General features: G+C 40.2%; 1 pseudogene; it reads right to left on the reverse strand.

The window, feature by feature from the left end:
• Positions 1-19,761: 19,761 nt before the first annotated feature.
• Positions 19,762-71,743, reverse strand: LOC123621931 (annotated as a pseudogene).
• Between the last annotated feature and the right edge of the window lie 72,436 nt (positions 71,744-144,179).

The following is a 144,179-nucleotide window of genomic DNA, read 5'->3' on the forward strand; positions in this document are numbered from 1 at the left end:
CTATGACTGGGCCTACTGACCTCCACACCCCACGTGGAATGTGAAGGTATGCCACGGAGACCACCTCTCAGTCACAGTGGACCTGGAGCTTGTGCCTGCTTGCTCTAAACCCACTAATTAAAATTCCCCCCACGCGGTGGCTCACGCCTGTAACCCTAGCACTCTGGGAGGCCGAGGCGGGTGGATTGCTCGAGGTCAGGAGTTCGAGACCAGCCTCAGCAAGAGCGAGACCCCGTCTCTACTAAAAATAGAAAGAAATTATCTGGCCAACTAAAGAATATATACAGAAAAAATTAGCCGGGCATGGTGGCGAATGCCTGTAGTCCCAGCTACTCGGGAGGCTGAGGCAGTAGGATTGCTTAAGCCCAGGAGTCTGAGGTTGCTGTGACCTAGGCTGATGCCACGGCACTCACTCTAGCAGAAGCAATAATCAATGACATGACAGGGCGAGGGTGGTGGGGAGCGACTTCCCTGAGCTTTATGTGCAGATTAAAAGGTTTTATCACAGATGCCGAAATGAAAGGCTGAAACATACTCTGGCAAAATCTTTAACTATGAGAATAAAGCTAGCATTTATAATCAGTTAGGATGGGGTTGGGGAGGGGAAGGAGGAAGAAAGATTGATTTCCAACAAAGAAACAGAAAGTCAGGTTGTGCTGGGCGTCTCAGATATGGTGGTCAAAGCTGCCCCGGAGCATTGCCATCAGAACCTTCTAGGCCAGGTGGTGTGACTCAAGGGTTTTGTCCTTTATCACGCCCTCCTCTTTTCAATGTGTCAAGGCAGAATAAAAATATGCTCACACATCTACCTGAAGGTTCTCCATCTCTTTGAAAGATAAATTTACATTAATCCCCAGATGGGGGAAGAGGGGCACAAAGAGAAGGACGGCCAATGTGAGGCAAGTTCAACAACAGAAATAAGTAAAAACACTGCACATCTGATTCAGAAAACTAATTTAAATGTTAAACATTTTTTTAAAGACAATCTAGATTTTAAAATAATCATATAACAAAAATATTTAAAATTTCTTCTTAATTATACTAATAAAGTCTAGTGGTGGGGGAAGGCAAGAGTAGATGGAAAAATGAAAGTGTGATTAAAATATTCTACTCAATAGAAGAGAATTCAGAATATACTGTTTTTGTCCTAACTATGACAATGTAAGAAGTATAGGTTAAAAAATATAGATTAAGTATAGTTTTGAAAAGCTTAAAAGAAACTGATTGCTTAAAAAAAGATATGGTATATCTATCTAGCCATGATCTATTAAACCACTGGTTATGATAAACCTAAAAATCATGTAGTTTATTTGGCAAGAGAACAAAAACAAAAGAAACAGAAAGAAAATTCAAAAACATGAAAGCAGAGGGGAAGATAAAAAGATATCTACATATTTTAATTATATTTGCTATTGGTCAAACTACCATATTAAAAGACAAAACCTTTCACTTTGGATATAAGACAAAATATTCTGTGTATATAAACATATCTAAAGCAAAGTTGCCTTAAAAAGGATAAAAGCACAAATGTGGACACTTATAAATCATGAAAATGGAAACAATAAACCAAACATCGGAATGTTAAATATTAAAAGATAAACAATACAATGCAAAAACAAGTAGAAGAAAAAGGATTATTTTATACTGATAAGGTACAATTCTTGTTTTAAAACATAGTACAAATGGTTTCACACTGCATATATTCTTCTGCATTTGCTTATAGTTGCTAAATATGGTCTGGGGATTTATGTAACTTAAAAGGTCTTTTTCAAGGTCATTTATTTTTGCTGATGCATAAAATTCCACTACGTAAGTATACTATAATACTACGTTATTTTTGGATTCATAGCTAACAAAGGTATAAAAATGTAGGAGAAATAGAAACCTAAAAATTAGTATAAGGGCTTTAATTGGGAGGATCTAAGGACAGGCCAGGGGAAATGGGCTACCTGTGCTGTCGGTGTTTTGGTTTTCAAGTTGATTTGATGGTACACAGGCATTTGTTGCATTATATTTACAACTGTGCATTTCTTAAATATTGTGTAATAGATACAAATTAAAAATAAAATACTAAGAATTCATTTTGTTAATATAACTTCCATGACACTATCTGTGCTAAAACAGCTTGAATTAAATTATATAAACCAAAGATCTTAGTATTTCAAATAGCTACCTCAGCATTTAGGTAGTAAAGAAAATAGAGGATTTTAAAATTTACTAAATTACTGAATTTTTGGTAAAATAACTGAAAATTGACTAAACTGTATAAGCTGTTCTAATAAAAGCAGATAAACTTTTTATCCTATACGCAAAAAAATGACTCTCATTGTTTATTGAATGTATTTTAAAAATTAATGATATATTAGACCACAAAAAAAGCAATATTTTTCCCAAATCAAAAATTATGCAGGCCACATTTTTTCAACACTGCTGTTATTAATCTCTAATTAGTGTATTATTTAATTTATAAAATGTCATATTTGGCTCAATAGTTATTAAGTGCTTGTTATTTGTTTCGTAATTCCACATAGTGGATTTTCTTTGACCACTGTTTGGCTAAGAGAGCTTTGATTGGGTTAAATCTTTTTCCTTCAAGCTTTTTATTCATTCAGTATTGATATTAACTAATATTTATAGCTTCATTCATTGCAGATTCAGTCACCCTCTACTGTCACAGGGAAAAAGAACACTCACTGATGTGCTTGGTTTCGTGTATTGATGGTGCAATTATTGGCAGTTCCTTATACAATGTAGTATTTTCAAGGATCAGGACTTCTTTTTCCTGCTCTTTGCATATGGGTCACTTTTCTTATTCATTGCTGCTTTTTAGAGTAGTTTTCCATTCAGGGCACATGGTAGATTCAACTGGGCAGCAATGAGATTTCTCTAACAGGAACGAAGAAGTAGATGGAGAATGGGAGGAAAGGATTGTCTAGACCCTGGAGGCCTGATGGGAAGCAGGGCTGGGCAGCAGGTGAGCGCTGAGGAAGATCTGCAGAGATAGTTTGTGTCCAGGACTTGTGCCGTCCTCTGCTCAGGAGGCCCTCTTGGGAAAACTATTTGAGTGGTTGATTCAGACTGAGAGATGGAAACTCATGTTCTTGAATGCTGAGGTCACTGGAAGTTCTAAGAAGAGAATGGTTGACCAAGTTTCTGGAAGGGAGAGTTGATGATGAAGAACAGAGAGAGAATTTTGGTTATTCTGCATTCAGACTCTTGAATATTCACTTACTTTATTTTAGCCAGGGTTATGTGAAAAAGTGGGAGTGTAAACAAGTCAGCAATTTACTTAAGAGAGATAAGGATGAAGTAAAAATAGGTAGAGATACGCACATTGCATTCCTACGTAATTACCTACTGAGCAATAGTACATGCCCAGGAAATTGATACAGCTTACGCAATACCATTAGAAACATTTCACTGGGTTTTTCCAAGTAATAGTTGATATCTGTTTTAAGGACAGTGATTTAAGAATCATGAATTCCAGAGTGTACACTATTGTACATTTTTGCAGTTTATCATCATCAGTACGGGCAGAACCAGCTGCTAGATTATTTACAGGGGGCAAAACCAAATGGCTTGATCACAGCCCCCAGGGTCTCCCTGCTCAATAACAGCCGTTTTGAACACATTCCAGGAGATGGTTTAACTTTATAAACGAGGCAATCTTTCTACAATATCTCTCCCTCTAGGTTTTGGTCTGTTGAATAATTAGACGTTATTCTGCCCCTCAGTGTCATTATACTAAGTCCTGGCAAGTTTTTGGTGATTGATAGGTAAAATTGAGCAGTGGAACCAAAATGTTCCCAGCATGGCTGGGCTCTGCAGTTTGCATGGCAACATCGCCTGGTGAAATAACCTGTGGGAGGAGATAACGCTGTTGGAAAGAGTCCTTCAGGTCCAGTTATATATATATTTTCTTTGGCTTCCTTGAGTGATTGCCACTCTAAGATGGGCACCAGCAATTCCGCCTGCAGGTGTGCATGCCCTGATCACTAATGGTATTGAGCAACTTTTTATGTTTTTGTTGTCTATTTGTACATCCTCTTTTGTAAGGTGTCTGTTCAAAATGTTTGCCCATTTTTTATCAGGTGGTTTTCTTCCTTATTAAAAATTATAAGACTTTTCTCTACATTTGAACCCAAGCCATTCATCTGATATGTATTTTGCAAATATTTTCTCTCTCTGCATACATTGCCTTTTTGTTTTCCTAACTGTATCTATTGAACAGCATTAAGTTTCTAGTTTTAATTAAGTCAATTTTACCATATTTTTCTAATACGGTTTGTGGGTTTTCTGTTCTCGTTAAAAAATCCTTACCTAACTTCATGTCAGATGGATTTTATTTTGTTTTCATCTAAAAATTTTAGAGTTTTAGCTATTACGTCTAGAACTATGATCCATTTTATATTAATTTTTATGTATATTGTGAGGGAATTGTTGAGGTACTTTTTTCCACAAACTGACATCCAGTTGTTTCAGCAACCATTCTTTGAAATGACTATTCATTCCCACTGAACTATCTTGGAATCTTTGCCAACTGACTTATATGCATTTGCATCTGTTTTTGGATACTCTGTTCTATTCCATTGATGGATATATTTATTCTTGTGCCAATACCATACTCTTTTGATTATTTAGGTTCTGGTAATTATAGAATCAATAGTTCCCAATATTTGTCCTTCTCTCTGTTTGGTTCAGAAGCCTAGGCAAGGTATCCTGCTAAAAGACTGCATTTCCCAGCACCCTTATTTTTAGACAGACCTCGTCATGTGACACATTTCTGGCCACTCAGATGCAAACATAAGTGTTGAAGAGGACTTCCAAGAAGACTTGTTCAAGAGTGGGGGCAAGCACCTTTTTGGCTTTCCTTCACTTCTTTTTTTATCTTCCTTGTTTGAAATGTGGAAGTAATGACTGCCTGGAGCTGGAACAGATACTGTTAAGGATGAGATGACTTTGGAGACGGAAGTCAGCATCGAAGAGGAGAACGACAGGAGCTGGAAGCCTTTCATTATTTTTGTGTTTCCTTTTTTTTTTTTTTATCCATAGGGTCATTATACCAGATCTTGCCTTGATTCTTTTACGTGAGAGAAAAATAAATTCCTATCTTGCTTAATCTGCTGGTATTTTGTGTTGTTCTATTACATGAGCCAAATCCTTTCTTAACTGGCACAGGTTCTATGGTTTATTTTTTTCTGCTTGCCTACTTTGGAAAGGAGGTAGTTTTATTAATATCTTAGCCTGCGTCCAATGTAGTGTGGATTGATTATTCTCTTGGGTTCATTTCCTGATTGATGGGAAATAGCTTGAATTTCTTTATTAAAATAAGTCCTAGACAACTATAGCTTATCCTATCTTCAATGTGCTTTTTGTTTACCTACCCAGCACCCTTCCCTCCTCCACCTCTTTTGAATAGTACCTGTACATTCATCCATGTATCCATTCCTCCCTGGTCAGGTCTTCTACTTAGGAGAAAGCTGATTCCCTAGCTGCAGGGTGTTTCCTTTTGGCTTATGTCAGTTAACATATTCCACTGCTCTTTTCAAAGATTACTGTGCACCAGTGGTTCTGTGACCTAAGCATGGTTGTTCTTGCAGCCTATCTGTGAGTGCTGACGCCACAAAGACAGTGAAGAGATGGCATCACAAAGTCACTGGGTTAAGAAATCCTGTACCCTACCATTGGACTTTTAGGTACATGAGCCAACATATTCCTATAATTACTTCATCCTATCTAAGTTGAGATTTCTGCAATCTGAGGATGCCTACTTTGATGAACGGTGTGTTCTCTCATTAAGCTCATTAAGGAAGCAGAGAGAGAGCTGCAGGCTGTAGTTGTGCTGGGGCGCCTGGTGGCCATGCCGCTTGCCTCTCAGCGTTCTCTCTTGGCATTTGTTATAACCCATGATCTAACGGCCAGGTCCTCTAAGTTGGGAATCCATCCCCAGGCATTAGAGCCACTGCTTCTCAGACTTCATTTGTCCTTTCCCCTTTGGGAGTGGATTAATTGCTTTCTTGCGAAGTTACTTTAAATAGATGGTCTCAGATCAGGAGATTTAGTTTGTGGTGTTTGCTGCCTGTTTTTCTGCCTTAATTTGCTCAAGTTGAAATTCACCTGCAAAAAAATGACTTCAAGGAGGTTTGTAAAGTGTATCTCCCACATTTTACTGATAGCTCTTGTCTCTTGCACTTGCCATCCAGATTAGGAGAGTGTTATGCATATGTCAAAAATATGCATAATCTTATCAGAAAGCCAAGTTAGAAGGGAAAAAGCAAATTGAGGAACAGTTGCTTGTAGTTCTATCTTTTTACTACAGAATCAAAAAATGTTCATCTGATTTTTTTCCTGGTTCTTATCCTTCCAAATTTAAGGATATTCATAGTTTTTAAGATTTTCTCAATGTGCTTCAGACTACATCACACTGTTCTCTCAAAAGTGGAAGTTGTGTGGAAGACTATGCTGAAAAAATTTTCTTAGTAAGTCTGCATGTGTACATAGGAGAGCATAAAACTTACTCTAGACTAGTTGGGATATTTTATATACACACAATAATTCTTATATATAACCATTAATTTATCACTAAACATTCTGCTTGGATTATCTCACTGAAAACTCCTATCTATACGCACAAGGAGAGTGGTATTTTTAAACCCATTTTTTTAGATGAGGAAACATACTCTAAGAGGTTAAGTGATTTTTTTAAGGTTAATCAGTTGTTAAGAGATAAAGCTGGGATTTGAACCCACTTATGTCTGACTGCCAAATCTATTCCTTTTTGATATGCTGTGCTGCCTTTAATTCACAGTGATATTTCTTCAAAACCAATCTTGTTGTGATACATATGGGCTGAGAATTTGCCTGAAAGGAATGGATTAGCGGTGTCATGCTCTTTTAGCTTGGTATTTATTACCTGTTACTATCACCAGGTACTGCCTAGGGGGATCCAGTAGCACTAGAAGACCCTTCTCAGAGGGGTGAAATCTATTTTTTGTGACCTCCCCTTGCCAGAAGTACTGAGTGGTGGTCACATATTTATGACATTGTAAACAGGCAATCAATCACTTTCATTCTTGCTGTGTCAGATGCATAAAATCCAATAGAAGCACATAGACCTAAACGCAGACCCAGGGTTTTCAAACACAGGCACTTTTATTGAAGTGATTTATGGCCCTTTTGGATAGGAAATGTTAAAGGAAGGGCAACCCAAATCACTTTAATTATTTATATTTTTATTGTATCAGTGGAAGTCTCCAGTTCTCTTCAGCTTAGAGATGCTTCAACTAATGCTGAAGGAAAGTACTCGTGATAATGGAAGACTCATTCTCGTGTTGTTAACTGAAAGCATTACTCATGCTCATCAGAGTGGTTCACGGAAGTCGTTTAATGTGGTTGTCTTTTCAGCTGAAAGTATGCTGATTCCATCAACGGTTCCTGCTAATGCATAGTAAACACACAGTGACAGGGTGGGTTAGACGCTCATGTCTTCATTTCTGAATCTTCATCTTTATCTTAACATCGATGGTGTCCTTAAATTTTTATTTTCCCATTTAATAGATAAATATTTAGCAACAAACCCCAATACAATTCCTGACGATAACAAGGTTTACTCCGTAGGACCCTAACAGACCTCAAAGATCAGGGCTGCAGCCGCACTGGCTCGAGGTCCAATTAAACAGATAATGTTAGTAAATCAGAAAGGAATTGCTGTGTTCTAGACAGGATGCTCACACCTGGGGTAATAATAAGAATAAGATGCCTCTACACTCCACGCTGTCCTCATCATTGCCCTGGGATAATTATCCTGGAGCTACCGGCTTTAAAAGCAATTTGTGGGAAGCAAATGAGTTAATGCACTTGTGATTTCTTGAGAAGCAAAAGCATCTGAAAGAACATCATTAATTTTGCTGCCTAGATCCCACTGTTCTTGCTGTCATCAGTGCCCTGGGGGGTGTGGTCCTCAGCGCAGGCCTGCCTAGGAGTGCATGTTGTCGCATGTGAGAGGGTGAGAAGAAAAGGAAGTGATGGGGAGAGGGACACAGATCTAGGACCTGCGGTATTGTACTTGAACAGATAATAGTCACGAGCCGCAGAGGATTTGTTTTACGTGCTTCCATTTATGTTGGTTCCCATCATGAAGTTGGACATATGTTTTTCAATGTTTGGGAGGAACAGGAAGTGGCCTTAGAAATGTGAAAATCCTCGCCGGCCTGGGAACACTCGAGCCAGCTCTGTGTAGTAGCCATAGCATCCTTTCTTCGTTCTTTCTACCAGTTCATTATTTTCCTTTCCTTTCCAGCTCTGCAGCTTTCTGGTCGATATAATTGATACTTACCACTATTACTACCATTGCCAGAAGAGACCCCGTATGCTTTATAGTTGTGGCTGCTGTCTTTATTAATGCAGTAAAGTCTTGACTAATGACAATTAACAAAACTTTGGTCTTAATCGAAGGGCATTCTAAGGCTTCCAAGCCAGACACAGGGTGTAGTGGAAAGAACTCCAGACCTGGAACAGGTCACCTGGTTCTGTTCCAGTCCTGCCGGTAGCTGGCTGTGTATTGTTGGGCACTCATTTAAATTCTGTGGGCCTCCGCCTTCCCATCCTTTCATCTTAAGATGAAATTGATTCTTCCAGTGCTGAAAACTCAGTGAGGCTGCTGAAATTCCATGATTGTGTGCAGAATACATCAAAACAGTTATGTTAGGGCCTCTCAGATTCCTAGACCAGCGTGGGAAGTAGCCAAGATGTGCTAACAATTCCTTTCTGTCCCCCACGTGGGTGCTCTTTGTGCCCCTGTGCTGTCCCAGGTACCATCATCTGCTCGCTGCCTTCAGCCCTCTGGGAGTCTCTGCTCGGCCCCCTACCGCGAACTGCACTGGGCTGTGATCCTCTCTCTTCTCTGCATTGTCATCAAAGCTGCCAGCTCTGTGTTTCACACTTTCAGGGCCTCTTTGTTAAGGCAATCAATCCTCTCTGAAATTCAAACCAAAGCGTAATTTGCTTCAGTTGCTTAAAAAAAAAAAGGACTTTGCATTTTAGGTCTTTGGATTATCAGCCCCAAAGGTGAATAACATGAATAATAAAATTCCAGAGATGAGGGAGAGTTGGGGGCAGTAGAGGTGGTACGGATGACGCGGGACACCTATTAAGTGGTACCACACAGGTTATTGATTGGCTATAGGGTCCAGATATGTCATACCATCGCACTCTAGTTGAGAACATTTAGGGAAAAAATTGGTTAGTGTAAAATTGAAATTATGTCAGAAATGGGCAGAAAAAATACACTAAGAACAGAAATGGACATTTCTTCCCATAATTTTTAAAAAATGTTTTATGCTTTCCTATTTTTAGGAAGTTTTGGGGGGAGAATTGCATCTTTTGGGATCACTATCAGCAATTTAATAAAATGGGAAAGCTCAGAAGTGATATTCTTACAATCATCACGGGCAGGTTCCTCCTGATCTGGTTACGGCGTGGCCCTGCTCAGAGTGGGTGGTCGGTTTTGTGGATGGGAAAATGCCAGGCAACTTATGTTAGCTGATTCTTTTGTAAAAGAACTCACAGCTTTGTGGATATGTACTTGACGTGCAATTATTCATACTTATTTAAAGTGTACAATTTGATGAGCTTCAGTTGTGTGCACCGAGGAAAGTTACAATCAAATCATGAATGCGATATCCATGAGCTCCCACCACTTTCTCATGTCCCTTTGTAATCCATCCCTTCCTTGCCCCAGTCCCATCCCCAGACAACTGCAGAGCTGCTCTTTGACACTGTAGATAAGCTCGTATTTTCTACAACTTTATACATGTCTGATGTACATGCTATGTTACATATATTAGTAGATAATTTGTTCTGGCTTCCGTCACTCAGCGTAAGCATATTGAGATTCACCCGTATGGCAGCACGTAGGAATTGTCTGTTCCTTTTATGGCCACGCAGTGTTCCACTGTGTGGATATACAAAACCTGCTTACCCAGTCGCCTGTTGATGGACAGTATCGGTTTGCTAGGGCCACCATAACAAAATACCACAGAATGCTTAAAACAGACATTTACTTTCTTGCAATTCTGGAGGCTGGAAGTCTGAGATGGGCAGGTGTCAGCTGGTTTGGTTTCTCCTGAAGCTGTGTCCCTGGCTTGCCGGTGGCTGTCTTCTCCCTGTGTCCCCACACGGTGTTTTCTCTGTGCGTGTCTGTGTTTTTGAATTTCCTCTTCTGCCAAGGATACCAGTCAGATTGGATGAGGACTAAGCCTAACAGCCTCATTTTAACCTAATCATTTCTTCAAGGCCCTGTTCCCAAATACAGTCACATTCTGAGGTCCTGGAGTCCAGGGCTTCCATGTATGAATTCTGGCAGACTCAAGTCAGCCCATAACAGACATTTAGGTTGTTGCCAGTGTTTGGTTACTACACATAAGCTTGTGCACGGGTGCACAAGTGTTTGTGTGGTATACGCTTTTGTTCCTCTTTGGTAAACACCTAGAAGTCAAATTGCTGCATCCTGTGGTAGTTTGTGTTTTTTATGAAACTGAAAAATTGTTTGCAAAATAGTCATTCCATTTTACATTTACATCAACACTGTATCATCATTTCAGTTGCTTCTTATCTTGCCAAAATTTGGCATTATCAGCCTTTAAAAATTTTAGACATTTTAATACTTGTGTCTTAGTATCTCATTATGGTTTCACTTCTCATTATGGTATCACTTCTATGATGACTAATGAGGTTGGGTATCTTTTTATGTATTGTGGGCCATCTTTATATATTATTTGATGAAGTAACTGCTCAAATATTTTACTATTTTTTAAAAATTGGGTTGCTTCTTATCATTCAGTTGTATGTTCTTTATATATTCTAGATAGAAGTCCTTGGTCAAATACATGCTTCCCATATATTTTGCCCCAGTTTGTGACATACCTTTTCATTTTCTTAACAGTATCTTTTGAAGGGAAAGTTTTTTAGTTTTGGTGAAATATAACTTACCAATTGTCTCTTATAATTCATGCCTTAGTGTAGTTTTCTTCATGGTTACTTTGCTTTGAGTTCATTGAGCTTCTTGGTTCTGGGAGTTTATTGTTTTTGTTAAATTTGGAAAATTTTCAGCCATTGTGTTTCAGGTGTTTTCTATGGTCCTTTCTGGGACTCCAGTTACAGATATATCATTCCTTTTTAAGTTGTCCCTCTTTTCCTCTCTGTTAGTTTTGTTTTTTTATAGTTTGTACTGCTGCGTTTTCTCATTTATTGCTCTTTTACAGTGTCTAATCTGCTGATTATCCCATCGAGTGCATTTTTCATTTCAGACAAGTTTATTTTTCAACTGCAGAGGGTTTCTGAAGTATCTTTATGTATCTCCTTAACATGCTCATGCTTTCCTATACTTCCTTGGACACAGACTATTGTCACTGTGAAATAAAGCTGTAAAATAAGACCCCAAATTCTCCAGATGAGACTGACTCCCTGTAGCTAACAGAGATGCTCTAAATTTAATAGGCAGAACCAGGTGACCACAGCAAAGTGACAGGGAGCAGTCACATGGCCTATGCTTTCGGAAAAGCTGCTCTTGACAAACATCCTCCTTTACAACCCTGAGCCAGAACAGTTCCCCTAATCAGAGCCAACATAAGCTTCCAAGAACTCCCACCCTCACCTGCCATTTGAAAGAAACATCCAACAGAGGCATCTGGTTTGGGGTGTGGAAACCACCCAATCAGGGCTTGACTATTTTGACCAATCAGAACTGAGTGAGTTTGAACCCTTCATTTGCATAAACAGACCTGATTGAGAACCTGTGCAAGAACTTTCCCTATTAAAGCCAAACCCTCCCTTTATCCTTTGATGAGCACACTTTTACTTTTGTACTGAAGGCTGTGCTAAGCTCTCCTTTTCCCTCTGGTCTGCAGATCTCATGGTCTTTTAACATCACAGTAACTGTTCAAATTTCCTTGTCTACTAATTTTATTATCTTCATCATTTCTGGGTCTTTTTCTATTGCTTGATGTTTTCTTCATTATGAGTTGTTTTTTCCTGCTTCTTTGCAGAGCTAGTAATTTTGGATTGAATGCCCAACACTAGGACTTTATATTGTTGATTCTGGGAATTTGGGATATTCTTATAAATATTTATGAGTTACTTTCTGGAGCACATTTATGTTCCTTGGGAACAGTTTGACTATTTTAAAGCTTGCTAACAGCTTTTTTAGGCAATGTCGGTGCAGCCATTAGTGGAAGACTGATTTGGTCATGCCACTGAGGTGATACCCTTCAACGTACTCATCCTTTTGCCCTGTGCCCTGCAAGGTCTGTACCTGTCTGGCTAGAGGGAGCAAACAGTACTCCTGGCCATCTGTGAGCTCCGGGAATTATTTCATTTACCCTTTGCAATGCGTCTTCCCCAAGCCATGGGTAGTTTCCACACACACATGTTGTTTAAGGTTGGAGGTTAATTCTGGACCCCTTACTTTGTTGTAAGAAATGGAATTGTGCTCTAATCATCAGGGAAATGCAAATCAAAACCACAATGAGATATCACTTAACTCCAGTGAGAATGGCCTTTATCAAAAAGTCCCATAACAATAAATGTTGGCGTGGATGCGGAGAGACAGGAACACTCATACACTGCTGGTGGGAATGCAAACTAGTGCAACCTCTGTGGAAAGCAATATGGAGATACCTTAAACAGATTCAAGTAGACCTGCCATTCGATGCAGCAATCCCATTATTGGGCATCTACCCCCAAAAGCAAAAGTCATTCTGTATAAAAGACATCCGCACCCAAATGCTTATAGCAGCACAATTCACAATCACAAAGATGTGGAAACAACCCAAGTGCCCATCAATACATGAGTGGATTAATAAAATGTGGTATATGTATGCCATGGAGTACTACTCAGCTATAAGAAATAATGGTGATATATAATCTCTTATGTTCTCCTGGATAGAGCTGGAATCCATTCTACTAAGTGAAGTATTCCAAGAATGGAAAACTAAGCACCACATGTACTCACCATCAAATTGGTTTCCCTGATCATCACCTAAGAGCACATTTGGGAATAAGACTAATCGGGTGTCAGCAGATGTGGGGGGTGGGAGGAGGGGATGGGTGTATACCTACATGATGAGTGCAATGCACACTGTCTGGGAAATGGGCACACTTGAAGCTCTGACTTGGGGGTTGGAGGGGCAAGGAAAATATATGTAACCTAAACTTTTGTACCACCATAATATGCTGAAATTAAAAAATATTGGAATCCTCCTCCACACTGTGTATGCCAGCTGATTCTTACCACAGGTGTGGAAACTTCCCTGCTTGCAGTACATATGGCACACCTGGATGGGAAAAGCATTGGTGTTATCAGGAAAAATCATTGGTAAAGTAGATTACAGTTGGGAAATAAGAGAGAAAGTGACTTCATTTCAGGATGGGTATAAAGCCAATCAGGAATGACTTAAAAACTTTCAGAATCTCCCAGGTTTGGGCACAAACAAACCAAAAAACTTTCATAACGACCTTATGTCCCAATAAAAAGTAAAAGATTCATAGTACTGGTCAACTCTATCCCAATGCCCCTATTCTAGCATTTACTTTTCTTACAGTGATTCCAGTGCAGAATATACTGTTAAGTGAGTTTATTATGAACTCTATAATGAACTCCCATGATCAATGAAGTCCCAAGAACAACAATAGTCCTAAAGACCCAGAAAATGCAATTATAGGAATGATCCCCATGTTTCCGTTATGCTTCCAATAGCGACGAGATGACTGGTGCAACTGGATTAATTGTGGAGAGGTATTGAAGAGATTACTTAAAAGAAGTGGGCATGACATAGTGAAACTGTAGGAACAGTATAGTATCCCAAGACTAGTAATAGAACCTAGGGTTAGGGGTTTATTGCTGAAACTCCTAGAGAGAGAGAGAGAGAGAGAGTTTGTAAATAACCACCTGATAGGAGCTGTGACCCTTGGTCAAGGGATAGAGGTATTCTTGATGACACTACTGAGAAAAAGGAAAATAAACACCCAACTTTATTCTGACTTCTGTCAGAATTTCCCACACATGTTCCCCATTGGCCAAATCAAACTGGGATCCAACTGGCCAAATTGATCAGTTGCACCCACTGATGCAGTCCACACATGTCAGCTGTCCACAGAATATCATTTACAGAACACAGCAGGATGTTAAAGAGTGAATCTTGGGAGGCTAACAGGGTATCTATCATACTCATTTCTAAAAACTCATATACGCAACTTACAGAAATTTTAGAAAATTGCAGATAGCTCAAAGATAAAAGACCAAAATTTTCATAAATAACCGCTTTGGTGTGTGTCATTCAGTCTTTCCTCTCTTCCTCTCTCCATCTGTGTGTATGCATGAACTTTTGTACCCCCATAATAAGCTGAAATTAAAAAAAAAAGAAAATTGCATATGTGTATGTATGTCATCCACATGTGCACATATTGCACATATAAGCATATCACCTACATGTTGATACTAATTTCTATATAATTTAACATACTTGCTGTAATTTTTTATGTTTTATTTTATCAAAATGGGATCATACTGTATATCCTGCTTTGTATATGTATTGTTCATTCACTTGGCAATAATTCAGGGTTTTCCTATAGAAAGAAATGTTTTTACCTTTTGCTTTAACCCTAAACTATATACCACCAGAAACCATGGGATTGGGCTTTTAATTTTGCTTAAGGTGAGATAATAAGTCCTATTTTAAATACCATATCAAAGATCCAGACAGAATGGCAAATTAAGCAATAGCATTTCCTAACTACTACATTTCCCCTACTTTCCTCCTCCATCAAAATAAAATTAGTTCAGAACTGTTCTTCTGATGTGGAAGTTTGCAAAATACCTATTAGTTTTAGATAAAACATCAGCAAATATTTGAAACAGCTCCATGTGGCTATAACAAACAATGAAAAGCAATTAAATATTGTGTTGGTGATTTGCATATTGTGTATATTCAGTTACTGCTTATTGCATCTTTCCTGCCTTCCCCACAGGGAGAGCAACATCAACGCAGAACAATAAATATGCTCATTATTTGCCCAGAAAGAAAGAAATCTATACATGGGTAGAGGAAAGATCTGTCTATCCATAATCAAGAGTAATATTGCTTCATTTTCTTTTTCAAGATATTTCCTTGAATCCAAATATTTGTTTTATCCTGTTAAAAAGATAAAATGCTCTCATCTTTTCTATGCTCACTCCTTTGCATTCCCTAAGACACAAAAAAGAAACTGAGATATTTAGTTCAATTTTATTAGTGGACTCGTCCCTCTTCCCAAAATAAGCTAACATGAAACCCTAGAATCTTTGGGATTCTCTCACCTTTGATGTTTGTTTTATTATTGGCTTGGCTTTTGTTTTCCTTTGGTAACATGGTAAGTCATCTTTTCCCGGCAGCTACGTGGTCCATACCACTTCTTCTCTGCTTCCACACCAGGGGAAGCAGTGAGTGCAGAAACCCCAAGCTCCCTTCAGAGTAGTGGCCACAGCGGCTCTTACATCTCTGTTTTATTTCTTAGCACATAGAGCTGGGAAGGGGCTGGTCCTCATTCTCAGGAGGGCTGCCTGTCGAGTTCCCCTGAGTTTGAAGATTTCCTTCATTTTTGGCTTTCAACTCCAAGTTCCCTGGAGATACACAAAATCATAATTCTTGAAAAGTAGTTTTTCCGTAAAAAATGGGGCCTTTCCAATCATTTTATACCAAAGTGGACGGAACTGCTATTTCTGAGAGAACAAGTACAAAAAGTTCAAGAGGCTGGGCGTGGTGGCTCACGCCTGTAATCCTAGCACTCTGGGAGGCCGAGGCGGGTGGATTGCTCGAGGTCAGGAGTTCGAGACCAGCCTGAGCAAGAGCGAGACCCCATCTCTACTAAAAATAGAAAGAAATTATCTGGCCAACTAAAATATATATAGAAAAAATTAGCTGGGCATGGTGGCACATGCCTGTAGTCCCAGCTACTCGGGAGGCTGAGACAGTAGGATTGCTTAAGCCCAGGAGTTTGAGGTTGCTGTGAGCTAGGCTGATGCCACGGCACTCACTCTAGCCAGGGCAACAAAGCGACACTCTGTCTCAAAAAAAAAAAAAAAAAAAAAAAAAAAAAAAAAAAAAAAAAGTTCAAGAGTTTGCCTTTTGTGAGGAGCGATTTACTAATTTCTCTTCTCCTGCTCTGGATGACTCAAGTGTTATCCGTTTTTATGCCACTCAGGTTTTCAAAACCACCATCAGGATCCATCCCTGTTTGCTGCTAATGTGCCCGGTCCTGGAACAAAGATGCCACATCTTATGGAGTCAGTAACTCGGTTACAAATCTTGTCGGTATGTGAAACAAGAAGGATGGAAGATTAAAAACTGTTATTAAACTGATTGGTTGAAAGAATGAATGCCCTAGAAATTCAGCAGTTGTTAATGCTAAATTTTAAATGCAATTTTGGAAAAAAAAGTTAAATTAATGGGAATAAATGTGGCCTCCAATAAAAAGGCTTGTAAAATAATGATTCCCTTTGGAAATGTTTTTCTCCAAACAAGTACTCACTTTGAGGAGACACTTGGCACAAGTAGCATTTTAAATATTCAGGTAGGGAAAATAGTGATGCCATATTTATCTCCCTTCCCAAGAAATGGGAGAGGAAAAGATGTAAAAATGTCCTTTTTTATTATTTTTCCTTTGTGGCCTGATCAAATGCAGTAAATTTACCATGACATAAATAAATACATTTACCTCCTATAGCTAGGGGTTATAATTCATCATTTTTCACAGGGTCCCACCCAGTTCCATATGCATCCTCAGTTTTTGGTTGTTTGATGTATATTAAATACAGTTCAGGAGGCACTGGAAGAAAATGTCTTTGTTGGCCAGGCAAGTTCGTACTAAACATGGCTGCCATGAGCCAGTCAGTCAACAAATACTTCTCGGTCCTGGGACCCTACTAAAAGCAAGATATACAGAGTCTCTATTCTTAAAGAATTAACATTCCAGTTGTGCATAAAAATAAGTATTTTTGGTTTTACACCTTTCATCAAGTGAGCTCCATGACACGTGTCATTGTCTTGCTTGTCCCTCTATCCCTTCGTCTGGGATGGTACCCAGCACAGGGGCGGTGCCCTACAAATATTCTGCTTAATCATGGAATAAAACCTCATTTTTGAGGAGACACATTATCTCTTCCCATAGTTTCAATAGCTGTGATAAATGGGGTTAAATAAAGTCTGGTATAAATATGCTCTCAAACAACTCTTTATTGGCACATTCAAAATGACTTCAAATCTTAGCATCAATCAAGCTCCCATCTCTCCTGGTCACGGAGACCCTGGAAACCTGCCTGCGACCCAGCCCATCACTCAGGGGCAGAAGTGTCTTTCCAAGCCCATCCGAGGGCTTGTGACTGTGCCAGCAAGGCTCACCTCCTGGACATGACGCCTGCTTGGATGTCGGATATCACCTGCCCCTGGGTGTCGTGGACTCCCCATTGGCATTTGTAGATCTGTTTGGGGGGAACCGTGTTCCAGGGATTGGATCTACCTTGCTAACTACCTCCTGTGTGTGGACATACCTGCTGGGTTCCAGGCTGCTTGCAGTTTAGACTCCCCCAGTCCCTCTGTCTCTGCAACTGGACATGCAGACTGCAGCCCCCACCCCGCAACCGACATCTTCCCAATTCAGTAGATGGGGCCGGCCAGGACGATGAGCAGCAGCCGTGGGATGAGTGCTGGGTCACTTCATCTGCCCCTGCAGAGCCCCTGTCTCCCTCTGTGCTGCCCTGTGCCCTGGGAGCCTGAGCTGTGGGATGATGCTGACGGCCTACCGTACCCAGGCTGCCGAGGATGCCAGGGCCGTGGGGTCTTGGTTTTCTGGCTCCCTACTCTGGCCCATTGCTTATTTCCTGCAATTATCTCACACTGGCCACCTCTGGCTCATAGGTTTCAGTTCCTTTTCTCTTTCTCTCTGTCTCTCCCCCCTACCCTGCACAGAACCACTCCGTCCGTCGCTCTTCTTGGGGTGGTGAGTGTGTGTGTCCAGGGCTTCCAGCCCCAGGCTTTGCTGCCTGGGTCCCTGTAGCTTAGGAAATTGTCCCTTCATTAAGCTGTCCCCACACCACCAAATTGGAATGTGCCTCGGCATCTTGCTAGGGCCCCGGCTGGCACAGTGAGGACACTGGCATGTCTCTGCAGAGCCCTCAAGTTAAACTGATCCAATCTTGGGGAGCCAGGACGGCAGGGCCCTTAGGGCAGCTGGGGCCTCTCGTTCCAGGAGGCGGCACTCCTCCTGCAGGTGTCCCTGGCAGTCACGCCTCCTGATGCACGGAAGGTGACAGACACCATTCTGCCTACTCTCTCACCCACCAGCTTCCATCACCAACAGCAAACAGGAGGCCAGTGCTTTCCTCCAGAGTCTTCAGGGAAAGGGCCCCACTCCCCCACACCCAGGGTTTCTGTCTATCTTTTGGGCTTTAGCAGTTTTGGCTCGTGTTATGTAAAGGAAAATGAATGAAGTATTTGAGATCATAGTATCCTAGTTTCTTATTAGTTCTGCAGTGACACTAATGAGCCACAATTAACTCTAATGAGAGCAATAATAAAATAAAATCTTAATTTCCTTGTTAGGGGAAGCATTTCCTCTTACTGCCTCACCACAGCATTTCTTTATTTCAATTAACTGTACAAAATGAACGAAACGAGTTAATGGCCTGGAAAGGAGCCTGCCCCAGAGTAGCGATAAATGTTAGAAAACTAATCGAGAATAGCAATTTTTCCACAAGCAGCTGTCTTGTGCTAAAAGAATTTTGTTTTTAATTTTTATTGTAATTCAAATGGCCTTGGAACAATGACACTTTAAAAGAATGTTTTGTTTGTTTCCCTGAATAATTGGAACCTTTGGCCATGGATTCAGAATGACCATTGTGAAACTGACTCATACAGGATGACACATTCATTACATTTTCAGTCAACTTCTCCCAGTAGCTCTGACCTACCTTATTCACTTATTCCTAGAGCCAGGACATCTGCAGGTCGGCAGCCCTGTCCTTGGCCTGTGGGCCTGTCCCTCTGTCTCTGTTCCCACCTGGGGGTTGTGGACACTGTAAGACCAGTGGCATAGCAGGTGCAGTGCCCTCCTGAGGTCCCCTCAGTGGAGGGACAGGAGGCTCCATTCCTCATAGTGACACATTTTTGCTTATTCCTCCGAAGACAGGATACCTTTAGAAACAGCTTCTAAGTCAATAAATAGCCCATTTACGAAGCTGAAGGCGTTTTCTGAATAGCAAGACAATATTTTTCTTTCATTCAAGAGCTTTCCCAGAGGCCTGACTGGTGGCGGGGCCTGGCTGTGGCTGTCCGGCCCCGCATCCGATGCCCGGGCACCTGCAAGGTAACCGCGGCCGTGACTCCGACAAGAGGGAGCCTCGCAGGATAACCAGCAGCTTTGGAACAAGCGACAGAGAAGTTTCTGAGTAATGTAGAATTTAGAACATTCCCGAGTTATTTTGCGATCTTTAGGGACAGTCTGCACGACAGAACAAGCTGCCGCTGCTCGGGCCAGCCCCTCCGTCTGCAGAGCCGCTTCCCCCATCCCGGGCTGGGAAAATGGGGCTTCAGTGCGCTTGTTTCCCGGCTTCTGTACCCAGCCTTGCCTGGCTATGCAGTGACTGCAGGGCGCTTTTCCTCAGAATTAGCTGGCAGTCTGTCGCCGTCCGCAGGTACAGCTATCACTTTGCACGTCATGTTAGCTAAGGCTCTAGTCGCTGGGCGGACTACAAGGCCGCGCGCCTTTTCCTTGCCGTGCCACTGGGACAAGAAACCATGTCGCCCATCCTGAAAGGGGCTGGGGATCGTGCACCTGTGCCAGGCGGGAGCTTGGGGACCGAGGAGACGCCTCCAGTCGCTCCCCGCCTCCTCCGCCCCCCGGGTGGGCCACACAGCCGCTGCTCGAGTCCCTTGGTGGGTCGCACCTTATGGTGGGTCGCACCTTGGCTCTGCCGCTGTGCACTTGGGTGAGAACGACCCTCTGGTGGCTCCTCTGGGCAGAGGACACCTTCGCCCGCGGACACTGAGTCCTCCCCTGCTGGCGACAGCGGAGGGCATCTGGAGCCAACTCGGACCCGATTTCGCACGTGTGGAGGCTTGGTGTGGGCGCCGGGGGTGCGGTGTCACAATGGGGACATTCGCTCCCCGCGCAGACGCTCCCGCTCGATGCCGACTGGGGATGCGCGGTCCCCCCTGGGCCCTTGGGACTGCCACCCCTTCGGGAGCCGGCCGGTGGGCAGCCCTGGAGGAGGAGGGAGGACGGAGGACGGCGAAGACTCAGCCCCGGCTGTGGGTCTGACCTCGGGGCCGTCCGCCCAGGCCCGGCTCCCTCGCTGCCCTCTGGCTCCCGGCCGGGCACCGCCTCCTCCCTCCCGCGCTCAGGCTGTCATCGGTCCTGCGGCCCATCCAGCCCCCGCTGTCCCTGCTCCCTTCCCACACATTTGTCCCCAACTCCTTCCCAGCCACTTTGCTGGACGTGCCCTTTGTTTCCCGCGGGTGCTCCTCGCGAAACGGCGTCCTCAGCTCCTCAGCCCTTACCGAGTATTGATACGAGAATTATGCATTTGAAAAAGTCTCAACAATCTTGGGAAGCTGTAACTAAATGTCTCAGGCATCACATTAGCCAATATTCTCTTTCCAAGGTACCAAGCTACCAAAATGGCCAAATCCTCTGTATACAGCACTGAGTGATGCATTTCTGGTTCAGCTAATTTGTAGGCAAAAGACATAGTCTGCAAACGTGTTTAGTGGCACATTTTCTTGTCAGAAAAATAAGACCATGCTAACTCGATGTGCTTTTAGGCTGACGTAAGGGCACAAGAGACACTTTACTTACCTCAGGCGCCAGGTAGCATCTCCTCCTCTGCTCTGCTCTCCTCCTAGTCCAGCCACTTTGTTCCTGTTTGCAACCTGCCTCAAATTCTTTTAAGAGGAGAGAAACTTCCCAAAGAAATGAATTGCTCCCATCCTGACTGCCTCTTTTTGCTAGACAGATTATTATTATTATTATTTTTTAACTGATGACAAGTTTTCCCCTTTCCTTCAGCCGTGTTAGAGCAAATGTGATGATTAAATGGGAAAGATTGATAACCTTTCCTGGTCAGAAAGATTAACGCCTATCCTTTTAGTTACCTGCACAGAATTTGGGGGCTTTGCAATGAGATGGATCAATGGACTGATGAAATTGGTAATGAGTATCAGCTAAAACAACACAACTTTGTTTTTTTCCTCCACTGCACAGAGATTAATGGCTTAACCCAAATTTGGTCATGAACCAAACACACTAGAATCCAGGACTCTCAAAGTTTTGTTTTATTTTTTAATGAGAAAGTGATGTTTGACTGTTACTGACTTCCTGCGTCTCTTCCCAACATACCCCCACTCCCTAAACCCCCACAAAATACCAAGGTTCTCTCTCATGTCAGACAGGATTTCCAGTTAACATGAGAGTTGTGATTTTTGGAATGCATTTCTTAGACTCATTCAGGAGGGTTCAAAAAACTCAGGTATGCATGCAGTTTAGGAAATTAAATCTTCCACTGAATTACTGAAAAACCAGTGCTTTATATAAACTTTTTAAATAAATGTTCAGCTTCACATCAAAAAGAAAATATTCCAGATAAATATGATTTGGATCACAGAATCAATTTAAAATACCAATTTTTTTTTTTTTTAATTTCTAAAACATGCTGTTTGATGGTTTCTACATTACTGGGGTATGAAGAGGACAGAAGTCAAACCTGTCTTTGTTATGTAACACGTGGGGCTTAATTCCTTACTGAATTATCCCATAGCCATCTCATGTCTACATCTAGGTATATCTTTGCAGATGCTGGAGTCGAAAGAAAACTAGTTGAGGCTTGAGGTCCAGGTTCTGCAACTTGATCTCAGCTATCCCTGTGAACAGTTAACCCACCTTTCTTCCTCTGGATGAAAACGTCATACAGCATCAGTAGTTTTCCACATGTCTTAGTGAAAAACTTTTCTTCGATGAAATGCTTTTATGATATTTATTTATCAATTTAAAAACTTAAGAATTTATTTTTATTTTTATTTTTTTTATTTCAGCTCATCATGGGGGTACATAAGTTTAGGTCATATACATTGTCCATGTCCCACCCATCCCCCCGAGTCAGAGTCCCAAGAGCGTCCGTTCTCATTCTCCAGACAGTGCGCCTGGCACTCATCATGTAGTCATACCTCCATCCCCTCCCCCCCCTCCCCGGGTCTGCACCTTCAAGCATGACCATTCCCCAGAGGGTGTGCAATGCACTCATCATGTAGGCATACACTCACCCCCTCCCCCCACCCCCCATCCCAGTCTGATATCCAATTGGTATCCTTCCCTGATGTGCATTTAGGTGATGATCAGGGAAACCAGTTTTCTGGTGAGTACATGTGATGCTTGTTTTTCCATTCTTTCGATACTTCACTTAGTATAATGGGTTCCAGCTCTCTCCAAAATGCTTATGGAAGCCAAATGCAACCGATACATTTGGATTTACTATGATTTAACAGAACTGTGAACCAGGAGTGCATCACACTCTCCCACCCCACAACCCCCTTGCTCCTACTATATCATCTGAGAATTCTGGGGGCACCTGGACCAGAGGCTGTGGCATTCTGTGACTCTTGGATCCCAAATTGCTAGATGTCCCTCACTTTCTATTGAAGTTAACTATCAAACATATATAACTACTTTAGTAGACAAAACCATATTTAATAATAGGCAGCACAGCTTTTCTGAGAATGAGGAATTGCTGAATGATGATGCTGGGTGAACAGTAACAAGTGCCTGTATCCGAGTAAAACTACAAAGCTGTGCTGTAAGAACGGTACCAACCCGGGACTAGCCACGCTATTGCCGCCGCTTCTTCAGGATGAGGGAACACGTTCACATCATCTCATTTTCATCTTCACAGAGATTCCCTGCTCCTGTGGCATGGCCTCCTTTTTACGTTTGTAAATCGAGGATAAGAGATTTCACAGCCTGTGCAAAGTTAAATATCCAGTTAAGAGACAGTAACCTTGCCTGATTTTCTCCTCTAAACTCTGGGCTCTTGGAGTGTTTCCTATAGAGGTCACAGACAGTGACCCTTTTGAGGGAAATTGAGTGAAACTTCCGGATGGATCAATGGGCTGTGCCTGGATTAACCGCCAAGCTGGATTTTGTGGTCTTTGTTCTGAAGGGTATTACTGACCAGTCACCTGCTGCTCCTCACTTTTAAATATGCAACTTGTATTTTTCTATTGAATAAACTTACCCAACTGGTAAGGGTCAAACAGTCATCCAAGTTATTCTTCCTACTACAGAGCTCTCTGTATTCAACAAAAATATTTTCACAAAAAAGGGTGGATTGGGAGAGGTGGCCTGGCAAAAGAAAAAATATATTTTTCAATTGTTTTGTTTTTTTCTCTCTCTGTCTTTCTAACACCTTAGATTACAATTGACATTATAAGTCTAAAGGGGGAAAACTATATTGAATGATTTTGATTTGGGAATATAAATAACTTTTTAAAAACCCTGTAAATGTAAGTAATAAATTACAACCTATATTTGTCAGGTTTCAGTCTGAAATGTTGGTTCTTGGCACGCTCATGCCCTAAGAATAACCAGATGCACCAAAGTTAGGCAAGCACGAAAATGAGGTTTATTGAGGAGAGAAAGATAGGATTATAGTACAAGAGCAGGATACAGGTTGACAGAGTGTGATACATACGCCACAGGTGACGACCAGACCCACTGTTGCAACAAAGTGAGAGCCAAAGGAAGGGTGCAAAAGGAGAGCTTGGGTAAGGTCTGGGTCTTGTTTTATGGTGTCCAGACAGGAGCCCCCGTGGTTCAAACATCACTACAGAACCACTTTGATGGAACAGTTGGGAGCTACATGACCTGAGTCTTACTGCACATGTAGGTTCTAGGTCACTTTTTTCAGACTTATGGCACCCATGTGGGTTGGCCCAAGGGCTAGAGAGTCCTCTGCATTCTTCTGCAGCTCGCACATCAAGTTCTGATTGGCAGATTCGTAGTAGGGTATTCCACCCTCCCCCAGGTATGGAGAATTAGCAAGACCAAGATGGGGGCAACAGCACCTACTTTCGTCCCTAGGAGACCCAGAATCCCTCACTATCTACCTAACATATTGATTTTTATTCTTAGATATTTAAGTCATTCTGAAGTAATGACTTTGTTAGGTCCAGAGCCAAGAGAGAGACATATGAAGCTTTATGTGTAGCAAATGCTGCTTTATTTTGAGCATCTGGGTGTAGATGGGAGGCCAAAGAGCATCCACCCCAAGGGAGGGGAGAGCCTTGGGTTTTATAGAAGGGGTTTTTTGGGGGAGTAATCCCTGCAGAGATAGGGGAGGGAGTAGCTTCGTCCTTATCAGGGGGATAGGAATGCTGGCGTCACTGCAGCTGTCTGCAGTTAGATTGAAACCTTAGACTTTTAGACTTCTGTGGTTTTTGTTTCATTGGCTTTATGATATTTTTCAGCTTCCCACCTGGAACAAACCTTAACAGACTTAAAGTTGGTTTGACTCAGAATGAAGTTTTTATTTTTCTTCAACATGTTTACTTAATGACATTAGAGAACACAGAATAAGCAGGTATTTGTACTAGGCTTTCACATCAGAGATCAAACTCTACTTTTTAGATGAGGCTCTTATCCACAAGTGAGAGTGACTGTCAGAGGGACCGTGTACATCCCAGTGGTAACCAGCACGGTTTTGTTGCTGCCCAACCAGGTTCATTTGCCCATTGCCCAAGAAGAAGCCAGTACTCTGAGTCAGCAGGTTTTATGGCAGAGAAAGAGTCTTTTTTCCACATAGCACTAGGCGGGGAGATGGGAGAAGTTTCTCAAATCCACCTCCCTGAGAATTTGAAAGACAGGGTTTTTAAGGATAGTGTAGCAGGCAAGTGATTGGTAATTAGGGTTGTTAATTGGGGCACAATTAGAGGGATGTGGAAATCATCTTCCTGTGTTGCTCCAGCCCCTGGGGTCACAATTCCAGGTGAGTCTGTTTCTTGGTCTGGGTTGCAGGTCTGGGTGGGCCAGTTGATCCACTGGAATGCGGGGCCTGGAAGATATCTTGAAAACTACCTTTAGGTTCAGAAAAGGTGATGTTATCTACGGAGGAAGTTAAGAATCTTTATGGACACCAGCTGCGTGGCTCCAGAGTGGCAGTTACAGGGGGACAGTTACTAATTATCATCATTATTTTTAGCTAGGCCCTTACCACAGTTCTCGCCTTGCACCCCGTTATTGAAGGGTGGTTTCAGTTTGCACCATTTTTCAAAGTGTGGACTGTAAACCATTTGCTTCTGATTTGAACGAGCTGCTTGATGAAAATGTAGATTTCTGGGCCCCATCACAGACCTGTAGAATCAGAATTTGGGAGAGCTGGAGGTCGAAATGTACATTCTCAGTGAGCACCCTAGGTGATTCTCGGGCACCCAAAGCCTAAGAAAATATTATGGTTTAGAAATTAGGCAGAACTTGTTTCAAATTCCCACAGCTAATAACTATGTGATTTTTGGAATGCTCTTGCTATGAACTTTGTGGAGTTGATGTGAACAGTTGTGAAAACCACTAACTAAATGCCTGTTATATCATTAGGATCTAGTAAAAGTTAGCAGTGAGTACTTGAGTTTAAGGTTTATGGCAGGACAGCAGTGCTTAGCACGTCGCAGCCTCAGTCAATGTTAGCAGATGCTCTCGCAGTGCGCAGAAAAGGCATTTTCTTTTTTTTTTTTTTGAATTTTATAATAAAGGTTATTAGCTGTTCTCCTCTTCTTCATAAATGTAATGGATAATGTTGATAATTCTTTACAAACCAGTACTCATTTTTTAAAGAAACTATAATGAGGAGGTTGTCAAAAACGAATATTTAATAAACAACTCCAAAGACCAATGGGAAGCCAAATGATATTATTAATATAAAGGACCAGAGAAATTGATTTCTGAAGTAGTTTCTACCTTTCACTAAAATTTCTTAAAATTGCTCAACGTAAATGCAGACAAAATGGACATTACAGTGGTGATGTAGTAATCATTATGGAAAAGGAGTTCAATTCATAGCCTAAAACTTTAAGTGTATTCTTAGGAGTCAGATTTTAATGAATATTTTACCCACAATAACTGCCTATTTTGTTATTATATATATAAAACTGTCTTTAACTAAATTCTGTAACTATGGGAATTATTTTCTTTACATAGAAAAGGCATTTTCTTCTAGAGTGTACATAAAAGGTAAGTTAAGACCTTTCTAAAAACAAGGCATGATGTAGGGACCACTAGGAACTAGAAATAGCTCTAAAGGAGGCTCGTGAGTATGAGGAGCAGTGTGGTCTGAGCACCTCAAGGGCAAACTCTGCACCAAAATACATTTCTAGCTCTGTCATGGGGACTGCTATGGTTTGAATATATTTCCCGAAAGTTCATGTGTTGTTTAGGAAATTAGAAATATTTTACCCCAAAATACAGTTCTTTGACATATTTTGAGATGGCTGCTGTGAGTCTCGCAGACAGAAGTAGCACTGCGAATCTGTCCTTTCTGGGGGGAAATTTGCGTCTTTAGAGAATCTCCATTAATGCAACCAGGTCTTTCCTGGAATGATTAACTAAGAGTGTGGCATCTTCAAAGGTCTGAAAAAAACCATTTACAGTCTATTCTCTCTGAGGGCTGCTACCTGTGAGGTTTCATTGACATAGCCAGATCCCCTTTGCTAGCCACCCAAGCCTCTTCTTCCTCCCTCAAATTGTTTTGCTGCTTCCAAGCCCCCATTCTTTAAAAACCTCTGTACCTCATTGAGGAGTTGGGTTTTCATTCTGAAAGCCCCACTGTGTACATGTTAACTAAATTTGCATATCTTTTCACCTGTTAATGAATCTGCCTCATGTCAGTGATTTTTCAACAAACCTTTAGGGGACCAGGAGCTTTGCTCCCTGCAGTTGGAAACTTGGTCTCCAATGCAGCAGTGTTAAGAGGTGGGGTCTTTGGGAAATGTGAACTAAAAGTAAAATCTTAAGCCCCCTGCTAACTGAATGAGCCCCTCTTGGCCAAGGGGACCCTAGAAATACCCTAAAGTTGAGTTGCTGGTATGGGGGTGAGGAGAAACTTCCCTTTTCCCCCCAAAATTCACTGAAAGATCAACTCACAATTAAGGCAGATTAATAACAGGAAGAGGTTTTTTTACCATGTGCATAGGGAGAATCACAGAGTGATTACTCAATATGCCAATGGGATCCGGGTATGTTTATATCCACCTTTTAGAGGAGAGGAGGAGATGAGGAGTATAGGTAACTCTGTTTAGGGGCAATAAATGGTTGCTTGGAAAGATGAATGGATGGGGGGAAACAAATCGACTTGTAAATCAACCTGAGAGACATGTACTATGTTTAAAATGATTTGAACCAGGTCAGGTTGCATTCTTGATTTTCTTTCCTGCAATGTAGAGAGAGAATAGGGAAAGGAAGGGAAATCCATTGCTCTTTTGATCGGTTGGTCTAGTTATGCAGATAGAGGGGAAAGCCCCTTCCAAGAGCGTGTTAATCTCTAAGGGCCTTTAATCCAAAATACTCTTTATACCAAGGAGTCATATTTTGGGGTGAAATTTTCTGAGCTCTTTCACTGGCCATGAGAAGGGAGATCAGAGATGCCTCATCATGCCCCCCTCCCTGCCTGGAGATATCCTTTGTAACTCATTAACAGGCCCAAGGCTATTCAAGACAGAGCTTAAACCACCACCTGCAGATCCTCAATTTGCTTAACAGATCACCTGAGTCTGGGTATACATCCAGGGGCTTATCTCTGATTAACAGACTATCTTACCTTAAAACATTCCAAATATTTAGACACACTTTCATTTCTGTAACCAATTACAAATCCAAGAATCTTTAAACCCACCTATTACCTGTAAGCCCCTACTTTGAGATGTCCTGCGTTTTTAGGGCAAACCAATGTATGCCTTCATGTATTGATTTATGACTTTATGTGTAATTTCTGTCTCCTTTAAATGTTTAAAACCAAAGTGTAACCCAACCATGGCCAGTCCACTTGTTCAAGGCTTCTTGTGTGTGATTTCAAGCCACAGTCCTCTTATTTGGCTCAGAATAAATCTCTTTCAATTATTTTACAGAGTTTTTGTTCTTTCCATTGACAGAAGTGATTGAGTCATGAGGACTTTGCTCTCATGAATGGATTAATCCACTCATGGATTAATGGTTTAATAGGTTCTTGAGGCAGTGGTTTAGTTATCACAAGAGTGGGTCTGTTCTAAAAGCCAGTTTGGCCATCTCTCATGAACCCCCTCACTATGTGATGCCCTGTGCCAACTTAGGACTCAGCAGAGAGTCCCCACCAGCAACAGGGCCCTCACCAAATGCAGCCCCTCAACCTTGGACTTCCTTGTGTTAACAGAAAAAAACTCAACCTCTGTAAAATAATTTAAGGAGTATTATTCTGAGTCAAGGTGAGTTACTGCAGCCCAGGGAACATAGTCTCAAGAAGTTCCGAGAAAATGCACCTAAGAAGGTAGGGTTATAGTTTAGTTTTCTACATTTTGGGGACACAGGAATTGCAGGTAAAATCATAAATCGATACATGGAAGGTATACATTGGTTTGGTCCCAAAGGCAGGACATCTCAAAGACAGGAGCTTACAGGTTATCAGTGGGTTCAGAGATTCTTTGATTTGTAATTGGTTAAAGAAATAAAGGTTTGCCTAAAAGCTTGGAATCAGCAGAAGGGAATGTTTTAAGTCAAGATAAGAAGTCTGCTAATCATAAACAAGCCACAATAAGCCTATTCAGTATGATCTATAAAGCAAATTGATGGCCTGCAGGCATGACTTAACCTTTGCCTTGCATGGCCTTAGGTCTTATTTGTAATTTAGTATCTCATTGCCACAGTTTGTTTTTCAGTCTTATCTCAAGTTAACATGAATGCTGGTCAGTTGTTGTATCTAAACTCCAACAGGGAGTGGATATAGGAGCTGTGTCTGACGTCCCTTTCCATCTTGGCCAGGAACTCAGCTTTAAGATATTTCTGGGGTCTCCTTGGTCAAGAGGGGGTCCATTCAGTCCGCCAGAGTGCTTAGAGTTTTATTCTTAGTTTACACCAGTCTCCACAACTGTAAGATATAAATTTCTTTATAAATTATCTAGTCTCAGGTATTCAGATAGAGCAATAGAAAATGGACTAAGATAGGAACTAATTTATTCATTGAAATGTGTTATTATAGGTTAAAAAAACTGTCAACTTCAAGTAATGAAACTGAGAAAATATGACAAGTAGAGTTTATTTGAGCTCAAAAAAAAAAAAAATCTACTCAGAAAGCACCAACTCCGAACAAATGGGGTCAGCATTTGAAAGTGAAGAAGTTAAGGTTTTACCTATATAGGCAGAGATAGAAATCTTACAAGAATTACAACATTTTCCATATGAGACCAGTGCATACATTATAGTAATTTGGTTGGCTACAGATTGCTGCATTCCAAGGAAGATTACTTTATTACCCCATGCGGAGGGGTAGTGATCTGAGGGGGTTCTTATCTCTGGTTCCGTTTGGTCTCTCCAATTATTTACAGGAAACAAAGGCAGAAATTGCAGCTGCACGCCACATGACTCAGGCCACACAGCCACATTCCTCTCAAGGCTCAGAACAAGTTAAAGTTCTGACAGCTTTAAGTTTAAATTATTTAATTTCACAAACCAAATATCTTCCAGGAAGGTAAGACTTCTCAAAGCTCATTAACACTTATCTATAACCTCTTTCCATCAGTGGAGGAGAAGCACCATAGAGTGGACAGAGAACAGAAACTGTGCTGGATGGGAGAAGATGAGCCAGCCTAGTCTTTGCCTACTCACAGCTTTGTCTGAACCTGGCTTCATTTCATCTATTAAATTTGATCTACTCACGCTGGACAGAGAACCAACAGGAAGACTTAAACAAAATAAAAGCAGGGGATGTAATATAAAGTTAAACTTCAGCCATAAAATGTTCTTTTTATATTGATATGGAGTGATATATATTAAAAAGAGAGAGAGATCAACACAGAACACAAGTAGGAGAGTCTAACAACCTTTTCTCAGTTCTTCATGATTAAATACATAAGTACATTTGTAGAATATTTGAATGAAATAATAAGGTTTATCAAATAGATGTATACCCTATAAACAGAGACTGAATTTTCCATTCAAATGTCCATGGAACATTTATAAAACCTAGTAGCATATTAGACTACAAACAAATAGAAAATATTAAATAAAATTTCATAACAGTAAAAAAATTATATATCTATGGTGATGCAATAATATTGTAAATAAGTACCAACTGTGGAAATGAAATAATAAAACTTAAACCATTTTTAAATTATAAAAATGGCTTAAAAACAACTTTAGAGTCAAAGAGGAAGTGAAGCCTAAAATTACAGAATATTTTGAAAATAATAATAATGAGAACATTCCAAATAAAAATCCATGACTTACTGCCAAACCTGTTCTCAGAGGAAAATAAAATTTAGAATAAAACTTAGGTTATAAAAAAGTAATAATAAAAAACAAACCCAAGAAAAGCAGAAGGAAGAAATTAATAAAGTTGATATATTATATGTCAGAAATAGACAAAAATAACAAAATTGATGCATATAGCAAGGGCTGTACTTCCAAGAGAAAAATAAACAATAATTCTGTTACAACTTGGTAGATAGCTAAATCAAGGGATAGATAAGGTGAAGAGAGTAAAAAGACCACGTTAGAAATGAAAAGTGTAAAATAATCAGAGTTATAGATAAAATTAAGATAATTATAAAATAATACTTTGCACAAATCTCTCCTAAACAAGATTAGAGGATACAATGAAAGTAAAATTACAAAACTGATGAGAAAGAGAGAGAGAGAGAGAGAGAGAGAAAGGGAGAGAGAGAGCCCAAAAGATTTACTCAATCTCAAAAACTTTTTAAGGAAATTTTTTCAAACTTAGAAGAAACAGATGAATTTTTCTGTTATTCCAATTGTTCTAGAGCTTTCAAATTACTCTTACAACACCTAAATAAAAGCTATACTGAAGCCAGATAAAGGTAGCATACAATATAAAGACTGTAGGTCAGTATCACTTATAAATATTAATGAAAAATAAAATACTACAAAATGGTATCTGGTAGCACAATGGAAGAATACATGATAAGAATAGTAATGGACTGTAACTTCTTGGAGGACAAAGGAATTCATGTGTCCATAGAGCAGAAAGAAGGAAGGAAGGGAAAAATAAAGGAAGGGAGGATGAGGGGGGAGGACTAGGAAGAAGCAAAAACTCTTTCCTATAGTAAAATTCCAACCAATAAATACAAAAAGAAATGATAGAATTTGAAATACCATGTTGCTACCAGCATAGTAATATTTGATTTAGGTGAAAATTATAAAGAGATTCTAAAACTTATGGGTAAAATTTGGATAAGGAAAATATATTCTATAGTGTCAGATACTGGTGCACTTCTACAGGTTACTTGTTAATTATGAAGGAGAAAATGTTAATTTAATCTGACAGAAATCATGGTATCTAAGTTCACATGACCAAGAAAGGGAAGACTGACCTCTGATATTTCTTAATGTGGTGCCTTAAGGACACAACATCAATTTTGTGGTATTCCTCCCAAAAATGCATAGGCTGAACCTAATCATTAGGGTACTGAGCAACTCAATTGCGGGGACAATGTATAAAGATATTGACCTGTATTGTTTAAGATTTCAATGTTATGAAAGAAAAATAAATCCTTGGAAGCATTTCCATATTGAAACAGACTAAAGAGATAAGCCGACTCAATTTAATATACCAGCTCAGATTGGATCCTGGATCAGCAAAATAACAGCCGTAAGGAATATTACAGAGACAGTGGAAAATTTTAATGTAGATTATAGGCTAGATAATAGCATTGTATCAATGTTAACAATTTCATAAATTTAATAATTATATCTATGATTGTATAGAGAGTGTTCTGAGTTTTGGTATATACATATTGAAGCATTTAGATGACTAGGTTAACCAGATATGCAACCAGATATCAACTTCCTCTTGTTGAGGAAGTTGCTCTATGAACTTGCTCTATGAACAAGTTTCAATGACCCTTATATGTTTTTTAATAATCCTCTCCCTTAACTAAACTACTTTACTTTTTGAGTTGTTTTCCAGAAATGTGGATTTTCTACAAGACAAAGGAGATGAGATTCTGAAGGCCCCACATTGGCCAGGCATGGTGGCTCATGCCTGTAACCCTAGCACTTTGGGAGGTTGAGGTGGGAGAATCACTTGAGGCCAGGAGTTTGAGACCAGCCTAGGCAATAGGGAGACTCTGTCTCTACAAAAAATAAATTAAACCACGTGTGGTGTCACATTCCTGTAGTTCCCAACTACTCAGAAGGCTCAGGCAGTAGGATTGCCTGAGCCCAGGAGTTTGAGGTTGCAGTAAGCCATGGTGGTGCCCCTCCATGCCAGCCCAGGCACAAGACCTTGCCTCAAAAAAAAAAAAAAAATACATGATCTCCATTAGTCAGAGAGACAGATTTGAGGCACCTTCTCTCATTCTCCTGACAATGTCTGTCATATCAAGAAATTCCTTTCTTCCTTGGCAATCCTCATTGTCTCAACAACTGAATCTTTGTTCTATGAGGAAATGGACCCAGATCAAAACCCCCCTGTGGTCTTGACAACACTCTCAAGTAGTTCAGTGAATATAAATATAAGCAGGGGAGAGAAGTAGGAATGCAGCAGGAAGTAATAGTTGATTAATCTAGGAAAGAAACATAGAAAAATACATTGTACTAGTCTTACAACTTTAATAAAATCTTGGTGTCTTTAAAAATAATTTGTTAAAACATACAAATAAAAATGATGCAATCATTCTGAGTAGAAGATGGGTTCAATATTAGGAATAACTGAAATTCAGTGTTGAGCATTCTAAAGAGGAGACACAATGTGCTCATCTTAATAGTTTGCAAAGTAACATTTCACAAAAATTCCACAACTATTTCTAATCTAAAAAATTATCACCTTTAATAAAATAGGTAGATAAAGTTTTAGGATAATTATGTGTATATGTAGATATTAATATATAGATATGTTTATATATATATTTTTTTGAGACAAGGGCTCACTGTGTCTCACAGGCTGAAGTGCAGTGGTGTCATCACAGCTCACTGTAACCTCAAATTCCTGGGCTCAAATGACCCTCCTGCCTCAGCCTCCCGAGCAGCTTGGACTACAGGCATGCGCCACCATGCCCAGCTAACAGTGTCTCCCTCTTGCTCAGGCTGGTCTGGAACTCCTGGTCTCAAGCAATCTTTCTGACTCAGCTTCCCAAGTAGCTGGGACTACAAGTGTGTCCCAATATACTTAGCTAATTTTTAAACTTTTTATAAAGACAGGGTTTCGCTGTGTTGCCCAGGCTGGTGTTGAACTCCTGGCCTTAAGCAATTCTGCCTCCACCTCCCAAAGTGCTAGAATTACAGACATGAGCCATTGCACTTGGCCTAGATACATATTTTTTGAACAAGAATCAGTTCATCCAATAACTGAAAATAACCCAGGTGTCTTTCGATGGATGAATAAATAAACAAAATATGGTGTATTCATATAGTGGAATATTATTCAACCTCAAAAGGAAGGAAGTTCTAACATGCTATGACGTGGAAGAACCTGAGGACGTTATTGCAGGTAAATATCTTTTCCTGCTACCCATCTGAGTTCTTGGCAGTGGGGAGGGGGGAAGGAGGGATTGTAAAAAATAGCAGATTAACATAAGAAAAGCACAGAAATATGTAATAAAAGTTTTATGTGATGCAGACTCTTTTACAAGGAAATGAAGACCCAAAGCAGAGGCTAAGCCTGAACGTCTCATGCTGGGCTTGATGGAGAGTGGACGTGGTGGAGGAAGTGACAGGACAGAAGGGAGAGCCTGGGGTGGGCGACTGGGGAGGCCTGTGTGTGCGAGTCGGCTCAGCGTCCCTGTGTCCGTGGAGGTAGGATGATCCGCTCCTGCAGGCATGGGGAGGCAGCTCCCACCCCAGAGTCTTCCCGTCTGCCTCATAGGAAGTCCAGAAAGACCTGCACGTGCTGTGTCTCAGATTCCCTCAGCTTACAGCATTCAGTATGCCAAGATGCCATATTTTGGGGTGTTACATCCTGAATCCCTTCATCATATTAAGTGAACTAAACTAGTCACAAAAAGAAAAATACTGCGTGGTTCCACTGATCCGTAGTAGCACCTAGAGTAGTCAGACTCATGGAGACAGAAGGCAGAACAGTGGCTGCCAGAGGCTGGAGAGGGGCGTGTGGCAGTCAGAGTTGAATAGGCGCAGGGTTTCAGCTTTGTAAGGTGAGCGAGTTCTGGAGATGGATGGTGGTGACACAACATTGTGAACGTATTTAATACCACTGAACTGCGCACTGTAGGAGAGGAAAAAATGTTTCCTTTTACCCTTCTAGGTTCTCAACCTGGGCCCCTACAACAAAACACAGATTAACAAGAGAAAAACAAATAGAAGTATATTAACATGTACATCTCATATACACATGGGAGAAACGCAGGGAGTGAGTAATCCAGAGCGGTGGTTTAGAGTTCAGGCTTAAATGCCAATTTCAGCTAAACAAAGAAAGAAGGGAGTAGGGGTGCAGGGAAGGCTGGTTACAAGGAAGTGGTCAGGAAAGTATGGTCAGCAAGAGCTAGGGCCGCTACGCAGATTTGAGTCCCTGCCCTCTCCATTGGGAGCAGATCTTGCCGTGGGTTTAGAGTCATTCTTCTCTTCCTGGCACAGAGAGGGGGACACCCTCACAAAAGGATATTTACATTACTAAATGTAAATTTCCCTAACAAAAGAGTGACTTCTACTCTGTTTTCAGAGCTTCCCCTGTGTCTGCTCTTTCTCAAGGTAATCAGCTCACAATAATCTTATGCCAAAGAGGTGGAGGTATATTTTGGGGTGATATATTCTGGTCTCGTACAACACTCGATAATGGTTAAGATGGTAAATTTTATGTTATGCACATTTTACCACAATGAAAACAAAGAACCAATTGATCCAAAAGACATTTTCCCCCTAAAATCTATTAACTTTAGCAGGAAGATTTATTAGTTTGTGCAGTGAATCTGAGAGGCTGGACTATGGGAATTCAGAAACCGTATTGACGGGGAAACCTCTTACAGAAGAATGAACATCCAGGTGTGAATTAAATACAATTTAAATGCTGTTGGAACCCCCTCAAACACTTCAAGCCTTGAGAGAGAAATAACTGTCATCCGAGTCAGTAGCATGTAGTTGCAACTTCCACTTCTTCGATTATAATTTAAACTCTTCCTCATTTTTCTTGCTCCCTGAATGACTAGGAGGGACCAGAGACCAGACCTCTCCTTTCCAGTCACTGATCTTTGTTATAGGTTATCTGCCTCAAACTGCTATACTTTGGAACACTGGCTTCCATTCTTTGGAAATCTGCTTCCTCAGTGACTGTCCTCAAGTTTGTGCTTAAATAAACTCTGCGTTTAATCATATTTTCTGAATTTCATTATTTAAGGTTGATACAGGAAACACATGGAGAGGCAGAAGTTCATGTTCATCTGATCAGACCGAGAACAGACAGAGTAGCCATAACCTATAAGAAGGTGTATTTTATGGGATTAAACAGCTTTCAGAAGCATAAAGAATCCCTTCAAAAGTGGTATATTGAAATGTCCTTGAACAAGAGAATAGGAGTGAGGTGTGTGAAGGAGCAGAAGTCACTTGTGAGTGGCACTGGAGAAACTGTGGGTATCTTTTTGTTGGGCAAAGTGGCAGATGCTGTTTCACAAGTATAACGGGGGGGAGTAGCATCTAACATTTTATTTGACTGAAATAAACAGCTTTTTTCCTTTGACGTGTGAAATAGACAACAGGTACTTGACAGAATAGGAATGGGCGATGTGGTAGAGTTCAGCTTTTTAGTTCATTCTTTCAAAGTGACAGTCAGGATGTGAGTGCACAGTATTTCACAGTGATTTCGACTCATTCTCTTTGCTACCAGCATCGAGGCCCAGTTGCTCAGCATCCGATTTTGTTTTTGTTGTAATTCAACCAAAATAAATATGAATAGCAGGACTTTCCATGCCTCCTGGGAATACTGCGTGGGTGAATCTTTGTGGATGCCGATTGCCTTAAAAATAGAATGTGCTATCGAAGGAGCGTGGTTTCCACCTCAGACCTCTGTGGCCGAGACACAAAACAAGGAGCTTGGCCCTTGGAAGAGTAATGACTGACAGAATGAGTCCTGAGGCTGAAGATAGCACAGAAGCGAAGGAGAGAAAGTAAAAGATCAGGTATTGTAAAGTGCCAAACACCCTGGGCACTTCAAAGAGGGTGACTCAGAGTCACAGGGAGGAGCAGTGTGCTGGGGATCTTTGAGGAATGCTCCCTGACCACAGAGAAGGCAAAGCACAGCCATCCGCACAGGCCTGTGTCTCATACAAATTTGCCTTTGCTTTTCATCCCACAGAATTCCCTCTTCACATGGGGTTTATAGCTATTTTCACATGGCCATGCACTGAAAGGAAAATAAATCTGATCACATCCCCTGTACTAGAAGTGCCTTTCTCTTGGGTCACTCAGCTTGATCCTGGTAATAACATCATATAAACTGAAGTACATTTTAAGGCAAAATGTATAAGAGTTAATTAGGATATTTATATATTGATAAAGTAAAGCTTGGTAAGATGCTGGGAAGATGAAAACATTATCAACCTTACAACATATTGTCAAAGCATATGGTGTAAAAACTACAAAATGGCAACAAAAGTTCTAGAATTATAATAAGAAAATTTGTGCCTCTTTCAATAATGGTTGGAAAAAACAGTAAAAAATTAATAAGGATATAGAAGGTTCAAGCAACACAATCACGTTGATTTAGTAGGCAGATAAGCCTGCAACTAACAATTAGAGGATGCAAAACCTTATTGATGCCACTGATGGCATCAATATGATGCCATCATCAATATGGCATCAATTAATGCTTAAAATAGTAAATTTTATAATATATGTATTTTATCATTGTAGGGGATAAAAAATACTTTTTGCTTGCTATTGCTAGGTACATGGCTGAGGCCCCTCTAACAACAGACAGATTAACAAGAGAAAAACATACAAATACACTTAATAAATGTTTCATGTGATATGGGAGGTGTCATAAGAAAATGAAGACCCAAACAGGTAAACTTGTGTTTTTTTATGCTTAGCTTTGGTGAAGAGGTGGATAGTTGTGAAAAAATACAGTTGGACAGAGGGGTCGATCTAAACGTTAATAAACTGGAGAGAATATAGCAAGGTCTGTTTGCTCAGATACTCCCCAGTGTCCCTGTGACTTCAGAGATAAAGATGTTCCTTTCCCCCAGGTATAGGGAGAGCACCTGGAATGAGAACCTTCTGACCTGCTTCAGCGGAGAAAGGAGGGAGAAGGGCAGAGAGTAACCTTCCTGGGATTTGTGACCTGTTTCAGGGGACAAGGGCTGGGGGCGTGTGAGCATGATTTTCCTGCTTCTTTTGGTTTTTTTCTAATGCCAAGGTGCTATATTTTGGGGCAGCATGTAATAACCGCCATTACCACAATACAAAAAAGTGCATGTGGAACAGAACACACACGCTAGACTAGTCTCAAGGAATACCAACCAAAGAACTGATAGTAGCTACTGGTTAGGTTATTTGACCACATAAAATACAATCTGAAGTGGACAATAAACTGAATACCCCAAGAAATCCATGTCTGTCTTCAAAATATTTGGAAACTAAGAAGCACAGTAAAAACAATTCAAAGTCTCAAAAAAAAGAAGAAAGAAAAAGAAAGAAAGAAAGAAGAATAAAGAAAGAAAGAAAAGGAAGGAAGGAAGGAAGGAAGGAAGGAAGGAAGGAAGGAAGGAAGGAAGGAAGGAAGGAAGGAAGAAAGGAAGGAAAGAAGGAAGGAAGGAAGGAAAGAAGGAAGGAAGGAAGGAAGGAAGGAAGGAAGGAAGGAAGGAAGGAAGGAAGGAAAGAAGGAAGGAAGGAAAGAAGGAAGGAAGGAAGGAAGGAAGGAAGGAAGGAAGGAAGGAAGGAAGGAAGGAAGGAAGGAAGGAAGGAAATGGAAAAGAAATTGTAAGAGACATTACAAAATATTTAGAAGAGAATGTAAATTCCAAGGCAACATTTGTGAACTACACTTAAATCAGCTAATAGAGGGAAATTTATAGCCTTAAAATGAATGCATGAGATAATAAATCTTCCCTGGATTTCTCTTATTCCTGCAAAGTTCTGACCTCCTGAGCCACTGAAAGTGACCTACTATGAAGCTGGAGAATGTTTCACTTTACTCCCCAAATGTTTTACTATTTACAGGCCTTGAGTGTTACAACTGCAGCTATTTGTCTCCTTAAAGCTGGAGCAACTCACTGTCACCCAAAAGATAACAAAAGTTCTTTGATCTCCCTGAGAGGGACAAAGGGTTGCCATCCTGGGTAGAGTGGGAACCTAGGAAACTAGAACGACACATCAATAATCTTGAGATCATCTGAGGGATTTTTTTTTTCCACTATATACGTTGATTCTTTATTTCACTGATTTTATGCTTTGCTTCACTTTTTTTAAATTTATTTCAGCTTATTCTGGGGGTACAAAAGTTCAGGTTATATACATTGCCCATGTCACACACACACACCGCCCCCCGCCCCGAGTCAGAGCTTCAAGCGTGTCCATTTCCCAGACAGCGCAGGTGTTTACATTTCAAAGGTGTGAAAATCTGATTTGGAAGCACATTTTTTTATCTTTCCCCTAGGGACATTTATTAATATTCCAAGTGCCTGTACTCCTAGCCACTCAGGAGGCTGAGATGGGAAGATTTCTTGAGGCCAGGAGTTCAAAACAAGACTGGGCACCATAGTGAGACCCCGGGCCTCTAATAAAATGAACAAAAAATTAGCTGGCTGAGGTGGGAGGATCACTTGAGCCTAGGAGTTGCGCAGTGAGCTATGATCCGGCCACTGCACTCTAGCCTGGGTGACAGAGTGAGACCCCATCTCTTAAAAAAAAAATCCAAAGGGTAAGGAATATCCTGTCCCCATACCATAGGAGGTGTGGATATTCTCTGCTTCTATATATGAGAAAAAAATTATATTTCTGGCATCCTGCTGGGCCTCTCACCTGCAGTGCAGTAGCACGTGGAGGGTGGGGTGGAGGCTGCTGCAGCCTCTCTCTCTCTCTCTGTGCAAGTAGGATAACATCTCATGTCTCATACTGCTCACAATTCCTGGCTTCACAGTATGTTTTTTAAAATAATAAAAAAATTAATGAGTTAAGAATCAAGCTCAGGAGTTTAGAAATAGCAAAAAGACCAATTCCAAAAAGAGAAGGAGGGTAGAAACAACAAAAGCAGAAATTAATGAAATGAAACAATGAACATAAACTTTTGAGAAGGCCAAGCAGATGTAAGAAATAGGATACATAAATTTTTACTTTAGGGAAAAAAGAAGACATGAAAATACGCAGTCGGAATTTTTTAAAAAAATAGAATGACTCATTTTCAGCAGCGTAGGGAATTAGTCTGGTTGAAATAACAAAATGCTAGATAGATAAATGGATAGAGAGACATAAATATATAGTTTACATAAAATGGAATGCACGTATCTTAGGTGCAGTTTAATGAATTTTGACAGTTGTACACACCATGTACCCACCACCCAACCAAGATACACAACCTTTCCATAACCAGGGACACGTCCCTCAGACCCTTTGCAGTCAAGTCCCTCCTCCTCCCACCCACACATCTCTGCATTTGATCTTTGTCTCCATAATGAATTTTCCTTGCTCTTAAACTTCAGGTAAACAGAAACATGCAGTGTGTGTCCTTTGGGTGTGGTTTCTTTCACTCAGTGTAATATTTCTGAGATTCAAATTCTTTGTTGCGTGCATGAGGGATTCACTTCTTCATATTGTTAAGTAGGTTTCACTTTGTAAATGTCCCACAGTTTGTTTATCCTTTGTCCATTGTTGACATATGAGTTGTTTCCAGATTTTGACTATTTTGAATAAAGATGCTATGAACATTTAGGTCTTTTGTGAACATGTGTTAATTTCTCTTGGATAAATGCCTCAAAGTGGAATTACTGAGTCAGAGTAGATATATATGAAAGGTTATAAGAAGTTGCCAAACAATTCTCCAAAAAGATTTGTACTTTTAATTCCCACCAGGAATGTATGAAAATTCCACTTTTTCTGAAACTTGCTGACATTTGATAATGTCAGTCTTTTTTAAAATTTTAAAAGTTCTCATGGGGGTGTTGTGTTTTTATTATGCTTTTAATTTTAATTTCCCTAAAGAGTAATGATATTGTGAGCTTTTCCTATGCGCACTGATCGTTCATGTCTTTGTGGTATGTCTGTTCAGGATTTATATCTTTGTATCATTGAACTATTAACCTTTTAAAAATAATTAGTAGGCATTTTTAATATATTCTAGATACAAGTATTTTGTCAGATGAATTCTATATAAATATAAGTGTGAATATTTTCTCCCAAACTGTGTTTTCTGTTAATTTTCATAATATCTTTTAATGATCAGATATTTTAAATTTTATTTTTAACCTAGTTATATCTTTTAATGCAATATTTTTGTAGATAACATATACTTGGGTTTTGCTTTTCTATCTAATATGATAAAAATCCACCTTTTAATTGAGTTGTTTAAAATATTTACATTTAATTGCTATCTTGCTAGTTATTTTTCATTTGTCCCATCTATTCTATTCTCCATTTCCCTTCTTTTCTGCCTTGTATTTTTTGTGATTCCACATTATTTACAATATTGGCTTATTAGCTATGCCTCTTTTTAATATATTTTTAACTTCACACAATCTGTCTTCAAACAATATAGTAATAAAGTGCCACTTTATGTATAGTGTAAAATGTTTCCGCAGTAAATTTCTAATTCCTCCCTCCTATCTGTTGTGCTATTATCACATATTTTAAATGTACATGTTATAAGTACAAAATATATTGTTGTATTTTGTTTTAGGCAGCCAATTATCTTCATTGTTGTTTTAATTAAAAATAATTTACATACTATAGAATTCGCCTTTTTGGTGCACACTTCTATGGGTTTGGACAAATGCATTGAGCTGCACAGCCACCACCACAATCAACATACAGACATTTCCATCACCGGTGCCCACATTCCTTGTGCTACCCCCTTGTAGTCAAACCCTCCCCTACCTCTTTACCTCCTGGTAGTCAGAGATTTATTTTCCAGACCTATACTTCTGCCTTTCCCTGGTTGTCATATGAATGGAGCCATGCAGTACTTAGTCTGTCTTTTTTTACTCAGCATAATGCATTTTAGATGGATCGATCCATGTCATTGCATATTTCAATAGTTTGCTTCTTTTTACCGCTAGCTAATATTCCATTGTATCGATGTATAGCCATGTGTTTTTCCATTCCTTAGGTAAGGGACATTTGGGCTGTTTTCAGTTTTTGGCAGTTATGAATAAAGCTGCTAAATATTCACATACAGATTTTCGTGAACCTAAATCTTCATATCTCCAGGGTAAAAACCTAGGAGTGAAATTGGAGGGTCATATGGTAACTGTACGTTTCCCTGTATGAGAAACTGCCAGACTGCTTTTCATAGCCCCTGTACCATTTTGCATTACCAGCAGGGTGTGAGAAAGTAAATTACTCTGCATGCTCACAAGCACTTTCTTGGGGCTCAGAAAATGACACCCCAAAGTGAAGGCCACAGAATCAGCCTCAGAAGCAAAGTCTCTCTCTGACCTTCTCCTGCCCTCCTGTGTCTCAGCCCTCATTCTCCCCTGAGGCCACAGAAACTAGAATCCCTCTTCCCCAAGGTGGGTCATAGAAACCAGAACCCTCTCCCACAAAGCCAGCCCCAAAACCTAGAAATGTTACTCCAGCTGATACCAGACTTCAGGTTCTTGGTCCCCGAGTCAATAGAAATTGTGGCGAGACCAGAAAGATTTACACAGGCGAGGATTTACTGGGGCTTTTTGTTTGCACAAAGCGAGAGGCAGTGCTGGTTAAGGGGCACCCAGACTGGCTCTGCGAACAGAGGGCTGGGGAACATGCATGGGGCTGCAAAAAGGTCGGTGTCAGTTTTGAAGTCCTCATATGTAGATGTGGGTTCTGCTGGCAGCTGTGCCCTTGGTGGTCATGCTTCTTCATGTATGACATGTACCATTAGCATGTTGAATCTCCACCCATGGGCATGATTTTTAGCATTAAAATGAGATTATAATGAGGAAAAAGCCAGGGTAAGGCCAGTATGGGACCTGGCTTGGGGCAGTTAGAGCTGGACAGGTCTGGTTTCTTTGCAGCCGGGTTCCTTATCAGCTGGTGTCAGCATCTTGCTTCAGTGGTCCTGGGGGACATCACTCTAGACAGACAAGTTGACTCCCTCCCTATATGGATATGGGCTGAATTCCACCAGTAGGAGGCCGTTTGTTTTCTTCTTTTTCTACAGTTAATCAGGCTGGGTCATGCTGCCTCATGTTGCCTTCTTGGTCAGAAGTGAGGCCCAAGTCCCGTCCCTGTACTGTCTCATAACCTTCCCCTGCTTTTCTGTCTGAGAGCCGGCCATAAAGGAATTCTCTGACCTACCCGTGTCTGACGGTAGGGCATAAGGCCCTCATTACAGAGGAGCTCTGCCCTGTCGCTGCGAGGAAGAGATGCCACACACAGAGGCCAAGAAGAATCCCAACACACAGGCCTTGCTGGGTTCCGCTACGCTGCTAATTATTAGATCATTGTCTCTCTGTCTTTCTCTCTCTTTTTTTTTTTTGTCCAATCACATTTACACACGGCTGCCCACTCTTCATTGAATCTAAGTGTACAAACAGTTTTCCTTGGGGTCTTTGAATCTTCATTTTGAATGCTCCTTTGTCATGTAAAACTTTGATTAAATAAATATGTTATCTTTTTCTCCTATTAACCTGTCTTCTGTTAAAGAAGTGTTGGGAAGGAAAGGTATCATCCTTTTCTGCTGCTATGGTTCAATATTGTCACTATTCTTCTGAATAGGTATTCTAAAGTTTATAGTAGTATCTCACTATAGTTTTGTCTTTCCTAGTGACTAATAATGTTGGGCATCTATTGATGCACTTATTTTTTCATTCATACATCTTCATCGATGAAGTTTGTATTAAAATTTTTGCCAATTTTATGTTAGGTAATTTACTTTCTTATTGAGTTTTGAGATTTATTTATAGATTTTTATATTCTGTATGGCAAGTTCTTTTTGTACATTCTAATATTCAGTCCTCACATAACCATATCATATATGAGTTAAAACCTTTGTAAGATATGAGATTTACAAACATTTTTCCAGTCTATGTTTTGTTGTTATTATTTTTATTGGGTTTACAGTGGTGAGTGATAAATGAAGAAAGCATTGTCTCTTTCTTCATGGGACTTAAGCCTACTGAGACAAAAACCAAGTAAATACGTGCAGAAATAATTCCAAATTATGGGGAACCATGGCAGAAAATTGTTGTGGGTGGTGGGGAGGATCCAGCAAATACAGGGTTGTCAGGAAGACTCTCTGAGGACTTGAGACTTTCAAGAATGAGACCTGAAGTTCAGAAATGTGTCAGACATATAATTGTTGGGTCTCATTGGGAAGATGGTTATGAGCCTCTTTGCCGTGTGCCTCATATTTGGTGTTACTTCATATTCTGTGTGACTTTAAATTTTGGCATGTATGATAATTTCTCAGAATCTCAGTTCACACCTGTAATAAGTGAACTAATAACTAATAGCTCATATGTGATATGGGTATATGAGGATTAAATATTATAATGTACAAAAAGAACTTGCCATACAGGATGCATAAAACTATAGCTATTATTTCCATGGTTTTCATATTAGATGCATTCTATTTCTTTTCTTATTTACACAATATCAAAATATCTACCCAGACTTATGAGTAAATTGGTATCATCCGAAACCATTCCCTAGTATCTGAGCAGGCCTAAGCCTGTAAGTCACCTTGTGAATTTTTATCTTTTTACCACTTGGTTTTTCTTCTCTAAATTCAATAATTACCTTCAATTTTTGTTCATTTTGATACCGCTTTTGTAAAATAAGCATCTATGGCACTGTCACTCTTCTGTCACATTTTTTCCCCTAAAATCAATAAACTAATAAGCAAAACCAAAACCTCAACCTGCAAAAACATCACCACCAAGCAATTGATGGGATTCAGATGCAGATTTATGTAGTACTGGCACTAACAGCTCTTTAAACTTAAAGTGAGACAGAGATTTTTGAAGTCATAGGGTTTTTATAATAGCTTCAGGAAAATGGCCAAAATTCATGAATGGGTGATAAATTGACCATAATTAGTTCATGTTTATATTGCAGCCTCTCCATCCATCAAATTTATAATGTAATACTTGCTGCATAAAGAGATGTTTAGAGACTTTATTGCATGCATACAAAATATATAAGTTCTTTTTAGGTAAAGATACTAATTCCAAAGCAATGTGGTTGTAATATAAATATAATTTAAAAAACCTGCAGAAGTTTTTTCTTTTATCACTGGTTTTTAGCAATTTGGTGATAATGTGTGTTGGTCTCTTATACTTAGGTTTCATTGAACTTCTTGGATCTATGGGTTTATAGTTTTCATGCAATCGGGAAAATTTAAAGTCATTATGTTTTCAAGTATTTTTTTCTCAGCCCACCTCGACAGGGATTCAAATTACATATGTATTACGACACCTCAGGTTGTCCTGTAAACCAATGATGGTCTATCTTTATTTTGCAGTATATTTTTCTTCTACATTTTAACATTTTAGACAGTTTTTATCGCTATTTATTGTTTTAAATAACTTTTACTAATCTGTCCTTTGTAGTGCCTTACTGTTCAGTGTGTTTTCATCTCAGGCATTGCACTTTTCACTAGAATTGCAACTGGGAATATTGTATATCTTCTATGTCTCTACTTAACATGCTCAATATTTCCTCTACCTTCTTTAACATTTAGAATATAGATATGATAACTTTTTTCCTTTTTTCTAATTTTTTACTGTGTTAAAATACATGTTACGTGGCCGGGCGCGGTGGCTCACGTCTGTAATCCTAGCACTCTGGGAGGCCAAGGCGGGTAGATCACTCAAGGTCAGGAGTTTGAGACCAGCCTGAGCAAGAGCGAGACTCCGTCTCTACTAAAAATAGAAAGAAATGATCTGGCCAACTAAAAATATATATAGAAAAAATTAGCCGGGCATGGTGGTGCATGCCTGTAGTCCCAGCTACTCGGGAGGCTGACACAGTAGGATCACTTAAGCCCAGGAGTTTAAGGTTGCTGTGAGCTAGGCTGACACCACGGCACTCACTCTAGCCCAGGCAACAGGGTGAGACTCTGTCTCAAAAAAAAAAAAAAAAAATACATGTTATGTAAACTTCACCACCTTGACCATTTTTAGGTGTACATTTCAGTGGTATTAAATACATTCATAATGTTGTGCAACCATCACCATCATCCATCTTCATAAATCTTTTCGTCTGTGAAACTGAAACTCCTTCCCCGCTGGACACTAACTCCCCACTCCCCCTCCCTCCCGCGCCTGACAGTCACTATTCCACTGTCTGTCCCATGTAATAACGTTTATTGTCTGTTAATTCTACCATTTCTTGGTCTGTTTCTATTAATTGATTGCTCTACTCATAATGGATTGCATTTCTGCTTCTTTGCATGCCTGGTAATATTTGACTGGGATCCCAGAAATTGTGAAATTCATCTTGTTGGATAGTTTTATATTTTTATAAACACTGAGCTTTGTTTTAGAAACAATTTGATCTTTCCAGGGCTCACTTTTAAGCTCTGTCAGTACAATATCCTCCTTAGTATTTTACCTGGTACAAAGTTTTACCCCCTGGCTGGTGGGAACACAAACCACCCCCCCGGCCTGTGTGAGTTTGAGGGGTTTTTCCCACTGCCCCTTTGGGCGCTGCTTTCCTGGCTAGGCAGTTTCCTCAGACACGTGCCGTCATGGGGAGGTGCTCAGCTGAAGGCCCCAGAGAGTTCTCTCTGTGCAGCTCTCTCCTCTCCCTCTCTGCCCTGTGAGCCTGGTCCCTTCCCTCTGCAGATTCCCAGCTCCCTCTCCTCCAGTCCAGGAGATTGCGGGGCTCTTTAGGGGGCACTGCTGCCTGGAAACTCAGCTGGGGCAAGGGTAGACTCACCTCATTCATTTCCCATCTCCCAGGGATTAATGTCCTGCTCTGCCTGGTGACTAATACATAAAAATCACTTTTCATGTATTTTTCCTATTCTTTTAGTTGTTTCGGGTGGGAGAATGAATCTCTCTGGACCTTAGTTGAAAATATAAGTCCTTTGAAAAAAATTAAGTTTTTAAGCAAATTTGTGTACATCAATTCCAGTTCCGAGAAAGATCTGAAGATCTTGCATAATCCCCCACTCTCCTGCTATGCCTGCAGTCATTTTGTCTGTCATTTTATTATGTAATAGGCTCACAAAAAGGAAAAAAATCAATATTTCATTGAATATGAATGACAGCATTTTAGTAAAGGAAAACAAAACTCCTCTTAAGATTAAATAACAACATTTTTAAGTTATCATAGCTCTTTATTAACATTAGAAAAAGATCTGTAAGAACAAAAAATATCCTAGATTCTTTGTGGCCAATTAGCCAGTTTTAATTTTACAATACTCAGAATTTCCTGATCTGGGGACTTATTTGTTTTTTATATTTTTTAATATTTATTCAATGCGTTAAATTTTTCTGGTGTTGTTTGGTGGTCACCTAAGGAAAACTTACACACATGCCTGGAATGATGTAAACAAAGCTAGTTTTGTTGAGTAGCCTGATAAAAGTAAAGGACCAGGTTTATTAGAAACAAAATTATTATTTCTCAAAATGATAAAATTTGTCAGGGACAATGGTAGACCACTTCAATTTTCTGTCTTGTAACTAGTAGGAGAATATTTATTACTCCTGATCTTTCCCAAATTTCCAAATATTTAATGTAAGCAAAATGTAATATATACGTGCCTATCACATATACTGTTTTGATTGAACAGAAGTAGTGTTGGTCAATTAATGTTCCTATTTTAATTAAATAATATTTAACATTTAAAATTATTTTAATTTATGTTTATTACATAAAGCTACTTTAGTTTGAATAAACAATTTGTGAAGTTAGACACAATCTCAGCTAATCTAGGACCTGTTTCAACACTGTTCATTACGAATATGCTTCACAGTTTGAAATATTTTTTTTTAATTCTTTATATACTAACTTTATTTATTTATTTTAATTTATTTTTATTTCGGCATATTACGGGGGTACAAATGTTTAGGTTACATATGCTACCTTTGCCAGAGACAGAGCTTCAAGTGTGTCCATCCCCCCCACAGTGTGCACTGCACCCATTAGGTGTGTATATACCCATCTCCTCCTCCTCCCTCCCACCTGCCCAACAGCTGGTGAATATTACCACTATACGTGCACCTAAGTGTTGGTCAGCTAAGTCAGTTAATAGCAATCTGATGGTGAGTACATGTGGTGCTTCTTTTTCCATTCTTATGATACTTCACTAAGTAGAATGGACTCCAGCTCTATCCAGGATAATACATGGTAGATGTATTATGTACAATGCTAGATGCCCATTGTCTTTTGTGACTCAGTAGAACTCCGTGGTATACATATACCACATTTTATTAATCCACTCATGGATTGATGGGCACTTGGGTTGTTTCCACATCTTTGCAATTGTGAATTGTGCTGCTATAAACATTCTAAAGCATATGTCTTGTTTATGGAATGTCTTTCATTCCTTTGGTCAGATGCTCAGTAATGGGATTTCTGGGTCAAATGGTAGTTCCACTTGTAGTTCTTTGAGGTATCTCCATATTACTTTCCACAGAGGTTGAACTAGTTCGCAGTACCACCAGTAATGTATGAGTGTTCCAATCTCTCCACATCCATGCCAACATTTATTGTTTTAGGACTTTTTGATAAAGGCCATTCTCACTGGAGATAAGTGATATGTCATTGTGGTTTTGATTTGCATTTCCCTGATGATTAGAGATGTTGAAAATTTTTTCATATGTTTGTTGGCCATTAGTCTATCTTCTTTTGAAAAATTTCTGTTCATGTCCTTTGCCCACTTTTTGATAGGATTGTTTGATTTTTTTCTTGCTGATTTTCCTGATTTCTGTATAGATTCTAGTTATTAGCCCTTTATCAGAAGTGTAACATGTGAATATTTTGTCCCATTCTATAGGTTGTCTGTTTGCTCTAGTGATAGCTTTCTTGGCTGTGCAGAAGCTTTTTAATTTGGTCAGGTCCCATTTATTTATTTTTATTGTTGCTGTGATTGTTTTGGGGGTCTTCTTCATAAATTCTTTCCCTAGGCCAGCATCTACAAGAGTTTTTCTAACATTTTCTTCTAGAATTCTAATAGTTTCATGCCTTAGGTTTAAGTCTGTTATCCACCGTGAGTTGATTTTTGTGAGAGGTGAAAGGTGTGGATTCTGTTTCAGTTTTCTACATGTGGTTCTCCAATTTTCCCAGCACCATTTCTTGAACAAGGATTCTTTTCCCCAGTGTATGTTTTTGTCTGCTTTGTCAAAGATTAGATGGCTATATGAGGATAGTTTTACATCTGGGTCCTCAATTCTGTTCCATTAGTCTATGTCTCTGTTCTTGTGCCAGTATCGTGCTGTTTTAGGGACTATAGCCTTTTAGTATAGCTTGAAGTCTGGTAAATTGATGCCTCCCAATTTGTTCTTTTTGCTTAAGATTTCTGTTGCTATACAGGGTCTTCTCTGGTTCCATACAAAACGTAGAATTATATTTTATAGATCTACAAAAAATAATTCTGGCATTTTAATAGGGATCACATTGAATCTGTAGATCACTTTGAGTAGTATAGATATTTTAACAATGTTGATTCTGCCACCTCATGAGCATGGTATGGTTTTCCACCTGTTTACGTCCTCTGCTATTTCCTTCTTCAGTGTTTCATAGTTCTCATGGTAGAGGTCTTTTACCTCCTTAGTTAACTATATTCCCAGGCATTTTACTTTCTTTGTTGCTATTGTGAAGGGTATTGAGTCTTTGATTTTATTCTCAGCTTGACTGTTGTTGGCATATAGGAATGCTACTGATTTCTGTACATTGATTTGTAACCTGACTTTGCTGAATTTGTTTATGAATTCCAGTGGTTTCATGACAGAATCTTTGGGGTTTTCTAGATATAAGATCATATTGTCAGCAAAGAGCGATAGTTTGACCTCTTCTGCCCCATTTGGATGCCCTTGCTTTCCTGATTGCTCTAGCTAGGATTCCATCACTGTATTGAATACAAGCGGTGACAGATGGCAACCTTGTCTGGTTCCAGTTCTAAGTGGGAACACTTTCAATTTTTCCCCATTCAGTATGATGTTGGCTGTGTATTTCTCATATATGGCTTGTATCATTTTTAGGTAAGTCCCATCTATGCCTATTTTATTAAGCGTTCTTATCATAAAAGTGTTCAATTTTGTTGAATGCTTTTTCTGCATCTATTGAGAGGATCATATGGTGTTTGTTTTTGCTTCTTTTTGTGTTGTGAATTACATTTATAGATTTGCATATGTTGAACCATCCCTGAATCTCTGCGATGAAGCCCATTTGGTCATGATGGATTATTGTTTTGATAGGCACCTGAATTCGGTTTGCTAGGATTTTCTTGAGAAATTCTGTATCTATATTCATAAGGGATACTGGTCTGTAATTTTCTTTTTTTGTTACATCCTTTCCTGGTGTTAGTATCAGGGTGATGTTGGCTTCATTAAATGTGTGGGGGAGGATTCCTTCCTTCTCTGTGTTATGGAATAATTTCTATGGGATAAACACCAATTCTTCTTTGTAGGTCTGGTAAAATTTTGGTGTGAAACAGTCTGGTCCAGGACTTTTCTTTTTAGGAAGATTTTTTTATTGCTCCTTCAATTTCGGTACTTGATATTGGTCTTTTTAGCAATTCTATTTCTTCCTGAATGAGCCTAGGGAGGCTATGTATTTCTGAGAATTTGTCCATTTCTTCCACATTTTTAAGTTTATGTGCATAGAGGTTTTTATAGTATTCATAGATGAAATTTTATATTTCTGTGGCACTTGTTTTAATTTCTCCTTTTTCATTCCTGATGGAGCTTATTAGAGATTTTTCTTTTCTGCTTCTCATTAATCTAGCAACAGGTGTGTAATTTTGTTTATTTTTTCAAAGAACTAACTTTTTGTTTTATTAATCTGTATAGTTTTTTATTATCAGTTTCATTTAGTTCTGCTCTGATATTGGTTATTTCTTTTCTTCTGCTGGGTTTGGGGTCGGTTTGCTCATCCTTTTCCAGTTCTTTGAGATGATTGAATAGATTGTCTGTGATTGATCTTTCTGTCTTTTTGATGTAGGCATTTATGGATATAAGTTTACCTCTCAGGATGCTTTGGCTGTGTCCCACAGATTTTGATAACTTGTATCTCCTTTATCATTTAGTTCAAAGAATCTTTTGATTTCCATCTTGACTTCCTCCTTAACACAATATTCATTCAGCAGAAGGTTGTTTAGTTTCCATGACTTTGTGTAGAGGTGAGAGTTTCTGTTGGAGTTTATTTCCAGTTTTATTCCACTATGGTCTGAGAAGATGCATGGTATAATTTCTATTTTTTTTTTAATTTGTTGAGATATGCTTTGTGGCCTAACATATGGTCAATTTTAGAGAATGCACCATGAGCTGATGAGAAAAACTATATTCAGTGGTTTTGGGGTAGAATGTTCTGTAAATGTCAGTCAGGCCCATTTGTTCTAGAGTTCTGTTTAAGTCCATTGTTTCTTTGTTTATTTTGTGTTTGGAGGATTTGTCATGTACTGTCCTATGGGTGTTGAAATCTCTGGCTATTACTGTGTTGCTGTTTATCATTTTGTTTAGATCAAGTAGGATTTCCTTTATGAATATGGGTGCACCTGAGTTAGGTGCATAAATATTCAGAGTTATTATGTCTTTTTGCTGAATGGTACCCTTTACCCATTATATAGTGATCCTTTTTGTCTTTCACTACTTTGTTGATTTGAAGACTAACTTATCTGTAATCAGAACTGCCACACCGGCTTTGTTTTGACTTACATTTGCTTGAAATATTGTCTTTCATCCCTTCACCTTGAATCTGAATGTATCCTTGTGGCTTAGATGTGTTTCCTGAAGACAGCAGATATTTGGCATGTGTATATTTCTCTATTCAGCCAGCCTATGTCTCTTTAGTGGGCAGCTCAAGCTATTCACATTTATTGAGAGAATTGATAAGTGGGGCAGATTTCTGTTCCTCCTGTTGAGTTGAACTTTGTTGCTTTGTTTTCTCTCTTGAGCCATTGTGGTATTTGGCCTTTGATCTTTAGCTTTTGGATGATTTTACATTTGTGAGTATTTATTGTGCTAATCAGTGTGTAACACTGTTTTGAGCACTTCCTGGTGGGCAGGTCTTGTCTTGGTGAATTCCCTCAGTCTTTGCTTTTCTGAGATCTTTATTTCACCTTCATAAAAAAAACTCAATTTTACAGGGTTCAAAATTCTAGGCTGGGCATTATTCTGTTTGAAAAGAGTAAGAATGTGAGCCCAGTCTCTTCTTGCTTTTAAGGTCTCAGTTGAGAAGTCTGCCATTATTCTGATGGGTTTTCCTTTGTAGGTTACCTGCTTTTTTCACCTTATAGCTTGTAGGAGGGCCTCTTTGGTGGTTATTTTGGTCAGTCTGATGACTGCGTGTGCTGGTGTCCTCCTGTTTGTAATGAATCTCCCAGGAGTGCTTTGAGCTTCTTGTATCTGGATATCTAGATTTTTAGCAGGGCCTAGGAAATTTTCCTCTATTATATCCTCAAATAGCTTATCTACCCCTTGTGTATTTTCTTCTTCACTCTCAGGGAAGCCTATGATTCGTACATTAGGCCTCTTCATATAATCCCACATTTCTTGTAGGCTTTGCTATTTTCTCTTATTTCTCTGCTCTATCTCTGTGACTAACTTATTTAATTGAAATGTGTTATCTTTAATCCTTGAGATTCTTTCTTTTGTTTGACCTATCCTGTTCCTGAGGCTTTCCACTGCATTTTGTAATTCCTTGAATAAATTCTTCATTTCCAGAAGTTCTGTTTTATTTTTCTCTAATATTTCAGTTTCTTTAGTAAATTTTTCTTCCAAGTCCTGGATTTGTTTTTCTGTGGTTTCTTTGTGTTGGTTATCCATTTTCTCTTGCATATATTGAGTTTTCTTACAATCCATGTTTGAAATTCTTCTTCTGTCATTTTAGTGTTCTGAATTTGGTTGATGTCCATAGTTAGAGAGCTGATGTTTCCCTTTGGGGCTGTGCTTTCCATTTGATTCTTCATACTTCCATAGTTCTTCCACTGATTCTTTCTCATCTGGATCAGCTGTTGCTTCTTACCTTTAAATTTTCATTTGGATAATGACACACCCTGTTTAGTCTCTGAGCCAGTAGGTGGTGTTTTGGGTGCTATTTGACCACACCCTGTATGATGAGTCAGTAGATGCAGTATAAGGGTGTTCAGAATGACCTCCCTGTCAGTAGGTGGCACATACTGGGAGAAGCAGGCTGCAGTTGTTGTTTTTGGATCCTCTGACCAGCTCTCCTTCCTCTAGAGAGGCACTCTAGTGCCTCAGGTGGTGGGTGGGGCCCTGGGACTTCCAGGTCTGTCCTTATTCTCCACCTCAGTGGGGGCAAGTGGGAGAGTGAGGCTGGGCGAAGCTGAGTTGGGTGAGCCTGCCTTCAAGCTCCACAAATGCTGCTAGCCGGGATCAAACGTCTGTTCTCTGCTTCTGGGAAAAGCTGCCAGGGAGGGACTGAAATGGCCCCACTCAGCCAAAAAGTCTGGGTGTGGGGGTGTGGCTGTCTGAGACCTGCAGTCTGGAGCAGGCCTCGCTCCTTTCCCCCCTCCCCTATTCCATGGTTTCTCCCAGGCCTCTGCCAGTAGGCAGGACCTCAAGCCAGCAGATCTCCCCTGGCTGAGATGTGGGCCGGAAGGTTCCCTGCCCAGGATCGCAGGCTGAGCTGGGAGCATGGCTTTCCCACGGGAGGAGGGTTGCCCCTCAAGCAGGCTGATCTGTCCCTGAGGGCACACACACCTCAGTAGGCTGTTCACGAATATCCCTTCTGTACCCCCAGGTGATGCTATTGAGACCTGGGTGTATGGGATCTGGTCTGCAGGCCTGTCCCCTGGGCCTCAGAGATCAATCTCTGACCCTGCCAGGGAGAGGAATGCTGATCTCAAGTCACCCATGGGGTGCCCAAGCTGGGTCAATGTCTCTCCACCTCAGGATTTGCCCCACTCTCCTGGAGTCACCAGGCAAGCAGCACCTGGGAGGGCTGGAGGGTGGGGAGCTCACAGTCTTAGTACCCCTCAGTCTATGTAGGTCCCCAAAAGGACAGGTCCCGTTCCCTGCAGATGCCTCCAGGTGGTGGCTAAATTGTCTCTCTCAGCAGCTGCAGGTAGGGAAGGGGAAGGGGAAAATGAAGCAATATGGCACCTGCTGATCAGCTCGGGTCTGTGGGTTCCCAAGCATCTTGGGGGCCTTTCTCCTTCCAGTTCTGCACATCTTCTTCCCATGGAGCCTCCTGTAGTTTCACGCATCCTTCCTTCCGAACCTCATCCGATCTATGTTTGTCTGCCTGTTTAGTTTTTTTCACTTTCTTCTAAAATCTATTTTTCTTGCAGAGGCACTCTGGCTCCACAGTTTGAAATACATTGAAGAGCTTTAAATATGTACAAATGCATTAAGATTTACCTCTTTGCTTCTGTATGTAAGCTTCTGATTCTGAATCAGCCAAATGATCACTTAGTTTATTGCCAAGACTTAAAGAACACATGCTTTAGGAGTCCATGGTCATATTTTAAAATAAATATTTTTCTACTTTTTGGCGGAAATTCATGTCAAAGTGTTCTAAAACTCCTTTCAATAAATTTTATTCACTGCCTACTAAGTGGAGCAATACCAAAGAAATTTTTCATCTGCTCCAATCTGTCCTAATTTCTTAGAAAACTTAGTATTGTTTGTTCTTTTTTGAGGGAGAGGTGGCTTAGGTATAAGATATAATATACTTTCCATTTTTAGCATAAAAATAGCAAGAAGGTTCCCACAAGCAGCCTGTTGTACTGCATGTGGAAATAAGTAAATTTCTATCTTGTAGCATGAAATCATTAAAAGCATATTGGTGCTCTAAAAATTCTGAGTGGGGCTGGCTGAAGCATTGTAGACAGGAAAGGCAAATGGAAACTCACAGTGTTTTGATCACAGTCAAGATGAATCCACCACAGTGGTGTATATTCGGGGCTGGGCAAATGCTCACTGGGTGGGTCTGTGGATCTAGAGATTCTGCTGTGAACTGCTCTGACCCCATCAATTTTGCTGTGGCCCCTGTATATCTCTCCTCTTCAAGGGGGCTTTGGTGTGCTTTGGGTCTTTGTGTGTCAATGCCAACTCCAACACCATGTTACCATGTTGAGCAGCCCTCAGCAGACTGCATTGCCTTCCCCTTCCCTGTCTTTAAGGACCATTCCCCTAGATGCAGCACCCTCATGAGCCAGTCCTGCCTGTGCTCTCTGGGATCCTGGAGGTTTGTATTAACCAGATAAGCAGCCCCTTGGGCCTTTCATTCCTCTCTTCCCTTCACAGGCTCATCATCTTCCCAGTTGGATTTTTGGGATTTGATCTTTGTTATTTGCTTAGTTGTAGGAGAGAAGATGGGCTGATCCTGAGAGGGCCAAGCATTGTCTTAGGGGAGCCACCTCAGCTGAGCCTCTGCGTGGTCCTTAAACTGGGGGTGCATCCTCTCTAACCACGGAAAGTGGCCACTTTTGCAGGCCCCATGAGTCAAAGGGAATTCAGAATTCTTTATTGTGCCCATAGGGTAATCCCCTCCCAACCTTCACATCTCTGTCCTTCATTATTAGAGTTCTGACCGCCCTGTAGGGTCCTGCTGGGCTGACAGTTCAGCCTTCCCTGAAGCTGGATGATGGGTGCTTCAGCCTAAAGGGGGCTCTGGCTGCAGTATCCATGACAATGGAGTTTTAAGAAAAATACAGTCATGAGTCACTTAAGGATGGGGACACATGTTGAGCAATGTATCATTAGGCAATTTTGTCATTCTGGAACATCACAGAGTGTACTTACGCAGACCTACAGGGTCCAGCCTACCGCATACCCAGACTATATGGTGTGGCCTATTGCTCCTAGGCTACAAACCTGTCCAGCACGTTACTGTCCTGAATACTGTAGGCAATTGCAACACAACTGTAAGTAAGTATTTGTGTATCTAAACATAGCTAAATATAGAAAAGGCACAGTAAAAATATGGTATTATAATCTTATGGGACCACTGCTGTATATGTGGTTCACTGTTGACTAAAACATCACTGTAGGACACTTGCCTGTATGTCATTTGCAGAATGCCACACCTTTAGCAGTCTCCCCAAATCCACCAGATCTCTACCTTGAGTCTGGCATTTAATGAATCAAGTCTGTGTTTCTTTTGACTGGAATATTTGGTGTGGAATGATTTCTTACCTGGATTAGAAGAGTCTACCTGTATAAAACTAGCTTCACTAAATGCAACAGGATACCAAGGGGTAACTTTCCTCTGGCTTCTACATTTCATAGTGTCCTTCTCTGTAATCAAAGAGCACTTACATTGACATTTGCAAAGTTGTGGGTTAAAATTTAAAATCATCAACCAGATATTTAATACATATGACTTTCTTTTTTCTATATAATTGAAATTAACTTCTGCTCCTACTTATGCTGACAGCAAAATAATTCCTTGCCAGTTTGCACCAACATGTGGGTTGAATGCTGACCTTTGCACCAAATTTTTGCCCAGTGTAGGTTGCTGTCCCTCCCCTGTCATGTGACTTCTCATGGGGGTGGGAAGAGAGGCTGGGCTTTTATTATCTTAGAAACAAGGCAGGGGCCTCAGATTTGCATGCTGTCCTTCGTACTTAAGGCCTCTGCTGCAGCTCTGCTAGTCCTACTTTTATGAGCTGAGCTGTATCCCACCAAATTCACATGCTGAAGTCCCAACCCCCAGCACCTCAGAATGTGACTATTTGGAGACAGGGCCTTTAAAGAAGTAATTAAGTTAAAATGAGGTCATTAGTATGGGCCCTAATCCAATCTGATGGTTGTCTTGTAGGAAAAGGAAATTTGGACACAGACAGGGAGAGGGAAGACCCTGGGAAGGCAGAGGGAGAAGACGGCTGTCTGCATGCCGAGGACAGAGGCCACCTGCCAACACCTAGATCTCAGATTGCCAGCCTCCAGAACTGTGACAAAATAAATTTGTGTTGCAAGCTACCCAGATTGTGGCACTTTGTTAAGGCAGCCCTGGTGAACTAATGCGCAAACCTAGTCTTGGCTGTTAGTTAGGGTGAAATGCTCTTCCCCATAGCCGAGGTCTCTTTCCCTTGCCAGGGAGCTCAGTCCCTGTAGCGCTGGCAACCGTCTGCCCCTTTCCCACTCCAGCACAGGCGGGCAGTGACTTACCTGATTAGTGGATTTAAGAATATTACACAGGGCTTATTTAGCTCAGATCTTCACTGTTTCCTTTTGAGAATAAGTTTTTTATAGGGAGGAGGAATTTTCCTCTGCTCCTCGGGACTGACAAGCTCACCTGGGCAGATGCCCAAGAGACTCCTGCCCTTGTCAGTAGCTATCAGGATAGAAGAAGTCTGTATAACTCAGGAGTTGTCAAGCCCATGTGGCCTCAAAGCAAATTACACCCTTCAGCTTAAGATACATGATGGTTTACCAGCTGATGACTCTCGTACCTTCTTTCTCAGTGTTCACATGCTAGGCAAGGAAGTGAGTTGCTATTTATTTCATCCTTTCAGAGATACCAACGCTGACCTGTGTTATCTAATGCTATTATCTCTGGTGCTACCATAGACTCCAGGTCACAAAGCCATGTACTTGTCATCCTCCTAGAGTAGGAAAGGGAACAATCTGAAATTACTGATCTAAAGAATTCAGAAAAAGAAGAGTAGATTAAAAACAAAGTAAGGAAAAGGAAAGAAAGAATAAAGATAATAACCTGAAACCTGATAAAAGATATGTTTGAAACATTTACAGTTAACATAATATCCAGTGATGAAAAGCTCAATGTTTTTCAACTGAAACAGAAATGAGTCAAGAATGCACTCTATCAGAATTTCTGTTTATTTATATCCAGTCCAACAGACAAATAAAATTCATAAAAGTAATAAAAACTATATGGAATCAGTAAAACTCTTTTTATTTGTTGATGATCTAATCATAATTAACAGATCTTGAGGGGTCTACAAAAAGAGTTACTAAAAGTAAGAAGTACAAGTCACTGATAAGCACATGAAAGAATATACAACATCACTTACCATTACGGGAATTAAAACTAGAACCACATAAGGTACCACTATACACACTAGAAAGGCTGATGATACAAAGCATCGGCAAAGATGTGGAAGAAATGGAACTCTCATATATCACTGGTAAGAATACAACATATTACACCCACTTTGGAAAATAGTATGGCAGTATCTTTTAAAGGAAAAAGTAAACTTACCATTTGACCTATCTATTTTACTCCTAAGTAGTTACCCAAGATAAATACAAACATATATGTATCTGAAGACATGTATAAACATGTTTATAACAGTATTATTCATAGTATCCCTCAAATTAGAAACAACCCAAATATTTATCAATTACTGAATACATAAGCAAATTGTGGTGTGTGTGTATATATATATAAATAATAAAATAATAGAGCAATAAAAAAAACAAAATGGTAATATTAATATGAACAGGGATAAATCACCAAAATATAATGCTAAGTAAAAAGAAGCAAAACCCCCCAAAAGATTATGTATCACAGCATTATACGAAATTCTAGATAAGCCAAAGTTATGTCAGAGAAAAGACCAGTAGTTTTACGGGACTGAAAAAAGCACACAGAGACACTTTTTAGGGTAATTTGTTGAGATGACAAATTCAGTAGTATATATAATTGTTAAAATTCATCAAGTTGTACACTTAAAATGGATGAATTTTTATACTCAAGTTATAACTCAACTAAGACGGAAATAAAAATTAAACTCTCAGAATTTACCAGAATTTTTGTCCAAAAAGAATCTTTGATTGAAGAAGGCTAACAAATTCTAAACAAGCAAAAAACAGAAATTCAGAAGTCACATTATAGTGAAACTACAGAACATCAAAGACAAAAAAAAAGATCTTTCAAGCAACCACACAGGTGCAACATTTAGACCCTCGGAAGATTTTTTATCAGTTAAAATGAAAAAAAAAAAAAGGAAAAAAGAAAAGTCAATGTTGAATATCTTCAAACTTCTTAGAGGAAGCAACTGTCAACTAAGAATTGTATCCTCCAATGAAACTGTCTTTCAAGAATTATACGTGGAAGTCATTTTGAAACAAACAAAAGCTTACAGCATGTACTACCAACCTGTAAAGAATGCAGGAAAAAATAATGAGCAAAGAAAATTGTAAATATGTATATAAAACTAAAAAAACTGTGACTGTATGAAGCATAAACTGTCTATTTGTGGTATTAATAAAGATCTAAAGTGGCATGTAGTTAGAAGGACAGTAGATTGGAGGGTTGGTTATATACATACATATACATATTCATACACACATACTTAAAAAATAACAGTTGCACACTTAGGTAGAGGTTTTCAAAAAGGCCCTTAGTCATATTTTTAAAGGAATCTATGTCCCTTTCATAATTATTTCAGCTAATTGGTGACTGGTTTTTCCATGGTGGTTTTTTTTTTTTTTCTACTGTCTGTCTTTTAGACATGACATTGCCCTAACCAAGATGGGGTAGAAAAGGGAAAGAAGACAGAACTCAAATCCGGCATCCTATTAACATCTACTACAAATAGCTATGTTTGTGGAAGGTGGTGGCAGTTAAATGTTCTAAAACAAAGCATTTATCTTTATTTTCAAGTTTCTATTTATCTCTCTTTTTTGGTCTTATGAACATGAATAATTTATGGTTGGATGTAGCCACTTTTCAATATGTATTAAATGAAAGTTTCCCTGTCTGAAAGCTAAAAGATATAGCCATACTCAAATATATTTTAAAAAATATGTTTCTACTGTTGGATTCCTCACAGTTAGTTAGTACTCATGGAGAGGAAAGAAATGTATCACAGAAAAAGGTCAGATTTGTGAGACAGAAGAACTGGAGTTTAGTAACAATTGTGACCGTTTTGTATATGTCAACTTTAGAAAAACAACCATGATTTTAATTTCTTCTGTAAAATATACATATGTAAATATATATATAATTATCTCCACCTACTTCATAGGTACTATTGCAAGGATTACATAATATAACATGAGGACTGAATAATACAGCATATTATAATTATATAATCATAAGTATATATAAATAGCTATAATCACATAATATGGTGGGTTGAATGTGCTTTGGAGTATGTAATGCATTAGGCTAAAGATGTTGGTAAATATATAAAAATGTAACTTGCAAATCATTTTTTATTGTGCTAAAAAATAAAAATAGAATTGACTAGGAAATTCAAAATCTTATGAAACTTATAGCTCAATGTAAATAAGTAATTTACAAATGCTTTATAATAAAATAAAAGAAATTATTCACAGATTTAAAAAAAAATTAACCAAGTTCATTACTAAAAGCCTATTTACTGGAGTTTTACTCAGTACATCACGTCTACATTCTAACAAAAATAATTACAAGGAATACTAAAAGCCCAAAATACAATTTGAAGAGATAGGACAAGCATCAGAGCCAGACTCAGATATGACAGGGATGTTGGAATTATCAGACTGTAAATTTTTTTTTCCTTACACATCTATGGTTGTAATGTAAATTTAAAATAACTATGATTAACATGCTAAGTGTTCTAATGAAAATAGTAGGCAGCATGCAATAACAGATGAGTAATGTAAGCAGAGAGAAATTTTATAAAAAAGAATAAAAAAATGCAAGAGATACAAAAAAATAACAGAAATGAAAAATGGTTTTTGATGGGCTCATTAGTAGACTACCCAAAACTGAAGAAAGAATCTCTGAGCTTAAGGATATATGTAGAAACTCCCAAAGTAGAAAAGAAAATATTTAAAAAACTGAAAAAAAAAAAAGGAACAGAATATCCAACAACTGTGGAACACCTAAAAAAAAAAAAAAAAAAAAAAGTGTAACATACCAGAATGTAATGGGAATACCAGAAGGAGAAGAAAAAGAGGAAAGAACAGAGCAATATGTGAGGCAATGATGAAAGAGCCTTATCCCAAATGATGTCGAATCTAGGAAGTTCACAGAGCACCAAGCACGATTAATGCAAAAAACAAAGCAGAACAACAACAAACAAAAAACTACACCGTGCCCTTGTTGGATCATATTCAAACTGCAAAAAAGACACCTGCACCCGAATGTTTACAGCAGCACAATTCACAATTGCAAAGATGTGGAAATAACCCAAATGCCCACCAATTCATGAATGGATTAGTAAAATGTGGTATATGTATACTATGGAGTGTTACTCAGCTATAAGAAATAACGGTTATCTGGCATCTCTTTTGTTCTCCTGGACAGAGTTGGAACCCATTCTATTAAGTGAAGTATCCCAAGAATGGAAAAATAAGCACATGTACTCACCCGCAAATTGGTTTCCCTGATCATCACCTAAGTGCACATTTGGGAATAACCAATTGGGTATCAGACAGAGGTGGGGAGTGGGGGGGAGGGGATGGGTGTATACCTACATGATGAGTGTGATGCGCTCTGTCTGGGGAATGGACACGCTTGAAGCTCAGACTCGGGGGGATGGGGGGATGGGCAATATATATAACCTGAACTTTTGTACCCCCATAATAAGCTGAAATTTAGAAAAAAAATTCAAACTGCAGAAAACCTTGAAGAATAAATCTTGAAAGAATTCAGAGGGAAGAAAACAAAACACCTTATGTATACAGGAGCCAAGATAAGAATGATGCTTAACTTCTCCTCAGAAACCATGCAAGTAAGAAGTGAGTGGAATTAAATGTTTAAAGCGTTGAGAGAGAGAGAGAGAGAGAACCAACCTAGAATTGTGTATCTGCGAAATTATCCCTCAAAAGTGAAGGACATAAACGGACTTACTCAGATAAGCAAAAATTGAGGAAATTTGTTACCGGTAGGTTTGCCTTGCGAGAAATGTTAAAAGAAGTTCTTTAGAGAAAGGAAAGTGATGTAGGTCAGAAATTTGGAACTGCATAAGGAAATGAAAAGCATTAGTGAGGAACAAGTAAAGATAAAAAAACTTATTTTATTCTTAGCTGATGTAACAGATTAACAGTTTGGTAAGAATAATAATAGCAACAATATATTCAGTGATTATAGTTAATGCGCAAGTGAAATGTATAACAGCAATGATTCAAGGGGCAGAAGTAGGAATTAGGAATATTTTCTTTATAAGGTACTTATACTACCTGTGAAGTGGTACAGTGTTATTTGAAAGTGAACATGAATTTGTTGTAAGTTCATATTGTAAACTCTAGGGTGTGACATAATGATAAATATATTTTGGTTTTCATCCACTCTCAGCTCCTGTAAGCCTTGTTATATCCTAAGTGACTACAGCAGTAAAAATATCTTTTGTTAAAGTATCTGGCCTTTTGTCCTTGTTTCCTGAAGTAGCTCCTGAACAATAAAGGTGAAAGACAGTTTACTGCTGTTTACAACAAGCCCTTTCGAACACACCTGAGCTTATGCTAAGGCAATTTTTTGAAAGTCCCTAGAAACCACTGGATGGGGTGCTGGTTGCCAAGGAAACCAGCCATGTACCCAGAGGGTTGGAACTTTCAGCCCCACCCCCAACCTCCCAGAGGGGAGAGGGGCTGAAGGTCAACTTGATCACCAATCGCCAATGATGTAATCAATCATACCTTCTTAATGAAGCCTCCATAAAACCCCAAAAGGCTGGGGTTCAGGGAGTTTACAGATAGTCAACACCTGGGGCTTATGCAGCTATGTTGCAAGAGGGCCACATGTCCCAACTCCATGGGGCCAGCAACTCCTATGCTCCAACACCTTCTAGATCTCACCCTTTGTATCACCTCTCCATCTGGCTGCTTATTTGTATCCTTTAAATATCCTTGTAATAAACTGGAAAATGTAAGTAAGTGTTTGCCTGAGTTCTGTGAGCTGCTCTAGCCCCCTAATCAAACCCAAGGAGGGGGCTGTGGGAGCCCTGATTTACAGTCAGAAGCGCAGGCAAATGACCTGGGGCTTGTGACTGGCATCAGAAGTGGGGGGGGGGAAGCCTTGGGAACTGAGCCCTCTGCCTGCGGGATCTGATGCCGTCTCCAGGTAGACAGTGTCAGAATTGAATTGAATTAGAAGACACTGAGCCGCTGTCTGCCAGGAACTGACTGCTTGCTTAGCGTGTGGGGAAAACTCCCCCGCACGTTCGGTCCCACAAGTCTTCCGTGTTGACTGTTGTGGGGTGAGAGCAGAGGAAAAACAGTTTGTGTTTTTTTTCTACTCATAGTGCAAACACTTAAAAAAAGTACAAAATAAATAGAAGTGCAATTGATATGCTAAAAAGGAGAGTAAGAGGAATCACATAAAATACTCCATGAAAACCACAAAAGGCAGAAAAAGAGTGGAAGACAAAACTGGCAGCAAAGATAAAGGTCAATGAATAGGAAACAGTAAAAAATATGGGAGGTATTAATCCAACTATATCAATAATCTTTTTAAATACAAATTGTCTAAATCAGCAAAGGCATAGTTGAACTCAACACCATCCATCCACTAGATATAATTGACATCTACAGACTATTTCATCCAGCAACAACAAAATACACATTCTTTTCAAGCTTACATGGAATATTTACCAAGGTAGACCACATTCTGGGCCATAAACACAGCTTAGCAAATTTAAAAGAATAGGAATTATTCAATGTATTGTCTCAGATCATAATAGAATTAAACTAGAAATTGATAACAGAAAAATATCTGGAAAATCTCCAGATACTTAAAGATTAAACAATACCCTTCTAAGTAATACACAGGTCAAAGAAGAAATCTCAGAGAAATAAAAAAATATTTTGAACTAAATGAAAATATAACTGAGCAATTTTAAAAAAGTATTTTTAATTATCATAGGTACATAATAGTTGTATATCTTTATAGGGTACATGTGATGTTTTCATACCGGTATGCAATGTGAATTAATTAAATCTGGATAATTGCGATATCCATCACCTCAGGCATTTATCATTTCTTTGTGTTAGGAACATTCCAACAACTTCACAAATTTTGTGGGATATATTTAAAGTAATGCTTATAAAGAAATTTATAGCATTGAATGCATATATTAAAAAAGAAAAAATCTAAAATCAATAATTTAAGCTTCTCTCATAGGAAACTAGAAAAAAAGCAGATTAAGTCTTAATTAAACAGACAAAAAGAAGTAATAAAAATCAAAGCAGAAATCAAATAAATTGAAAACAGGAAATCAATAGAGAAAATCAATGTAACCAAAAGCTGTTTTTTTTAAAAAAGTCAATAAAATCAATAAGCCTCTAGCCAGAATAATGAAGATAAAAAGAGAGAAGACACAAATTACTAATATTTACTATACTATAAACAACTCTATGCCCACAAATTTGATAATCTGGATCAAATCAACCAATTTTTTGAAAGACACAACCTCTTAAACTCACACAAGAAAACATATACAATGTGAACAGATCTATATCTGTTAAAGAATCTAAAATTAATAACCTTCCAAAACAGAAAACACTAGGCCTAGATGTGTTCACTGGTGAATTTTACTAAAAATTTAAGGAAGACATTATGCCAATTCTTCATAATTTTTTTCAGAAGTGAGATGCAGAGAAAATATTTCCTAAATAATTCTATGAGGCCAGGATTATCCTATAGACAAAATTCTCTTATGAACATAAATGCAAAAATCCTCAACAAAATATTAGCAAATGGAACCCAACAATGTACAAAAAGAATTATTCACCACAACCAAGTGGAATTCATCCCAGGTTCAACACTCAAAATTAATACAAATCAAAACATCAACAGACTAAAGCATATTAATCACATGATCATATCAACAGATGCAAAAAAGACTTTTGCAAAAATCTAACACCTATTCATGATAAAAATGCTCAACAAACTAGGAATAGAGAGGAACTTCCTCAAATTGATAAAGAACATCTACAAAAATTCTATAGCTGTTTACTAGTCCTTAACATTAAGTACTTACTAATGGTGAGAAACTAGCAGCTTTCTCGATAAGATCAGGAGCAAGGCAAGGATGTCCCCTCTCACCACTCCTTTTCAACAATCCTAGCTAATGCGATAGGACAAGAAAAGGAAAGAAAATGTATACTGATTGGGAAGGGAGAAATTAAAGTGTCTTTATTTACAAATTATATGCCTATCTGTGTAGAAAATCCAAAAGAATTAACAAAAACCAAACAAAACTCCTGGGAATAGTAAGCAATTATATCCAGGCTGTAGGATACAAGATTAATATGCAAAAGTCAATTATTTTTCTATATACCAGGAATGAACAATTGGAATTTGAAATTTTAAATCACAATACCATTTACCCTTAAAAAACAAAATACTTAAGTATAAATCTAACAAAATATGTATAAGATCTATATCAGGAAAGCTACAAAACTCTGATGAAAGAATTTTTTTTAAAAAACTAAATAAATGAAGAGATATTCCATGTTCATGGCTAGAAATACTCAATATTGTCAAGATGCCAAGATGCCTTCCCAACTTGATCCACAGATTTAATGCTATTCCAAATAAAATCTCAGCAAGCTATTTTGTGGATGCTGAAAACTGATTTTAAAGTATGTATAGAGAGGTAAAAGAACTTGAATAGCCAACAAAATACTGAAAGAGAAGAACAAAGTGGTAGGACTGACACTACTCAACTTTAAGACCTAATAAAAAGCTGCAGAAATCAAGACAGTGTGGTATTGGCAAAAGAATAGACAAATACATCAGTGGAACAGGATAGGGAGCCCAAAAATAGACCCACATAAATATAGTCAACTGATCTTTGGCAAAAGAGAGAAGACGACACAATGGAGAAAAGATAGTCTTTTCAACACATGGTGCTGGAACAACTGAATATCAACATGCAAAAAAAAGAGAAATGAATCTACGCAGACCTTACATACTTCACAAAAAATTAACTCAAAATGGATCATAAATTCAAATATAAAATACAAACTATAAAACTCTTGGAAGATAACATAGGAGAAAATCTAGATGATCCCGAGTATGGCAAAGACTTAAAATATAACATCTAAGGCACAATCTATGAGGCACATTGATAAACTAGAATTTATTAAAATGTAAAACTTCTGCTCTGCAAAAACTTTGTCACAGGAATGGGAGAAGAAGCCACAAACCAGTAGAAAATACTTGCAAGAGGCACATCTGATAAAGGACTGTTACGAAAATACACAAAGAATTCTTGAAACTCAACAATAAGAAACCTAACAACCCAGTCAAAAAAATGGGCAAAAGACCTGAACAGACACTTCACCAAAGAAGATATACAGATGGTAAATAAATATGTGAAAAGGTGTTCAACATCATAAGTCATTAGGGAATTGCAAATTGAAATACAAATGGGATACAGATTGAGCATCCCTAGTTTGAGAATCTGAAATCCTAAATGCTCCATATTCTGAAATTTTGAGCCCCAACATAATAACACAAATGGAAAATTCCACACCTAACCTCACTGATGGATTGCAGTTGGCATTCGGGTACACAGCACACAGGTTGTCCAGCATCTCCAAGGGAAAAAAGGCCTTTCCCATCCCCTTCAGCAACGACATATCTTTTGCCCACGCACTTACATTCCCCTACACAACCCTGCCCACAAAGGGTAATAAAATGACACGTGTGCAGGCTGGATGTGCCACGATGCCCCACAGGGGGCCAAGACCTATGTGCATTGCTTTTCTTTTTTTCCCCAGCTTATTCTCTGCTCCATGGTATAAAGATATTGTCGAAAAGGCCTGCACATGCTCTTATGGGTAAGAGTGAAAAGAAAACAAGGAAGCATTTATGTTTACCTGTGGTGCAGAAAGTCAAGCTGTTGGAGAAACTAAACAGTGGCATAAGTATGAAATGTCTTATAGAAGGGTGTGGTGTTGGAATGGCCACCATATATGACCTGGAGAAATAGAAAACAAAACAAAACAAAACAAAACCCTGTTGTCCACATGGGTGGCTGAGACAGTGACCACAGATTGTCCACATGAATAGCTGAGATAGTGACACCTTTGCTTTCTGACGGGTCAATGTACACAAACTTTGTTTCATGCACAAAATTATTTAAAATGTTGTATAAAACTACCTTCTGGCTGCATGCATAAAATGTATATGAAACATTTCATGTTTAGACTTAGGTCCCATCCCCAAGATATCTAATTATGTATATGCAAATATACCAGCATCCAAAAAACTCCAAAATCTGAAATTCTTCTGGTCCCAAGCATTTTGGATAGGGGATACTCAACCTGTACCACTACATACCTATCAGAATGACCCAAATCCAGGACACTGATAACACCAAGTGTTGGCGCGGATGTGGAGCAATAGGAACTCTCATTCTTTGCTGGCAGAAATGCAAAATGGTACAGCCATTTTGGAAGATAATTTGGCAATTTCTTTAAAAATGTAACAAATACTTACCATACAACTGAGCAATAATGCTTCTTGGTATTAACCCAGATGAGTTGAACTGAAAACTTGTATCCCCACAAAAACCTGTAGACAGCTGTTTATAGAAGCTTTATTCATAATTGCTCAAACATGAAAGCAACCGAGATGCCCTTCAACAGGTGAAAGGATAAACGAACTGTGGCACATGCAGATAAGGGATGAATGCTGAAAAGGAATGAGCTATCAAGTCATAAAAAGACCCGGAGGAACCTTAAATGCATATTAGTAAGTGAAAGATGCCAATCTGAAAAGGCTATATACCATATGGCTTCAACGCTATGACATTCCAGAAAAGGCAGAACTGGACTATGTGAAAGTAAAAAGATGAGTGGTTGTGGTGGGCTAGTGTGTAGGGAGGGTTGAATAAACAGAGCAGGGAGGATGTTTAGGGCTGAGAAGCTATTCTGAATGACACTGTAAGAGTGGATGCAGGCCACCACACACTTGTCCAAACACACAGAATGCACCACACCGAGCGTGAACCCTGGAGCAAACTATGGACTGTGGGGGACTCTGATGTGTCCACGTAGGTTCATCAACTGTAACAAGTGTGCCCCTCTGGTGAGGCATGCTGGTCCTGGGGGAGGTTGTGTGTGTGTGTGGCAGGGGACAGAGGGCAAATGGGAACTCTGTACTTGCTATGAATCCAAACTGTTCTAAAACCAAAAAAGAGATCTACTAAACAAAGACACTCTGTGGTTAAATATTCATCAACTTAAACTTATCATTCTTTTTTTATATGCATGTTTACTATGTAGCATTATAATATTCCAAAGGAGAAATTTTATTATGAATTTTGTGTTGTGCCTCACTAGCTTCCTTACAAGACAGAGTGGAATACTTACAGTTTAAAACTAAGCAAAAATATATAACTCTAAACCACATTCTCCTTATTTTAAAGAGTTTAACTGGAACACTTCCTTCAATATAAACAACATACTATTTCAATAATGCTAACACTAACACAAAATTTATACTGTGATAACCAAAGTTAATGTGATTTTTTTTCCTTCCTGTATTTGGTTAATTTATTAAATATCTGATGGACCTAAACTACTCTACTGCCTTTTTTAAATGAACTAGGCATTGCATCAAATGCTTTACTAGTGAACAATTAACTTGTTGGTCTAAGTATTTAGAATATAAACTAGAATTTTAGAAAAAGCATTAGAAAAGCATAAAAGAGTATGACAGGGACTCTGTGTGGAAGCAAGTCTGTGGACACAGGTGACGTGTGAAGGCAGGTGACGATAACAGAGAAGATTCACCGACTTCTCTTTTAAAAAGGAATAAGCCTAAGAGTTTTATGGACTTAATTAAAAAGCAAATAAATCACTTGCTCATTCTAAATCTTATTTATATCTTAGTTATATTAAACGGTACAGTTTATTTTTAATTAGAAAAAGCTATTAATCATATAGGTAACAAATATTAAATTGTGGCTGGCAGCAAAATTTTGGGGCCAAATGGCAAACACATATCAATGAAATTTGTTAAGGAATAACTTCATAATGATGATATTCCAATAGCACTATGATGTTTGCTATCATCAATCCAAGATTTAATTTTATAACAAAAGCATTTTTTAATGTCTTTCTCTCTGCTACACACATACATACCCAGGCATGCACACATGCATCCACATGTGTACATATACACACACATGTGCAAGATTTTTCATGCTATGTTGTCCCTATGAATGCAGCTTAGATTACCTTCTGTTCTTAACTACTTAAAAATTTTCAAGAAAAAAATCAATTGTCATTTTACAAATCAGTAATCAAGAATGAGCCCTTGCTGTCATTAAAGATCTCTCAAGGCCATTCTGCATTTGACGTGCTGCTTTCCACGAACTCCTTCATGGTAGTTAATGGATGCAAGTAAAATTGAGTTTTTCATATACCCAGCAGAATATATCTTAGGTGAGCATAACCTAACCATCTTTTGGTTAACGAGTAATTGTTAAATTCATCCTCGGTTGGCACAAACGTGAGCACTGTTAAAACTATGAGAAGATTGGTTGAGCCTCTTTTACAGCTCGCTTTGCAGTACAACACATCTGTGAGACAGGAAAGCTTAAACTAGAACTCTATTTCTCCTAGCCTTGCACTACAAGCTAAATGATAATAAAGTACATTTCTGCTATGTGTGTGGTCTCAAAATTATTCATTGCAAACATTATATATCCTTTTCTATTTAATACATTCCAGAGATTGAGCTTGTATCCTTGTCAATGTCGAATTATCATTTATATTATGAAAGGCAGCACAAATACTGTTCATTCCAGTTCAACACTTTCTTTTTTGAAAAAAATGAAAGCCATTTAATTGAATCTGGGCCAAATAAATCTTTCCTGGCAAAAGGCAAGTTATTACTTTAAAATTTTTGGAAAGGAGCTATAAGTTTTTCTCCTTGATCACGTGAGAAGAGTTAGCAGGATTCATTAGTGTTTAACATCTCCATCTCAGTCTCCCATAAACCACTGAATGTGAACACTTAAGGCTATTAACAGGCAAATCAACCAGTTGCCTTAGGGAGCGGAGGGAGAAGCTGTCTGAGTAATTCCTGGCCTCCAGAAGCAATGGGCCATCCTGTCAGAAATCCACAACGTGGTAAATACCTGCAATACAGCAGCACGTAAATATATTACTGTAAAGATTACAGCTAAGAAGTATGACCTTTTTTTTTGTTAACCAAGTGAAAAATGTAAAGGGATAAAATGTCCAGGAATCACTAAAAGCAGTAAAACTACGGCAGACTTATTACTTATTTCTGGATCAACAATGTCTTAAATGGGTAAACAGAGTTAGGTAGAAACTCTGCTTGCATCAGTGACCGCTAATATTTTTAGTAAACTTCATATAAGCAACGATGCTGAAGGGCAGAAGGGGGAGCAGGAGTGACTCCATGACAGGCTGAATCTCCTGACACAGGCCTAAGTTTCGGTTTCCCCAAGATGGGTGGGCCTAAGTCATGAGTTCCTGGGATGGGTCCTGTTCCCGCCCAATGACTCTGCAAAACAGCTGGAAAAGTATTGGGACGTGGAGCACCTTGGAGCCAACCAATCAGGAAACAACTCGATCAAGCCACCTTTGAAGGAGCAAATGAACTAAGGGGGTAAGGGGAATGGTATGCACAGCATACGTAACCTACTGAAAAGCATAAAAGCTTAGTTTTTACCCCAGGGCGGGGTCCTAGTTCATAAAGAGACCACTGCGTTGGTGCTCTGGGACTTGAACCCTGGCTCGAGCCAGCTGATAAACTCCTTTGCCTTTTGCAGCCTTGGACTCTGCCATTCTGTTCCTGGGGCTGAACGGGGAACCGGTTCTAACAATGCCAATCCAGTTGGGTCACATACAAATGTTTCCAGAATAAGGACCAGTGCCACTTACGAACCTAGCTGTCAGGGCAGGCTCCCAGCCTGACCGGAGAACTGCCCACGTGGCTGGAAGTTTGGCAGCCATTGCAATTCAGACGGGAGTTAGAGCTGAGAAAAAGGCACCAACTAATATGTAGCAATAAGTCTCAAGACAGGAGTATAGACTCTGACTTATTCGTATGAAAAGAGTTGTAAGGTTGCCAAAACTAGCAGCAATGGGTGTAGTGACATTAGCAGGATTTATACCAGTCTTCTTTGAACCAACAATAACCCAAACTATTCTCTGCAGAAGAGATGCCAGAGCACAAAGTGATGGAATGATAAAGCTTGTATTTTCCCCCCTGGAATGCAGCTCAATATAATAGCTGCTACAACTGCAAGAAAAACAACTACTGTTGCTGGAACCTGCTTTAAGGCTAACCTGCCAGTTCTCCTTTTCAGTGGATGAATCCATCTTCCCTACATTCACTACAGTGATTAATTTTGATGCCCATGTCATTTCCAAATTCCTTTTGAGAACCAGAAGTGCAGAAACTCAAATGAAAACTTCTGTTACTTTTTTGAACACTTCCATATTAAATTCCTACTGCTGCTACAGCAGGTTACCACAGACTTAGTGGCTTAAAACAACACAGATTTATTATATTACAGTTTTGAGATCAGAAGTTCTAAAACCAAGGTGTCAGCAAGGCTGCATTCCTTCCGGAGGCTCTAGGGGAAACCTGTTTCTTTGCCTTTTCCACCTTCTGGAGGCCGCCTGTGCTCCTTGGCTCACAGCCCCTTGCTCCGTCCTCACAGCTGGCAACGTGGCATCTTCAAATCTCCATCTCTTTCTCTCTCCCTCCCTCGCCCCCCCATTCTCTACCTCTGGTCTCTGCTTCCATCATCACCTCGCCTCGCCTCGTACTCTGACCCTTTTGCCTCCCTCTTATAAGGGCCCTTATGCATCCATTGGATTCACTCAGATAACCCAGGAAAAATGTTTCCATCGCCAAGCTTTAAATTAATCACATCTACACAGGCCCTTTGCCATGTAACGTAACATATTCATAGTTCTGGGGATTAGGACTTGGACATCTTTGAGGGGCATTATTCTGTCTACCACACTTTCTCCTCTGGTCCCCAAAGATCCATGTCCATCCCACATGTAAAATATATTCATCCCCATCCCAACATTTCCTAAAGTCTCAAACCATTGCAACTACTCAGTGCTGTGCTATATCCAAAGTCATGCCATCTGAAAGTATTCAAAGCCAGCTAGCAAAAATGGTGCAAGTATTTGCAATAACATAAAGCCACTGGATACCTTCTGTAATTTTTTGGTTGATTCCAAAATGATATCTTCATCACCATCATAGGAATACCTTCCTGTTTTAACATGGCAGAAGTTTCTGAAGCTTGCTGTCCATCACAGTAATTATCGTTGCCATAGTCATCATACATTTAGTGACAGTGTGATAGCCCCTGTTTTTTTTTCTATGAAAAGACTGATGTGAGAAATGGATACTTAATATGTTGTTCTGATTATTACCAAAAACCTATGTTCGATTTGATAATCTATCCTGCCAAATACTTTTGTTTTCATTCCTTTCTGAGTTTTCTGGTAAATGACTGGACCCACACTCAGCAGTAAGTTTTAAAATTTATCAGATTAAACTGTATTACATTTTTAAGTCCAGTGTGCAAAACTTTCTCCATGACTTGGACCACCATTGCGTTAGTAATACATCTTTCTCAATCATTATTCATGTTGTCATTGCAGCAGACCACATATTCTTTAGGTCTCAAGCTTCATGAGGAAATGTAACAGCTGAATCAAAGCACAAACTCTGGTTTTAAATTAAGATGTTGACTTCTCTGTGTAGAAAGGAATAATGTTTTCACTAATTAAAGATATTCAGTAGGGACAGTGGAGGGTGGAACTGGTATGTGCCTGGCCAACCCCAGGACCTTCCCTTCACTGTCACCTGTCCTGGTGTGGAGAGAGGGATGGAGACACTCCAGGCAGGGATGAAAGGACCATTTGCTTCATCCTCAAGCATCCAATCCAGGCCCTGTGGCTCTTTCCTGCTCAGCATCTTCCCATGTCATCACCCATAAATCTGCTTTTAATGTGAAGTGTGACTCACATTTATTGTCCATCTTGACACCCATGTTCCACAAATTTAAGCCACATCCCTAGAAAGGCTGTAGATTGTTATTTTGCTGTTAATCAACAAGTTTTTTGAAATCTTTGTGTCTCTTATAGCCTATTGAACTTCTTACATGAGCCAGCCAATCATTTTGAAACTAACAAATGTGAAGTTTGACTTTTGAAATGTTTTAGACTGTACAGCACAGTGCCTTTCCCTGCCGGCCACCTGCCGACACCCCACTGTCCTCACAGTTACATCAGCATTACCAATGTCGTGGGCCTGTCTTGATCCTTGCCCCCTTGCACACAACCACCTGACATGAACTGGGAAACTCTGGCTTGAGTTTAGAAAACTCGCATATGAGAAAAAGTCTTGGCTTTCTGAAGAACAGTCAGCAATTCCCAGACTTTAATAGTCAGCAAGATTAATTTATACCATTATGACTATGTACCTGGCTAACTGTGATACACTCTTCTGGAAAAAATAATAGAATCAATATAAAATATTGGTAACGTCTAGTATCTGCCAGAACAGTAATGCAGGGCCAAATATATATTTTTTAAATTATGTGCTTGCATCTTTGGCTCTCAGTGCAGAAGGATTGAAAAGATTAATCTTTAAAGTAAGATTTTTTCCCCTCCCTCCCACAGTTGCTCCACTGGGAAAGAACTTGAACACTAGGAGCAACCCTAATGCTCTGAGACCACGTTTGCTCGTGGACCCGGGCGACTGCTAAAGGAGTTCAAGAAAGTGGCTGGGTAGAGGTCCTTGGGGTTCTGCTTTAGTGACTAGATTAAAGAATGATTTGAAATGAATTTTTACATAAAAGTAACAATGATATTAACTGTCAAATTATGCACATATGATATTATACCATGAAATATACCTAGAATATTACATAACATATATAAAATGTAATGTTGCTACTTTTATTATAACCACTTTGCAAATGAAGAAAGGATGCCTTAGACAGCTTAGATATCTAACCCAAGGTCACAAGCAAATAATTTGAAGAACTGGAGCTTGAGCCAAGATCTGCCTGACTCCAAAGCTCTGATCTTAACTACTACACTATGCAGCAACTCTGGGAAAATAGAAAAATAAAACTCAGCTTTTAAAAATCAAACATATCTGGGTTCAAATCAACCTCTATCACTAGCTGAATGTTCTTAACAAACCTCACTTTCTTCAGTCATGAGGCTGGGGTAAGTTTTAAAGGAGATAATAACCTATATGATAGCACTCAGCAGAGTACCTGAGCAAAATTAGCTTGGTAATTGTCGACTTCTTTCCACAAAACAATATGGGGTTTTCTCAGGGCAGGTATGGGCATCACAGCTGGTGACACTAAACCTTCCCTGTCCCACATGGCAGCCACTAGCCACATAGGACTACTGAGATTTAAATTAGCTTTGAAGTTAAAAAACAGTCTTTGTACAAAATAGATGCTGCATATCCTAGAGGGATCGGTTAACACCAAGAGAGTAAGAGTCAGAACAACACTGGGAAAGAGAAGGCCCCATGGAAAGAGGTCCTGGCGGTGCGAAGGGAGCCCTGGGTGTGTGGGGAAGCAAAAGGGGGACAAGGATTAGTCACTTGGTCTGGTCTTCAGACCTTGCGGGATGCTCATGTTTTTCTGGGCTTTTTCCCAGGAATTTGGCATTGAACTTGGGGTTAGTCCACGGGAGTTCCAGCCCCTGACCACGGGGCAGGATGAGGCCACACTGTCCTGAGGAGCAGGGCCTGCGGGGAGCCCAGTGATGCGCCCAGACAAGACAACGGCCCCTCAGGACCTCCAGGGCCTCGCTCTGTCCAAAGTCACACGTGGGTGACTCAGCACAGAGGAACCTCTGACAAACAGGCAGGGGCCGCGGTACTCCGGGGTGGGACTGGACGTGAGAGGCACAGCTTGGCACAAGCACTGCTTTATAAATAAAGACAATTCCAGGCCAAAGAGAACTGGCCCCTCCGCTCCAGTGTGAAGTTTGCCATTGCAACGGCACGGTCGGAATGACACGCCGGATGCTGATCCAGTGTATGGGAAAGTGGACCTTGGCCACCACGTCGCATGGTCCCGATCCCGGAGCTTCGCCCGGGCTTGTTGGTGCTGTTGCTGTCAACCCTGAGCGCACGTCGGTAAACCCCTCTCTCCCCAGACTCCTGCCAATCACCCGTTTTGGGTGTTCCTGAGATGCCAGCTGCCTCACGAACCTCTCGATGGCCGGGAACCCCTTACAGGCTAATCAGGCTCCGTTGCCCGTCTGTGCTGCGGGCATACACCCTCACGTGCAACGAAACCCCAGTCCTGTGCCGGGGCTCTGCCCGGGTCTACATTTTCTTCCACGACTTTAATGCAATTTATATACTGATGACTCCTGCATGTATATCTCTTGCCTAAGTCTCTGCTGTTCTCAATTTGTGTGACCAACCGTGCGCTGTCCTCTCCGTGTGCCTTTCCCACAGGCCGCTCCGGTGCACGCGACCAAAGCAGCTTTTCCTGCTCCCGACTCCGTCCCTCCCCGCCTTCCCTGCTTCAGAGTTCAGTAAGTCACCTCACTACCTACCCGAACGCCCAAGCTGTACACCTAGTCCTCGGTGTTTATTCCCTAGGATTATTTTTATTCCATAACTCCCTTTATTTATTGTTCTAAAACTTAGAAAAATTCTTAGGAATAAGTGTTTTTTTTTTTTCCATTCTTATTTGCTGTGGTAATGACTGAGACAAACATTGCAATGCAGTGTTCATAGGACATTAGATTATTAACTTACTTTCTCCTATTGCTGAGTCTCCTATTAGCCTGTTCTTACTGCACTAATAACAACTAACAAACCTAAGAACCTCCCAAGTTTTAGCATCTTTGGTAGCTATTTAGGTTCATAAATTCTTTCACGTAGGCCCTCAGAGGAAAATGACCTCTTAATCTTTTCTTACCAAAAGCTCCACGAAACCCGTGGCTTGAAAGGGAAATATTCCTTTTGCAGCCACATCCTGTCCCCAGGCTTTCTCTTTGTGCCAGAGATGCTTGTTTGTGTTCATCCTCTGATTCTGAATCACCACTGAGTTTAAATTCCTTCCTGTGTCTCTGGTTGAAGATAAATTATTTTAGATGAGTTCTGGTTAACACAATAACTAGGTACTATCAAGGAAAAATGTCTTAGTTTATTTGGGGTCTGCAATTATTTTTATATGTATATAATATATATTATAAATAGGGGGAAATGGTCATGGTGGATTTCTAGGGGCTGCAAGAATTTGCTTTTAGACATTTTGGTGTTTGGGTTAGAGGGCACAGATTGCTTTCAGATCATGCCAGTCTTCAGATGTCAGCAAAGCACAAAGACATAGCTGGTTGCAGGGTGTATTTTAGGCAGGGACTCTTGGTGAAAGGCAGTGGCCTGGGGGAAGTGGGCAGGACCAGCCTTAGAAGGCCGGACAGTTGCTCACCAGGTGGATGGGAGCCATCAGGAACCGCCTGCTCTTCTTAGTTTAATTTAAAAATGTTTTTCTCAGGCTAATAGGAAACTTCTGGGATTTGAGCATGACTACTGCCTTTTGATTTTATGAATATATATATTAAAGTTGATATAAAATGTTACCTTTTCAGCTTTACTTCAATATTTGCACCTGTGGACATGTATCCATAAGAGAATGAGCTGTGGAAGCTCAATTTAAACTCCCTGTTTCTGACCTCAGAGTCTGCCCATTGTATTACTTGAAGGTCAAGTTTGATAGGTCAGGGATGAAAAAAACCACTTCCAGTGGCATCTAATAATAGTGTGCTCTGAAATGCTTTTAATTTTTAAATTTATTTTTTGAAGACATTTAAACATTTCACCATTTAAACTTTTAAACATTTAACATTTCAAAAGCAAAATAACAGAAAAACAAAGCTCTTTGGATGACCTCATCATTCATAAAGAACAACAGCCAAAAAGCACTCCTGTAAATAAAGATTAAAAGGTTTGGGTTTTATGTCACCAATTAGGCTCTCAGAGTCAGTTGGTGATGTTAAATTACATCATTTTTGGTAGACCTCCACCGCCATTTTATTGCCTTTAAGTTAACAAACTTATGTGGCAATTTAAGTCTTTCAGTTGCCCAGACACACACTTTGCAGCCATTTTATCTTGATGACTGCACCGGGAAGTTTTATTGCTTAGTATTAAATATTCTATGAGAGCTTTATTGATTTTTTTTTTCAGTTACAAGGTGAGTGAGTGATTATTTTTGATTTTAAAAATTTCCGGTTGTTTTTGTTAACCTCAAAAGAAACAGCTTTCTGTCCTGGAACTTGTTGGTAGACTGGCTGTAAGGTTACTTACTTAGGACGTGCTATCAAGGTGCCTTGGGACACGTCCAGAAGCTGTCACAGCAGACTGGAGGCCTATGGCCACGGGCACCCTCCACCTCAATGGATATGAGGCAGTCACATGAGACTATTTAGATAAAGGGTTTAAGTGCTTTGACCAAGAAAGCTTTGCTTTAGGAGGCACATCTTTAGGGACCAAATGATCCCTTCAGCATCTTGTCACAGTGAACCTAAGTTATTTCTCAAGGACGTTGCGGCTCTGTTCACAGGCAACCCCCAGCCCCATCTGTGGAGAGGTGTCCAGGTGCACATCTCGGCCTCAGTGTCACACAAAGCCCTCGGTCCCCCCTGCCCCTCCAATCAGCTAACACTAAGGCTTCCCATGAACCCCAAACCACTGTCTTTTCCCACCTAACAAAGGCTGAATTGTGAGAAATACTTTTAGGTGACGGTTATTTTCCTCTTTCATTCAGTGGCCAAAAACTCAAAACCATTTTGGGGGGACATATTTCTCATAAATATAAAAGACCTCAAGGCACAGGTTTGGATATTTATCATCTTTAGTCCTGTTTTCATTGTAGGCTCTCTCTCTCTATTGCTTCCCCTTCTGTGATTTCCTCTCCAATTTTATTCCAAATTTTGTTACAATGTGTATGTATTCATATAAGCGATCTATATCCCCTTTTCTTTAATTTTATAAAAGAAGGAATAAAAATTTTTAAAAGTCTATTTACCATGTAAGATCAATTTAAATCAGCATATTACTGCTGCCAGGGACAGTAACTTAAGCCTCATTTCTGATGATTGAATGAAAAGGTTTGTCTCCCATCCGTGCTTTGACCCTGCAACGTGGTCTCGATGCTGACCTCTGGTGGCCACGTTCCGCCAGCCCCTGCCAGGCCATCCTCCCATCCCGCCCCTACCTTTCCAACCTCGGTGTGTTGAGCTCCAGTCTCTAAAAGGGCTACCTTGGCTTTCAAGCTCCAGTCGTGAGTGTGACGAATACTATATTGCTCATATGCTAATAGATATATCATGCCTTAACTCCAAGAGCCCATCAGCTGGTGCTGTCGGGCAGTGTGCAGGGAGAATCAGTGTGTCTGGCCTGGCCTGGATGGGATTGACAGACTTTTCGTATCACTTAGTGGCAGTAACTGCTTATTCCACCTCTTTTTTGAGCTTTCGCAGGCGATAATGGTAATACTTGAGAGGAAAACACTAACATTGTTAATATAGTTGAACTCACTTGAAAAGCTCCTCCTGTGCCTCTGCTGGGGGTGGGAGGAGGTTCACGCCTGTCACTGTGCGTCTCCATTGGGCGTCCGTAGCATCAGCCACAGCCAGGCTGGCCAGCTGACGACGCCACTGGGCCAAAATAAATTCAGAAAAACCTCATCACAGCAGAACTTTGGCCAAAGAAATCGTTCCTTTTCTTGCCTATTAATTTCCAAGAGAGCAAAATGGCCATCACGCTGGATGGTGAGAGATACGATTAGGGCACATCTCAAGAGCTGACATGACAGTTAATGCAGCGGGGACAGTCACTTGTGTCAAACCCTGGCAGATGGAGCTGGGACGGCTATAAACGGAGGGCTGTCACGCAGGATCTGCCTGATAACAGCACCTATCACAAGAGCTTTTCCAAACCACAGCTTACTACATGTCACACAAGGGCAGCTAGCCACGTATACAAGAACACTTATCTGTTCCAAAAACTGTCTTACAAACCCAATCCAAAACACAAGGGCCTAACCAGAACTCCAGCATGGCAAGTCCTCCCTGCACCTACTGATGCTTGCCAGCTCTTGCAAGCTGCTGCAGCGCCCATAAGCTCCTTTTCAGAACAGCTTGAGCAACCTTCTCTTCCCCCAGTAAAGCCTGACCTTTCCCTTGTTCTCCAGACATACCAGAGGCCACCTGGTCTGTATGTATGCCCTGGATTGCAATCCTACTTCTTGCATATTATTCTCAAATAAAACCTTTTTACCTAGAGATCAGCTTTGTTTTTTAATGTCAACAAACAGATTTTGACTCCATCTGGCATCATTAGAAAATTCCACCTCTTCAACTGCTTGCTCATGTTCAAAGTTTTTGTTTCTTTCTGTTTATTGCAAGTGGATGGTGCTGCCTTTGGAAAAAATCCTATTTTAGATGGTTTTATTTCAACTTCAAAGATATCTGTATTTCTGAAATTTATAAGTTCAGTCACACTACTCGCCCTCTTCCAGCAATACCTGCGCCTGTGTTGATGATGACACTGACAATCTGGAAACCATGGTTGACAAGTCCTGAGGTGGGGCAGGATGTGGCTGGCTGACCCTGGGGAGTGGTCGTGATGGAGGATCTCCCATGTGAGTGTGGCGCGACTGCGTTTTCACAGAGAGAACACAGACTCTTCCTTAGGTAAAAGGAGGGATATATGTTCTACCACAGAGTCATCAGGATCCTGGAAAAAAAATAAAACTATGATTTCCAGGAAATAAAAGTTCAAGCACTTTTATAGATTCAGAAATCAGGCAGACTCCACTCAAGGACTGTGCACACTTACACGCCATTGGAAGTAGATGCCTGGGGTCAGGTGTCTCAAATCTGTCAGGACAGTCCTTGCTCCAATATCCTGACCTGTTATTTTCATTCACATTGTATGTCTTCTTGGTTCAAGAAGCATGGCTGCTACAGCCTGCATAAAGGGTGAGTTGAGAATATGACTAAAAGTCTATTATTTAACTGTATTTGTAACACAACTTTTTATTTAGAAGATTTTTACAAACACCCTTGTGTTAACATACTGCTTGGCTCAAACTTTGTCCATGTAAAAAATTAAACTTATACCTTTACATTTTCAATTGAAGCTATACACACCACAGTAATATTTTAATTTCAACTCTTAGCTAGTTTTTCAGAGCCTTGCTACTCAAATTGTGGTCTAAAGATCAGGGACATTAAAGCCATGTGGGAGCTTCTTAGACATTTAAATGTCAGATTCCATACAGACCTACTGAATGAAAATCTATGTTTAGTAAAACCTCCAGGTGGTCCAATGCACATTAAATTGTGGGAAGCTCAGAGTTATCTTAATTTGTTTTTACATTTGCTACAAGTTGCTTGAGTTTTATTATTGTTGTTAATACAATGGAATATCTAATAGCTCTAGTCATCATTACATTTCAGGAAAATGAACATGTGGACAAATGAAAAATACCAATATTAGTGAGATAGTATATGCCTGAAAACAAATATAGATTACATGTGGACAGGGTTTAGTATATCCAGGCACTGTTTTCAGCTCTTCATACATACCATTTCAGCTAATTTTTTAACTGATGTCCATTGATTATTAATCACATTTTTTAAAATTCACATTGCAAAAATTGAGAGTTCAAGAAACTTTCCCCAGGTCATATAGCTGATGAGTGGTAGAACCAGGGTTAGAATGCCCACCCAAGCTCTTCACAACATCACCCTGCGCACACGGATGCTGAATCCTTTACCGAATGCTAGAGTAGGTGTCAGAGAGAAGCACTTGCAATAAGGGATTATTTATTTTACAAAAGTTTACTTGAGTCTAAACACATGAGAATTTTGGTTATCTACTAAGACACAGAGTGACTGTACAGAGTAGATTTGCTCTAGGTATAAAGACTTGAAGCACAGTAACCATTTGAGATTTTTGAAATTCCTTTGAAGTTATAAATTAAATTTTTGAAATCATATTGCTATTCCTTTATAAGTGTTCAGCCTCATAAACTACAAAAGAGAAATGGAATACTTCCAAAGAAATAAGAAGAAAAAAAGAAATCAGAAAAGAGAAAATGCAATCAAAGATAAAATAGAGAAAAATAAGAAAAATAAAAGTTGGATATTTGAATATTAGAGACATTGCTCTGGCTAGTCTGGTAAAGAATAAAAGAGAGCATAAGAGAAGCCATAAATAAACAGAGGAACGAAAAAGAGACATAATCATAAATAGACAAAAGATTAAAAATTTGTGAATACAATCGACAATTTTATTCCAATAAACTTGAAACCTTTAACAAAATGGATGAATTCTTAGAAAAATACAACTTACCAAAAATCACTCAAAAAAAATCCCCAAATTAGTCCTAAACCCATTCAAGCATTTGTATTAATATCAGCAATTTAAAATCTTCTCATAAGAAAGCAATATGCTCAGCCAACTTTAAGAAAAAATTCCAAAATTTTTCATGGAAGAGATAATTTGAATTTATAAAAACTTTCTCAGAGACTAGAAGTAGAGGGAGTACTTCCAAATTTATTTTATGGGTTTTTAATTTCATTTTATAAGTGAAATCTTGTGCCAATACCAGATAACAAGAGTATAAGAAATGGAAATACAGTTTCAGATAGTTTAGTAGATGTGGTGGTGGGAAGACAAGGAACTTTTCTTCTGACTGTGGTTATTTTCTCACTGAATTAATAAGCAAGTTAGCACCTAAGAGGGTATATGAGAAAGGAAATTTTGATGTTTGGGATTGTGGGAAGTAAAAGATGAATAGCAGATCTATAACTCTGTTCCTCACTCCCAGCTTTGACTTCAACTAGATCCCCTTGGAAACAGACTGATAGAATTTGATGAAGGGAGGATGAATGAGGGTGTTCCAGAGAATGTACTGATTTCTTATCAAGCCATGCTTTTAGCAGGACATACATGATGTTTTTGTTTAAGACCTCCACAATTAATGACTTTCTAAACCACAGCACCACTGATGAATGAAAGTTAATTATGCAGTCCTTGAAAGACATTAAAATTAAGCAACTGATTCATCCTGTACACACAGAGCGACTCGTTCCAAATCCAAAATTCATTCCAATTGAGGGTAGTGAAAGGCACATTTACTTCTGATGGATTTGGGACCTGCTGGACATCAATGTGTCATGCATTTCTATTGCTTCTATCTCATATATTTTGTTAATCATTAGAAAGCTAAGACTTCTGTGTTAAAAGCATTCGATTGAAAGTTCACTTTTTTCTGATAGAGAAGACAGGAAAACTCAATATAGTGAAAAAGTCATTTCTTTCTCTAGGTGCTATAAACTAAAAATAAAATCCTAAGCCTCCGCCATCCACTGACTGAATAAACCCGTGCTTGGCCAAGGAGACTGCAGAAAAACCTTAAAACTGAGTAGCAGCTATGAAGGGAAGGGAGGTTGGACATGCCTCATTATACCACCTCTCTTTTGGAGTTTAGACACAACAACTGATCAGCATTAATGTTAAAATAGAGATCATAAGACTGACAAAACAGACTCTTGTGATAATAAGATACTAAATTATCAATAGGACCTAAGGCCTTGCAAGGCGAAGGTGAAATCATGCCTGCAGGCCATCAATATACTTATCAGTTCACTCTGAGTTGGTATATTGTAGCTTGCTGTAAGAATAGCAGAATTCCTTACCTTAAAACATTTCTTTCTACTGACTCCAAGACTTTACACAAAGCTTTATTTCTTTAACCAATTACAAATTAAAGAATCTCTATACCCACCTATAACCTGTGAGCCCCCACTTTGAGATGTCCCTCCTTTTTGGCCCAAGCCAATGTAAACCTTCCATGTATTGATTTATGATTTTACCTGCATTTCCTGTCTCCCTAAAATGTATAAAACCAAACTGTAAGCCAGCCACATTGGGCACATTTTCTCAGGACCTCTTGAGACTATGTTCTGTGGGCCAGGGTCACTCATATTGGCTCAGAGTAAACCTCTTTAAATTATTTTATGGAATTTGTTTTTTACTTTAACAGTGAGTAAATTTAATGCAATGGCCATAAAAACCCCAATTGTACATGTGTGATATTAAAAATATATATTTGGTCTTTCTCCCTATTTCTTGGTATACAACTCCTAAAATCCTTAGAATCTCCATGGTGATGTCTTTTTGTATGCTAATGATTGACTGTTGGCTGGCAGCCTCTAGGTAGCTGTAGGATGGCCACTGGTCACCAGAAAGACCAAGGCAGGATTAGAGGGTTGAGACTTCCAACTTCACCTCTCAACCTCCAGAGAGAAAGGAGGTACTAAAGGTTAAGGTGACCACCAATGAGCAATGACTTAATCAGTTATGGTATGTAACAAAGCTTCCATAAAACCTGAAAGGACTGGGTTTGAAAAGGTTCTGAGAAGCTGCACACGTAGAGGTTCCTGGAGGGTGGTGTACCTGGGAAGAGCACAGCTCTGTGTCCCTTCCCCCACTCCTCACCTTACGCATCTCTTCATCTGCACCCTTTGTGATATCCTTTATAACAAATTGGTCAACTTAGCTGTCTCCCTGAGTTCACGGAGCCACTCTAGCAAATTACTTGAACACAAGGAGAGCATTATGGGATCCCCAATTTATAGCCAGAAAGTCAGGAGCACAGGTAAACAATCTAAGGCTTGTGATCTATGTCAGAAGTGGGGGGAGGAGACTGAGCCCTCAACCTGTGGGATCTGACACTACCTCCAGGTAGGTGGTACCAGAATTGAGTTGAATTTGAGAATGTTGGTGTCTGCTGCAGAATTGATTGCTTGCTTGCTAGTGGTGAGAAACTCCCACATATTTGGTGTCAAAGTCTGTTGTGAGAATATCTTGGGAAAAATTGAGTCTGTTTTTTTTTTTTATTCAACTTGGGAGGGCCGTGTCAGGGAAAACTGGACAAGTTCTGAACTTCAATATGAAAAAAATACTCAAGCACAGTAAATGTAGCCAAAATTTCCAGGAAAAAGGAGATGAATGAATGGAATAACTCTACGAGGTATTGGAACATATTGATAATATAAAATGACATGAATTATGACTATTTGGCAATATATTAGTCAGGAGAGGTTAGGTTATGCTGCACTAACAAACCATCTCACTCTCTCAGAGGTTTATTTCTTATTTATAATACACATCTTCCATGAATTAGCAGGAGGCTCTTTTCATGATCACAGAGACCCAGGCTAGCAAAGCAACTGCCTTATTAAACATCTCTGGTTGTTGTGCCAAATAGCAAAAATTTCAGGAGTATCTCAAAGTGGCAATAAAAGGTACTTAGTAAACAGCTGTTGAATGAATTAAGAAATGTATTAATATATCGTATGCATTTCCATTCTTTCAAGTTTTCCTTCTTTCCCCTAGTAGCATTTAAATTTTTCCTTTATGTGAATATTGACATTTCTCATTGAATTTATTTCTAGGTAGATTATATTTTGATGTTGTCATACATGAAGTTGTTATTCCTGTTGTGTCTTCTATCCACTTCTGTTGGTATATGTGAATTCTATTGCATTCTGCACATTACCTTTGTACCTAGGCACCTTATTGAATTATTGCATCATTGTAATAACTATTATATCATTGGAGCTTCCAGGTATGTACAATTTTAAAAATGCAAATGTGATAATTTATCTTCTCCTTTCTAATTATTATAACAATAGTCTTTATCTCATTTAATTGTATCTGCTAGGACCTCCAGAATAATGTCATGTAATTATGGTGATAGAATATAGTCACGGTATTAATAAATTTTATGAGATTTCCCCCCCTAAGCATGAAGTCAGTGTTTGGGATGAGACTGATATTTTAGCACGTAAAGAAAATATACTCCTGTTTCTGTTAGTAAAAGTAGTTAAATTCAATCACACGAAATATGTTTTCTGAACTTATGAGTTACCCTATGATTTTTCACCTTAGGTCTATTAAGATGGTGAAATACACTAATAGGTTTTCTAATACTAATACTGAAGCTTCATGTCATTCCTGAAATGAACTCCACTTGGTCATAACATATAATGTTTCTTTATTGGTACAAAATATTTTATGTATTTATGGGGTCCATGTGAGTAATTTTACATGCACAGAATATGTACTGATGAAAACAGAGTATTTGGGGTATCCATCACCTTGAATATTAATCATTTTTATATGTTGGTAACATTTCAAGTCCTCTCTTCTGGCTACTTTGAAATATTTAATACATTGTTGCTAATTATAGTCACCCTACTTTGCTATCAAATATTGGGGCTTATTTCTCCCATCTAACTGTATGTTTGTACCCACTAACCAACCTCTCGTTATCCCCCTCCCACCTGCACACGCTTCCCAGCTGCTGGTATCTGTCATTCTATTCTCTATCTCCATGAGATCAATTTTTTAAACTCCCACATGTGAGTGAGAATATGCAGTGTCTGTGAATCTGTGCCTGGCTTATTTTACTCAGCACTGTGGCCTCCAGTTCCCTCCATGTTTCTGCAAATGACATGATTTAATTCTTTTTTGTTCCCAAGTTGTATTCCATTTTGTATAGACACCACATTTTCTTTATACATTCACCTGTCAACAGACATTTAAGTTGTTCCAAGTCTTTGCTATTGTAAATAGTGCTACGATAAACATATTTGTACAGATATCCATTTGATATATTATTTCTTTTCCTTTGGATAATTACCAGGTAGTGTGATTTTTTAATCATGTAGTGGTTCTAGTTTTAGTTTTTTGAGACATCGCCTTACTGTTTTCCATAGTGGTTGTACTGATTTACACTCCCACCAACACTATATGAGTTCTCTTTTCTCTGCATCCTCACCAGCATCTGTTAGTTTTTGTCTTTTTAATAATAGCCAATCTAATTGGGGTAAGGTGGTATCTCATTGTGGTTTTGATTTGCATTTCCCTTATGATTAGTGATGTGGAACATTTTTTCACATACTTGTTGGCCATTTGTATGTCTTTTTTTTTTTTTGTTGAGAAATGTCTATTCCTGTCCTTTGCCCACTTTTTAATGGAATTATTTATTTTTTTACTGTTGAGTTCTTTGAATTCCTTGCATATTCTGGCTATCAGTATGAATAGTTTGAATATTTTCTCCTATTAAACAGGTTGTCTTTTTACTCTGTTGATTGTTTTCCTCACTGCGCAGATGCTTTTTAGTTGAATATAGTCTCATTTGTCTATTTTTGTTATAGTTGTCTGTGATTTTGAGATCATAGCCATGAAATCTCTGTCTAGACCAATGTCTTGAAGTGTTTTCCCTGTTTTTTTTTCTTTTTTCCCTAGTAGCTTTATAGTTTCAGGTCTTGCATAGATTGCCTTCTGAATTTTTCCCTTAGCTAGCTAGTCATTGGTGATTATTGATTTTTGTATGTTGATTTTGTATTCTGTAACTTTACTGAGTTTATTTATCAAATCTAGGAGATTTTTGGTGGAGTCATTAAGTTTTCCTAGTTATAAGATCACACCAGCAAAGAGGGCTAATTAGTCTTCCTCTTCTCCAGTGTGGATGCCTTTTCTTTCTTTGTCTTGCCTGATTGCACTGGCTATGACTTTCAGTGCTGTATTGGACAGGAGTGGTGACAGCAGGCATCCTTGTTGGTTCCAGATCTTACAGAAAGGGTTTTCAGCTTTTCTCCATTTGGTATGATATTAGCTGTGGGTTTGTCATAAATGGCCTTTATTATTTATTTTTATGTTCCTTCTATTCCTAGTTTGTTAAGAGTTTTTATCATGAAGAGATGTTGAATTTCATAAAATGTTTTTTATGCATCTATTGAGATGATCATATGGCCCTTGTCTTTCATTCTGTTGATGTGATGTATCATGTTTATTGATTTGCTTATGTGGAGCCACCGTTGCATCACTGGTATACATCCACTTGGCCATGGTGTATTATCTTTTTGGTATGCTGTTGGACTTGGTTTGCTAGCATTTTGTTGAGGATTTTTGCAACTGTGTTTATCAGGGATATCGGCCTGCAGTTTTCTTTTTCTTTTATGTCCTTGTCTGATTTTGGTATCAGGGTAATGATAGCCTCATGGAATAAGTTAGGGAGATTTCCCTCCTATACATTTTTTTTTGGAATAGTTTCAGGAGGATTGGTATTATTCTTTATACTTTTGGTAAAATTTGGCTATGATTCAATCCAGTCCAGACTTTTCTTTGTGGGGAGACCTTTTATTACTGCTTCAATCTCACTACTCATTGTTAGTCTATTTCTATTTCTTCCTGATTCAATCTTGGTAGGTTGTATGGTTTCAGGAATTTATCCATTTCCTATAGATTTTCCAGTTTGTCAGCATATAGTTGTTCATAATAGAATCTGATGATCTTTTGTATTTCTGTGCTATCAATTGTAATGTCTCCTTTATTATTTCTGATTTTGTTTATTTGGTTCTTCTCTCTTCTTGGTTAGTCTAGGTAGTAGTTGATCAATTTTGCTTATCTTTTCAAAAACCCAACTTTTTGTTTTATTGATCCTTTATATTGTCTTTTTAGTATCAGTTTCATTTGGTTCTGCTCTGATCTTTATTATTTCTTTTCTTATGCTAATTTTACTATAAACTTTCCTCATAGCACTGCTCTTCCTGTATCCTATAGGTTTTGGTATGTTGTGTTTCTTATGTTTCAAGAAATTTTTTGATTTACATCTTAATTTCTTTATTGACCCAGTGGTCATTCAGGAGCATGTTGTTTAATTTCCATGTATTTGTACAGTTTCCAAAATTCTCCTTGGTATTGATTTCTGGTTTTATTCCCTTGTGGTTTGAGAAGATACTTGATATGATTTTGATATTTAAGAATTTGTTGAGACTTTTTTGTGACCTAACATATGGTGTATCCTGGAGAATGTTCCATGTGCTGATGAGAAAAAGTCTATTCTATGGTCACTGGATAAAATGTTCTGTAAGTGCCTGTGAGATCCACCTGGTCTAAAATTCAGTTTAAATCCAATGCTTCTTCATTGATTTTCTGTCTATATGATCTATCTAATGCTGAGAGAAGGTGTTGAAGTCCCTCACAGTTATTGTATTGGAATCTTTCTCTTTAGAACTAGTAATATTTACTTTATGAATCTGGGTGCTCCAGTGTTGGGTGCATACATAATTAGAATTACTATTTCTTCTTGCTGTATTGATCATTGTATATCATTATATAGTGACCTTCTTTGACTTTTTTAAAAAAACATTTTTGGTTTAAAGTTTGTTTTACCTGATATAAATATAGCCACGCCTACTCACTTTTGTTTTTTGCTTGCCTGGAGTTTCTCTCATCATCCCTTTACTTTGAGTCCATATGTGTCTTTACAGATAAAGAACATTTCTTATAGGCAGCATATAGTTGGATCATGTTTCTTTATCCATCTAGCCAGATTATATCTTTTAAGTGGAGAATTTAATGCATTCACATCCAAGATTGTTATTGATGTGAGGTTTTGTTGCTGTTACACTGTTAATTGTTTTCTGGCTATTTTGTATATTCTTTGTTCCTTTTTTTTTTTTTTTTAATTGCTTGTCATTTTGTTTTGGTGGTTTTCTGTAGTAGTACCTTTATAGTCCTTTCTCTCCCTCATTTATTTTACCAGTGAGTTTCATACTTTCATGGGTTTTCATGATGGTAAATATCATGGTTCACTTCCAGGTTTGGGATTCCCTTGGACATTTCTCATAGGACCAAATCCAGTGGTGATGCAGCCCTTTGGTGTTTGTGTTGGAAACACTGGGGAAAACTGTATTACTCCTTCGTGTATGAAGGATAATTTTGCTGGATATAGTATCCTTGGGTGACTGTTTTCTTTCAGCACTTTGAATATGTCATCCCGTTGTCCACTGGCCTGTAAGGTTTCTGCTAGGAAATGCACTGTTAGTCTGATGGGAGTTCCTTTACAGGTGATTAGACACTTTCCCCTTGTTTTTAGAGTCTTCTTTTCTTTGACTTTAGACAATTTGGCTATCATGTGCCATGAAGAAGCTCTCCTTGCATTGTGTCTGTTTGGAGATCTTTGAGCCTCCTGTACCTAGATGTCTAAGTATCTTGCCAGACTTGGGAAATTTCCATCTATTAATTTATTACATAGATTTTCTTACCTTTGTATTCTGTCTTCACCCTTGGGAATACCAATAATTTGAATACTAGGTCACTTTACATTGTCCCAAAAGTCACAGAGGCTTTGCTCTCTTTTTTTAATTTTTTTTTTTTTTGTCTGACTGGGTTGTTTCAAAAGATCTGTCTTTATGTTCTGAGATTCTTTCTTCTGCTTAATCTAATCTATTGTTGAACTTTTCCAATGTGTTTTGTATTTCATTTAGTGAATTCTTTAGTTCCAGAATTTCTGTTTGGTTGTTGTTAATTATTTATCACCTTGGTAAATTTCTCATTTATATCCTAATTGTTTTTCTGATATCCCTGTATTATTTTTCAAAATTCTCTTGTATCTCATCTCTTTACAATTGGTATTTTGAATTTTTCACTGGGATTTTGCGATTTCTTTTTGATTAGCATCTGTGGCTGGAGAATCATTGTGTTCCTTTGGAGCTGTCCTGTTTCTTTGCTTTTTCATATTTACTGTGTCCTTAAGTTGATACCTGTGCATTTGGTGTTACTTCCAATTTTTTTAATTTGCTTTTGTAGGGGAGGACTTCTTTCTGAAGATGTACGTATGTTGTTGATTGGGAAGGGCACTTTGGCTTTGATTTTGAGCACATGTTGCATAGACTACTGTGTAGTTTCTGTATAATTTCCTTGACGCTAAACAGCATCAGTAGTATCTGTGATTTCCTTAGGGACAGTTACTAGTGGAAGCTGTTGTGAAGTTTTGCTACACACTGGGATGTCAGGTGGGTCAGTCTTTAGGCCCCAGTGGTAGCAGCAGTAGGTGGAATATGCCTGTCCTTGAACTCCAGAGCAGTATATGTTAACTCTGAGGTTAGCAGGTCCAGGTGGGCTGATTTGGGGTCCAAAAGGTGGCTTGCTCAGATTCCAGTAGTGGCAGTAGTCAGCCAGGCATGTCGGTGTGTCCTTGGACTCCTGGGCAGTGGGTGTGATGTGGATGATGGCAGTGGCAGTGGTGGGGCAACCTACTAAAACCAAGTGGTCCATGCTGGTGTTGGCAGTGGCTGAAGTGGGTTGGGTTAGCTAGTCCCCTGGCCCATTGGTGCTGTGTGTGGGTGCCAGCTGTGGCAATATTGGCAGGTTGGGTTGGCCCAACCTCAGACCTCAGGAGAAGTGTTCAGGTGCAATGGTGGTGGACTGGGCTGGGTGATCCCCATGGCCCTAGACTTGTCCTCAAGCCCTTTGGAAGCACATTCAGGTGTAGGCTGTGACAAGCAGGGCTGAGTGGTTCCCAGGCTGCTAGTGGAATGTTCAGGGTGGAGCAATGGCAGCTGCACTGCAGGCTTGCCACTGGGTAGGGCAGGGCCACTCTCAGTGGCAGCAGTGTAGGCAGGCAGATGCAAGGTAAACAGTCTGCTTGCGCCTTGGTTTTGTAGCTGTCCACAGCCACGGTGGTGGGGTTTGTCCTCGGAGCACATGAAGGTGTCAAGGCTCCACTTCTTCCCTTTCCCTCCTTGGCCCAGCAGTGGCAGCACTGGCCTCAGGGCAGGATGCAGTCCTTTGGGGTCTGAGCTCTCAGACTGGCATCATGCTACAGCCACTCAGGGCTCAGAAGCCTGTGGGACTAAGGGTGCATCCCCTCTCTGGAGCAACACCTCTGCACAATCTCAAGGCAGCTCCCTGCATTAGTCTTGAAGGCCAGGAGGGTGGAAGCGCTCTTCCATAGCTAGGATTGTAGACGTCCATGGCGGGAGTGTGGCGTCCTGGGGTCTCTCACTTACCCTTTCCCCTCGTCCGGGAGCCCAGACGATCCCACATAGCATGTTAATTTTTAATGTGTTGATGGATTCTGTTTGTGTGCTAAGAAATACAGTGTGTGTGTGTGTGTGTGTGTGTGTGTGTGTGTGGTCTTTTCTCAGGCTGTAGGCTCACTCGTATGCTCCTGCATCAAAATAATTTGGGAATTGTTTTCCTTTTCTGTGCTCTGTAATAGCAGTCCAGGTATCCGATATTTACAGTGTGGTAGAAATCTCCTGTGAAGCCATTAGCTTGGGTTTTTTTTTTTTTGTAAGGTATAGTTTTTCAAACATTTTATGTAATTTGCAATTGGTCTGATTAGATTCATTAGGGTTTATTTTGGTATACTGTGTTTCCTTAAGGAAGACTAAATTTATGCAAGTTTCAAATTTATTTACATAGAATAAAGCAAAATAGTTTCTTATACTTATTTTAATTAGTTATTTTAATTTAATTATGTCTGCGGTCATTTTCCTTTTATCGTTTTTTATTGTATATACCAGTATTTTTTCTTTTTTAGGCTAAAAATAATATTTTTTAAATAAAACAAACTTTTTAATTTTTTTACTATTTTCATCATCTTTGCTTTCTGATTATTGAATCTAGTTTTGTATTAATTCATTCCTTCCAACTGTTTTACTTTGTTACCCAACATGATGGTCTTTTAATGGATGAGTTTAATCCATTTGCCTTTATAGATATGGAAGCTCCATCCCCTGTCATTTATCCCTCTCTGTCCCCGTTTCCCCTTCTCTCCTCCCATGTGCACGTCTGTGGTCTCGCCAGTGTGAGAGTTCACGTTCGTGAACATGGAATCAGGCTTCTGCTGCTTGCTTGATTTCTAGGTGCTCAATGATGTATTTTAAGCCTCAAATATTACAGATAAGGGAATCAGTGCATAGACACTATCTCCTACCTCCCTCTTCCCTTCTTTGTCAGATTAAATCTCTCCACATTTTATTCCTGATTTATAACATTTATGTTCTGTTTTGAAAACATGATTCCCAGGTTTGCCTCAATCTTTGTCCATCAGGGAAGCAAAGCCAAGGCCACAAACACGCCCTTCGCCTGGTTTCGGGTTTTTTCCTCCCGGTGTCTGTTGGAGCCGCTAGTATTCCTCTTAGGTGCTTCAAGAAGGGTTCAAGGGGAAATGTTACTTGCATTCTTGAAAGTTCAAAACTGTTTGTCTGTTACTTCAGGCTTTAATTAAGTAGGGATGGGTAGAAATTTTCTTACATCAGACTTTCTTTCTTTAGGATTTTTTAGGTGTTGGTTCTTGTGGAAAAGTCTACAAATGATTTGATATTTTGCCCAGTGCCCATAGGGCTCCTCATCTCCAAAGCCCAGCTCTCTCTCAGACCTGCATTCCCGGTGTGCACCTTGCCCCGGTAGAAAGTCCTGTCTCCATGCTACAGTTTGAGGTTTCAGGTGCCTCTGAGTTTCACTGGATGTGGAGTTTGCATTTCTGTGTTTTAATCTTGTTGAGATGATTAAGTAGTTCCCAGTCAGGAAGATGTAAACATCAACTTCATGCCACCACACTCAAAGTACCGCTTTGTGTTTTGATATTTTGTTTTTAGACATTTGAATGGAATTTAATCATTTCTAGTCATTTACATAGTTGGAGGACAAAAGTCTTTATTCTGTAATATGCCATGTCAATAATCCCTATATAATGTATATATGCACATATAGAATTCAAGCCTGTTTGTTTTCAAGTTAAAATTGAAGACAAACTAGAATGTTGACTAATGAACCTATTTTCCCTTCCCTTCCCTAAGGATGAATATAAAATAAAAAGTTTTATGCTTAAATGTCTTTGGTGGGTCACTTAAAGACTTTTGTGAATTTCCAATATAATGTATGAGAAAGTGTCTTGAGAATTTCAAAGCATAATGCAAATGTAAGGCTTATTATTAGTCATATATATTGTAAGAAGAAAGAAAAAGACTAAAATAATAAGGTAGCCAGTCTTGATCCTGAGAGATAAGAATGCCAAGGTCTGGGCTAACTACTGAATGGGCTACTTTTATGGAAAGACAGCCCCAGTAAGCTCTCAGCTCTGCCATGTCAGAATCAATGAAATTTTTTTTAAAAAGCCAATGAATTAATGTAAATAAAAATAATAGAGCTTAGGATTCTGAACTACAAGAGAGAGGTATTCTAACCAATGCTTTGATTGTAGTGAGAGGTTGACATAACATTTTGAGTTTACATTACATATTTAAATTTATAGACCATTTTATTACACAAAATACTGTAACAACCTTTCCAGAAGAGTTATTTTTGATGAGACTGCATATAGCAGTAATTAGCTGCATCATTTTCAAGGGAACATTTCCAGTTTTAAGGCTTTTATAAAGCCTTTAATAAAGAAAATTAATTTCAAAGAATTAGATCAGGCTAAAATCTGTATTCCTGACCAAGAGTGGTGGGATAAAGAAATTGATTGTTTTTCACTGGATGGCTTGACAATAGTTTGGGTTTCAAAGACTAAGGAGACATCCCAGGGATCAAAGTACATGGCCCAGTGTGGAGCCTCCAGGGCTACCGGGTGGAGGACGTGTACACAGGGACGCACACCCAGGTTCCTGGGCTGCCCGCTTAGTCTCCAGCCAGAGTTTGTTCTATTACTTTAGGAAGTGGGGCTCAGGGCAAAATGACAACCAAATCCAGTGAAAACAGAACTTTCCTCCAGGCACTATCTATACACCAGAATGGGTCAAGACGCTCTCTGAGAAGTGTAGGTGACTAATGATCTATTTTTAAAATCTTACCTCAAAGTGTGGGACCCCCATCTGGACCCTGCTCAGCACCCGCAGTGTACTGCCCTCTGTGAAACGGAGCATGTTCATTTTTCTAGAAATGAACTAGTCTGTTGTTCTTTCTTCACAAGGAATAAATACAGGAAATGTGTTTGCAAACAAAACAGGAATCAACGGAGAGTCATGGAAATTAGGTTCTATATAAGGCGTGCCGCTTTGCAGAGCTCAAGTGCTTGATATTTTGAAGATTGCACCGTCTTATGTTTTCTTTTGTTTATTTGCTTTCTTGTGTTTAAAGATAGCTCCTGTAAGGGGCTAACTTGTCTTTCAGAAGTGAAACGCTCAAGACGAAGTCTGACCCCCTTGGCGTCAGCACTGTGGAAGGACAGAGCGCGTCACAGACACGGTTTTACCCCATGTCTGGCTGCGCAGTAACTTCCATGAACAAAGGGAAGACCCTGCAGTGGCTGGCGCCCAGGGGGCACACGGGGAACACACTGCGTCATCACTTCCAAGTCACGCATATTTTCACATCTAACACTTCTGAAATCAGGGTACAGCTTTCAACTGATGGCTCCTACAGTTATGACGGGCAGCGCATTCTTCTTCTTAGAGGTAACCCCACTATCCATGGCGTCTTTTATTTGATGAACGACGGCCACAGTTGCTGAATAACTGAAGATAGTGCGGTAAGGCCAGGAATTAACCATGAGACCTTCCAATTTACCTTCTAGGAGATGAAACCCTTCAGTGATCTCTCATTAAACACAGGAAGCAGCATTTCAATTTGCTGCCTGATTTGTGAATAAGAAATTCAGGTTCAAAATAGACAAAGGCCCTTACAAGGACAAAGGTTTAGTGAGAACTTCACACAGAGGAAGAGACTCACATCTATGTCTATTTCTACACCACAAAGTGAGATGGAAAGGTGAGCAATTTGCAGTGAAAAAGATGGTATTTATATAAATAACTGGATATTTTAAGGCATGTCCCCCTCCCACCTTGGTTCTTAAACCTCAATTTAGAGGTGTTTGCTTTTAGCCTGTAGTATACATACGGATATTTTACTTCTGCCCTATTTTTCTTTTACATGATTTAAGACTTAGCTTCCTTGGCCTGGTGTACTGGCAGCCACTTTGTTCTTTTCTGTTTATCCTCATTGTCTAAACTGCAAACTAAACCCAACTGCAAGTATTAGTTACTAACATTTAACAGGAAGCTGTGTGTGCATGAGAAGCCTCGGTGGAAGCCTCTCGCTCTTTGGTTCAGGCGGGGCATGCCAGAAGCACTAGCAACTGGTGCTTTCCTCTGGGCCAGTCTCTGGATTTGGCCGGAGGTCTGACCACCAGCATCTCCTGCTTACGGGCACCAGGTGCTATAATAAATATTAGGCAAGGAAGACAAATGGAGCATTTTTCTCTGCACATGTTTGGGAGTCTATGCAGCTCCCACCCTCCCAGGACTGATGAGTCTGCATGTGGCTTTATAAAGCATCCTGGCCCGGTGTCTGGGGAATGGAGGCAGGTCTCCAGACCCTCTGTGAAATAAAGATATGCAAACTTTTACTTTGCAAATGCATTTATGTTAATTTCCTGCATTACATTTATAGGGTGTAATACACATGGCGTATTTCTACATGTACAATGTAAGTATTCATCACGGAGCCAACATTTTTCACGGGCAGTGTTAACTCTGCAATGTCAAGATGCAAACTGTATCACATGTTGTTGCATACAAATATTGCTCCCATTTAGAACTTTGCTCACATGTATGTATTTTTTACAGATATGTAGAAAGCATTAGAGCATTTATTTTACTATAAAAAGGGACCATGGCCTTTCTGCAGAAAATGAGGGAGAACATTTAGCAAATTGCAATGCTAAGCTCTAAAAGCAACATTGTGGGAAGATTTCTGTTAATATTCTCCATGTGTGTGTCAGGATATACGGTTACCACGATGAGCTATTGCAGCTTTGAAAATGATTGCCAGAGTCATTACAATTCTATTAATCTTACTTGATTTGAATCTCCAAATAATCTTTCTCTTTCTTTAAACAAATGAGACTGAAGTTATATATAACATAACTGGAAGGAAGCTATGGCATCTTGAGCAGTCTACTGCAGGCTTACTGGTTGAAAGCAGTCCTGTATAAATGTGGGTACAGAGACCTTAGACTGAAGCCAGGTTTGCTGGGAGGTTCTTTGAGGTTTGTGGGTGTGGGCCAAATATTGAGGAAATCAGGGCTGAGGTTTGGGTTGGATGGGGGCCAGTGAGTTCACAGACAAGGATGGAAACAATATAGAATGTGATAGTTTTACCTGGTTTCCATCCAAAACAAGGTAAGAGTTTCAAAGGGCAAACCGCCAGGAGCCAAGTCAAAGAAAGGATCCATAGAACCATCATGAAGCTCAGTGACACCTCCTAGGAGAGGATAAGCAGAGAGCCTGTCACCAGGTCCACAGGGGCCAGCCGTAGCCAGGGAGGTGTGGAGCTTCCGTTCTGTCATATCTCTGTGGGATTTCAGCCAGAAAACAGAAGAGCTCCTCTAGACATTCACAATTTACTTAAGATGATGTTCTTGTTTCCTGGTCCATTGCTGGTGTGGCCCCAGTGGTAATACCCACGTGCCAGGGTGCCCAGTGTGGGGGGAGGCACGCCAGACCTGCTGCACGGGTGGGAGGAGCCACATGACAGATGCCTACTTTGAGGCAAGCGTTGTAATCTACATCCATGGTCTGTAAACATTCTTAATGAAGACACCAATACCAGTGAAATATTTTAAAACATTCTGTGAATTTACATACTTATTTATAAATTTGTGAATATTCTCTTATACAGGTGTATTTTGTACACCAGACATTTTAAATGGGATAGAAATTTCTAAAGGTTAACATAGAAATGAAATAAAATAATAATTATTTTCAGCTGCAGATGTGGCTCCTATGAGGTGTGTTACCCCTTCACTTTCTTGTCCTCCCAAGCTCATATCGTGAGCATTTTCTCCAATCTGTGGTTTCTCCTGTGAGGGTCAGTTAGATGTAGAGAACAGTCTGTAAACTGTGAGCACACGCACACAGCCTGTGATGCATAGTGTGCGGCTAAAGTGACCCAGTTAGCAGGGACGTTCCAGCCACCTCTGGCAGCATGAAAGTGAGTGACACGCACAGCAATGTGAGCAGAGCCTCACACTTTTCTATTTGTAGATGAAGATAAACGTGAGTAGGAAGAGAACTTTGCATACTCCCAGGCAGCTCGCCATGCCAGCGTTGAGAAGAGAAGATAAGGATGAGATGACCGCGGACCGTGGTCCCACCACAGCCAGCATTGTTTTCCAAGGCTAGCGTCTTGGTCTTGGGCTGCTATACCAAATTACCATAGGCTGTGTGGCTCATAAAGAGCAGAAATTTATTCCTCACAGTTCTGGAGTTGGAAGTCTGAGGTCAGGGTGGCTGGACCGGGGCCCTCCGAGCACCTCGGCCGCCGGGCAGCTGTGCGCTGGGAGCCGGGACCCTGCACCTGGGCTCGGCTCCTGGGCTGGCGCTGCCCGGTTGTGCCAAGGACACTCGCACTCTGCGGTCCGTGGGGCTGCTCAGCCGCGAGCTCGCAAGTGCTGAGAAGCGAGGGTGGCCGAGCTGTGAGTTGCATTCAGAGAGAATCGCAGGCCTAAATGCGGTCCAGGGAGCCTGGCCCGCCCGAGGGACTAGGGAAGGGAGTGAGCCTCTCCCATCTAGAGAACCTTTAATTTTGGCCTTAATAAAGGGCATGATGACTTTGAAATTTCTGCTCAAGGGTCAAAAATTAGAACATACAGCACGGTGGGTAAGTAGCTCTAGGATGAAATTAACTGAAAGGGACTAATTGAGGGTGTCAAGCACAGTGCACATGACATATAATTGTTAGGGAAAAATGAGGGTGACTGCTGCCTCCTAGGGGTAGAGCTTTCTTCTTTGCGGAATCCTTCCCGGTCTACCAGCTTTGCTCTCACCCCTGGCTGGCTGTGGCCTGGCCTGCCCACCCTCTGCTTGTCCTGTTCTGGGGGCAGGTGTCCTCTCACCTGGATTCTCCAGTCCGCCTGCATCCCAGGGGCCAGCTCTGTTGGTGCCGAGGATGGAGCCACAGTGGTCCAGCAGTGGAAAAGACACGTGCAAATAGTAGGTGCTTCAGAGAGTCACTGGTTCTAAAGCAGAAATGTGGACACGGATAAGGAAGAGTCGATTCTCTCACGCAGGGTTTCCCCAACCCAGCGCTTGAATCTGCCCACTTGCTTGCATGTCCACCGCCCTCCTTACCCCAGACACCACCCCGCAGTCTGTACCTGCTCTTTCTCCTCAGATTCCGGTCCCCAGACGGCGCCGTGTGGGCGCACACGTGATCATCATTCCTCCTGCTTACAGCTCTCTCCCCACCGCTAAGGGTACAAGCCCTCAGGGACTCAGTGACGCCAGGTCTCCTGCCCATCCCCTCCCCACCGCGTCGCTCCTACCTTCTCAGCGGCCCAGCGCCTTGGCTGAGCCCCTCTGCGCTGTGAGTCTCCACCCTGCCCCCCAGTCTCCGCTTGGGACCACCCCGTGCTCCCCACTGGATGCGGCACCTTGGTAGGGGTGACCACTCCCTGCATTTTCCTTTATAGCACTTGTTACCACTTAAATTTTATATTTTGTCATTATATGATTCATGTTTGTCTCTTTAGAGAAAATAAAGTAAGGAATAGGGTGAGAAAAAAAGAACTTTTTTTTTTTTCAAAATATTTGATTTTTTGATAGGCCCCTTGAGGGCATAACTTGTCTTTTATTTTTGAGGAAGTAGATGTTTAACTTATTTGCCCAGTGGTTCACCCTCCTCTTCTACTGGGAGGAGCGAGAGTCACCAGTCAAGGAGAGAAGAGGTATGTCCAAACAGGCATCGCAGGTATACAAACCTACCACTTGAAACCCAAAACATTTCAAAATCCCTCAGAACTCTTGTATCTCTACATCATCTGGGATTTTCCTCGCTGTCTTTTAGGCCCAGTGATATTTCTTGATGACCACTCAGGGGTATGGCACTGCATTTACTGTGGACATGACCATTCAGGGGTATGGCACTGCGTCTACTGTGGACATGATCAGTCGCAGATGGGACCTTATTTGGGTCTAAGTTTGAAGGGTCCAGGCAGGGGGAGGGGTGCTGGCCTTTCTGTTCTGTTATGCTGTGTTGTTTATTTGGTTATAAAATGTCAAGTGGGCAATTAATATAGACTTATTATTAGTAGATTCCATTATTAGGCAATCCTGTTGTGCACTGGGAATGGTAACTTCTCACAGAGAGCTCAGTCTCACGGGACTCGTTTGAGAGCCCTCGTCTACAGCGTCAGGATGTAAAGAATCAACTTCTTGCCCGTGTGGTTTGGGCTCAATCTCAAAGCCCTTTCACATGGAGTTTTGACCTTTGACATACAAAACCATACTTCCTTCCCGTCGACTCCCAGAGGCCTTGGTGTGTATAAATTGAGGACCAAGTTTCACTTGAGAATTTACTAAGAAAACAACCTGGTGACTGAGAAGATGTGGCCGCCACAGGCATGCGGTGGCTCTGTCACATGCAGAATTTTAAGGACAGACGGGTGGTCAAGAAACTGTGCCTGACGCTGTCGCGTTTTCACCAAGTTTGTGACCAGGTAGTTTCATTCCTCACCCTGTGTTTTCCATCAGCAGGAAGGTTGGTGGGCACTGCCACTCTCCCAGCTGGCACTGAGCCATGTTGCCCCATGAGAAGATCCAACTGCTCATTCTGCTGGAGCATAGAGACCAGGTGACTTGAGTTCCTTCTGAAGGGAAATGGGAAACACCAACACCACAGTTCCAGCTGAGTTAGAATTCCAGAGCTGTGAAATGCATAACAAAATGGAATAGGTGCTAATTAATTTCATTAGACTTTAGTTCTTGAAGGGACCACTTGTAGCTAATGTCAGTACAGAGTCCATGGCTTGTCCATCCTGAGCTCGGCATGACCTGCCATAGTCTTCAGCTGGGAAAACTGCCCCGGCAGCACTCCAGTAGGGCGCTGTGCTCTGTGCGGTCCTGTACCCGCCCGTCCCCGCAGGCCGACACCCTCACTCACCAGCACAGCCATGGTAGGTGCTGCTGGTACCCTCCCCGCCTCCTTGACCAGGAGGGTGCACCCACCCCACACCTGCTGCGAGTGCTGGGTCCTGGGAGCTCACTGCTGCCTTCTTTGGAGAACTGTCCCTCAGCCAATGGGTGTCACATTGCCAGGGGCGGTGAGGGTGTGTGTACTGCATGAACCAACCCCCTCCCTGAAAGCCTGCACACTTGCCTCATTACAGGCAAGGCACCTCCGAAAGATCAGGCCAAGGACAGACTCCCTCTAAGACCGCAGCCTTGCTTGGCCCTTCCCTGCCCTTTCCTGCTCCCCTCACCCGCTCACAGGACTGTTCCTGAGCAGGACAGGACGTCCTCCATAAATCAGACACACTTGAAACCCTGTCCCGGATCTGCCTTTAGGGACCCCACCCCAGGACGCTGCCAGTGTCTGTGGCCACTGCCAGAGTCTGTGTTTGACACTCTCCACCCTTAGAGTTCCCGCCCTCATCATGCCTACGTGGGGACTGATGCCTTGTACCTCACTAGGAGCCGGTGCTCCACCCAGGGAAGGAGCCACCGAAGCCCACAGCCTGGGAACATCAGTAACCCCTCTGTCTCAGGAGCACCCCAGAAGCAGCTGCCATCGTGTGGGCTCTCCCTGGACCCTGGTCATGGGCTGACTGAAGACTCTGGCAGCACCGGGTTCTCAAGGGAGTGTGCTTGCGACATTCGGATGCATCTTTCAATGGAAATAACCATTTCGATAGTGGTTAGATGCTGTAATAGTCCAGGTCAGCCACATTCTGGGCTATTTACTCATTTAGTACTTACCAGAAGAAAATGGACTTTTATCACCTGCACTTACCAGTTTATCATAAGAAAATGGGTATATTACCTAAAGATATTATTATATAGCAAATGAAAGATAATTATAACTATGTTCACTTGGTTATTTCAATTGAACATTAATTTACTCTTGAACTTTCTAGTAGCAAAGACAAAAAGAAGAAAAACATGAGAATTGTATAATTCTCATCACTGATTGCAAAAAGCAGGCCATTTTGTCAGGAATGGACAACTTTTTACAGGCAAAAAAGTCTCTAAGCACATGTGGCTCCCTGAATGAGGAGCATTGTGTCTGTCGAGAATTATGAATCCAAGTTCTGAGATTTTACCCTATTTGCAAGCTGACAACCTTAGCCTCTCAGTTTCATGGATGCTGGCAGAAAACACAAGCCTACTGAGCCAGAGACAAAGGACAGTATTACTCACAGAAATAGCAACATTCAGAAACCAGCATTTTCTTATACTGGTTCCCCAAGCCCCAATTTCCCCAGGTGACAGAGGGGACCAGGTAACTGCAGCACACGCAATAGGTTGCATAACAGGATGGAACCTTGACCTCATGTGCTGGGCAGTGATCATGACTGAGCACTGCTCCAGAGAAAACACTATCTCCATCTTCTAAGGCGAGAAAAACATTATGGAAAAAGTAACTCAGAATAGAAAAGCAGCCGGTGATCCTATCTGTGTGATGTGCAGACGCCCATGGAGAGTCACCTCTGGACACGCTGAACAAGAGTTCTACAGACAACGCATGGCAGTCTTCGGATGGCCAATCACGGATGAGCCTCGGTAGGACCCCGGGATATAAATCCAAAACTCACCTTCCTGAAATATACCACAGAGCTAGTTAACGTGATACATCAATAGAGCTTTCTGCAAACACAGTTTGGTTCCCCCACAGAAGTTGGAAAACCTGGAGAAAGGGTGCTCAGAAGTATTTTCACCTGTGTTTGCGACATCTAAGTTGTTCCCTTGGCCTCTTGTCAGGAGCTGGAGAGCAGCGTGTGCCTGGGGAGGGCATAAACTGTGTGGATACAAACAGTATGCAATGCTAACAAGTGGAAAACTTAATATTTGACTCAATTTATGGGTCTAAGTTGACTTGTTTCTCAATGGATTAATATCTTACAAGAATGTGGCTAAAAGGAGCGTCTGGGTCACACTACAATTTTTCTCAGCCAGCTGCTTAGCTTCTATATAAGTGACAGCAAAAGTGCTTAAAGGAGACTGAAGAGTCCCAATCCGAAAGCCTGGATGTGAACCTCCAGTTTGTGAGGGGGCTTCTGGAAGTGCACGACCCACTGCAATCGTGAGTACAATTTTGTATGTGTGTGTCCATGAACACTTTACCCCGAGGGGTAAAGGATCCTTAGGTCTTAACAGATCTGACCGTGGTTTGAAACACTCCAAAAGTTAAGCAGCACCACCAAGGAGAACAGAAGGCACTTCGGGGCCAGAAAATTTAGGGCTATCGTTAAAGTTTGCTGACTGGACCTCGAAAGAAATCTTTACTCCCCAAGGTCTGGGTCCATAGGTTTTTATCGTCTGACCTCCACAAGTAGCCACTTACAATCCGGCCTCCTGAGGCTGCGGCTGCGGTGGGCTGGCTTCGGGCTGGCAGGTCCTTTAGGCGTTGGCTGCCAGCTGCTTCCAGGAGGCGGGGAGGGGGGGCAGCCCCAGCCCCAGGCAAATCCTAGTCAGTCTAAGCCAACCCAGACTGCTGTCCATCTGCCAGCCTTGGGTGGGCAGAAGGAAGTAAGGGTGGGGGTAGCGTCGCTTTGGAGAAAGTTTTTCCTGCTCCTTAAAAGGGTCACACAAGCTGTCATTCTGCCTCCCTGCCCTCCGCTGCTGCTATGTGCGGACGTGGCACTGCCGAAGCCGGGCTAGAAAGAACAGCATGAACCCGGGTTCCTGGTGAGGCTGCGGAGAAACTCCATTAAAAAGGCAGTTGCCCTGCAGGATTTTGTCATGTGAAGTAACACTTCCTCCTCTCTGAAAGCCGTTAGCAGCAGGTCTTCTGTTATTTATGACCCAAATCCCCCCAGCCAAGGGGCAAGGAGGACACAGGGAGTTGTTCCCTGGGCGAGAAGCTGCAGTCAGGCAAGACGGCCCGGACGCGAGCAGGGCCCGGCGGCAACGCGCCGTGTCACACGTCTAAACATCTGTTGCGACAGGGGAGCTCATGTGCGGTGTTCGCGCCACAAACGTACAAACAAAACGCCACAAAGGCACACGGGGAAACTGCTGTATGTGCTGGTTATGTCTATTACTTTCAGCGTGGTGATAGTTTAAGTCCACACTCATCAAATCATATACATTAAATATGTTCAGTTTCTTATATATCGATTCTACTAAAGCAGTTAAAAAATAATCCTAACTAATATACTTGCCACCAAGATAATATGGAAAAGTGCGAGACATGTGGAGTAAATTGGAATTGGGAAGTGGGCTTGTTGTGTTGTCTTTGGTTTTAACCACGATCTCCAAACCCGACAGCCTCAGCGATTACTGGACAAAGCAGTCATTCCTCATGGTAAGTGTGAGGCGGTGTTGGTAGCTTAATGACACCTGAAAAATAATTTTAAAGGATGGGCAGCTTTTTTGGGTTAAATCTAGGATTGGCACAAAGTAATCAGGTACTAGCTGTGGAAAGGGAGAAATAAGAAAAGATGATAAAAATGACGGAGGCTGGAGCAAGATACTGAGGTCCTGTGCTCCTGCGTCTGAGCCCCACTCAGCAGCCCCATGTCCTCTTCCTGGTCCCTCCTGGGCCTCCTGCTCCCTGCAGCGTCCCCAGCCCTGGGCCCTTCTCCCTGTCAGGTCTGCAGCTCTGCCCTCGCTGTTTGCTTCCCTGTCCCTGCTCTCCTCTGTGACAGCACAAGACACACAGCATCATTATCATCTTCTTGTCTCTCTTTCCCGCTAGTCTGTAAGCCTCATGCAGAGTTGTCTACAGGCCACTGTTAAGAACACTTTAAAAATAATGATCACTAAGGATTTTTGGTGTTTATGGAGCCCTTACCACTGGCTGAGTATTATTCTAAACACTTCACAGCCGTCTCTCATTAATCCTCCTTCTCAGTGAGAGATAGATAGGGCATTACCCTTATTTCACAGGTGAGGAAACTCAAGCACTTCGAGAGAAGTTAAGTAACTTACTTAAGGCACCACAGACAGGAAGTGGGGGAGCCAGGCCATCAGTGAGAAAATAGCAATAATTTTTGGGGGTGAATGCAGTTCTAATTCTTCAAGGTAGATACCTTTATGCTTACTTTATAGAAAAACATCTGCACTCGAATGTTTATGGCAGCACAATTCACTATAGCAAGGATGTGGAAACAACTCAAGTGTCCGTCAATCCATGAGTGGACTAATAAAATATGGTATATGTATACAATGGAATACTACTCAATTATAAAAAATGACGGTGATCTAGCACCTCTTGTATTTTCCTGGATAGAGCTTGAGCCCATCCTCCGAAGTGAGGTATCACAAGAATGGAAGAATAGGCTCCACATGTACTCACCATCAACTGGCACTGACTGATCAACACTAAGGTGCTCACACGATAGTAGTATTCTTTGGGGGTAGGAGAGTTGGGGGTGGGTAAACTCACAACTAATGGACGCGGAGAGCATTTTAGGGGGGAAGGGCACACCTCAAATCGTGGTTGGGATGTGGCAAAGTCATAACATGTAACCAAAATGTTGGTGCCCCCTTAATTTCCTGAAATAAAAAAAAAAAAGAAAAACAAACTGAGTTGCAAAAGCATGAGCACTTGCCCAAGTTTCATAGGTAGGGATGGGTGCAGAGCTGCCTGAGAGCTCAAGGGGCCCCACCAGGGAGCCTGTGACCCTCCCCCCTCTAAATGGCTCACTCTGTGGGGCTCCATATGGATTAAACTGTTTCAGTGCATATCACTTTGTTCTAGGACCAACTTGGCAAGGAAAATATCTCTGAAAAGAAAGTTCATATAGGAAGAAAGCAAGCAACATAACAAAAGGAATTTTGCTATTTCCTCTGTAATGGGATTTTACCTACAGGAAATATAGACACATGGCTTGTCATTGGGTACTTGAGGTGGATCCAACATACTTTAGGATTACCTCCTCAAACTACTTGACAAATGAACCTTCTGAAAATATATTCTTATATTTCAAATCTATAAGAAAATCTGTAAGTTATAAGAAAGATCAAATTATAAGGTATGCCATGAATTTTGTTAAATGACACATTCTCACAAATACATTTCTTTCTGTGTTTTTGAAGCCAATGCCCTTAAGATGTGTTTAATTGTCTGAGTCTGTTATGTGTTGGAGACAAAATGCTTGATTTAGTGATATTCTAGTGTTTAACAGACTGCTTTCTTTAAAATAAAATCTTCCTTGCAAAACATTTCAAAGCAATATTTGATATTAACCAGAAGTCAATTCAAGCAGATTTATAAACGGAAATAAATAGAAACTTCTCAAATATAGATTGAATAAGGGAAGGCAAGTTTGTATTTTTGTTAAATTTAATTTTTCATAGAAGCAAGCAGTGGGAATTGATACTCTGGGCAATTTCTAAAATGCTGAGAACTTTATTTCATGCTTCGCAACTTTTCTTTCTGTGTATATGAGCTTCTAAGAATAATTGTGTTTAGCTGAATATATCAACATAAGATAGCTGTTTAAGAATGTCAAATCCTTACTTTCAAGTTTGTTCTTGATTTTGAATTCTCATTTTTTGGCAAGAAATATATAAATTGTTCTCAGTGTAATATAGAAGAAATATAGAAATATATCAACTGCAATAATCTAACACAAAGCTGAATAGTAGAGGAAAAACAAAATTTCAAAATAACAAAAACCAAAGCTCCAATCGAAAGCCCAAGTCTGATTCCTTAGGGCTCATCAGTTCTCTTTCTTTTAATTGTAGGAAAAGTTTGTGCTAACCTAGAAGTCCACAGTAAACAAATTCTGACTTTTGTTATACCATAGGAAAATCAGTAATATGTATTTTGGAAATCCATGAGGTAATTTGGTTGTTTGTTCCAAACATGCAGTTAGATGTAGAAATTACAGATCTGGGGGTATGGCTGGAACCAGAGATGCTTGTAAGGTAGCCTTCCAAATCTGTGATTCTAGCTAATTAAGATTGAATTTTTTTTTTTAACTGATGAAAAAAAATCTTTCGTAGAAAGATCTCTGACAAAGGTTAAATTGTAGTGGAAATTGATTGTAAAATCACAACCTTTTTGGTCTTCCAATAAGAATTTTGCCCAATGTCATGGCCTTATGAAGCTGAGCAACCCTAAAGATCTTTCAAAATTCAGTTCAAGGTGTTCTTGATAATGAAAACATCAACCATGAACGCATGAAAGGCATGAATACATCACTTAATGATAGCCTACTGGGTGAAGCTGGTGGAGAACTAGGCCTGATGTCTAATTTTATAAATACGACTTCTCTGCATACAGCCATGCTCATCTGTTTACACATGTTCTCTGAGTGCTTTTGTATTACAATGGCAGAGCAGAATCTTTGCCATCAAATGGCCCACAAGGCCTAAAATACTTACTGTCTTTACAGAAAAAAATTATCCACCCCTAGACTAGATAATCAGTGAATAGAACCATATTAACAGAAGAAACTGCTGTCAGAGTCATTTCCTCTACTCCCACCCATCCATCCTGGGCACATGTGTGGGAAAACATTCCCTCACCACCTGGAACTCCTAATTTTTGAAGTTAATGTCTTTGCTTTTTTGATCTGGAGTTCATATTTGAGATTTTTTCATCACTGTTTCTAGGCTTGTAGATACTATATTTTACTTTCTGAGTTTTTTTTTTCCAAAAAAAGCTTTTATTATATCTCACTACCAATTTTATATAAATATATAAAAAGTGAGCAGCCCCACCCCTCCCTTCCCCTTAGGGGCAAAGCCTAGAATTGAAGCACCTTCTTCCCTTCCATTCTTAAGCATCGGATGGGTCTGATGGCCCAGAAAGGGCTCTGCCTTCCTTCCCCCAAGGTCACATGGCAAGGAAGTGTGGGGGGGGGGGGGACTGGATGGAGAGAGGAGGGGACCTAGGTGGGCAGGCAGCCCCGCACCGGCTCCTTGGAGTCCTGGGGGACACGGGCCTCAGCTGCGTGGGAGAACCGCTCCTCGCTGTGGGCCGGTAGGTGCCCTCCTCGGTCTGCCACTTCTCACGAAGTTCCCGCACCAGGAGTGCCAACCCCGCAGATGGAGAGGACCGCAACGCCTTCCTGAGACAGGACCCCATTGGAGCCAGAGCCAGGGGGCGTAATAACCGTGTTTCCATTGGCGGGAGGGGTCAGCGTTTGCCCCCAGGCTCGGCCCCAGCGGGCAGGCAGCAAAGGTGGGCCCAGTGCCAGGGGCAGCCCCCAGCCAGGGTTTGCCCTGGGCCGGGTGACGGGTTGGCAGCGCCAGGGATGGAGCTTCACACGTGCCGCTCCTACCGCATCTCGGGCCGGGTACCTGCGACCGTGCACCTGGACCAGGCGTCATAGACCTCGCTCAAGTTCCTGGTCCCGGTCCCTCGCTCAGACTCTCGGTCCGTTCCTTTCTGAGTTTCTTTCCATTTTAAAATCTGAATTCCAAGTTGTGCAGATAACTTCGTGCAGGGCAGGCATGCAATGGGACAGAGTGCAATCCCGGGCCAGCAGGTCTGGACTGCAGCCCCAGCGTCAGCTAATTTGGCGGTGTGGCCGCCGTCACCGTGTTAGAATGCTCTGTTCTTGGGATTCTGGTATGTTTACTGGAGTTGGGGAGTCTGGCCGGCCTTGTGGAGTGGTTTCTATAATGCAGCGAGAGTGAGCTAAAAATACAAAAAAGACATTGTTTTGGGGAAAGCCAAAGTGCTATTTAGAACTATTTTCATTGAATAAGGATCTCTGGAACCCAAACACAGACTATCTTAAAAAGACAAAACCAAATTAACATGTATTTATTGAGGGTCTTCTGTGAGAAAGGAAACGGAGCCGGGCTGCTGGGAGTGGAAATCGTGCCTAATCATCCTGCCGCCGCCCGAGCCAGCTGGGGTTACAGTGTCCTGTGAACATCCTGAGCCACCGCACAGGCGAGTCTGTCCTCCCCGGGTTTCTGTCTTGCTGAACTTCCTGAACTTTAGTTAACTCGGAGTTTCCAACTCACAGGCAGAAAACTGCATCTACAACTGGCTTCTCCCCAGACATGATCTTAGCTGGACGAAAACCTAAAAAGCAGTACATCCAATTTCATCACGGAGCCATAATTTAAAGTGCTGCCTTGGACCACTACTTGGCAGTAGAAAAATAGTTAAGAACAAACTCTGTGCTGTGAACACTTGACTATCAGTCGCAATTCATAATAACGTGTCTGCATTTTTAAACACTGAAGCTGATTGGGAAGGCAGATTAAGCCATGTGTCCTCTAGTGGATTTAGCACGTTCTTTCTTTGGAATTTAGTGACAGATTTCAAGCTCCACAGTTCCACTGATGCTGGTTATTTTTGAGTGTTTTTCTTACTAAATACTCAATAGTATTAAAATGCTCTCTGGGGAACCTTTTCTTTTTTTAAAGCACACTCTTATTTCAGACAAATTGTTAACTTTTTTACTCTTTCAATTTATTCAAAATTCAGAGATAAACAATCAATTCCCAAAGAATAAGCAAGAAATGTAAATCAAGGACAACTCCTCCAGTGTTTTAACAATGGGTACCAGTAGATTGGTGAAAACATACAATGTTACTAAACTGTAAACAGACAACCAGCACAGAAATTGATCTGCTTTTACGGGGCAAGAAAGGTAAATAGAAAAGCAGAATGATTTGACCAGTTCATTTGAACTTATTAATTTTAAATATTTTATGCCATTATTTGTTTGAATTAAGCAGTATGGCATTCAAAACTATTTAAATCTCCCTGAAAAGCATTCATTTGGAATTAAAGCATACTTCTGAAGTTCTTTTTGATGGGCTATTTTCCTCTTAAGTTAATGCAAAAGGAGAAATCCTTAAAACTCAACTTTCTTTCCTGACAGTGTTCTACTTACCTATCCTAGAGGTTCCTCTTCAGTCTTCCTATCCCTCTACCTCTTTGTAGTGATCAGTCCAGCCCATTTTACTCTCCCCAAAGTCTGCTGAACTGACTTTAATAGTATGAATGCAATTTATTTTAAAGGATATGTTTTTTGGATATGTAGACAGTTAAATGAATCTGGGCTATGAAGTCAGACAGTCTTGAGTCAAATTCATGCTCCTTCAACCTGTCCCCAATTCTGTTTTCCCATCTTTGTTCTCAACTCTCATCCATTGGTTTCTGGGATGCTTTTCCCTGACGGCATCTCTGGGACAGTTCCCTCTGGAGTTCCTTTGCTGGTTTACCTCCTTCAGCTCCACACTGAAATCCAAGGTTCTGTTTTCAGTGGTTCTAAATCCTCTCCCACGGAAGCTCGTCTGCTCCACGCTGGTGACTGCTCCTCTCAAGAGCGACTCTCAGACTCTGGCTTTGGGCCTGGCTGCTCGAGCCCAGCCCACTTCCAGCTGCCTGTTAGCATTTCTGCTCAGATGCCATTATAAGATCTCTACTCAGAGTATCCAAGATGGCTCTTGTGACCACCTCTGGCCCTACTTCTGTCTCTGCTAAAGTCTAGCAGAAAGAGGCTCTTGCTTTCTTATGCCTCTTTCCTCAGTAAGATGTACCAGCCTTCTCCTGGTTGCTCAACCAAGAAGTCTACTCACTTTTTAGTCCTTTTTCCACTTCATTCCCATGTTGTGGCTCAGAAAACATCCCCCCAAAAGAAGGCCTCAGAAGCAAAAGTTTTCTGCCCTCCTGCCTCTCAGCCCATTCTCCCCTGAGGCTGGCCGTAGAAACTAGAATCCCTCTTCCCTAAGGCAGATCATAAAAGCCGGAACCCCTTTTCCCAAAAGCCAACCATAAAACCCAAAACTATTCTGTGTAAAAAGTGGCCACGAAGCAATTATCTGACCTATCTTGTTTGGCTGTGGGTTGTAAGGCCCCCATTCCAGGGAGGGTCCTGCCCACACCCAGAGGAAGGATGCTGCTCAGAGAGGCCAAGAAGAATCCAGACAGACAGGCCTTGCTGGGTCTCCCCATTCCGTCTGTTAGCATCGGATCACACCCTTTTTGTCCAGTCGTATTCTACACGGCTGCCTACACTCTGTTGAACCCAAGCACAAAAACGGACAATTTCCCCTGTCTCTTTGGGTCTTCATCCTGAAGGCCCCCGTGTATGCCCATTAAATAAATTGGTATGTCTTTCTCCTATTATTCACTCTGCCGTATGTCAGTGATTTTCAGTGAACCTCCAGTAACATGTATGTGCTGAGAACTTTCATGCTTCGCCTCCCCACGTGTTATCCAATCGCTAGATCATGTTTATACCAACTCTGGGCTGTATGGCGCGTCCCTGTGGTTTCTCCTCTCCGGGCAGCTCTGGGGCAGCCCTTCTGTGCTTCTCACCTGGTGACTCGCAGTAGTGTCACCACCCACCTTGTGCTCTTGCCTCTCACCAGCCTGTGCTGGTCTTCATGGAGGCATCAGAGCTTTTGTTCCAGGCGTAAGTCCAAACATATCACTCTCTTCTCATCAGCCCTTAAAGCCACGCAGAATTAATCTAAACTCCACCTCGTAGCCAAGGCCTGCCTTAGTACTGTGCCAAACTAACTTTCATGCCTCATTTTCTATTACACTTCACTCCTCTAGAGGCCAGGGCTCTTCTGCACCTCGGAAAACAACCTTGCTGAATATACACTTTGCTTCTCAGCTTCTCGGCCTCTACCCAAACTGCTGCTCTGTTTGCACTTCTTATCTCAGCCTATGGGTCCTGGGACATCACGTCAGTCTGCATGAGCCGGTAGCTGTGACCTTCTCAACAGACACCCTGGGTCCATTCTCCAACCCTCCCCCTCACAGCCACAGGAAATGCTGCAGGTGTCCTCCAGCCAGCCATAGCCAATGGCATTGTTTGTATTTGTATCTTTATTCTACTTGTCACACTGTCATTGGATTAGAATCATATCTTCATCAACCTTTTAAATTCAACAAATTCAACTCAGGGTATACTGAGACTATAACATCAGAATATTCACCTCTATTTTCCAGACTTCTAGGGCCCACAGTCTTCCTCTAGCCTCCTTCTGAACATCATCTTGTCCTCCTATCCTTAGACCCAACAAGGTAAGTTTAGAGGAAATAGCTTTGCAACCATACAGAACTTCTGTGTTGCACATGCTAGAAAATACCTGTTGAATTGGGTTTAGTAGTGTGAATACAATTTGTTGTTGAAGGATTTGTTTTTGGTGTATGTAGACACTAATAGTTAAATGACTCTGAGATATTAAATCGGATAGTCTTGAGTCGAATTCATGCGAATTCATGCTCCGTTACTCACTGTGTAACTACAGCTCTGGCTTCAGCTTCTTTATCTGCAAAACCTGATAACAATACACATTTCTTGTGAAGATTGTTGATAATGACAGCTAACCTTATACAATTCTTACGCTTATCCTGGATTTTTGATGTGTCTCATGCACTTAACTGCTCGACATATATGTTCATTAATTTAATCTTCAAAAGAACCTCTTAAGGTAGGTGTTTTATTATAATCTCCAATTTAAAAATGAGGAAACTGGGGCATGGTGAGATTAAGTCATATGGCTAGTAAGTGCCAGAGCCGACATTTGTTCTCAGGCCTGTGCAGTGAGCTAAAGTATTTTCCTGGCTTTGTTACCAAACACAGTACAGCTGGCCTCAGTATCCTCTGAGGCATCCAGGGACTCCACCAACTGTAGATCAAATATATTGGGTGAGGGGGAAAAATAAAAAATAACAATACTACAGTAAAAATAATACAAATAAAAACAATGTAGTATAACAACTATTTACCCAGAATTTACATCGTATTAATTATTATAAGTAATCTGGAGATGATTTAAAGTATACAGGAGGATATGTGTAGATTATATGCAAACACCGTGCCATTTTACTGGATATCTGTGGGGTTCTGGAACCACTCCTCTGGGGATACTGAGGGACAACTCGACTGTATATAGAGACACTTCTACAGCCCTTACTATGTGGAAGGTATTTAATAAACAGTTGCAAGCAGTATGATTGCACTAAGCCTATGGTTAGTTATCCACATGAATCTTTCAGACATGAAGACACTTGTTCAGCAAGAGCTTGGTAAAGCCTCTTTAATGTTTCGAAACAAAAATAATATTATTTGGGGCAAAAGATCCACAGGGTAAAGGAAGGAAATGAGAACAGATGTCAAAATATCCTCTCAGCTAATTTTTTTGTGCTTTCTCTATTTTCAAAATCGGACCCAGTTTAAGTCCCTGAGTCCAGCTGTTGGGAAGAAAAGCCTGTGAGTCAAGGTGGACCCCACCCCGGTGGCCACCTGCAGTGCTCTCCCGAGGTGCCCTCAGGGGGCTCTCACCCCGTCCCTGTCCTCTCACCTTGTCAGCCAGCAGGAACTCATATGTGTTCGGTGAAGAAGTGAATGAATGGCCGGTGGTACAAATACAAAAGTACATGTATCAATGCAAAAGAAACCTGAAGTGAAGTAAGAAAGCAAATAATTATCAAGGGAGAAGTAAGGACAGTGAGATTTGTCTAGGGTAGCCCAGGAAATGGTTAATACAGAGGGAATAGCTGATTTTATAACAATAACAAAAAGAGTTATTATAAACAATAATATCTTGTGTTTGTGCAGTTACTTATTTTTATCAGAGTATTTTCACAACTATTTTATTAAAAATGTTATTTTATTTTATCCTAATAATGATGCTTTATATTTTAGAGGGTAGATATTATTCCACTGATTTGAAAGATGATAACACTAAGGCTTAGAGACATTAAGTACCACGTTTTGGGTCATAGAGACAATAATTCACTCTTGGGAACCCAAGAGCTCTTATTCTAAACCAACAGGCTTTGTGGTTCTCAGGGATTTGCAGGTTTGCTAATGTGATTTGGGGTATGTGCCTTGTCATGCCGCACATGCCTGCAGTGCTTTAATCATTCAACAGGCATGTACTGTGCACTGACTCTTCGCTAAAGCTTTTGTTTTCAGGGTTGGGAACATAGCAAAGAATAAAAACAGGAAAGTGTCCTTACCTTCTCTGTGCTGACATTCTACTGGGGAGAAACAGGCAGTGACACCTAATGCCCCGAGTTTGGTTTCGGAGCCTAGCCGACCCGGGAAACGCCCACTGAGTCCTTTCCGCGCTGTTAGAACGGCAGGATAAAGTCAGCAAATGGTAATGTCATCCTCCGCTCACTATTTACATATTCCATTCTTGTCATTAATTTTCCTCCCTCACTATTTGACTCTAAAGTAATAGTTAATTTTCATGGTCAAGAAGTTGAACAAGGGAAGTTCAAAAGAAAATAAATGAAGACGTTGACAGAACAGCTGAAATATACCAGGACAATGACGCAGACTGTGAATTGCATCTTCCATTTGTCAGGGACCAAGGCAATCCATAAAGTGTCCCCAGTAGGTCTCCAGAAAGCTAAAGGTCCTCTACTCCTTCCTTTCTAGCTAAAAATTCCAAAACCCTAAAGTAAGAAAAATTACGTGAGATAATCTTGAACGAGTGTTTGCTTCTCAGCATTCTGGCCCAGATCAGGGTTCGTGGGAGTCGGGGTGGGGCGGCAGAGGCATGCGGGTTGCGGATCATTGTGCTCAGCGAGGCCACGGCTCTGCAGGCCAGCGACGGTACCTGTCAGCAATGGAAGGAGAGGGCTGTGAATGCTATAGTGATACTTTTGCCTCCCATCTAGGCCTGTTTTAGCAAGTATACATCCAGCTCAACTGCCCAGATATCTCAAACCGACACTGAAAAGCGTTAGCTTATGACTGCACAATGTGTGAATGCATTGCTACATTGTCATTGAGTATCATATTCACTTCCATGTAATGAACTGTACAAGTCTCAGTTCACGCAACTGCACCTCTTGCTTCTGAGAGGCTGGAGGGGCAAGTTGTCTGTGGCTCTTAGCAGGAGTGCCCTGCTCCTCAGTTTAGGAACCTAATTCCAAGGTCTCAATCCAGGGCGCCCTGCAGCCTTCCCTGCTGGGTGATTGCAGAGAACAAAGAGCAACTCAATCGCTTGGGAAAAGAGAAAACACTTAGAATGCTTTCAGTGTCAGACAGAACTCTCTGTTGAGAGTTACATTATTAAAATAACAGGAGTTCTGGGAAAGATCAACCTGTGTTTGCAGGGTGATTTGGCTCTGGTCTAAAAAATTTCACTGAGAACAAGTTTATTTTGTGAGTGTTCCCGGGGAACAGAAATCTAACGGAGATACATGGTGTGAGTCAGCACAGGTAAAGTAGCACCAGCCAACACGGAGCCAGTTTGAAGACTCTGAGGTCTGCAAGAACAGCTAGGAGTAGTGGGCTCCCCCAACCCCACTTACCCAGGGGTGCTAGCTGAGGATTGTGTCTGGACACTTCTTTCTGGGAGGGTTTCCCCTCATTTTGATGAGGCCCAGAACTGCATTGACTTAGTGCAGTCAAAGGAGTGAATTCTGCAGGAGGACATTTCTCAAGTTCCCGAGCCCATCTTTTCATCCTCCCAGCCCAAGCACCGTCTGCCCTTTTGTGTATCTCTAACAATGACTTGAAGTGTGAGGAAGATTCTATCATCAGAATAACCTTCCTTGTGCTTTTTTTACTTTGCTTACTAAAGGCACGAACATTTATAATTTTCTTTCCTATTTGCTTTCCCATCAGATTAACGCATCAGTTAATCAGAAAACTGAATTAATCAGCACACTTCATTCCTCAGGGCTAATCAAATCTTTGCTCTACTTTGCAAAAAAAAAAAAATGTAAAAAAAAAGCAGCTGTTTTGTTTTTAGAGAGAATTCATAGTCTTGGTTTTAGTCACCTACTCCTTCAGCCTGGCTGTATGTTGTTCCACCTCAGATACTGTTCACAGAATATAACTATGTGATTCAACATAGGCAATGCACTAAAAGTTTAAAAATTGAGATGGTTACAAAATGCAACAGGAGTAGTCTCTCTACTGGTCTTCACACAGCAGCCTCAGTGACCCTGTTAAAACCCAATATATATGACGTTACTCTTCTGCTTAATGGAAACCCAAGTCCTTCCAGTGGCCTCTCTGACCTTGGTTCCTCCACCAAGGGCCTCTTCACGGTTCCTTGTAAACGCCAGGCCCACACTCACCTCCTGGAGCCTTTGCTTTTGCTCTTTCCTCTGCCTGGAATTCTCTTCCCCAGACATGAGTGTAGACTGTTGCCTTGTTCCCAATCTGGTCTGCTTCATGTTTTATCCCTAGTGCCCAAGCTGTGCCCAGAATATAATATATGCTCAATAAATGTTTATGAATGAATGAATGATTTTGATTAGTTGAATCCAAAAGAGAGAAAAAGAAAAGAAGAAAGAAAGTTTTCTTGGTTGTTCAATTCGGCTAGCTGATATTTTTCAGTGAATCAAAGGTTTCTGTTTTGCATGTTATTTCCACACTGGATTTATGAATTTCCAGAATGTAACAAAACAGGTCCATGTTACCTTCAACAATCATTCTCAAATCTTGAAGCCTAGCTTTCAAGAAAATGATAAAAATACTGTGACCAACGGCTCATTGGCTGTTCACAAGGTAGGGATGGGGGGCTGGTGCTCCACACACGGGTTTTGGTGGGGCTGGGCGGAAGCCTCCAGACGTGCTCATGGAAAGCAGACTCACCTTGGAACCTTCCCTTAAAGGAGTGTGAGGCCTGATCCTCTCTTTTCTAGGCTGCTGTTTTGTCACCAGGGAGTGGGCCTGACCGCCATTCTGCTAGAGTGAGAGTTTGTCTTAAAACAGATCTTGGAAATCAAGCCCAAGGCTAACAGGACCCTCGCTTTTCACACATGCAAGGAAATCTCTCAGGACGCTCCAGGAGTGGTGAGTGGGGGAGATAGCTGCATCGCACAGACTCCTAAAACACTCCTTTCAGGGAAGCAGCAGTCTCTTTAGCATCGTCTGGAGCAATAATAATAATAATAATAATTGCTGTGACAAATCGATTAAAAAGGAACAGGCACGAGCAGATACTTCCCCTCCCTCTTTCAAGAGAACAATGAAATATTAAAATGAATGTGCAGAAGGATTGAAGTGAGAGCTTGGAGAAGTGGCAGTTGGAAACTTGGAAGGGACTCATGGCATGAAGAAATACTAACAGAAGCAGCCTTTTGCAAACTGGAATTTTGATGTGTCTCAAACTAAAAGAACAAAATGAAAAATCTTCCAGCATGTGCTCTGCTTCTAATTAGTGTTAGGCTTTCTCAAGAGTCCTAGCCAGTTAATCCTAAATGGAAACCAGCCATCTATGCTAGATTTCCTCTCTGGGAGATTTTTATCTCTCTGATGATGTCTTGCTCTGTTTCTTGTTTTCTTTCTACTTTGTAAAAATAAAATTTCCCATCTAACTGCAATTGAAATGCCTACCAGTTTTGGTTTCTTTATTCATCAGATTCTATCTGCAATTACTCACCTGCATCATTTCAATACACGTTAATTGTTTTCACCAAGTTCGCTGGTATAGCACATATCTGTCACTTTATATCATTGCAGAGAATTACATTTACTTATATTTCATTTCTGAAAGTTTTAAGAGGAAGGTAGATTTGGAGTTATATGTATTTGTATATTGCCTAAGGGATGCTATTGCGGGTAAAATACCTGATATGTCACTATGAGTGGGTATGAGAGAGAAGGACCAGGCTGTTACGAGGGAGCAGAAGAAAGGCGTGTCAGGCACGACTGAGCAACTCAGGGCGGGACACTGGAAAAAGCCGAGAAGCGTGGGGCGCACGCTCTGGACTGTCGGAAGAGAGGGCAGCAGTGTGGTAGCCTCCAGGTCTTACCCAAACGCTCACTGGGTATCTGCTGGGCCTCTTTGCTGGCTCTCCCAGAGGCATATGCACTGGGGACGTGCTCCAGACACCAACGGTCCCCAGGAGTTCAAGACCAGCCTGAGCAACATAGCAAGACCTCATCCTACCAAAAAATTTAAAACTTAGCTGACTTGGTGATGCACACCTGTACTCCAGCTACTCAGGAGGCTAAGGTAGGAGGATCACTTGAGCCTAGGAGTTCAAGGCTGCAGTGAGCCATGCATGAGCAATGCCACTGCATTCTAGCCTGGGTGACAGAGAGAGGCTCTGTCTCAAACAAACAAACAAAACAAAACAGACAAAAAAAAAAAAAAAGAAATGATACTATCAAGATATAGATCTTTATGAAAAATATTTGATTTTCATTCTCACACATAGAAAAGATATATCAGATTTCATTGATTATAAAATACATTTTTCTCTGAAACCATGAAGTGTCTTAGATTTGCTGAATCTTACTGTCTATTCCAAGTTAGTCACCATCTTAAGTGTGTTATTCTAGAAAAATTGTTGAATAGTTGCTGTGGATCTTGAATGTGTATTAATTTTTAAAAAATTAAGCAGAAGTAAAAATTATTAAATGGCTTCAAATAAGTGTATAGATATCTGGGGTAACTGTTTTAGCATTCTTAGAAATCCTAGGGATTTTCAATGATTTGTAGTTTGAGATGATTAAATTTAGTTAAATGTAATATTCATATTTAACGTGAAACATCTACAATATAGTTAACACAGCTGGCCCTGAAATACATGATGACTTAATATGGTGTCTGAAACCAGGGTTTCTCATAATAATATCTGTCATTAGAACATTCTCTTGAGCAGACTCCAAACCTGGGACTTTTCTTGTTGGTCTCGAGATTGTAGTGGAATTGTCTGGTTACATTTCAGATGGGGGCGATATAGTTGCAGGACTTGTTTTAGTTCATTGTTTCCTTTCCAAATTGCTCAGTTGATTAAAATACATGCTCTTGACATGTAGACTTTCAGTGTAAACCTCAGTAAAAGGCTCCTATGGTGTGGTTCCAGGTCAGCAGGAGTGGTGGGGCAGCACACAGCCCACACCCCAGATGAAGGGTGGCTGGTGACACCGCAACACGGCCACTCCTCACCTCACATGGCTCCGGTCAGAGTGTACATGTGCCTGGGACTCCACTCTGGGCGACTTTCCCCATGATTTGGCATCCCTCCTCTGGATGCGCCTTCCCCCTTTCAACCTCCAAGTGTCACCCACACTTTAAGGCTCATCTAAAATTCTGCCCTCTCCATGAAGCCTTTGCCAACACTCTGGGTAAGAGGAATGTGCTCCTTCCTCTGTATTTTAACATTTTAGCTCCCCTGTTACTCTAGAACTTGGTGTCATTCACCCTGCAGTATAGTGATTTATTTACTTCTGTGTCCTTCTACTATATTCTAAGCTTTTTGAAAGTAGGAGTGATATCTGATCAATAGGTTTTTATCTCCCATGAAGAACTTATATTAGGGAGCATTTTAAGTGGATGCCCACATGTTTTTGAAGTCCTATCAGAAGTTAGGTGCCATGATCACCAACACCAGTGTTGTCATCGTCATCATCGACCCTTTGCATCATCCTGGGAGCTTTGCACTCTGGACTGTGCTGGTCCGTTCTCTTCTCACATCGCCTGTGGCTCCCAGCTTAGGCTGTGTCAGTAATAAAGCAGATGTTCCGATCTCCATCTGTCTCCTTCTTGGTTTAATGTCTCAAGTGTCCGTTCCGGGCCTGGGCAGGGAAGAGGAGGAACATGCGCCAACCACACCTGACAGGTCAGCGAGGCAGGACACAGGAAGCTGACTTGCTGGGGAAAGAGAAACTCTCCAGGAGAAAATACGTTCTGAGGGAAGCAATCATTCTGGTAAAAGAATGATAATAAGAGAAAAGTTTATTGAGCACTCACCATGTGCCAGGGGCTAAGTATTCACTTATGTAAAGTCACCTAGGGCTCCCATGCAGCGGGTCCCTTACTGTGCACAGGTGCTGCTCTGGGACCAGCTGCACGCCTGGCCTCGGTGGTCCGTGTAAAACACGGCATCTGATGATTTTTCCTGTGTTTGTTCTCGTAAGTTTGCTGTAGGTTTTAGGGAGGCAAATAATGTCAGTAAAAACAGAACAACTATTTGGCTACCTCTCACCAATGTAACCTCGAAAATGAAATGAGCATGTGCTCCTGACAAATGAGCAAGTGCCAAGTGGGGGTTCTCTGGAAGCCACCTTCACTTGGAGCACATCCTCCTGCCTGTGGGATAGGAAAACACAAGCACAGAAACACTGATCTCAAAGGAACCAATTGTTGTTCTCTTCTGGCTGCGTAGTGAATAAGTTACTGTCTCTTGCATAGTCTGGAGGTGGGTGAGGGGGCCAATGCTGTAAGAACCCCTCGTGTAATCTCTTAGCAAGAGGTGGTCTAGTGACTTCTCTTATCATGTGTTAGGACTTGGCACTCAGTGTAAAGATCTCGGACTTTAGGGCCTTAGCCAAAACTGGGACAGCAGGAAAAATAACTGTAAATGTCCCCTTAGACCTGCATCTCTCCCTGTCCTGGCTGAATGGGTTTTGTTTAGTTCAACATAGTTCCCTCCAACCCTGTACATCCTCAGTGCTTTACCATGTGAACTACTGATCTTATGAGATGACCCTAAGTATAATAAAAATGATATTCCTATATTCACAAATGATTTATTCAAAAATAATAGAATATATCTCCAAATTAAGCCCACTCTTAACATACACTTTATTCACCCATGGTTCTGCAGTGCAAAAATTCTGCCTCACCTCCCTCTGACCTTGGATGGGCAAACTGTGTACAGGGAAGATTTGATGGAAACTGTTTCAGCAACTGAAAAATGGGAAAGAGAAGAAACAGCTATTCCAGAAATTGCAGACACTCATCTCTATTGGTTTTTAGGCTCACTTTGCAAAAGATACCATGAAGTCAGCTTTTTGGGTAAGATAAAAAGAGTTTAATGAAGTTTTAGACAAAATATCGAGTGGGTCTAGAGATCAAGGGTTAGCATTTCCCAATGAGCTTCATTTGCTTAGAATTTTAAGAAAAAGATTTTTATTTGATAACATATGTTAATTCACTAGTGATACAGGCCAGTAATTTCCAAGACATGCACTGTAGCCTGCATGTGGGAATGGACTCTTTGCCCATTGTGTGTATGTGTGTGTGTGTGTGTTAGGGGAAGTAGGCAGTTGGTAGTATCTGGGTCAAGGGAGGAAGATAAAATATAACCAACAATACACCTTGGTCATCTCTGTGCCACACAGAGGTAGACACTATTTTATCTTAGATGCATCAAGAGCTGCTATGATTTGCTGTTTCCCATGAAAGCTTCCCTTTCTAACAATTGCCCTCCCCGGTCTCTATTCATATGACGGTTATGGGAGCTCCCGTAGTAGCATGGTAACCCCCCTCCAGGTTATCAGTTATTTGTCCAGGGGTGGGCAAACCAGTGTGCGTTAATAAAAATCTCCCCCTTGGGAGTATTAGAAGGAAGAAAAGTGAGACAGTCTCTTCTGGGTGCTGTCACCATATGATATGAGGGTCAGGAGTGGGGGATGGACACATACACCAAGAAGCAGGAGGAACTGACTGTCCAGAGGATGAAGAATCCAGGTTCCTCTGACTGGGCAGAAGGAGAGAAAATCCTGACATCAATTGTCTCTGGTCCTAGGTGAGCCTGAGGCCCAACTATAACCCTGCCCTTGGTGTCTGGCATCCCAATATCTTCATCATAATCATTGCTTTGTAGAGTTTGAGGTGAGTTTGTATTATTTGAAAACCAGAGTCCTAACTGATGCATGTATTTAACAAATAAAATACTATGATCTTGATTTCACAGATGTTTTTAGACCTGGTGGGACCGGGGCAGCCATGCGATGTGCACTCCTACGGGCACACGAAGGGACCAAGTCATCTCCTTTTGACTGTTGCAGTTTACAGGTATTTCCTGTGTGGCCTGCCATTTGTACTAAATGATCACGCTGAAAAAAGTGGAGGATTCCTAAATGTTCTCACGTGCAAGAAAATTCACAATTTAAAATTGCCAGAAGCAGGTACAGAGCAGGAGTGGGAGGCAGGTGTCCCGCATGGAGAGCGCGAGGCGGGAAGGGTTAGCGTATGAGGGAGGCAAATGCTCTGACAGTGGAACGAGAAGGCAGAGCCCAAGAACACTGAAAATTTATGATTCTTGGCAAAAGCTTTCTTGGACTTGATAAATATGAATTTTGCAAAATGAGCATATTTGCCAAGAAAGGAGCATTAAAAAAAACCTTCACTTAAGAACTCCAATGAAAGGCTCCCAAACAAAAGGCAAATTCTTGGCAAGGAAGCTGAGTTAGAGATGTGGGAATGAAGAAAACCATCCCCAGTGCAAAGAGAGACAGGGTGCCACAACTAGAATTCAGCACAGAAGCGGGGCTGCCAGGGGTGCGAGCCGAGAGCTGCCTGTTCACACTGCTGTTTACATCCCTCTGTGTGTTACGTGCTTCACAGAGTGGTTGTGTTGTGGTATGTGGGTGTGCGTCCAAGCAAAGACACTGCTGATAACCACAGAGCTTCCCAGGAAGTGGAATGTGTGCGGGGTTCACACTGGCGGGGGCGTGGAAGTGTTGAGTCCACTGAAGCTTGCTGTTTTCACGGGACGATGGGCAAATTGTTCAGATGATCCTTCTGAGAGTTTTCTGATCAAGGCAGAATATCTGGGGTCAACACGATTCCCATACTGCAACGTAAGGGCTCTCGCAGACAGGTGCGGAGGATTCTATGGAAGACAGCAGGACAGGCACCCCTGACGCCTTGGACGGAACAGAGGAGGCTGAGTGGAGACTGTGGGATCTAATTGTAGGAATTCTCAAGGATGACAGGCAGCGTCCAGGGGCTGGGCGGGGACAGGGCCTCACAGACAAAGGGAGCAGCATACACAGAGCCTCAGGGGCCCAGCCTATTTCAGCAGCGGTACAGGTACAACGTGGGTAGCGTGAGAGGTGTGTGTGGTGTGTGTATAGTGTGAGGTCTATGTGGTGTGTGTGATGTGTGGTGTGTGTATGGTGTGTGGTGTGTGTGGTGTGTGTATGGTGTGTGGTGTGTGTGATGTGTGTATGGTGTATGGTGTGTGTATGGTGTGAGGTCTGGAGAGTGTGTGTGGTACGTGGTGTGTGTATAGTGTGAGGTCTATGTGGTGTGTGTGATGTGTGGTGTGTGTACAGTGTGAGGTGTGTGTGGTGTGTGTGATGTGTGGTGTGTGTACAGTGTGAGGTGTGTGTGGTGTGTGTATGGTGTGTGGTGTGTGTATGGTGTGAGGTCTGGAGAGTGTGTGTGGTATGTGGTGTGTGTATAGTGTGAGGTGTCTGTGATGTGTGTATGGTGTGAGGTGTGTGTGATGTGTGTATGGTGTATGGTGTGTGTATGGTGTGAGGTCTGGAGAGTGTGTGTGGTATGTGGTGTGTGTACAGTGTGAGGTGTGTGTGATGTGTGTATGGTGTGTGGTGTGTGTATGGTGTGAGGTCTGGAGAGTGTGTGTGGTATGTGGTGTGTGTATAGTGTGAGGTCTATGTGGTGTGTGTGATGTGTGGTGTGTGTACGGTGTGAGGTGTGTGTGATGTGTGTATGGTGTGTGGTGTGTGTATGGCATGAGGTGTGTGTGGTGTGTGGTGTGTGAGAGTGTGTGTGGTACAGAATGTGGTGTGCATGGAAAAGTGTGTGTGGTATATGTGGTGTGTGGGAGTGTGGTGCCTGTGTGATGCATGTGTGGTGTGTGTGAAAGTGTGTATGTGTGGTGTATGAATGTGCAAGTGTGTGTGTGAGTGTGTGGAGGTCAGACGTGACAGAAAGAAAGTGCTATCCAGGTCGTAGCTCACCTGGTCCACTGGCCGTAAAGCCACCTCCCTCAGCAAGGACCGTGGAGGGGGATGGCCGATCCCCACCAGAGGCACCACAACGACTGTGGGCGTTTTGGTAGCCGCGATCTCATGAGTCCTGCTCAATATGCTGTAAGAACACGAGAGAATGCATGGTTTGCATTTCACAGATGACTGTTAACATTTTACAGGTGAGAACTTGGGGAAACACGGAGAGGTGCGACATGATTTACCCAACTTTCATGGCGGTGCAGGGCTGCAGGGCGGAACGCTGACTTGCCTTTGATCCCCCCGAGTAATCTCATCTCTCAGCTGCGCTGCTGCCAAGTTGCTGGAAGAAAGAGAGGATGCTATAAATGGAAGACGCAGCACTGCGCACTGTGTACCGAATGAACTTCAATGGCTCGATGGTCATCGATGTGCGTCTCCAAGGGGACTTGTGAGTCGTAATGAGAGGGTGTGCCTCAGTACCTAAAAGGGCTTTTTGAGACAGTTAGTTGTTACCTATTACCTTATGATTAGGATACTGAGCAAAATGCTTGCATTATTAATTCTTGACTCTATTGCCTAAAGGTTTGATGACATTTTGATACTCTCCAAATGTAATTTTATAGCCAATACTCAGTAATTGAGGGGCTGTACTTTATGGATTCCAATTTCTTTCTCTTTCTTGTTTCACTCTCCAACTGCTCACCCTTTGTCCAAGTCATCGCATTACATCACTCCCATAGGAGGTGTGCTGAGAGCAGGCAGAAAACTCAACTCCAAATGGCCTCTCTTCTTTAGTGGCCATCAGAAACAATCTGAGAGGACATGGACACCTTTACTTGTGTTGCTCCTTCTGTACTCTTCCTCCCGCCATCACCTACTTTTCTCCATGCCCACCTGCCACGTGTGCACACACACACTCACTCACTCCTTGGCAATGTACAACTGAGGGTAGGTTGTAGTTATCTAGCATTCCTGAATACGAAAATAGAAAAATATTTGAGAAGAACATACTATTAATATAACATACCATACAAAACTTCTAGACTCAGAATATATTATGGATCAATCACTAATGAAAAGTTTGACCTTGGGCATATGACTCATTGTCTCTGAGCCTCACTTTTTTCCTGTGAGGCCAGGAATGTTGGCTTAAATGTTGTTTAATTTCCCTTCCAGTGCTGTGGAGTTCAAATGAGCAAAATGCACTTTGCACCCCCAGGGTATGAAGAATATCTGTCTGATGCTTTAGGTTAGAATGTTCTTTCCTTGCTCTCCAACAGCTGGAGATAATTAATTGCAAATAAAAAATGGTCTGCAGCCCAGCTTTCGAGATGAGACACTTTGTAGATGGTATTTCCATGAACTGTGCAGGATTTATTAGTTGTGGAATACAGGCAGTTGGATTTGCCAGAATCGACTTCAAGGATGGGATTGAAGCAGCACTTCCAGAGGCCAGAACCTGCCTGGGAAGAAGTGACATGTGATTATCACAAGGAACCTGGAATCTCCAGTTATAACTGTCATAGTAAAACCAGTAGTGAGATGACCCACTAAGTAAGCTAAATATTAAGGTTTTTATTTATATTTTTTCCAGAAACGGAAAAAAATTCTTTAATTTTCAATCAGTTGAATGAACATTATTTGTATATATTCAGATCTTTCCTCCATCTTTGCAGGAGGGAATTTTATCTTCATTTCCACATGTAGGGGACAGGTCTATTAAACAAGGTTATACCAGTGACCACGGGAAAGTTGAGGGCCTAAAAAATAAGAGTTTATTTTTCAAAAGGATAATTAGAAGTACTCTTCTGCAATTTTTTGTCTGCCATTAGATTTTTTAGATTACTGGCAGGGATATTATTCTAAACTACTATTTTTTCCATCTTAGTTTGTCTGGGAATAAAGTATTGCCCCAGATATTCAGGCTGTGTTTATACAAATATTGAGGAAAAGTATTAAGTAGTCCTTAAGTCTGTAGTTATAAATTTCTTGCTATACAGCTCTGTTCTACTAAATAGTTCACATTTTTGATACAATTATCACATAATTATGGGGACAATACTTGTGTCTGTTGTGTCTTGTGTATGTTTTTTCTATGGCTTGAATGGTTTGAATGTTTGTGTCCCTCCAAAATTTATGTCAAAACTTAATCCCTAATGTCATAGTATTAAGAGGTGGGGTCTTTGGGGAAGTGGTTAAATCCCACTCCCATGAATGGGATTAATGCTCTTATAAAAGAGGCTTCAGAGAGCTGCCTGGTCTCTCCATCGCTTCTGCTACATGAGGACACAATGTTAGTCCCTTTTGCCCTTCCGCCATGTGAGGATTCAGCAAGAAGGTGCCATGAATGACGATGGGCCCTCAACAGATACCAAATCTGCCAGCACCTTGATCTTGAACTTCTAAGCCTACAGAATCATAAAAATAATTTCCTATTATTTATAAATTACCCAGGCTAAGGTATTTTGTTATAGCAACAGGAATAGACTAAGACAGATTTCATGTCCTTTTCTTGAGGGATGTTGGGAGAAAGAGCTAAGAGATTGTAATTTCTTGACTAATTAAGATTGGCTTTCTGCATCCTTAGTAGAAATTTGAAATTTTTTTTTTTTGTTGGTCTTTTGTCTAGTGTGCCCCTACCATAAAAAATAAGTCTTTCTTAATTTCAACAGTTGGTTTTTATTCAATTATTCCATTCAGTTATGTGTCAAGAATACAAAAATAGTAATTTTGGTATCCTTTGCTCAAGCACATTTTAGTGACTTTTATATCAAGAAGTCTGCAGTAGTCATTTACATGTGTCCTTAGCTTTGGTAGAGAAGGAACTGCATTGGTCAAATGACTTGGTGCACCTTTACTCACAGAAGAGACAGCACCAGCCAGCCCCCTGCTGAGCTGGGATGGTTATCAAATCCTTGAATGGGCTTCTGAAAGTTCTACCTCTTGATGTTGACTACTTTCAACACAGACAGAGTTTCCCTTCATTTAATGCTACAAACAAGTGTGTTTGAGGTATTCTGCTTTGGTTCAATGAACAACTTCATGAATATTGTTTTTACACAAGGATCTCCTTCTATTTAGAGTGATTTCTAAGACTACTTTGTGTCTGAATGGTTAATCTGCCACACACATATGCTGTTGACCCACTGACCTCAGTTGGAATTACTTTTACTTTTCTGGGAGTGGAGATGAATTTCTACTCTTACTAACATGCTTACATTATATCTATTAGCCCATGCTTACTTGGTCTCTTTGTAGGGTCATTTTTCTCTATACAAAGTTACCTGTGTGGGGGACAAATGCACTGCACTGCTCTGACAAACTGAATTAATCTTATTAAGGACATCACTTCTGTAAACTCTGCTCTCTTAGCTTCTGTATTATATATTATATTGTATTAAATTTCAACACAAGTTGAGCAGTATTAAGAGATAGGACATTTAAGAGGTGATTAGACCATGAAGTTCTGTCCTAATGGCTAGAATTAATGCTGTTATAAGGGGGCGAGTTCAGCCTTTCTCTCCCCTGCCCCTTTGCCCTTCTGCCCTTCAGCCACGTGTGAATGCAGCAAGAAGGCCCTTACCCAATGCCGGCACCTTGATGCTGGACTTCTTCGCCTTAAGGACTGTAAACCAACACATTCTGTTCTTTATAAATTACCCAGTCTCAGGTATAATGTTATAGCTCTTACTAAGACAATACCCTTCCTAGTTTTACACTGAAGAATTATCTAGAAATATGAATTCAATTCAATCCAATTAGCAAGTGTAGGGATAGAAAAATTTTTTTTCTCTACCTTCTTTAGGTTGTTTTCCTGGGGCCCTGCAATTTAGACCACTAAAAGACATTAACAGGAGAAAAGCATACACATTTTTATTTAATGTTAATTTTTACAAGACCCGGGGGTCTTCCTAGAAAAGGAGAGAAGACCTAAAAGAGTAGACAGATCTGAGAGCTTATATGATATTTTTAGCAAAAAGTAATAAATTGTGGAGACATGACAGGACAAAGGAAAAGAGTTTTGGGCTTCCAAGGGTGCAAACTGTGGGAAGGTAAACATATGGGGAAAACTAACGGCAGGTAGGGGCTATCTTAGCAATGTTTGTTTGGACACGTCCGTCTTGGTGCTGAATTTCCATCTTCCTCATGAGCGTAAAACTTCCCTGGGAGAGGGGATTTACGGTGTCCTTATTTCTCAGGAATTTCTGCTTTTAGTCAGATAAGAGAAGCTCCAGAAAAGATTCTTTCTGCATTTGTTGAATCCTAAATGTGCTCAGTTCAAAATGATACTGATGCCCAAATAGCAGATTTGGGGCTAGCACATTCTGACGCCCTTCGAAGGCTGACTCCACGTTCTTCTTGCCGCGGGAGCACTGGGCTTTCCTCTCTGACCCACTGTGGCTCTCTGGCTCCTGAATGGCAATTTCTCTTCCTTTAGAATTTTTTTTTTTTCTTTCCAGTTCAGCCCCCAATTCTGTTAAAAGGATTCTCTTTCATGTTATAAGTAGTGTTTGATTTTTTTATTGAGATCCAGTAGGAATGCCATGATGTTTTCAAATATGATGGAATAAGCTTCATGCAAAATGAAGATTTCTTAGTGGGCTGATTCTTCACCAGAGGGATTTCATCTCAGGGCTCCAGCTGTGATTGCACAGTCAGTTGTCAGCAGCCTCTAAACCTATTTCAGATTTAATGGTCCTACTTTTCAGACCCCACACTGAGAGGATTTAAAATCAACTTTGTAAATTATTAAGAAAGTTTTTTTTAAAAAAATTAAAGGATGAGCTTAAAGGAAATGCTATCATTTTTTAAAAACCATTGTTGTTGCTGTTGAATGGTGTCCTTATCTCTCAGGAGTCTCTGCTTTTAGTTGGATAAGGAAAGGTCCCGGAAGGATTCTTTCTGCATTTGTTGAACCTCAAACATGCCCAGCTCAAAATAATCCTTATGCCAAAGTAGCAGAAAAGTCACATAGAATAAAATATACTCTTTATTGATACACAGTTTTGAGTTTTAACATACATATAGACTCTTGTAACCAACAAAATACAGAATATTTCTATCATTCCAAAAAACTCATTCACAGTGTCGTACAAACTCAAATCTGCCCCCCACCCCAACCCCTTGGCAATTCCAGATCTCCTTCCCTATAGTTTTGCATTCTCCAGATGCCACATAAATGGAAGCACATAGCATGTAACCTTTCATAGCTTTGGGGTGGGACTAACACAACCCAGGGCATAGCCCTGTGGTTCAGAACGGGCCTTCCAGGGTCAGACTCTGCAGCCAGAACCCTGGGACCCCGGGCTAGGTATTCAACCGCTCTGCACCTCCACTCTCCCACCTTGGAAATGAGGACAATGAAAGCCCCTAACCTGCAGAATCGCTGCTAGACCTGCATTAGAGAACGTGTACAGCAGGCCTAGGACAATGCTTGGTGTATGGAGGGGATTTAATACATGTCAGCCATGGATGTTATTGTTGTTATTATTAGAAACCAGAAGTTTCCATTTCTCATGTTCTTATATCCTCTACTTAGTGTTAGGCTCACATCTCTAACTGGATGCTAAGCATGAATATTCTATCACCTCAGGTTATCTAAAAAGTAAGCCATCTGTTTTGCATACATTCCTCTCTCTGCCCCATTTCTGTCATATCTGAGATAATTGTTCTGTCGTTCGGGCTCACACGTGGAGTACAGTTGGCTCACTCTCCTGACAGGCTGTGCGCCGTGTGCCTGGCCGCCGGTCCTCACCCTTGGTGCTGAAGCACCCCAGGCCTCATCCCTCCAACGTGGGGACAGTGGCAGCGGTTTCCTTATGGGTCTTTACCCTCAGGTTCTCTCCAATCTGTTTTTATGAGATAGCAAACTAATTCTTCAGACACACTGTTGTGGTTATCAAGTTTCCATCTGAAATGATCCAGTTACCAATTTTCATCTCAAACCTTGATTTCCCTTGATTTCTACCCTAAACTCTAGACTCACAAATCCAGCTGCCTGCGCGGCATTTCCACATGGATTATCTAGTCGTCATCTCATACTTACCATGGTCAGAATTGAACTCTGGACCCTTCCAAACCTGCCCCTCTCAAGCCACTTCCCATCTCATTAAATGGCTCCCTCTGGCACCCAGTTGCTCAAGTGCCAAACCTTGAAATCCTCCCACCGCCACACACGCCACATCCCAGGCCACAGCAATTCTCCTGCATCTGACCTTGAAGCACATCCACTTGTCGCTCCTCCCAGGACCCCCACTGCTTCCATGTGGTCCAGCCGCTGCGACTCTCAGGAGACTCCTGAAGCCACCTCCTAACTCATCAGTCTCTTTCTCCTGGGCACTAGAGGCCACACATTACCCAGAATGATTCTTTAGAAGCAGTTCAGATCCTATCCCTCCTCTGCTCACAACCCTCAGTGGTTCACTGTCGCACTGAGGGGACAGTCCAAAGTCTGCACGTGGCCCTCCAAGGCCCTCCTTGACATGACACCTCCTGCTGCTCTGACTTCACCCCTTCCCAGTTCACCCGCCCTGCTCCAGCCTCACGGCTGCCTTGTTGCTCCTAGGACTTGGGGAGCTCATGATATCCTCAAATTGAAAATCTCAACTCCAGATGGGCCTTTGCCCCTCTTATGGGCTTCTCTTAGGCCCCTTCCCCGTGTGCCCTTATCAGAGTGAGACATCCAGAGCAGGGGTCACTGCCTGGGGTCACTCTGCCGTGGCCACCATACCACCTGCCATCATCTCTGTTCCCCTCGCTCTGCCATGGTCTTGCAGCACCTTCCACCACCTGTCACAAATTGGACTGTGAGCCCCTGAGACCAGAGACTTTATTTTATTCCCTGCTGTATTCTTAGAGCCTAGATCACAGTCTGGCAAATGGCAAGTTTTCCATAAATATTTATTAAATGAATGATTCCTGGGGCCACCGCCAAACCATAGCACTGCTGCCCTTTCCATTCAGGACCCAGTGGGACAGGGTGCTGGTCTTTTCTTTGTTCCCTGTCCCCTGTCTCAATTCACACGGTATGTGGGTGTTTGTGCTATAACAAAAGCTGTTTTATTGCTCATTCCAGCTATGTTCCTGTCCAGTCTACCCATAAAAACAGTGCCTTTTCTCCTAAACAATAAGCTTCTTATTTATTTACCCATTTAAGGCAACTGGCAGGGTTTTATAATTTCTGGTATTTTAGAAATCATCATTTAAACAAAAATCACATAGAATAAAATGTACTCTTTATTGGTGTACAATTTTAAATTTTAACACATGTAGATTCTAATAACCAATGCCACTGTCAGGATACCGAATATTTATGTCACTCCAAAAAACTCTCCCATGGTGGGTGTCCCTACAACGTCAAATCTTCCCCCACCCAAGCCCCTGGCAATTCCCAAGCTCCTTCTCTACAGTTTTGCATTTTCCAGAACGTCCCATGAATGGAATCATAGAGTATGTAATCTTTTGAGATGACTTTTTTTGGAACTCAGCACAATATTTTTGAGATTTGGGCATATTCTTTGTGTCTGAATCTTCTGTTCTTGTTTACTGTTGAGTTGCATCCCGCTGTATAAGTCTACCACAGTTTATTTACACACTTGCCTATTGAAGGAGATTTGAGGTTTTTTTCCAGTTTTCAACAATTATTAATAAATCTGCTACTAATGCATACAGTTGTGTATAGATTTTCGTAAGAAAGTAAGTTTTAACTTCTCCAGGGTAAATACCCATAAGTGGGATTGCTGGGTCACATAGTGAGTGCGCATTCAACTCTGTGAGACGCTGCCCGCCTGCTTTCCAGAGGAGCTGTGCCATTCACGCTCCCACGGGCGCTGTGTGAGGGTTCAGCTGCTTCCTATTCTCAGCAGCACTTGGTATTGTGTGAGAAATAGCTATGCTAATAAAGTGGGTGATGCTATCTTATAGTGATTTTAATTTCTGTTTCCTTTGTGGCTAATGATGTTGAACATCTTTTTATGTGCTTTTTTGCCACCTCTGGCATCTGTTCAAACCTTTTGCCAAATTTTGTTGGATTTTTTATTCATTTCTTAGAAATTTTAAATCTATTCTGGACATAAGTCCTCTGTCAGCCATATGATTTGCAAGTATTTTCACCCTGTCTATAAGCATGTCTTTTCATTCTCTTAGTGTCTTTTGAAGAACATTTTGATAGTCCAATTTATCACGTTTTTAATGCATTATTCTTTTGGTGTTAAATCTAAGAACTCAAAGTCACATAGATTTTCTCTAGTTTTATTCTAAAAGTTGTGTAGTTTTATGTCTTATATTTGTATTTATGACTCTCCTTGAGTTAATTTTTGTATAAAGTGTAAAGTTTAGGTAGAAGTTCGTGTTTTTGCATATGGTTGTCCAATTGTTCTAACACTATTTGTTGAAAGACTATTCTTACTGAACTTAATTGCCCTTGCATTTTTGTCAAAAACCAATTGGAGATTATTTGGATGGGTCTAGTTTTGAACTCCCTATTCTATCCCATTGTTTCTCTGCCTTCTCAAATACCACAATACCTTGATTGCTGTGACTTTGTTTTGTCTTAAAATGGGTAGTGTAAGTTCTCCTACTTTATTGTTCTTTTCTGAAATCATTTGGCTATTCTAATTCCTTTTCCTTTACATACAGATTTAGAATATGTTTATATTTATAAAAACTTCTATTGGGATTTTGATTGGAATTACATTCAATCTCTGGATCAATTTGGGAAGAAATGACATCTTAATTATATTTAGTCTTCTAATCCATTGATTTATTTAGGTTGTTGATTTCTTTCATCAGCTTTGCATAGTTTTTAGTATATAGATCCTGAACGTGTTTCGTACGTATACTAAAGTATTTTTTGAGAACTATTGCACGTGATATTGTTTTTCAAATATTGGTTTCCAATTATTTTTAACTGTTACATAGAAACACAATTAACTTCTGAAAGATATTCTTGTACCTGTGGCCTTGCTAAGCTTATTAGTTCCAATTTTTTTTTGTAGATTCCTTGATATTTTCCACATAGACAACCATGTATTCTCTGAATAATGATAGTTTATAATTTTTCTTAACAATCTGTACAATATTGCTTTTTCTTGTCTCATTGCACTGAGTGGGACTTTAAGTGCAACATCTAACACGAGTGGTGAGATTAATATATTTGCCTTCTTCAGTCTTGGGGCAGGGGAGGGGGAAGGCACTCAGTATCTCACTGCTAGGTGTGATGTTACATGTGATTTTTTGTAGATGCCATTTTTAAAAATCAGATTAAGAAAGTTATTTTCCATTACTACTTTACTGAAAATGCTTATTATCAATGGATGTTGAACTTTTAAAAATGCTCTTTCTATTTCATTTGATATAATCTTATGGTTTTATCTTCTTTAGACTATTAATTTGATGGGTTACTCTTGATTGATTTTGAATATTGAACCAGTCTTACATTGCTAAGGAAAAATCCTACTTGACTATGGTGTATTATTTTTATTATATATTGATGTATTTGATTGGTTAATATTTTTTGAGAAATTGTCTATGCTCATGAAGGGTATTAGTCTGTAGTGTTCTTTACTTGGAATGTCTTTGTCTAATTTTTGTATCAGGGTAATTTCAGATTCATAAAATATATACAGTATAAAGAATTCTGATTTTTTAAGTATATAAATACCAAATATTAAAAGATATGCATGTAAACACCCTTCTCACAGTATCTGTATTCAGAATTTCAGTAGTCATGTTAAAATTATATGAACTCTAACACAATGAAAACTGGAAAATATCCAAATACTTGGAAATTAAACAACATTCTTTTGAAAAGACTATGAGTCAAAGAGGAAATCTCAAGGGAAATTAGAAAACACTTAATATGAATAAAATGTTCCTTTCTTTTTTATTTCTTAAAGGGATTGGGTTAGAACTGGTGTTATTCTTTAATTGTTTAATTCTTTAAATGTTTGGTAGTATTCATGAAATGATCTCTGAATAGAGTTTTCTTTTTAATAAGGTTTTTAACTACAAATATAATTTCTTTTATAGATATAGGACTATTCAGATTATCTATTTCATCTTGGGTGAATTTTACTTTGTTACTACTTTCAAAGAAATGGTTCATTTTTTCTAACTTGTTAAATTCATATGAAGACAGTTGCTAGTACTATTCTATTATTATTTTTATAATATCTGTGAGTTTATAGTAATATGCCATCTTTCATTCTTGATATTAGTAATTTGTGTCACCTTTCCTTTTCATTAATATTTGTAAGTCTAGCTAGAGGTTTATCAATTTTATTAATCTTTAAGAATCATTGATTTTCTGTATTTTCAATTCCATTTATTTCTGCTCTTATTTATATTGCTATATTATTTATATTATTCCCATTTTTCTGTGTGTTTTGGGTTTACTTTCCTCTAATTTTTCTTGATTTCTTAATGTAGAAGCTTAAAATTTTGATTTGAAATTTTTCTTCTTTCCTAATGAAAGGATTGAGTGCTATAAATTTCCCTATAAGCACTGTATTATCTTGTGTGATATCTATATCACACAAGTTTTGATATATTTTCATTTTATTCAGCTCAAATACTTTTTAATTTCCCTTGAGACTTTCTTTTTGACCCATAATTTTGTTTAAAGGGTGTTGTGAATGTCCAAGTACTTGGAAATTTTCAGTTTTTACTTTGTTAAAGTTCATGGAATTTTAACATAACCACTGAAATTCAGAACAAAGACACTGTGGGAAATTCAACTTTGTTCAGAATTTTAGTGGTTATGTTACATCCCTTTTTAATGTAAGCTATTCAGTTAGAAATGAGAATCTTTCATTCTTTTTGAACATCATTTTTTACCTCAGCCAGCATTAATGATTTTATTGCCACCCAGATAAAGTTTAGTGCCTTTACTAGTCATTTGATTTCTTCCAAAGTGTCCTACAATCATGCATTACTTAATGATAGGGTTAAATTCTGAGAAATGCATTTTTAGGTGATTTCATCATTGTATGAACATCATAGAGTGTGCTTACACAAACCTAGGTGGTATAGCCCGCTATACACCTAGACTATATGGTATAGCTGTTGCTCCTAGGCTACAACCCTGTACAGCATGCTGCCATATTGAATACTGTAGGCAATTGTAACACAGTGGTAAGTAGTTGTGTATTTAAACATATCTACATATAAAAAGGCACAGTATAATGTGGTATTATAATCTTACTGGACCATCATCATATTTGTGGTCCATTATTTACTGAAATGTTGTTATGACTGTACATCTACCCATTTCCAAATTATTTCATATTCTTTCCTACAAAAACATCTACTCTGTAATATATCCCTCTCCATTCTCAGTTCTCCAAACACAGCAGGCTGCCTTTTCCCCAGACAGTGCCTTAGCTCTTACACGCACTGACACTCTGCTTGCCCTTCGCCTTTGTCTCCCCTTGCCTGCATCCCACCATTCTTCCAGAGACTAGTTTATATCTCATCTTCCTTCTCAATCTCTTTGACCATTCATGACTACTCCTCAATGAAAATTTTAATATTTTAAACCAAAATTAAATTTCCAAACCAGATCTCACAATCCTTAGATGCCTTTTTGTACCTCTTAGTATTCTGAGGACAGAGTCCACTGCACATAGTAGGTCCTCAGTGAAAAGTTTTGTTCTTTTTGCTCTTTTCTGCTATTTATTTGATGACTGATCTCCAAGAAATAAAACCTAGATAATTCTTTAACCACAGAGTCGTTACTCAATAACACAATATAACATTTTTCCAAATGGGTACATGAGAGGCTAATTCCAAGGGAAAACACAAGAGAGTTCTGTCTTTAAAAAGTGTCAGGAAACTGTGTGTTCTGATCTCCTCCTATTTGCCCCATAGGTGATGGAGGAATTCCCCAGCTTATGTAGTACAAGGTGGCCAAACACACAACACCCGATGCTGGACAGGCGAGACGAACATCGGCTTATTGGCCACACACACTCACAGCCAGAGGAGGAGGACATTGCTCACCATGCAGGGACACATGAGAGTCGCACTTGGGAGCTGAGTGAACCTGAGGGGCTGTGGGAAGTGGGCCATGTAGAAGAGGGAGGGTGAGAGGTGACCCCTGTTCCCATGGGAGAGTATGATTGGCTTATTTAAACAATTTTGTGGCTGACAGCGAAATGAAGCCATTAGATCGGGGACCAGTCATGTGTAGCTGGTCCAGCTGATAGGGAACTAGATGGGGGTGGGGGGCATTCCTGCTGGGTGTCAGGCATAGCTGGTGAGAGCAGAGGAACACTTGGTTAGGCCTTTGGGGCCCTGTAAGGCTCAAAGGTGTCAAGTCATCTCTTGAAATTGATAAGCAATGCTAAATAGGTTTATTTACTACAGAACTTCTTAGAAACTTTAATATGCTAGTGCCAACATAATTTCAAAAGGGGATAGCATATGTGGTGATCCTTAAACCTATTTATGCATGGCATTTAAAAAAAATTTCAGAGTATTATGGGGGTACAAATGTTTTGGTTAAATGGATTACTTTTGTACTGCTTGAGTCAAAGTTATGTGTGCCCATCACCCAGATAGTGTACGTTGTACCTGTTAGGTATGATTTCATCCATGCCCTCTTTTCCCCTCCCACCTGCACAGTTTCCATTGAGTTTTATTTCCATCTGTCATGGCAGACTTTTTGAAGAGGAACATTTTGTGGATTAGTGTTTAAGGAACTTATTTTGAAAAATGCTGCCTTAAAACATTGATGTATCCAACAGGGTGGCTAAAATAGTCATGACTAAAGTGACTGCCATTTAATTAACTTTTACCATAAGGAGTTGTATAGAGAAATAAAAAGCTATTGTGTACTTATTAACTAGGGTGAAATATTTCTTTGTGCCTTTGTTTCAACTGAAAATTTCCATTCTTATTTATGCTCAACCTGAACTTATGTCTTTAGAAACACGTCTTTCCTATTCAATAGTATTCATTACACAAATATTTCATATACAGTTGTCTAAGATCATGTTTCATGTGTTTCAGTTGGATAATATCTATGAGTAAAATTAAAGGCTTAGTTAGAGGAAGACCATGAACAGAAAGCCTCACGTTAACTACATGGTTTTTTTTTTTTTCAACACATTCAAGACCCATTGAGAAAAGCAAGACTGTCTAACATACAGTCAAGGTGGTTGGGTTTAAGTTTAGGTTACATATATTGCCCTTGTCCCCCCCACCCCCCCTGAGTCAGAGCTTCAAACGTGTCCATGCCCTAGATAGTGCACACTGCACTCATTATGTATGTATACACCCATCCCCTCCCCCACCCACATCTGCCCGACACCCGATCAATGTTATTCCTAAATATTCACCAAATTACTTCTTTATTTGTGCTGAGACCAGCATTTTTGTTTTAGAAACTCATTGAAGGAAATAATTGTAGCTAATATTACAATATCATTTAATGCACACATTATGTAAACATATTTCTGATGAAATGTGCATATTTTAAATAATGAGCACACAAACAATTGGAATTTACTGTGACTGGTGTGCTCTAGAATTCACAAGAATATTTTAATTTATTATGTTTTGTCCATTATTAGATTGTGGAATTAGCTAGCACTGTGATAAACTTAGACAATATTCTACTTGGTAATAAGGAGTCCAAAATTATTTTTACCTTAAAAAAATTTATTTGGTACCATAAAGCCACAAGTAGTAAATTATTTTATAACTTGCAAAATTACTCTGAACCTAACTCACATTTGGAAGAAAACAGTGTAAATCATGGCAGGACAGGTGAAAACCAGTGGCGGCACCAGAGTCAGAGCAGCCCTTGGCATGAGGAGGCCAGATGGAAATAACACCTGGGGTGCAAGGGAGCCCTGGGGCAAGTGGGGAGGGAAAATGGGGGGGGGGGTGATATCCCTGTGAGTCACTCTGTCTGGTCTCGGGAACTTGGGAGATGCTCATGGTTTCCTGGGCTTTTTCCCAGGAATTTGGCATTGAACTTGATCTTAGTCCAAGGGAGTTTCCAGTCCCTGACCACGAGGCAGGATGAGGACACGCTGTCCTGAGGAGCAGGGCCATGGGGAGCCCAGTGATGTGGGCAGGCAAGACAATGGCCCCTCAGGACCTCCAGGGCCTTGCTCTCCCCAAAGGCGAGGTGACTCCCTCACAGGGAACCTCTGACAAAGGCAGGGGCTACAGCGCTGCTGTGGTGGGACTGAACATGATAGGCAGCGAGAAATGCCCAAGGTGGGTCCTACTGGGTGAGGTGCCACCTGGCTGAACTCAAGCAAGGACTTGACCTCTCCCCTAGCTGCAAGCAGGGGTGATGCTTCACGTCGTAGATGTGGAAGTGACATGTGTGCCGTTACCTGGCACATAGCAGGCATAGCATTAATTATTGTTTGGTTGTCTAAGCATGCATGGCTTATTCCATCCCCAAAGCTGCACAAAAGGCTGCCAGGAATAAATACAAAGACATATACAACATGATGTAGGCCCTTGAGGAGTTCGCCATTTTCCTGGAGAAGAAAGACACCCAGTGGCAGATCTGGGCTGACCATGTCATCTATAGTCCAAAGTGAGACAGGTCTGAGAATGGAAAGGTGCAAAAGTTTTAATTGTGCTACTATGGCAGACACCAACCAGGACTGCCATGGCCAACTGGTGCGTGGTCACCCTGAGCAACATCCAGAGATTCCTGTCCTCCCTGGGCAAGGCTGGGCCTCCTGCCAGTGGCCTTCTGTACATTCTGTTGTCTCCATCCTATATTATTTTATATGTATATGTATAAAAGTTTCTATTAGGTTGAAGGAATATGTTCTAGAGATCTATTATACAGCATGGTGACAACTTGCTGGGAGAGTAGGTTTTAAATGTTCTCACCACAAAAATGACAAGGACGTGAGATGATAGGTATGTTAATTAGCTTGATTTAGTCATTTACAACATAAACATTACCAAAATGTCTCATTGTAGTCCATAAATATATACAATTTTTTATTTGTCAATTAAAAATAAGTAAATAATATAAACAGGAAAAACCTACTGATTACATGAGATAGAATGGAATATTTAATGCTGTTGTATCTTGTTTTACATCATTTATTAAAAAGTCAATATTTTTCTAAATTAAAATATATTTAAATGTTATGGTAGAATTAATAAAAGCAATTGTAGAGATTTCAGTTTCATTTCTACTGTTTTCAAAATCAAGGGGCATTTAAAAAATTACACTTGTTTTCTGCTTTACTACTTCCCCTTTGTTGAGGTGATTATACAGGACATTTTTTTCAGTGTAGAATTGTTCTAATTGTGCATTAAGAATTTTGCATCAGGATTAGGTTGCATAAGTCATAGTAGGGTTAGTTTCCACTCAGTAAGAGACTTAAGAATGTAACTTTTGCTTAGAAAGACAGAGAAATTAAAGAAAAGATCCTGAGGTCATACTAATCATTTCTGACAGCAAAATCAGTTTTAAATATTAATATATTTGCATCAAGCTATCATGTTCTTGGGTATTTAACTTCTGTTAAATTTCATTGATTAGTAGATAACTTAATGTTTTATGGTGCACCAACTAGGATGAACACCATTTTTCCTGCCTTTAGAAAGCCCACAAGATACACATGAGAGTAAAACGCATCTCCTGCATCCTTGATGGTTGGATATGCAGTCATAGTCTGTTTTATTACTTTAAATTTTCCATATTTTTTTCTAGACATTTCTTTCTGATTTCTTTCTCATTTAATCTGAAAGTATAGACTATGCGTGTTTTTAAAGGGTAGGACAGAACATTTTTATTAATATTCTAAAAATAAAACTTTGTGAAGTATGTGAAACAATTTATATCAGAATCTCCACACTTTAGTTTTTAACTTGTCTCCAGCTGCTGCCAATTTTTTTTCAGAAAACTGAAACAAAACAAAACCACACACAGTATAAAAATACCTTTTTAGTTTAAGACTCACCCAATTTTTACTTTGTATTTCAACAGTAAAATCCATTTATTAGACAACTTATTTAATTTTATATGCCTAGTGTACTTGATTTGAAAGGCAAAAGAACATAAATTCAAGTTGTCAAATGAGAAACAATATTGAAATTCTAAACAGGGGGATTTTTTGTATAACTTCAAATTGGGTTATAGTCTGCCATTTTTAATGTTTTCCTGTCATTTTGAAGCCTATAATTAATGTTTTGTTTTTGCCCATACAATATTTGATTTCACTATGAAAAACCTCAATTGAATTTTGCCCATTGTGTTTTATTTATATTGACTTTGGAAAAAAAACCCATTTATTCATTTTCCACCTATCTATGAATTGCACAACAATATCCTTTATAAGTAAAGTGCCTTCCGTGGACAGGTATTATGTCTAATGTAGAAACATGGCTCCCAGCCCTAGGCTAAAATAACAGGCCAGCACAGAGGAGACAAGAGACAGACACTACAGAACCAACCATAGCACAGGTGATCCATTCTGTGAAAGGAGAGCACACTAAGGGCTGTGGGGAGCCTGAAGGGTAAGTGTCCAAAGTGTGTGATTTTGCACGTCTATGAAGGTGTGTCTGTGATTATTCTTCCTTTCTTCATAATTTTGAGGAAACTCCTTTTTTGTGTGTCTTTACATTGTCAAATTCTTGGGGTTGCAAGTAAGCTTTTTGGTGTGATTCTATGCACAGCTGCATCAGCCAGGGCTCTCCAGAGACAGAACACAGGAGACACATGCGCGAGAAAGTGTCAGCTCACACGGGCATGGAGACAGGGTGCCCAGCCATGTGGCTGGAGGCCTGAGGCGCAGGGGATCCAACGCTGTAAGTTCTAGTCTGAGCCTGAAGGCAAAAGAAGACCAATGTCCCGGCTTGAAGATCCTCAGATGGAGAAAATAAGTTCTCTCTTGCTCAGCCTTTTTTTCCATGCAGGCGTTCAAGGGATTGAGTAAGTCCCACACATATTGGGGAGGACAATGTGCTTTGCCCAGTCCCCCGATCCAAATGTCAGTCTCATCCAGAAACGCCCTCACAGACACACACAGAATGTTTTATCAAACACCTGGGCACCCTAGGGCTCAGTCAAGTTGACACATGAAATTAATTATCACACTAGTCCATATGTACAATGAAATCATCTTAACCAGGGAAACTATGATAAATTATGTTTGAACATAAATAGGTGCATCTCCGTGTGTTGGTCATCTTCTCTTCATTAGTTTTTCTGAAGTATGCATTACTCAATATTTCCTTTATTTTTTCCCATATTTTAATTCTCTTTATTTCTACTTGACCCATTATTACTTTTTCTTCTAATTTTTAGCAAATATAATGTGTTAATGTATCATCCCTGAGTGTAATTTGCTAAAACGATATGCTCTGCTAAAATTTTATTTATACCACTTTGTTTTGTCTTCATATACTAATAGAGATAGTGAACACAATCATACAATATCTGGACCTGAAAAGTCATACCTCCAAAGAAGAAATTCAAATAACTTTCCGATTATAATTGGCAAGAAGACCATTAAAATGCATGCACACACACACACACACACATCCCACCACTGCCACCAACATCAACCACTACTTGTTTTCTAGGCAAGACACATCCCACATATATAAACTCAGTTTTAATCTTCCAACACCAACCTCACTTCATGGCCCTGTAACTCTTATTTCATCGTAAAAAGTTCTACTATGTGCTGACCTTGGGAAAACAGAGGAGGGGGAGTCCTCTGGTTGGCATGCAAGGTCCCATGGCTACTCCTAGATGCTAGAAAAGCTTCCCTTTGCTCCCATCTTCCAAGCCTGTTTCACAAAGAACAAATTCCATTATGACCTGAACCCATGCACAACTGAGATCAAACATATTGACATTCCAAAAACAATGCATTGTTGGTTTCCCTCTGTGTTAGAGTCAAAATTATACAGTTATCAGTGGATATTCTATCCCATTTTGGATTCACAGGAGAAAAGGTGATATAAGCTAGTTCATTTTTCAAATTGTGTAACTCACTTAAAAATATTTATTACAACAGATTTTAGGTTTACAGAACAGTACAGAGAGTTCCCATACATTTCCTCTTCCTCCTCTCTATTCCTCCTGTAGTTTTCCCTATTGTTAATGTCTTGCATTAGTATGGTACATTTGTTACAATTTATAAACCAGTATTGATACATGGTCACTAACTAAAGTCCACAGTTTACATTAGTGTACATTTTATGTTACACAGTTCTATGGGTTTTAACGAATGTGTATGGTCCTGTATCCACCCTTACAGTATCACACAGATTAGCTTCACCACCCCCCAAAATCCCCTATATTCCACCTATTCATTCCTCCCTTCATCCTCCCAAACTGCTGGAAACCACTGATCCTTTTGCTGTCTCTATAGTTTTGTCTTTTACAAAGTGCCACACATTTGCAATCAAATAGTTAGATCTTTGATTTCTTCCATCAGAATTTTTGGAGTTTTCCTCATATAGATTTTATACATATTTTGCTAGATTTATACCTAAGTATTTCATTTTACTGGTGCTAATGTAGATGTTGCATTTTAGTTTCAAATTCTAATTGGTCACTGCCAGTAGAGGGGAAAGTAGTTAACTTTTGTATATTAACCTTGTATCCTGTGACATTGATATAATCACTTATTAGTTCCAGGAAGCATTTTTGCTGATTCTTTGGGATTTTCTACATAGGCAATCATGTTATCTGTAAACAACGTACATTGCTTTTCAACCTTGTGTTATATTTGCTGATAACTGAGAAGCCAGCCCAATTCACCTATTATAGTTACCTACAATGCTAGCTACCTTTAATTTAGTGTTAGTAATCCATTAACTCTTTCAGCCATTAACACATTTGTTTAATAGCAGTGAACTGAGGAAAATAGAGTTCAGAAAAGGAAGGATAATTTGAATTTGGTGCACAGTGCAAGGAAGAATAGTATGTGTGTGAGTGTGTATACAGAGAGAGAGAGAGAGAGGGAGAGAGAGTGCACACTATCAATTCTGGTTTCCTGGAAGACGCATTTAGTATAGGGATGGTGGTAGAGGAGGAGATAATTATGTCAAGAAAGGGATACAGGAAGAATACAAGAAAGGAAAGAGGAAAGATGGTAAAGAAAAATTTTAATATTTCACAATAGCTAGATTTGTGAACAGTAAACTCTTGAGTGAGATTTTACAAAATTCTAGGTTCTCACTCTTCCTTCATAAAGTTAAACTGAATTCCAACTAAACCACAGTTCTTTCTTCTTTCATTTCTGTGATCTAAATAAGAGAAATTATTCAAAAGTCAAAAATAACATTAAAAAAGTGGTTGGCATGAACTTTCAATGCTGCGTGGTGTGAAGACTTGTCAAAACTTTTCTCCAGTAATGTACATAGTGCAACTGATTGTTTACAATTGATTAAATTTCCTAGGTTTAGTCAAGTTTCATGTTAACATGGAGAATTTTTGAGAAATATACAAGTAGTTTTTCTCCAGTAGAACAGATAACTACAAAGTTTTATGGCCCTGTGGAAATTAACCAATGTTATATCTAATCAAGCATTCTTATCCTTCTATAAACATCCTAGCTCCTAAAATGTTATTTTAATGAGTCATCACATCTTATAGGTTTCTTCATTATTTAGTGAGTTAAACAAAATCATTGATATATATTCCTTTTATATTTGCACAAAGATTATGATTTTACTCTTTTGAAACTTTAAGGTTTTGAAGGTTCACCAAGACTTCCAGGCTGATTCGTCTGCTGAGCCAAGTAGACCATGCCTCAGACTTAGACTCGGGCTGTGACGTGAACCTCAGGGATTGTTTAAGCCCGGATATATCTTCTCTCGATTTCTTGAGTGAATCCCAAGTGTCAATGAAACTTCAACTTCACTTATTCACTTTATCTAGGTTTGTTTTTTCCTGTCTACTAATTTTGTTTTGTTTCTGTTTCTGCTTCATATGTGACTGATAATTTATTCCTATTGGTAGCAGCAATGTTTGGGAATTCAGTTCTGTGATTTGACTATATAATGGATAGATAATCATTTGGGTAGATGATGTAGATATACCCTCTGTTGGGTGATGGATGATAAAGAATGCTATTTGTTAGTCTTTTGTCTTTGTGTGTCTGTTTGTCTATTTGTGAACTCAAATTGATTAAGAATTTTGTGCCCCTAGGAAAGACAAGCAGCTCTTTGAGACCTAGACTGGTAAATTTTGTGTTTCTGTATTTACTTTTGACCTGTGGCTGAAGTTGCAGAATTAAAACTATAAGCTTATGTGTCTGTGTGTCTGTAATTGGAAGGGCTGTATCAATCATAAGGTGAATGTGAAATATTTTCCTACCACCAGATGGTATGAATATGTTAATTTATAATGTATCCTAAGTTTAAGGAGTTCTGGTCTGATTGGTTTATATAGATAAAACTTACATAAATATGATATCTTCAAATATCAGAGAAAATAAAGAAACAGAACTTCTAATATTTTTTATGCAATATGCTTTTTGGAACATATGTACTTCTTACTAAAACTGCTAGTTTAAAAATATTTTAAGACCTCCAGATTTATGTAATTAAGATGAATCTTTGGAAAAAGCAGACTGGCTTCATACTTTTGGCTTAAGAAAAATAAACAGCTATAAGTCTTTGATTTATGTTAAATAAAATATGTGTCCATTTTTCATAAGATTTAAGTTTGTCTTATCTTGAATTTCCCAAATTTTTTATATTTATTTACTTATCAAAAGCTAAATACTACTACTACATCATGTTTAAAATTATAGAAAAGACAAATTTGTGTTCAAGTAAATTGAATGATTATTCTACCAAGATTAAAATTTTTATATCAATAGAAATTATGTTTTACAGTATGTCACCTTTTAAATAGTCCAAGATCCTTAGATTATTTAAGCATTCAATCAATAAATAACTTCTGTGTGTCTAGATAATGTCTAAGTAAAATTGAATACCGAGGCCTTTCTAAGCATAAGTCAAAATTACGTATTTTTGCTTCTTATTTTCATATGATATAATGTCATATTAATTAAGCTGTTTATGTTGCCCCTTTGAAAGGGAATAAAAGTGGTGTGCGTGGCTGTGGAATATAATTGTGTATTTGCATTTCTTAGCTTTGCTCGTCTGCTGAAATACTTGTACGCAACAGACAGTTCTCAATTTTCTTCCAGTTTTTGCTTGAAAAAAGGTTAATTTTATAAGAGTAATAGTATGGGTACCTGAGACTCTACCATGAGCAACATTAAGAGAGAAATCTAACTGTGCAAGAAAGGGACATGCTCTTGCGTGATGTGCTCTTGTTTACCAAGTAAACCGGAGAGTAGAGGACTTATGTGTTGAGGTTGTTCCAGATTGCAAGTGAAGATAGTGAAAAACAAAATCTGAATGAATATAGAAAGTTGTAGAAGGCTTGCAGAAAAAGAATTTTTATTTGCTTTGATTTATAATAGTGAGTCTAAGAGAGGCAATAAAATGCATTAAAATTTTGCCAAAGTTGGATCATTCTTTGATGGATTTATTCACAAGTAGTGAAAAAAATTGTGAAACTTTTGCTGCTAAGTACTGTGTTATTAAAACTTGAATGTGGCTTTCTCTCTGCTTAGATGATCAATTTATCTTGGAACTCTTAGCAGGAGGTAAGAAAAGGGTTTTTTTGTTTTTTGTTGTTGTTGTTGTTGTTGTTTTACCTTTTCTATGACTGGCTAGATAGGTGAGATTCTATATTTCACTAGAATAATGTTTGCTTTGTTTACAGTCCTATTGGGCATTAACTAATTTTGTGTCTAAGCCAGCAAATCTCATCCTCCTTTAAATGCCGTAGCTTCTAAAATGCCTTTTGAACTCATCATAACATCTTACTGGCTCCCTCTTTAATTGATGAGTGAAATAAAAATCTTTGACATGTGTTCATTTTGTATTTGCCTGAGAGTCATGATTTTACATCTTTGGAAATTAGACTTTAACATTTTATGACTAACAAAGGATAAATATAATATACTGATCAAGAAGGGTTTAAATTCCTGATTTCCTACATTAGTCGTGGGCTACAGCCTGAGCCTAGGTTTGGGTCGTATCCTGCCCTGGGGAGACGACTGGCAAGACAGCCCAGCAGCCTAAGCAGCAAGCCCACTCGGCCTGGGCTCAGATTGTGCAGATGTGAACAAGTGGAGAAAGGTGCTATGGGGGCAGCCTTGGCTAAGTCACAGGTGTCCCCATGACAGCCATTCCCAGCAGATGAAGTCAATGATGAGAAAATCACTCATGAAGTGATAGCTAAGAAGAATTGTGTATGAGAACACATCATACATTCCCGAGACTCCCAGATCTGCTCAAATAAATTTAAGGG

Source organism: Lemur catta, chromosome 16, assembly GCF_020740605.2.
Source record: "Lemur catta isolate mLemCat1 chromosome 16, mLemCat1.pri, whole genome shotgun sequence".
NCBI classification, from domain to species: domain Eukaryota; kingdom Metazoa; phylum Chordata; class Mammalia; order Primates; family Lemuridae; genus Lemur; species Lemur catta.